The sequence below is a fragment of the Leptidea sinapis genome, chromosome 46 (genome assembly GCF_905404315.1).
Source record: "Leptidea sinapis chromosome 46, ilLepSina1.1, whole genome shotgun sequence".
In the NCBI taxonomy this organism is placed as follows: domain Eukaryota; kingdom Metazoa; phylum Arthropoda; class Insecta; order Lepidoptera; family Pieridae; genus Leptidea; species Leptidea sinapis.
The window spans coordinates 5,109,629-5,253,807 of record NC_066310.1 but is presented as its reverse complement, the minus strand read 5'-3'; the positions used below and the strand labels follow the sequence as shown (position 1 = coordinate 5,253,807).

At 34.8% G+C, this 144,179-nt stretch overlaps 4 protein-coding genes and 1 long non-coding RNA gene across 8 annotated transcripts; 2 read left to right on the top strand and 3 right to left on the bottom strand.

The window, feature by feature from the left end:
• Positions 1-40,581: 40,581 nt before the first annotated feature.
• Positions 40,582-42,227, bottom strand: LOC126978034 (uncharacterized). The gene is made up of 3 exons (XR_007732460.1): positions 41,767-42,227; positions 41,462-41,634; positions 40,582-41,347 (listed from the first exon to the last, which is right to left on the bottom strand). It is a non-coding gene; the product is annotated as an uncharacterized LOC126978034 (long non-coding RNA).
• Positions 42,228-44,721: 2,494 nt separating this feature from the next.
• LOC126978020 (60S ribosomal protein L12) lies at positions 44,722-47,288 on the top strand. The gene is made up of 4 exons (XM_050826755.1): positions 44,722-44,889; positions 44,977-45,050; positions 46,060-46,240; positions 47,066-47,288. Exons 1-4 carry the CDS (start codon positions 44,853-44,855, stop codon positions 47,266-47,268), a joined length of 495 nt encoding a protein of 164 aa, XP_050682712.1. The 5' UTR covers positions 44,722-44,852; the 3' UTR covers positions 47,269-47,288.
• Positions 47,289-53,582: 6,294 nt separating this feature from the next.
• LOC126977972 (MAU2 chromatid cohesion factor homolog) lies at positions 53,583-82,667 on the top strand. The gene is made up of 12 exons (XM_050826695.1): positions 53,583-53,828; positions 54,013-54,192; positions 59,962-60,084; positions 61,376-61,504; positions 63,187-63,295; positions 64,165-64,320; positions 67,544-67,741; positions 69,143-69,252; positions 70,492-70,593; positions 72,617-72,720; positions 72,815-73,017; positions 77,414-82,667. The coding sequence occupies exons 1-12, from the start codon at positions 53,604-53,606 to the stop codon at positions 77,569-77,571; spliced, it is 1,797 nt and encodes a 598-aa protein (XP_050682652.1). The 5' UTR covers positions 53,583-53,603; the 3' UTR covers positions 77,572-82,667.
• A 2,703-nt stretch (positions 82,668-85,370) lies between these two features.
• LOC126978019 (uncharacterized) lies at positions 85,371-91,020 on the bottom strand. Its single transcript, XM_050826754.1, has 3 exons — positions 90,709-91,020; positions 88,593-88,774; positions 85,371-85,632 (listed from the first exon to the last, which is right to left on the bottom strand). Exons 1-3 carry the CDS (start codon positions 90,865-90,867, stop codon positions 85,422-85,424), a joined length of 552 nt encoding a protein of 183 aa, XP_050682711.1. The 5' UTR covers positions 90,868-91,020; the 3' UTR covers positions 85,371-85,421.
• Positions 91,021-97,687: 6,667 nt separating this feature from the next.
• On the bottom strand, positions 97,688-137,319 carry LOC126977914 (uncharacterized protein DDB_G0283697-like). Of its 4 annotated transcripts, none has more exons than XM_050826594.1 (18): positions 137,002-137,319; positions 136,562-136,673; positions 134,791-134,906; positions 134,646-134,707; positions 133,344-134,552; positions 132,711-132,771; positions 131,399-131,491; positions 125,357-125,460; positions 122,543-122,618; positions 120,642-120,707; positions 117,855-117,895; positions 117,242-117,333; positions 112,082-112,253; positions 110,683-111,040; positions 105,716-105,867; positions 104,443-104,602; positions 98,589-100,051; positions 97,688-98,113 (listed from the first exon to the last, which is right to left on the bottom strand). In XM_050826594.1, exons 1-18 carry the CDS (start codon positions 137,007-137,009, stop codon positions 97,788-97,790), a joined length of 4,671 nt encoding a protein of 1,556 aa, XP_050682551.1. In that variant the 5' UTR covers positions 137,010-137,319; the 3' UTR covers positions 97,688-97,787. The 4 variants fall into 4 exon arrangements, with proteins under 4 accessions (XP_050682551.1, XP_050682552.1, XP_050682553.1 ...); XM_050826595.1 differs by having other exon boundaries at positions 133,554-134,552; XM_050826596.1 differs by having other exon boundaries at positions 134,391-134,552.
• Between the last annotated feature and the right edge of the window lie 6,860 nt (positions 137,320-144,179).

The window sequence follows — 144,179 nt, the reverse complement described above, 5'->3', positions numbered from 1 at the left end:
ATAATAATAATAATAATAATAATAATAATAATAATAATAATAATAATAATAATAATAATAATAATAATAATAATAATAATAATAATAATAATAATAATAATAATAATAATAATAATAATAATAATAATAATAATAATAATAATAATAATAATAATAATAATAATAATAATAATAATAATAATAATAATAATAATAATAATAATAATAATAATAATAATAATAATAATAATAATAATAATAATAATAATAATAATAATAATAATAATAATAATAATAATAATAATAATAATAATAATAATAATAATAATAATAATAATAATAATAATAATAATAATAATAATAATAATAATAATAATAATAATAATAATAATAATAATAATAATAATAATAATAATAATAATAATAATAATAATAATAATAATAATAATAATAATAATAATAATAATAATAATAATAATAATAATAATAATAATAATAATAATAATAATAATAATAATAATAATAATAATAATAATAATAATAATAATAATAATAATAATAATAATAATAATAATAATAATAATAATAATAATAATAATAATAATAATAATAATAATAATAATAATAATAATAATAATATTGACACACTTTTTACACAAATTATCTTGCCCCAAGTTAGCATTTATAGCCTGTGTTATGGGTTACAAGACAATGATATATTTAATACAATATACTTACTTAAACATACATAAATTCATATAAACATACACATAAACATACATAAATACATATAAACATCCATGACTCGAAAACAAACATCCATATTCATCATATAAATGCTTGCACCTACCGGGATTCGAACCCGGGACCTCTACCTTAGTAGGTAGGGTCGCTAACCACTCGGCTATACAGGTCGTCAAATATATAAATATCTTTATAATCCCATACAATATATTGGATATGAGATTATATAGCAATGTATCCGTAAGTTAAACTAAGGATAGATAGGTTATTGAAAACGGCCGCTAGTATTAGTTCTTCAAAGGTTTTACTTAATATCAATTATGGAACAATGCACGGAAGACTACATAGAGAGATTATTCTTCGATGCCGGAATTGACAAATACGTCAAATTCAAATTGACTCGAGAGGTCATGATTGACAGTTGAATACACATTCAATGAAAGAAACGTTTCTCTTATTCTGTTGAAAATCATGAGGTATATTCAGAAGTATACATGAGTCGCAACTTCTAAATAACATAAATTGTATTGTTATTTGTAATTAAAACTATTGTGAATGTTTATTTACCCATTTAATAATTATACACTGCTGTAGAGGGTTATTCGTCCTAAAGAACCATCAGGGAAAAACTTAGAGAAAGAAACATTTTTCCTCTAAATATATTATTGTACGTACATAGGCACTTTAGCCAAATTTCTAGAAACTGTAATAATCATAAAGTAGGAAGCAACATAATCTTGTTATGACTTACTATTCGGTTAATTCGAGTTAGTAAGTCTTTTGCTGGGCGATGTATGGGTCTGCTTTTACAACATGATCCCAGAAAAAGAAAGGTGTTACAAAATTCAAAAGAATTGTTAAAAGACGTTTATGTGGTAGGGGTTTAAAATAACATAAATGACTCAGACTATTTAAATAAAACAATTTATTGTATCGTAATTTTATAAAAAAGAAAGTTCCTAGGTCTGAGTCTAAAATTTTCGAATATGTGGTAGTTTTTGACGTTCAATTAGTGATTTCAAAGCCAAACGCGAAAGTTTGTAAGAACGTATGGATGTATGTTTGTTCCTCTTTTCCGCGAAAACAAATGAATGAAACTATACACTAATATAGTTTACACGTCAGATTAAAACATAAGCTTATAATTTATAAAGGTATAGTGTGAATAATTCAATATATAACGATAAATATCAATCTGCCGTCTGCGAGCTATTGTGCCGTGCGCCGCAAATACCGCTGGAGCTTTAATGAAGGAGTATTTTTTTTATATGAGAGGGGGCAAACGGGCAAGAGGCTCACGGGATGGGGAGAGGTGAGGCAATCATCCATGGACATCCGCAACAACAGGTATATCAAGAAATGCGTTGCCGGCCTTTAAGGTGGGATGTAGTAAGTATGCTTTTTTTTTGAAGGTCCCTAAGTCGTATCTGTTCAGGAAGACCGCTGCCGGTAGTTGATCCCACAGTGGCTGTGCAAGGCAAGAAATTTCTAACAAACCGCGCGGTTGTGGAATACCTGATGACTATGTGATGCGGGTGGTACTTTGTACCTAATGTCTGGTGGTGAAATTCGGCCACTAGAATCCACCCGAACAGCTCATCTTCTACCGCAATTATCACGGGGACTCCCCGTGATGCAGAGAGGACCCACATCTCTACGCAATGCTAAAGAATCAAGCCGATCGGAGATGACTTGATCGTCCAATAATATAATGGAAATGTTTATCTTAAATAAAGAGGTCAGGAAAATATAAAGGCTACATATTGTCATGCTAGATGCAGGCATATATATATACCAATGTTTGCTGCTTTAAAGCGCGGACGCAGACGCGGTCGCGTGCAGCAGCTAGTTTTATAATAAAAAAGGAATATTTATTTATTTATTTTCATAAATTAATATAGAATATAATTATAATACAAAGAAGAAAAATAAGCCTAAAACTGATTACAGTATATAGGTATTAAACAAAAGAAGTAACATTATATGATTTAACAAGCCGATAAATAAGGTACCAAAATATTAACAATTACTTTAATAAGCTTTTTAGAAAATAAACTTAACAAAATAAGGTTACAGGAGTGTGTATGCGTGTATGTAAGGTTGTGTGTAGTGTATTTGAGGGTGTATGCTGTATGTGTGTGTGTGTGTGTGTTTGGATAATCATTGCAGTAGCATATTTCTTTTTTTAGCTGTACTTAATCTAAATTATAATAAGCTTTATTGTAGGTGAGAGCCAGACGTTGCAGAACAGAGTTTTGTGTGTAGTTGGTGTTAGCTTTTGGTACGACTACTACTATACTACGACTACATTAAATTAAAACTATCATTACGTGGAAACGTACCAAGAATACTGGCAGCATTACCGCGTTGAATAGCAAGGCTGATCCGTTGACCGGAATAGCTGCCAGCGCTTGGGTTTCCAGTAGCCTTATTGAGGCGCGAAGATAGTATTTTGAACATTCTCCGCGCCTCTGGGCCCCACGGGCCAAGTGTCTCGACACCAAACGGCACAAAGATGTATGACTCACTGAGACCAACATATTTGCGACGCTTGCTGTCTTCGGCAGTCGAAGCAGCAGCCCCAGCACCAACTGACGTAACTTGGACATCAGAAGGAGCCAGATGTCGACGCAAGTAGCGTCGCACACCAGCGCCCTTCCCCGTGCACAAGCCACCAGCGTCATTCCATCAGGACGCTTGCCATCGCGGCGGGTAATACCATTTGGCTCTTAAACAGCTGGTATATTAAGAGCGGCAAGTGTATATATTTTTTTTATGAGACCTCACATCCGTAGTTTATCATTATTACGTAAGTACATAATAATAATTATGTAACCAGCTAATAGAAATGCAATTGCATCGCTATGGAATACAATATTATATATTACACACATATATGGGCCTATAAAAACATAATTATAGCTCTATAAACGCCACAGTTACAACACAGTGCCAATTTAAAACAAACGCTTTTCTTCTAGTGAAAGTCAATTATAATGTGCTGCCTAAAATGGAACGAAATGTCTATTTAAGTTGACTCATAACGCACAAGGTTTATTGTAGGCTTGTAACAAAAGCAGGTACTATTATCTGCTTTGCCAATAAACAACCGCTAAACAGCTTTTCACTTCAAAAATAATTTTAAACGTGGTTAATGTTAGATGCTCATATAACGGCCGTTCCTACTATGCTATCTACAGATAGACATAAATTACTTCCTTCTACTGTCAGTAATTAGACGTCAATAATCGGAAGCTGTCCTAATATACCCGATAAGTCATACTTATCGCCTTATATTGGGACGCGTGAATTGCAATTTTTGCATAGAAACTTCTATCGCCGGTAAGCTATACGTCCTCCCATTGACACACAGCTTATACGAATAAGGTTAGTTACCTTCGATTAGTTTATTGGGACAGAAAAGCCAACGATAATTTAACTCTATCTGTAGATAGTATATTGGCAACGGCCGTTAGAGGGCCTAGAAGGCCTCATCATTTTACATGTGAGTGTACATATTTTACACTAAACAACATATAACTTATTTACTTGCCCTCAGAATGGGGGAACGCCTAAAAGTTATTTCCAGGATTATGTCGACTTTTCAGGGCTTCAAACTTCGTATTTGGTAAACTAAAGTGAAGAAAACTAACATAGCTTAGTATAAACTATTCAATAACTTTATTTAATAATTTTTTTGGGGTTTTATTGTTTATCTATAAAGGATGAATAATAGATGATTCCGAGAGTGTGGTGTCGCATCAGAATAGCACCACCTCATCTCCTCCCGTGGGTGTCGTAAGAGGCGACTAAGGGATTCAAATAACCACAGACATGGATCCAAATGATGCCGCGAGTGTATGTACTTCGGGTGTCAAAAAGAGGACAAAACGAGGAGCAATGCTCTTCCTTTGACGCTTTTATTTTATTTTTTATTATGATTTATAATACATTGCCGATTTTAGTAATAAGCAATACCGACTATTGATGTACTGAAAACGTCAACTTATAATGAGGTGAGTTGCTAAACGTTAGGCTCGATGCACTGGCATTTTAACGACGTCACAGTAGGTACAAAATAAAAGGGCACGCTTGGTTTTCATACAGACGGAGGGATTTGCGAGAAGCACCAACATCTTCTGCGATCGCCAAACCACCTGCCAAGCGTGGCGATTATGGCAAAAACTCTCCAAAATGAGAACAAACACTGTAAGGCCCTGGTCCCCAGTCCCCGGCGGCCACGCTCGTGGTGGCCACGGTAGCAGCCACATAAGCGATGGGGCAGGGGGTGTTAAGTACCCCAGGGTTCGGCAAAGCTACCACCAACGAAGACCATTGGCCCTGGCAATCATTAATTTCTCATTTCATGTAACTACTATGAATAATTTATATTTTATTATAAATAATTTCACTGGATAATTTCATGTTAGTTTATTGCTTCAATTCACTATGCAAATAAGTTGTATTAAAATTTTTAATATAACCGTAATTTACTAAGAGTAACAACAACTTTCATTTTATTTTAACATTGATAATACACAGTTATTGTTACGAACATCAATAGGTTTGCTGGCTTTGTTTGAAATGCCCATTCGTACAATACTATGTTCAATATTGAACGGCGGCGGTCTTAAAAAGAACTGAAAGTGTCAATCCATGCGCCATGTAGGTAGGGTAGCCAAAATGGCAAATGTAATAGACAATTCGGGTGAATAATATAATTTGTACAGCGGCATGAATTAGCTGAGATGTATGGATTTTTTTTTGTGTAGCAAGAGCAAAGAATATTTGATAATCATCCACATTCCATCGTTGGTACAAACAAGCTTTATTTTAACACAAGCGGTTACATTTAAGGTGGAGGATATCCTGGAGGAGTTAATGAAAATATTGGACGTGATGATTAGACAAACCTTATGGATTATATCATGATTTATAATAGTTACTATTTTTATGGAGGTAAGAACATATCGGTTATTTCACGAAACTATTATGATGTATTCGTGATGTGGAGAACATGGATGGTTATAGTCATCATCATCAGCCGGAAGACGTCCACTGCTGGACAAAGGCCGCCCGCAAAGATTTCCACGACGATCGGTCCTGCGCTGCCCTCATCCTACGTATTCCGGCGATCTTGACCAGATCGTCGGTCCATCTTGTGGGGGGCCTACCAACACTGCGTCTTCCAGTACGTGGTCGCCATTCGAGGACTTTACTGCCCCAACGGCCATCTGTCCGTCGAACTATGTACCCTTCTCACTGCCACTTCAGTTTCGCAATCATTAAGACTATGTCGGTAACTTTGGTTCTCCTATGGATCTCCTCATCCCTGATTCAATCCCGCAGGGAAACTCCGTGCATAGTTATTATTAAAAAATATTAATACAGCATTATTCCCACATTAAAAGCTGGCAACGCATCTCTTGAGTGTTGTCCCCTCGCTTTGTCCGTGGGCGGTTGCCCCAACACCTCCCATTATGTGTTTCTTTTGCCCGTTTGCCCCCACTTATCAGCTCTGCAGCTTGCTGCAGCATGATGCTGAGTGGGAGACCTATATTTGGTCACACGTGACACTATATTTAGAATATTTTTTAAAGTTTAACATCTTTAGGCGCGTTTTGAAAAAATGATGAGAGTGAAATTTTAAGATGCGCTCGCATCACTGTAATAGAAAAGTAACAGGGTGAAGTTGGTTCCTAAAGTTTTCTGACGTTTGCGACATTCGTTATTTTTTTTTTTTGGTTTCTGCATCCATTATTAGGATAGGCAAAGGGTTCAAGCCCGTACAGCCGTATTCGTTATTTAATAATTAACTGTCAAAGCCATCGTTGCAAGATTTGTACAATATTGTTCTTTCTACAAACGTAGAATAAATAGCACGAGGAATAAATAATTTTAAGGATTTTGCTTTGTTAGGTCAAAGAAGTATAATTTCTTGCGTGCATACATAAGTACACACACTTTTTTGTTTACTTATCAGTATAATTATGTACATTGATTTAATTAGTTTTAAGCTATATTTAGTATTCATTGTAGTGTAGTGATCAAATAAAAGTTTTATTTATTTTATTTTATAAAAAAGGTGTGTGCTCTTTTTATTGTTTGAAGTTAGGTAGGTGTCTAAAGTTCTCAACAACCATTTCCATTTCTTTCGATTATGTACACTGATTTAATAATCATTACTTAAATCATGTAATTTCGCTTCCTATTACATATTTTCTTTAATAATACAGACGCTTCCTACATCGTATCGAATACATAATCTCTAAATACGTATAAGACTCAAGTACAATTTTCTTCACGTAATTTGCGCTATTTTCCTTTACAACGTTACGGTCTGGTTGTCTTTTCATTCTAACTTAACCAAAAACGTTTTCTTGATAATAAAGAACTTTCTTTAGCGAATACTTATGTTAATTGCTATGTAAAAATATATTTAATATGCTTCGTTTTAAATAAATTTAACGATCTGATGTAAGCGATTATATCCCAAAAAATAACTTTTTATTTGTAATAACAGTCGAAATTCTCATTAAGTAGTCTTTAGTTACTTTAAATAGTTTGTTTTAGATAGTTTTTAATAGTATTGATTTATAATTATAAAACAAATAATTTAATACTACATAATAATAATATATCATTTATTTCTGGCATTTAAGACCCACTACAGTAAATTGAATAATATAGAATAAGATACAATAAAATTACTATACAAGATGGTACTTAATGAAATAAAATAAATTAAAACTAAAATTGCCCCAAACGACCCCCCCTCGTACAAAGTAATGTGCTGATAAATCTATTTCCGGTTACTGTCACGATCACGATGCACCGAAAGCCAGTATTGGAGAATTTCGTTTGCGTATGCGACATGGGCACCTTCTTTAAAAGGCCGGTAACGCTCCTGTGCTTCTGGTGTTGCAAGAGTACGTGAGCTGCGGTGATCACTTAACACCAGGTACGCTCGTTTTTCCTCCTTTTCCATTAAATAAATGTATTTTATTATTATTAATAATAAATATTATTAAAATGCGTGGGTTGCTTTTTTAGATATTTTCAAAAAGATTACTTTTATTTTTAACAAAATATTTTAATTGACGTTGCGTACCAACAGCACTGTGGACAACATATCATACGATGAAAATATCAGAATTCTTAAATCCACTGTGAAACTGGAGTTTACCAGTGGGAGGCTCCTTTGCACAGGATGCCGGCTAGATTATGGGTACCACAACGGCGCCTATTTCTGCCGTGAAGCAGTAATGTGTAAGCATTACTGTGTTTCGGTTTGAAGGGCGCCCTAGCTAGTGAAATTACTGGGCAAATGAGACTTAACATCTAATGTCTCAATGTGACGAGCGCAGTTATAGTGCCGCTCAGAATTTTTGGGGTATATCAAGAATCCTGAGTGACACTGCATTGTAATGGGCAGGGCGTATCAATTACCGTCAGCTGAACGTCCTGCTCGTCTCGTCCCTTATTTTCATAAAAAGAAAAGTTAATAAAGTGTGATTTCATATCATAAAAAAATAAAGCCTCATTTGACTAAATTGCAACTGGCTGAACTCATGGTCCTTAGATATGATTAAAAAAAAATATGAAACCACTATTATTATTGTCAAGAAAATTGTATAGGTATTAAAATTACTTGTTCTAACAAAGAGTGGAACTGAATAATTGATCACGCTTTGCTTTCCAACTTTATTATGCTTAGATCGTGAATTAAGATAGAGGCACAGCCTTTTGTTAACGTAAATATAATTTTATGGGAAATGTAATTGCTTTCAGTACGTACGTACAAAGAAGTTACCTACGTAGATCATTTATAAAGTCTGAAGTTATATTGTAACTAAGAAAATTCAATATTATTTAAATGACAATATAATACTCACGGACTAGTAAAAAAATAAGGACTCCGTGTCACCTTACATAACAGTTTAGCACCAAAACAAGCCGATTAACCTGAACATAGCCCCACGCTACTGCTACACACTACTACAGGCCGATAGGCGGCCATTGTGAGAATTGTCATCGTCTTTGACAGATCAGTTTGCTTCTCAATATTTTAAAAATGCCGTCGTGCGTTGTGAAAAAGTGTAAAAACGATACTATATTAGTATCATAGCCATAGATGACTATTAAAGGGAGAAAAAATTGTGTAACCTCACTTGCTAATATCACGGCGCGCAGTCCTTCTTTTTTTACTCGTCCGTGCTATAGTATTTTTTTTTCTTTTGCACTGCGCAGTATGCGCATTCAGCCATAAAAAGTTACACGGGGAAACGAGTTACAAAAGGAAAGAAAAGTATAAACGGAATTTAGAAAATTATTTGCATAACTACGTGTTTATGTACTACACTAATTTCAAAACCTAGAAAAAATTATTAATTATTATGATTAGGCTCCATTGTTTTGAGAATATGTTTGAAATCGTATTTTTGTGAGTAAATTTATTTATTTATCTATTTTATTGCAAATATAAGTGGAGTGAACTAAATATAAAATATAATAAAATCTTCTACCGAATTTTCCCCGTTAGTTGGACCAGTGGGAGTGCCTCCTTTGCGCAGGAGGCCGGCTAGATTATGGGTACCACAACTGCGCCTATTTCTGCCGTGAAGCAGTAGACTTAACATCTTATGTCTCAAGTTGACGAGCACAATTGTAGTGCCGCTCAGAATTTATGGGTTTTTCAAGAATCCTGAGGATTGTAATGGGTAGGGCGTATTAATTACCATCAGCTGAACTTCGTGCTCGTCTCGTCCCATATTTTCATAAAGCAGAAATAAATAAATAAAAGTTCATCAGGAGTTGTAAATATTGTAATTCTAACATAAACAATATGTAATCGGGTAATTGGCTCGCCTTATAGCATTATTTAATCGCCTTAAAGGTAAGTAAAGACTAAGTAGAAAAGAGTTAAGGCTTTCTCAACCGATCAGTTTCATAAAATCATTTTTATTAGATTAATTTTGTTATTTATCAGTGATATTTTCGTTAGCTATTTGTGGCCGTTTTGTATGCTAATTATTTATCAGTTGATGAACGCACCAAAGTCATACATAATATAATAGGTATTTTCAAGATAAATGAAGAGTTCTTGCAAGAGTTCTCATGGATTTTATCATCAGATCTGGATTTTTTTAATGGATAGCTAGTCTGATCCGCTAGAAGAAATATATGCCAACGCTTGAGTTTCCAGTACTCCTATAAAAATAATAAATTTTGACACAATTTTACACAAATTATCTTGCCCCAAACTAGGCATAGCCTGTACTATGGGTACAAGACAACGATATATTTAATACAATATACTTACTTAAACATACATAAATACTTATGAACATCCATGACTCGGAAACAAACACTCATTAAATATAAATATAAATCTTTGCCGGGATTCGAACCCGGGACCTCCAGCTCAGTAGGCAGGGTCACTAACTACTGGGCTATAGAGGTCGTCAAACTTCAACTACTCTTGCGTTTAAATAGCGATATACCTAGATACTATCAGCTATCTTAGTACAACTTTCACTGTCTCCCAGTTCGATGTATGCCACCCTCAAATGTTTCTTCAGTTTACCATAAGTTGGTATTTATATGTACGTTTATCCAAACAAATTCAAATATTTTTATTCAAAATAGGGCATTGCGGCGGTCGCTCCATTCCCAATATGTGTTATCATTAAGAAAGTCATTTAAGTTATAGTAACCTTTACCACACAAACGTTTTTTAACAATTCTTTTGAATAACGTAATACTTTGTTTTGAACATTTTCTGGGATCTTGTTGTAAAAGCATATACACCGCCCATTTATTTAATAAGGTTGGCAATGATCTTGTGATTTCTCTGTTGTTACAAGAGGGTCTGGGCCACGGTGACCCATACAGGTGACCCGTGTGTAAGCTCGTTTGTCATGCCATAAAAATACTATCCATCTATTAATCCTTTTATGATAATCAAATAATTTCTACTGCAATAAAAACTGGTAAGCATCACCCGAGTCCGTTGCTTGTCTTGAACCGTTAAGTACACAAAAAGTTGAATAATTTAAAATGGAAACCGATTTGTGTGACGCGCAATGGCCGCTCGCCACCATACGTGATCTGTAGAGGCTGCTCTTAGAAATCTCTAACAAGCTTCTTATAATTGAGCCTTGTTTACTCCTCGTAGGAAAGTGACTTCTTATCGATAATCTTTAATACTATAATAGAAAACTTTAAACTTAACTTTGACTTACTAAAGATGGTACTTAAATCAGCGATTTTAAAAATAACAATTCTGTGGTTCTATACAAAATAATATTATAGTCAGGCCATAAATACTGTTACAATTAAAAATAAACAAAATATTACAATTGAATTTGGAATCTCTCATTTTAATATATAAGAATTCGAAGAAATCCTGTCCTAAAGCAAAAGATTTTATCTCGGTATATGAAGTTACCTAGAACCATGTCGCGTGTGTATTTTAAAAGATGACTCAGGACTTTCAGCCTATAAGAGACCTATTGGTCATTTCTTAACTGATAATTTAAAAAAGAATAGGGTGGTAAAATTGAAACAACTACTGAAGCGGTACGCAAAGGGACGTCACAGAATTTTTTTTCTATACGAATGAATTTTTTTTTACAATTGGGCAACATTTTAACAAACAAAATGACCGTATTTATGGTCAAAGTTCTAATGCAGCTTCCCTATTAGTTGACAGAGTGCAACGTGGGCACTATCCGACTTCAGTTATGGTTTTGTGGGGTATTAGCTATGAAGGAGTGACTGAGCCATAATTTTGTGAAAAAGGTATCAAAACATCGGCACAAGTGTATCAAAATATCATTTTTGAGAAGGTAGTGAAGCCCCTTAACAACACCATGTTCAATAACCAAGAATGGTCCTTCCAGCAAGTCCCGGAGCTGGGTCAGTCTTGGTTGGAAACGAACGTTTCGGACTTCATCAGAGCTGAAGACTGGCCGAGTCTTCAGCCTAGTCCCGATCGCAATCCGCTTGGACTATGATTTATGGTCAGTGTTAGAGAGTGCATGCTTCTATGATAATTGGCCATAACGTTTATAGGACTGTATTGCAGCCAATGGAGACTTCCAATAAGATTTTATCTTTTAAATTGTTTTATATTTATCTATTAAACTAAGTAATAAATGTTATTTGCAATAGATATTTATTTTTCTTTGTTTCCGTATTTAGGGCAAGACTAGGAAATAAATAATGATTTAATAGAAAACTTTTAAGTGTAATTTAAGGTTAAAGGTCCTAATGCTTATCTTTTACTAGTCTAAAAGTAGCAAAGAGTTGGTCCATTAAATTCGGATGAAATTTTTTTTGTTCTTACATATAAAAATAGGAATATGTATGTAACAAGAGCTGCCCCGGCAAACGTTGTTTTGCCATGTAAATTAAGTACCCTGCGATCGCTCATTACACGAATTGTAATGAAACTTGATGAATTTGCATTTCTATAAATACAATTATATACTTACACCTTCTCCGAAACTCGCTGCATTTTATGGTATAAGTATTATTCCGTTCTGTTTAGTAGTTTTTGCAGTTTTACCAAGAAAAAACTGCCTTTTATTAGTATAAATATGTAATTATATGGAGTCAATTCGTTTCTTTTCTTTACAAATCACAAGTCTATAGATAATGTATCAAAACGTTTATAACTTTTAATAGAAAAAGTTTCGAGCGAGGCTTTCACCTGATAATGATACGCCCTACCCTACTACCATCAGTGCCACTCAGGATTCTAGACTGAAGCCTATATTCTGCGCGGCATCGCAATGCGTTCGTCACTTTGAGACAAGATGATTAGTCTGATTAGCAAAGTTAAGAGATGCATTTAAGGCCTTTAGTTTGGGAGTATACTCCAATCATTAAGGTCCCTAAGTCGTATATTCGGGAATATTATAGCAGGTAATTGATTCCATAAAGTGGCAATCAAGAAGTTTCTGCGCGCTGTTTTAGAATGCCAGACGTCAACATGTTGCTGGTGAAATTAAGCTCGGCTGCTGAATTATGTTGCTGGTATCAACCCCAACAGTAATACAACTTGTGATATTACAGGTAGGAAATGCAGTGAGAACTCACTAATTGATTCCACAAAGCGGCAATCAAGTAGTTTCTGCGCGCAGTTTTAGAATGCCAGACGTCAACATGTCTCATGCAATTAAGTTCGGTTGTTGAATTCGGTCGCTGATCAACCCGAACATCAATACAACTTGTGATATTTGCGATACAAGATTAGACTCATTAGGCAGGGGCGTCGTATTTTCTCTGATCATGGAATATTAAACACGACTCCAGGCTTATTAAATTTACCGACATTCGACGTCCTTGTAGGGGTAATAGTCCAAGGGTTGGCCCATGTATTAAAAAGTGGTCAGGTAAAGAAAGAAAGAAAAATCATTTATTCAATTAGGTCAAAATGATACTTATGATTGTCAAACATTTAACCACCACTTCGGAAGAGTTGACATTTAATGAGAATAAGTAGCAAGAAACTCATAGTCACTCTTCTTAATCTACATTTCTAGTTTACAGATGTTATGTGTAAGCAAATCTATTGTTACTATAACCGATTTTTATCGCCAAGTCGTAAACAGTCGGCCACGATTGCCATTAGCTTCTTAGTAAATATTGAAAATTCAAGCAAATCAAAATTGGTCACGTATTATCAGTCTGTCAAGTTATCTATATTCTAGTACTAGCTGACCCGGCAAACGTTGATTTGCCATTTAAATTATTTTTAGAAGTAGACCGTTTCTTGGACATTGCTTTATTTTTCTAAAATAAACGTAGCCTAAGTTACTCCTTATTACATCAGCTACCTGCCAATAAAAGTCGCCGGATTAGACGGAACAAACAGACAGACTGACAGGTAGACAGACAAAAATTGTAAAAAATGTTATTTTAGCGCATATACGGTACGTATATGTATTCATAATATACATTTAGTAAAAAACGGTTATTTCAATATTACAAACATACACTCCAATTTTATTTCAATGTATAGATAATTCACACAATATTTTTATAAATTATAGCCTATATGTTATTCTGGTGTGTAAGCTATATTATTGCAAAGTTTCATCAAAATTCATTCAGTAGTCTCTGCGTTAAAGAAGTTCAAACATACATCCAGACATACAAACTTTCACATTTATAATATTACTAATAGGATACCTACTCTACGTCTAAGAGTATCGTCTGCCTATCGGACCGGAGAATGATGACCGAGTTCGAATTATGATTTCAAATTCAGAAACGTTCTGGAATACAACAAAGTAGGTAGGTTTTATTAATATTCAAAAACATGCTATGCTTATGCGATGATAATTTTTTGTTAAATTTACACATAATTCAAAGACGTTGAATATAGGTAAGTAATAAAATGCTTTTAATAAAACGCGCCAAAGATATACAATTAAAATATTATTATCAAGTACAATTCTTGGTACGCTTTCACGTAATGATAGTTTTAATTTTATGTAGTCATAGTATTGTAAATATAGATTTAAGATTTGTTTTGTTTGAATAAAAAAAATATTAACATATTATAATTGAAATTTGTAAAATTATGAAACAATAAATGTTGAATTAAAATTAAAATTATTTTAATATAACCATAATAAAACCAATACTGAATGAGGAACAGATTAAAAAAGCAATGACAAAAAAAAATCCCATGAAAATAGCAAAACTCTAAGAAACTCATATGATTTTTTAAAAGCAAATTGACTGTCATATTTAAGAACAGAAAAAAACTAACTTCATATTCGATCCTTTATACATTATGATGTATTTTATGTAACTTGCACTTTTTATTTAAATTTATAATTTAAAAATGCACAAACCTAAATGCCTACTATGTTATTATTTTGAGTTAATTATTTTAATAATAATAATAAAATCTTTTCATTCATTTAAATTACTTTTACACTAAACTTTTAACAAAATTCTGTCATTAAATAAATCATTCGCAGTCGATTTCTGAGATTTTACCCTGTAGTAAAAATATTTATAAAATTTAATTTCACAATAGCAAATTAGTGGTACTTATTTATGTACTTACCAGTCATCTTCAAGTAAATCTGCACATATATAAATAAATCACTGTATTAGGGCGAGTGCACACGGTTTCATCACTATCACAGCACTGTGGTCTATGGATCGGGCGTCACAATCAATGCACTGCGGTGCTCCGAATGTAATGATACCAAGCAGGCAGCTACAAGGTACGTACAACAGTCTACGTTGACTACGAGGGTGGTGGGATGAGGAAATCTCTTCGTGTAGTTACGCGTGATTATGAATGTTTCAGTAGAATAGCTTAGAAATATATTTACTATAGCGAGTGATAATAACATAATATCATTTTGTAACAACATCTGGTAAGTCAAAGGCAAATAAACTTAGTTTAAGCTAAGCAAGTATTGGTATACCAATCAAAAAAATCAGCTTAGGTGGATGGATGCTCTGTCAGAAGAAAATCGATTAGAATGTGGTGTTAGAAAGGGAGGTTTAACGTGTCCGTTACTCTTCAATCTTTATATAAATCACTTGATTGAGGAACTGAGCAGCACACACGTTGGATGCCACATAGATCAAACCGGTTGTAATAATCTTAGTTTCGCAGATGATATGGTACTGCTTAGTCCCTCAATCGGAGGACTTAGGAAGCTTATTTCCATTTGCGAGACATATGCAGCAGCTCACGGCTTAAAATATAACACATCAAAGAGTGAAGTTTGATATTTCAAACTCCCAAAACACAAGTCACGAAATTATCCTTGCTTATTTATCGCAAATAAAAAGCTAAAGATTGTTGATAAGTTCAAATATTTAGGTCACATCATTTCGAATGACTGAAGAGATGACTATAACATAGAGCGGGAGCGTAGAGCGCTGTCAGTGAGGAGTAATATGCTCGCCCGCAGGTTTGCACGAAGCACAAATAAAGTTAAAGCGTTATTATTCAAAGCATTCTGCCAGTCTATTTACTCGAGCGGCTTGTGGGTGTCATATTCGCGCGGGGCTTATAGCGTTCTACGTGTCACATATAATAATGCGTTTAGGAGGCTGTTAGGCTGCCGTGGCGTTGTAGCGCTTCTGGAATGTTTGCTGAGGCATGTGTGGATGGTTTCCATGCCATATTTCGCAAAAAAGCGTTTTCCATATTGCAGCGTCTACGTGTTAGCAGTAACAGCATCCTAAAGATGATTGCTGCCAGAGCTGACTGTTCCTTCCAGAAACACTGGATACAGTTCGCTCTAGGTTTATAAATATATTTCACTAATAATTCTAACGTAGTTCATAAGATATATCGTTACTAAGATATATGTAGATCTCTCTGAACTAAATAAAAAAACAAAATATATAAATAATAGTTTAAAAAAACTAAAAAACACGCTTTTTATAGAAAACCAAACTAAAAAATAGAAAATAAATTTTAATTAAGAATAGTGTTTAAAATTTCAATAAATATAAATTAATATTAGTGTGAATAAAAAAAAATATTTAAAAAAAAGCGTGGGGTGCATGGTGTCAATAGTTATAAACATTTTATTGACAGATATGAGTAGAGTGATTATCATTTTGATAATATCTTAAAAAGCACCCCACGCTTTTTTTAAAATAAAATATATTTTTTTTATTCACACTATTATTAATTTATATTTATTGAATTTTAAACACTATTCTTAATTTAAATTTATTAAAATTTATTTTCTATTTTTTAGTTCGGTTTTCTATAAAAAGCGTGGTTTTTAGTTTTTTTATACTATTATTTATTTTCTATTTTTCAGTTCGGTTTTCTATAAAAAGCGTGTTTTTTAGTTTTTTTAAACTACTATTTTTTTATCAAATTAGTGTAATGTCATCGGTCCTCGATAAATCTACAAAGTTTGAATGAAATCTAGCCGTTTAAAGTGGGTCAAAATCGCGCCCAAAGAAGTCGGTTACAAAAATACAAACATACAGGTGAAGCTAATAAAAAGCTAAAAAATAAGCGCTTTTGAAACTTCACTACAAATATCTCTTATAAATTACTAATAATTAATATAAATAAAAAAATTATATATTTTTTTTTAAAGTAACAAAGTATTTACTATATTAGTATAAATTATCGTATATTGGATTCTTCGTGAACATGATGGTAGTGATTACTGTCACAATTAGTAATTGCATCCAACAAATAAATTGATTTATTAACTATAACAGGTCGACCTGGCACCACAAGCAGCACCCGTTCACAAGTTGACCCATGGACCAGCCATCGTCGTGGTAGTGTCATGAAGCTACATCAGTTCGTAAAGAGGCTTTGATATGTGGAAAAGAACTGTTAAGAATTTCCCAGCCCATCTTTTAAATCATATTACAAACTTATTTAACCTGCTTAATACAATATTTACTATAATCTGATATATAAAATTCTCGTGTCATGGTGTTAAACTTTAAACTCCTCCGAAACGGCTTGACCTATTCTCTTGAAATTTTGAGTGCATATTGGGTAGGTCTGAGAATCGGACAACATCTATTTTTCATCCCCTAAATGTTAAGGGTGGTCCACACGAATTTTTTTTTTTTGATTTTTTTGACATTTTTTTTTAAATTTGTTTGATTGTGTGTCAGCATTAAAAAATACATACAACTTCATTTTCACCCATCTACAATCAACAGTTACTTTTGTATCGCGATTTTAATATCGGCACTACGTTTGCTGGGTCAGCTAGTTTACTATATACAATTTTATGTGGTGGTAGGAGGCCTGTACAGAAACAGTCAAGAACCATATATTATGATCTTTTAATTGTGTGTAATGGTTAAAGTGTAATCAAATATAGTCCTAGAAATTTGACAAAAAAAAATATATTCTTACACGATTTTATTACATACAACATTACAACGAAATCTTCTTCGACTTACAAAGCAAATTGTACAAGATGTACGATTTGCTTGTAAATTTGCACATACATCAAGTGCCGAAGACAATGCAGTGTTTTCATAACTTCGGTCTATATCACATCATACACAGAACAGGCTATTTTGTTAATAAATTTTATTCTTACAGAATTGTACAAAATTACAAGCACGCTGAGTTTTTTACGCCTAGTTACTAGCGTTCAATACGTGATATAAAATCCTAATTTGAATAAAAATAATTGAATTTGAATGATAATACGAAATGTATTTGTCTATGGTATAAACTCCACCAAATTCAAAAATTGCAGAAATAATCCATTTTTTTCTTTTTCGCTACCGTGTTTTAACATTAAAACAAGTTAAGAGTGGATGCTAGCAGCGTTACTCCATACAAACGTATTCCCCTTTTTTCTCCCTGGATCCTGATAGGAGATTTTTTGTCGAAAATTCTAGATATGTTAGATTATGTGAAGCACTTGTACTATCAAAGCTCAATTACTGTGACGTGGTGTATGGGCCAAGATTACTATACAAAACAAAATGTTCCATCCAACGAGTGCAAAATGCGTGCGCTCGATTCTGTTGGAATATACCACCCAGGCAGCATATCACTCCATATTTAAAAGAAGCCATATTACTTAATATGGAAGGTCAAAGACGTCTGCACTTAGCAACGTTACTTTTCGGTATCGTAAATAATAAAACACCTCTTTACTTATTTAAAAAACTTGAATGGCTAGGGCAACGCAGTGCAAGTAATATAAAAACTAGATCTGCCTCGCAGATATTAGCAGTGCAGCGGCAACACTCGACAGCGTTCAGGGGTAGTTTTCTATACAATGCTACTAAGTGCTGGAACAATTTACTGCCACCAATCAGACAACTGAAAAATATTCAAAATTTTAGATTTAAATATAAAAAAATATTTTAGATTCTTTATATAATAATTAATCTTGATATGCAATGTATCTTATAGTAAATATAGACTAACACAATTCTGTATCCTTATCATGTGTATTTAATGTTTACCAATATATTATGTTTATCTCATTTTTTATACTAATGTACCTTGTGCCACCTTTAATATAAGTATTATGTATATTTGCTTAAAAACTGTAATATGATTTAATATTAAATATCCGGACGACCGAGCCTTGCTCGGATTTTAAAGAATGTACAAAACTTGAACAAAAAAAAAAACTAATAGGACATCTGGATTCGAACCGGGGTCTTCTGCTTTCCGGATCACCCAATGTCCCATCTGAGCTATAATAGTCTTGTATATAGTGGCGAAATTTACCTTTGTATTCTAATGTTATTGTAGCTGTTTCTCATTCAAACATGGATAAAACCATTTTTTTTAAATTGAAACCTAGCTAGATCGATTTATCACCCCCGAAATCTCCTGCATACTTAATTTTATGAAAATCGTTGGAGCCGTTTCCGAGATTGAGATTATATACATATATATATATATATATATATATATATATATACAAGAATTGCTCGTTTAAAGATATAAGATTATAAATATTTATTTATAATTCTATTTTATAACTCTATAAATTTACATGTACATGAAAAAAATTACAATGGGAAAGCTACAACAGCTGTTTACTCCAAATGTCACGAGGGGCTGCTGAAAACCAGTGTTGTGTTGGTGTCTTCTGTACTGACCAACAATATACTGAGTCAGCTCCTTTTAGCAGGGAATCAAGCGCCGCACAGTTATTTAATATTTTGTTTATATTTTAATAATTTTTGTTACATTTAATTAAATTTTTTATTTCTTTAAGATTTTTACTGTAAATTGAAGGTGTGTGTTTTACTGTTAATTAAGTGTTTCTATTCTATTCTATTCTATATGCTAAAGCTATGTCTCTACGTTTTATTTTTTTCAATCAACTATCGACATAACAAAATATGACTCTTCAAACATCGTACAAAATGCCATTTTTATACCGCACTGTTCAGACGAATACGTAACAATTTTGAAAGGTTTTTAAAGAAAACGTACCGACATAGACTCATACTTCCTGAAAATATTGTATCAAATTTTTTTTTGGTAGGTTCAATATTCTAGAGGAAAACAGGGGAATACGAAACCTCAATTTAGTCAAACTTTTGTAGGTAAAATCGGTCTGAGCTGCATTTGTCCCTATCACACTCTTCGGGTGAAGGCTGGAGGTGAGGGGCGTTGGTTGGCCAGTCCGGAGTTTATCTTATGAGTTATGCACGTAATATATAGTACTTGACGATTTAGTAGAATTTATTTATGGATAACTTTCGTTAATGTGAGATGTTGTATGTAGTGCGTGACTGATAATTATATAAATTTATATAGAATAAATCAATATAAATTACCTACGGATAGACAAGCATGTATAAATTATACATGCAATCACAAATATAAGGGCGCTTTTCCACTGACATGGAGCTGGGCGAAGGGCGAAACTGAACTTGAATTGATCAATTACAGCTGCTTCCAACAGCGACATGGCGTAGAGTTTTTTGAGTAGGTAGACTGTGATTGTTCAACTCATGAACCGATAATGTATATATTTATTTCGATATATAGGTACTGAAAACATACTAAAATAAAATATGTTAAAGGGAAGGGGGTGCTTATTAATACACACAAAACATAATATAGTTATTTTCCAAATAATTAATAATTTATTATATCGTTATTTCTACTCTTCCCCGTACAGGTAAATTTCTTGGAATACGACTGTCAATCAATTCGGGTAGCAGGCATTCATAGTTTTTTCTAGATTTGCTTCCACGTTTCGCATAGATCCGTCATCTTTTTCAATTGTTTCATAAAGTTATTTCCTTAGGGCTCCATAAAATCTTAATATATATAAATCTCGTGTCACAATGTTTGTCCTCAATGGACTCCTAAACTAATGAACGGATTTTAATGGGGATTACTTCATGGAGTGCAGTTTAGTCCAACTTAAGAGATAGGATAGTTTTTATTTCGATTTGGGACCCATAATTATTTTTATTTCTAATATTTGTTTTGTTTGGACATATTTTCTGTGAGAGTATTTTTGACGCCCGGTTTAACAGTTCTGCTGTGAAACAATTTCATTATAACAACAAGGAGCATATTATTGTTACAATGAAAAATTATTGACAAATTCATCAAAAACGGTATTTTATTTATTATGTACAGAACAACGTCTGTCTGGTCAGCTAGTAATATAATAGAATTTTGACTGTGTAAACATGATAAATGAAATGATAAAAAATTAGGCCTTTGTCCAGCAGTGGACGCCTTCCGGCTGATGATGATGATGATGAAACATGATAAAGAATAGTTGTGATTTCTTTTAAATTTTAACATGTTTTTGTAAAGTGTACAAAAATCAGTAATTTAATTATCTATTCCATCTTTCGTATTATTTTCTTCAATTTTATATTGCATTTTACTTCCACATTGGAATCATCATTTATCAGGCAATCTGTAGTAATACCGAAAAAAAAACATATGTGTTTATCCTCGAATAACCCGCTTTTGACATTGTCCTGTCCAGTTTACTTCGAACATACAGTAGTTATATAGGATGCATGTTTGAAGTCAGTAATTATTTTATAAAAAAAAAACTTTGTATTTCAAACTTTTAAGTTACGAAATTCGGCAAATTATTAAGGATAATTGGCTGGTCCATGCGTCATGATCGTGAACGGGCGCAACTAGTGGCTGGATGGTCTCTAGAGCTTTGCTTCATATTCTTAATTATTGTAGATATAATAACATACAGGTATTTTCATAATGTTAATATATAATAATGTTATAATGCTCGCATAATGTATAACATAACCTTTATTTATGTACAGTATGTATGGATTGACTACTATATTCAATAACTCTTATGGTTTTATTAGTAATTTTTTTAACTCACCTGTGTAAGTCATAATGTTTAAGTATTTTTGATGCAAGACTTGATTTGGGATTAAAGTAATTTGTAATATGACGAAGTGTAAGTATTAATTTAAATAAGTAGTAATGAGTTACTTGCGACTTCTTCTCATTCAGCCTCAACCTTGAGTAGAGAGCCGTAGAGTAGGCGTGAAGTTGAATTATTAATACTGCTTAACTCAATTTTGGCCGAGTATTCTAATACGAAAGACTCAGGTGGTTCCCGAGTTTTTTTTATAACATTATATTTTTATTGAATGAATAAGTAAATATACCTAATATCATCATCATCAGCATCAGGAAGACGTCCACTGCTGAACAAAGGCCTCCCCCAAATATATCCTCGCAAATCGGTCCTGCGCTGCCCTCGTCCAACGTATTCCGGCAATCTTGTGCGAGGCCTAACATAACTGCGTCTTCCGGTAAATACAATATACTTACAGAATGTGAGAGAGAATGAGATCCAGAAGACATACAAAAAACTATCTAAGAAACTATTTGCTGGTTTGTACAATTACAATTTATTTAATCAAAAATTATTATATAAAAATATTAAATTATAAAATAAAATAATGAATACAAAAGTCTCTCTTAAGCTATTTAACACTGTGCCTGAACTATGTACCTAATTCTGTGATTCAGGCGAAAAGAGCATAGAAAACAAAAAACATCTAAATAAATAATAAAACAAACAACAAAACAAAAAAAATAAACAACTAAATAATCACAAAAGAAGAAAAACTTAATAAAGTAAAAATTCATATTTTAATCTTGTTAAAACTGTTTTGGCGAAGGTATTTTTTTGGTCAAGGACGAGTTCTTAAAAGTTGGTTAATTTTATGCTTTTTTTTTTTGATGCGGATAGAATCATTTAAGTAAAGATTTGGAATATTTTCCAAAAAATTAAACAATAAGACAATAGGGGACTCCTCTAGCAGTGTAAAAACAAGTAATTTAACATGTACTAGAATAAGTAATAATTGTAAAATTGCAAACCTGATGCACCAAAACATGCAAGGATTATTTGGTAAAGAACTTGAACTGGAGTTATTTATGGATCATAAAGATCTACATATTTTATGTTTGGCCCTGGCCCAGAAAATATGAGCTCATCTTTAACTTCAGTGGTCATCAGGTGGCAAGTGCGTTTTGCAGAGAAAAGGCTACACGTGGCGGTTCTCTTATACTTGTAAGTAAATTATTTAAATTCAAAGAACGTGAAGATATTGTAGGCCTCTCTGTTGAACGAACCATTGAAATAGCCTGTGCAGAGCTTGATCATGCCATTGTTGTCAGTATATACAGACCCCCAGATGCAGTATATGAATTATTTGAAAGTGTATTGGAGGAGGTTTTACTAAAATTATGTAAGTCGAAGAAGTATGTCATGATATGTGGTGATTTTAATATTAATTTATTAGAAAAATCCACCACCAGTATTAGATTCAGATCTTTGTTCAAATCATATGATTTAACCAATATTTTCTTAGAGCCTACTAGAGTAACCGGCACCTCCAAAAGCTGTATTGATAACATATTCTCAAATTATAAACCCATTTCTCAGGCAATAATAAACAAACTGAGTTCAGACCACTTTGGCCAGTTAGCCTCTTTTAATATTGAGGTCAATAAATGTACTAAAATTAAAAAATTTACGTTTGTTCCTGTGAATAATAGGCGAATGGAGAAATATAGAGGTAATGTGTCAGTTAAACTCTCAAATTTGGATTTATTTAAATATAATATAAATCCTAATGAAATGTATGATATGCTATTTAAAATAATTAAAACAGAGTTTACTTCTATATTTACTTCTAAGACAGTCAAATCAGGTGGTCTCCTGTCATTTAATGATTGGGCAACAGCTGGCATTCATAGGAGCAGACAAAGGGTATATGAACTATATAGTGAGAGATCATTATATAATCATGATGCATCTTTTCTCGAGTATGTTAAAAAATACTCTAAATTATTTAAAAGTGTTTGTTCTATTGCAAAGTCTATGCATATCAGACAGATAATTAAAAATGCACCGAATAAAATAAAGATGACTTGGAATGTGATTTACTGGGAATCTGGAAGAGTGAAAGACCGCAACATTGAATAAAATTTATCAATAAACAATACTATAATTCAATCTCAGCAGGAAGTTGCTTCTGCTTTTGAGATTTTTTTTTCTGACATTCCAGTTTCTATCACAAGCACTCTTGTCTCCTCCACCAGAGTTGCTGAGTCACTTCTTCTGGAAAATGTTATAGGATGTCAACAAAGTTTCAATTTTAGTTTTGTTAGCCCTGAAGAAATAATAAAAACTTTTAAGTCTCTCGACATGAAAAAAACTGCTGATATATGGGGAATTTCTGTTAAAATAATAAGTTCAATAATTGATGTCATAGCACCATATCTTGCAATAGTATTTAATAATTGTATTAGTCGTGGCGTGTTTCCTGACCTTCTGAAACATAGTAAAATTACACCAATATTTAAGTCGGGTTGCTCTTCTGACCCGAATAACTATCGTCCCGTGTCGGTTTTACCGACCCTTAGTAAAATTTTTGAAAACATAATTTTAAGCCAAATGCTTACTTACTCTCATAAGTTACTTCATTTGAAACAATTTGGCTTTACTAGGGGACGTTCAACAACGGATGCAGGTTTTGAGCTGATCAAGAATATTTTTGATGCCTGGGAGGAATCGCAGAAAGCACTTGGCTTCTTCTGTGATTTATCTAAGGATTTTGATTGTGTTCAAGATTCAACGCTGGTCAGGAAGCTATACCACTATGGCATAAAAGGAACGGCGCTCGATCTTCTGACTTCATATCTAAACAATAAAATTCAGAGGGTCGACGTGAATGGCAAGAGATCGCCTGGGACTCTTCTCAGTATGGGGGTACCACAAGGGTCTATTCTTGGACCGTTCCTCTTCCTTATCTATATAAATGATCTTCCTAATCTTATAGAGAAAAAACATAAGGTAGTATTGTTTGCGGACGATACTTCACTGATTTTCAAAGTGAAAAGAAACCAAGCTATGTATGACGAAGTGAACGATATTTTATCTGACATCGTGTACTGGTTTAGCGCTAATAACCTATTGTTAAATAGCAAGAAAACTAAATACATTAAATTTACCGTACCAAATGTCAAAAATGTAAATGCAAATGTTTTGTTAAACGGAGAGGTGATAGAACCGGTGGAATCTGCTATATTTCTTGGCATAACTCTAGATTCCAAATTACAATGGGGCCCCCATATTGAAGGATTGGCGAACAGACTTAGTTCTGCAGCATACGCGGTTAAAAAGATTAGACAATTAACTGACATAGATACGGCGCGACTAGTATACTTTAGTTATTTCCATAGTATTATGTCCCATGGTATATGGCTATGGGGCAACGCTGCCGATATTAATACAACATTTGTGCTGTAGAAGAGGGCTATTCGAGCTATTTACAACCTAGTTCCTAACGAATCATTGAGAGCAAAATTCAAAGAAATTAACATCTTGACTGTTGCTTCTCAATATATTCTTGATAATGTAATGTATGTTCATAGGCACATAAGTGAATTTGCCAGAAACTGTCATAACCATAATGTTAACACCAGGAACAGACATAAACTGATGATGCCTACTACTCGGCTTAGTCGAGTTAGTAAGTCTTTTGTGGGGCGATATATATGCTTTTACAACAAGATCCCAGAAAATGTTCAAAACAAAGGTGTTACGTTATTCAAAAGAATTGTTAAAAAACGTTTGTGTGGTAAAGGTTACTATAACATAAATGTCTTTCTTAATGATACCACAGATTGGGAATGGAGCGACCGCCCTCAGGCTATTAAATAATAAGTTTAATTGTACAATGTTACTTTGTAAATGTTACTTTAATTGTAAAACATATTTTTGATGAAAAAAAAAAGCCCGCTGAGTTTGTTGCGCCCATTCTTCTCAGGCCTGAGGCATTCACTTTGGAATGGGTGGTCGTTTTTTTTACTTTCAATAAGTGATTTCACATCCTATTTTGAATAAAAATATTTGAATTTGAAATGAATTTGATGCTAAGTCGAGTTAGTAAGTCTTTTATGGGGCGATGTATATGCTTTTACAACAAGATCCCAGAAAATGTTCAAAACAAAAGTATAAAGTTATTCAAAAGAATAGTTAAAAAACGTGTGGTAAAATTTACTATAACATAAATGACTTTCTTAATGATACCACAGATTGGGAATGGAGTGACCGCCCTCAGGCTATTAAATAATAAGTATAATTGTACAATATTACTTTGTAAACATATTTATTCTATGAAAAAAAAAAAGCCCGCTGAGTTTGTTGCGCCCATTCTTCTCAGGTCTGAGGCAATCATTTTGGAATGGGTGGTAATTTTTGACTTTCAATAAGTGATGTCACATCCTATTTTGAATAAAAATATTTGAATTTGAATTTGAATTTGAAATTAGTTTCGTGTGAGGATATTATGAATATGTTATTTTATGAAAATACTTCAGTTGCATTGTGGTTTCATAAAACAACATCATTGATTTTTTTCCACCTTCAAGTCTTCAATATGAATACTACTAGGTAAGAATCTATCCCTACTTTGTGCCAATGCAACATAAAATGAAATCACCTTAAACGATTACATATTATAATATTATCAATAGCTGATGTGTTGATACTTTCGTTTTCATTTCTATTCATGGCAAGGTCCCATAATACGCGCGCTATAATTTCTCCCGACACCTTGAATGACAAACATATCGAAAGTGAGTCCGGAATGTATTTTGGACACCCGGTATGTAGAAAGTATCTAATAATTATATTGTTATTCAATCAATTACGTTCAGATCATTTTGGTATTCGGAAACAAGCAGCCAAGCCGATAATTTGAACGAAATGGAACACACATACTCGTATGACCTTAATTTTGAAAGAAAGCTTAATTTTGTGGGTATTCAATTCTTCATTCAATTCTTTTATTTTTTTTATGAAAATAGGGGACGAGACGAGTAGGACTGATGGAAATTGATACGCCCATCCTATTACAATGCAGCGCCGCTCAGGATTCTTGAAAAGCTCAAAAATTCTGAGAGGCACTACAATTGCGCTCGTCACCTTGAGACATAATCAAAATGAGACCTGCCCAGTAATTTTAATAGCTACGGCGCTCTTCAGACCGAAATACAGTTAAGTTTACATATTACTGATTGACGACAGAAATAGGCGCCGTTGTAGTACCCATAATCTAACCGGCATCCTGTGCAAAGGAGCCTACCACCGGCTTTACGTAACCGCTCCTGCTTGTATATTCTTTTGACGAGCTCTACTTTTTCTGAACATGTAGTAGATCCAGTAATTTGAAGGGTATAGCAGAAGAAGCAAAAAAAAGGTACATTCTTACAGTTAATTTACAGTTACGATTTATGATAACATCCATTATAATATATATTCAAATTAAATCAAATCAAAATCACTTTATTCTTGTAGGTCAGGGATTGACACTTATGAAAAAAAAAATATTGAATCTACTGCTACTTCGTAAAGGGTTGAGCTAATTAGAAGAAGTAGCAAGAAACTCATTTACCTATGTATAATACTCATTTATAATATTGTTATAATTTTTTTTTTTTTTTAATGATTTAAATGTTTATTTAATCAAAACAAATCTTATAACTATATTTACAATACTACGACTACATAAAATTAAAACTATCATTACGTGGAAGCGTACCAAGAATACTGGCAGCATTACCCCGTTGGATAGCAAGGCTGATCCGTTGACCGAAATAGCTGCCAGCGCTTGGGTTTCCAGTAGCCTTATTGAGGCGCGAAGATAGTATTTTGAACATTCTCCGCGCCTCTGGGCCCCACGGGCCAAGTGTCTCGACACCAAACGGCACAAAGATGTATGACTCACTGAGACCAACATATTTAATTGTTATAATTATTTACATAGTAAGTATATATCTACATTTTACAAATTTAATTATATAAAAATATATACTTAATTTATTGTTATTAATAACTGTTGCTGTTCAAATTAAAATTAAAATATTTTTATTCAAAATAGGATGTGAAATCACTTATTGAAAGTCAAAAAACTACCACCCATTCCAAAATGAATGCCTCAGGCCTGAGAAGAATCTGCGCAACAAACTCAGCTAACTATGTAATAATAATACTGTCTTCATCATTATTTATTGGAATCCCTTCTTGGAGATCTGCCTCTTTTTCCATAAGTTTCCTGCTGTCGCTTTTATATTTTCTATCCACCTTTTCCTAGGACGTCCTTTTCTCCTTTTTCCTATTGGCCCTTCCCACATAGTTGCCTCTGATATTCATCTATTGTGTCTTGCTTTATGTCCAGCCCACATCCACTTCTGTTTCAGAGCGTAGTATGAGCCATCTACAACCTTTGTTTTTTGTCGTATCCCTTCACTTTCCGTATTCTTTTTATTTTTAGTACGCTCCTTTCCATTGCTTTTTGGCATTGTAGAAGATTAGTTTTAACTGTAATTGTATTATACGTCCACGTTTGGCATCCGTATGTGAGAGTAGATAGAACATAATTCAAATTCAAATTCAAATATTTTTATTCAAAATAGGATTTAAAATCACTTATTGAACGTCAAAAACTACCACCCATTCGAAAGAGACTGCCTCAGACCTGAGAAGAATGGGCGCAAGAAACTCAGCGGGCTTTTTTTTTAATATAAAATATGGATTACAATGTAATATCGTACAATAAACATACAGAACAGTACAGTCCGTGGTGTCATTTAGAAAATCGTTTATGCTTTAATAACCTTTCCCACACAAACGTTTTTTAACAATTCTTTTAAATTTTGTAACACATTTGTTTTGTACATTTTCTGGGATCATATTGTAGAAGCATATACATCGCCCAACAAAAGACTTACTAACTCGACCCAACCGAGTAGTAGGCATAACAAGTTTATGTTTGTTCCTCGTGTTAACATTATGAATGTCACAGTTTCTAGAAAATTCCTCAATGTGCTTATGAACATACAGAACATTATCAAAAATGTATTGAGAAACAACAGTCAAAATGTTTATTTCTTTAAATTTCTTTAAATTGCTATCTAACGGCCGTTCCCAATATACTATCTACAGATAGAGATAAATTACTACCTTCTACTGTCAGTAATTATCTGTCAATATTCTGAAGCTGTCCCAATATACCCGATAAGTCTTATTCTTATCGCCTTATATTGAAACGCGTGAATTGCAGTTTCCATACAAACTTTAAATCGCTGGTAAGCTATACGTCGTCCCATTGACAGACAGCGTGCACGGATAAGGTGAGTTACCGTCGATAAGTTTATTGGGACAGAAAAGTCAATGATAGTTAGGATTTTTATCTCAAGTAAGAGATAGGCTGAATATTGGGAACGGCCGTAAGACGGTTCCCTTAAGGTGGTGGGGATATTCTCCTTTCAAGTTTTTCTCTCAGGGACCAGAACTTTTTCCAGCTCATGTTAATACGGTGCTCGACCTCTTGATCTTCGTTTTTGTCATCGAATGATAATTGCTTACCTAAGTATATGTAGTTTTTCACATATTCAATAGCGGCTTTACGTTCAAGTTGATTGTGTTTTTGTGGGTGTTTGTCCGGCCGCGTTACAGATAGGTACATTACCTATCATGTTGCGTCACAGTATATTAGCATGAATTGTTCTCCTTGGCTAGCAATGAAAGCGAACAATTAATTATTTATTACAATAATGTAAATTACAAATTATGAAGTATTAATATTTAAAAAACAATTTAATATACAAACTATTGTTATTTTATAAAATAATTCAGTTTTCACTTCTATCGGCTGTACTTATCATTGCCTGCTTTTTACATATTTTTAATTAAGTTATCTTATGTGGATTAACACAACTGAATTAGGAATTTTTTATCCTCAACCTATTGCTCTGAAATCTTGTCATGTTGATTCACGAGTCACCTGCATATTCATCCAAGATTTACTCCACATTAAGGAACTCTAGCTCCACATCGGTTATCAGTAACTACAGATACAAAATTTTGTACTTACACGAGTTTAATTATGATAGCTGGTTTTATTTATCACATGGGTAGTTTCTAATATAGAAAACGATCCTGGAATTAAATCAAGTCAAATTGAAATTATTTATTCATTAAGGTCATGTATAATTTTAACTTATGAATGTCAAAAGCTAAGAAGTTTATGTGAAACTACGTAAAGAATTCTGAAGAAACCGAAACAGGTGAAAATCGGAACGTGAAAGGTCACAGCTGTACTCATTCCAGTCTCGATCAAACTCTCTCAATTTTAGTAAGTGGCTAAAGATGTGAATGGTCTAGGGACGGTTCGGTATCATTACGTATCAATAAAAAAATATTATTCAACAGTCCATTAGTGTTTCTTTCTCGTGTGGCATCCAAATCTTCGGAGCTGATTTCTTTACCTAGGCTTCTTTCATGCTGGTAAAAACTGTTTTGTGGTCAATTCCCAGTTCTTCACCTATGTCGTAAACTCTTAACTGCTGATCTTGCTTAACTTTTTCAAAATTGGCGTCGATTTCATGCGTAACAGCTTAAACGAACTTTGTGTTACTCTTATTCATACTGCATCAGGTCCATAGGAGGAACAGGAGTACTATCAGGCTTGGGTCAATGCGGTGGTATCTAAGGATTTGAATTCCAGTGAACTTAAAAAACACTACAATCATGCCTCCAGGTCCTTCAAAAGAGTTATTGCTGATGCGAAGTCAAAGCACATTGGCAGAATTGGCGAGAGACTTGCACCGTGCGTTCTGTTCGCTCGCCAAGGCTGTCCAAGGAAAAGTCTGCCAACCTGCCATTCCACCACTGCACAGGGACGATGACTCGCTGGCCCATGACATGACATGACGCGAAAGAGAAAGCTGATCTCCTGGGCTCCGTCTTCGCGTCCAACTCGACTCTGGATGACCAAGGTGCACCACCACCACATATTCTGAGGTGCGAGTTCCGATACATGCCGGAGGTAAAAATCCGGCATGCATCAGAATATGCTGCAAATCAGCAGTTATCATTGCTATGCAGACGACAATACATGGTATGCTTCCTACACAGGCCGTACCAACATGTCCCGGAATAGCGTTGACGAGAACCGGAACAAACTTGTGTCTGAAATCGAGACTATGCTTTACAAAGTCTCCGAATGGAGCCGACAAAATTCAGTCCAATTCAACCCCAAGAAGACACAAGTTTGTGCGTTCACCACTAAAAAGTCTCCCTTTGTCGTATCCCCTCGATACGAGATCACTTCTCTAACTGCCACACACTCAACTGGCATAATTAGCGTCGATATATCGAACGACGTTCAGTTCCGTGGTCACTTGAAAGAGAAGGCCAAACTGGCCTCTAAAAAGCTTGGTGTACTCAGTAAGGCGAGACAATACTTCACTAAAAGCCACCGCCTGCAACTTTATGAGCCGCAAATTCATCCTCACACCGAGTACTATTCTCACATCTGGGCGGGTGCTCCCCAGTACCAGCTTCTTCCATTTGACCGCATGCAACGAAGAGCGGTTCGAATCATCGACGATCAAGTTATCTCCGATCAGCTAGATTCTTTGGCATTGCGTAGAGATGTGGGTTCTCTTTGCATCTTCTACCGTATTTATCACGGGGAGTGCTCAGAGGAGCTGATTCAGGTGGATTCCAGCGGCCAAATTCCACCACCGGACGTTACGTGCAAAGTATACCCGCATCACGTAGGGACCTTTAAAAAAAAGCATACTCCCATCTTAAAGGCCGGCAACGCATTTCTTGACACACCTGTTGTTGCGGATGTCCATGGGCGATTGCCTCACCTCTCCCCATCCCGTGAGCCTCTTGCCCGATGGCCCCCTCTTTATAAAAAAAAAATATGAAAAGTCGTGAATAGAATTCCCCTCAATATCGGGTGGTACATCAGTCTTGCTATTCATCGTGGTGAGCGTAGCCCTCTACGAACGTTAAGGGAGTTTTGGTGTGTGGAGAAGAAAATATGTCAAAGCACTGCACATGTCAATAGTATCGCCGCGATGATGCATATTTTTCGTTATTATCTTTTGAGTGGAGAAAAGAAACGCGAGTTGCACGAGGAGGGATAGGAGCCTTCTCCTATCCCTCCTACCCCTACCCCTTGGTAGAGGGAAGTGAGGGTGCCCCCTCCCCCCTGATACGACTCCCATTGGTAATGCACCTGTAGCTGTACCTACAACCAATAATATCAATTAATACAAATGTCTAATATCTAACTTGTAACGTAACATTATAGATCGTAGAAATAGTAATCGTGCATAATAACTGTAATAAGCGAATGCCGAAAGATTCGTTCTGAAAAGAACATTTTATTTTATATAACGTAATATTAGCTCTGATAAGAACCATTTCATAATGCTGTACATCAACTCATAGAATCATACAGATCACCAGTAATAATCTCATCAATGTACGAGCATCGTCACGTTCTCTCGACGATCGCAGATATACTCACGTGATCAGTCATATGCTCCGCGTTACACAACCGCACAGCAAGGCCGAGCGGACTCGACTGACGAGTGAAGCGTCGGGGGTCGATCGCTATTCATGCAATTTTAATCAATGAGCAACAGCGTAGGTGCTGAATGCTCATTGACATCGTATGATCGAGGTTCGACGCGAGTTTACACAAACTGCGATAGCATTAGTTTTAGAGCGAAATAGAACACATAATATTATTCTCAATTCTTATTGAATGAATCGTTTTACTATTGGTTGAAATGTAAGTTTAATATTGGTGTGTATTTTCTGAACTTGTAAATATTTTTAAGTAACAATTGTGATTGGGTAACTAGTTTTAAGCATTTAGTAGGGTAACTAGTTTATATATATCGTGTAACTTTTTAATAAATCATAACTTCCACATATTCCTCACAGTCAAGCAGTTGTTTTATTTAATCGCCAAACGCTCTGTCTCTAAACACCGTTCCAGAGAAAAAATTATAATAACTTAACCTCATATTATGACATTTTTAAGGGTTGGGAAGGTTCCAAACCCTCCCTGATTTGTGAACGGGGAAAGAAAGGAAAATGCCTACAAACCGATCCTGAATTTGTAACTGTTCAAACATATTATCCTAACCTAACCAATTTTTATAAATTGTAGTTGATAGAGCTTTGTCTACGATTATAATGCTACCACTCTTATTACAAGGTAGTTCACCGTTTTGAAGAAAATAACGAAAAAATTTTAACCTAAGACGTCACCTATGAATCACGTAAATTAGTTTGGTATGAAACCTGCAGTGATTTGTCATAAGTTTGAAATATTAATTACATTATTATGGCGATGGCCCCTTGCAATAGGGTATAATTTACACCACACATAATCAGCATCTTATTTAGAATAATTAATTATAATGTGTGATCAGGTATATGTATCAGATATATGTCAAAATATATGGGTGATAAAGTCAAAATAACAAATTATGGAAGTCCATGGCCTGTGGTTTTTTATGCTTGTTATCGGCTTGGAAACATCACCAAAAAGAATGGGACGCCTTTCGTAAGTTAGCCTAGTTTCGTGGAATTACGCCAAAACGTACTTGATTATATAACGTTAATAATACAATATTAAAAATATTTTATTAGCTGGCGGCTTTGTACTTGTTGCTAATGTCATTCTTGATTCTACTGCCAACAGATCCTTGCGGGGTAAGGAAAAAAGGGCGGGAAACTTAAGATCGGTCGCACGTAATTTTAATAATTTTTCATTTTATTTTTAAATTTAATGTAAATATTTAGATATTTTGATCAGATAAGTTGTAGTTTGTATATATTTTAGTAGTTAGTTTTTATTAAAGTGTTAATTTGTGTAAATTTCATCCTATTGGTAAGTCTTCTTCTTCTTCTTCTTCACTTTTATATGATATGATGGACCCCCCGGATGATCCTGGGGGGGACAGCCCCTGATATAGGTCATGTAGTGACAATATCTAATAATGACGAAGGTAGCACGATGGATACAGATGGTTCTGTGTCTCAGACATCTAGTGGCCGTAAAAGAGTGTCAGCTCGACCCAGAATATGCAGACACTGTAATAAATAAATAATAAATATAAATAAATTCTTTATTTTGCTAGAAAACATGTAACAATGGGTGTAAGTAGTTTTAATGTATCAATGTTATCGGCCATTTCTGGCATGCAAAATTATTATTAACAAAATTCTAGTTATTATTATAATTGATTAACAAACTCTATATTTTAAGCACTTAGGTTAATTTAAATTATAATTATTATTTTAAATGTCATTATTTAAAGACTAGAATTAATATATATTTTAAAGTCAATTTAATTTAACCTAATGTGTCAACATTTCATTTATGGAATAAAAACATTTATCTATAAGCCATGTAAAAAGATCCTTTTTAAATCGTTGGACGGGTAATACGCGTAAGCTTGGAGGGAGTTTATTAAATATTTTTATACACATGACATAGCTACATTTTCCGTAGGATGCATTATGAAATTTGTGTGCAATCACCAGTCTGTCACCGTTTCTTGTATTTCTCGGATAAATATCTCTTGCTTTTGTAAATAAATGGTCATGTTGTTTGACAAAGATACATATTTCGTATATATACATACAGGGAAATGGAAGAATACGTAATTCTTTAAACAGTGGTTCACACGAATCTAAGTAAAAAGCTCCTGTCATAGCTCTTAAGCATCTCTTTTGGGCTATGAAAGCCCTATTAGCCTCGCTAGAGTTTCCCCACAAGATTAGTCCATATCGAAGTACTGATGCGACATAACCATGATAAGCTGCCAGGACTGTACTTTGTAAAGCCGTTTTACGCAATCTATATAACACATAAACATATCTATCAATTTTTTGGCATACCATGTCTACATGCTCTTTCCATTTTAGATTTTTATCTAGAAGTACTCCTAAAAATTTAACATGCAAAGCTTCTTCTATTTGGGTATTTGTATAATTTATCTTAAGGCTATAGTTATTAGAGCGGTTACTTAAACTAAATTGCATAAATGAGGTTTTTTTAATATTAACTTGAAGATTATTATCCTCTAGCCAATTTACCACTGTATTAATTTCATTATTAATTTCACTTTCATAAATATCAATCTCATTTTTATTATTACATGTCATAATTATTGATATATCATCGGCAAATAAATAACAGTCATTTTTTGTCACACTAGGCAGGTCATTAATATAAATTAAAAATAATAATGGTCCAAGGACGCTTCCTTGCGGAACACCAAATCTTTTTAATTTAAAGTTTGATTGTTGGGCAATTATGGTAGCCTTTTCGTCGATAGAATTGATCTCCACACATTGCTTACGGTCTTTTAAGTAGGACTCCATCCAGTTAAGAGCTGGTCCTCTAACGCCATTTTGCTCCAACTTATCCAACAAGATGGTGTGTGATACGAAGTCAAAAGCCTTGCTCATATCAAAAAATATTACACACGTTGGTTTTTTTGAATCTATATTTTCTGCTATTTTGTTAACCAGTTTAAATGCAGCTAATGTTGTCGACTTGTTTTTTTGAAAGCCAAATTGTTGCTTGTTTATTATATTATTTTTTGTAAAAAAAATTGTTAAACGGCCATACATTGCTTTCTCAAAGACTTTTGAAAAAACAGATACGAGTGCAATTGGGCGGTAGTTATTAAGTTGTTTTTTATCGTCTTTTTTATGTAGTGGCTTGACCACCGATAATTTTAGTGCGTCTGGGAATTCACCAGTTTCAAACGACAAATTGATTAGGTATGTTATAACTGGTACTAGTTCATCTTTACATATTTTAATAATTTTTGTGAGAATTTCATCATAGCCTACTGCTTTAGTATTCCTCAACAATTGTATTATTTTTAATGTTTCGTTTTCCGTTACTGGATTGAGAAAAATACTACTTCCAGTTTTATTTTGATTTATACAAGGTTTCAACTTTCGCTTTGTCAGACATTTATCACTGCTGTTAGTCAAATTTATCCAATAATCATTAAAACTGTTTGCTATATCTTTAGTGTTATTAATCTCATTATTATTTACTATAACTGATTCTATACAAGTGTCACTATTGTTACTTTTTGTTTCATTTTTAATAATTCTCCACGTCGCATAGCATATGTTTTTACTGTTTGCTACATAATGGGTATTACTAAATTTTTTTGATGTGGCAATACAATATTTAAGTGTTCTTGCATATTTCAAATAATTATTCTTATTGCTATCGTCTTTTTTTCTACATTTTCTATATCTTAATACTCTTTTTATTTTACAGCTTATTCGAATACCTTTAGTTATCCATTTGGGCTTTCCATTGGATTCCATATTTTTAATTTTTATTCTCGGAAAACAAAGTCTATATAATAGAGTTACTAAGGAATGAAATTTGCTAAAAGCGTTATTGAAATTTTTTTCTTCATAGACTTCATTGAACGACAAGCTTTTTAGGTAATTTTTGAATATCTCAATATTATAATTACTATAATTACGTTTGTACATAAACATAGATATTTTATTTTTAATGTTAACACTTTCGAAACTTAGAATTTGTGCTGTGTTATGGTCAGAAATATCGTAATTATGTAAAGAACCTATAGCGCCATCAATATTACTTATTATATGATCAATGCATGTGCTATTTCTCGTTGGTAGATTAATGTGTAATCTAAAGTTAAAGTTTTGCACGATTTGCTTTAACTGTTGAGAGATTTTATTACAATTCAGTGTATTAATATTAAAATCTCCTGATATAATAATTTTTTTATTCTTTTTACAGTATTTCTGAAGCACGGTTCTTAGTTTTTCAAAAAATATACTTACATCAGAATCAGGTGTCCTGTAGATACAAATGATAAACAAATTTTTGTCCACTATGTCTATCCCACAACATTCAAATGCTTTCGGTTCACACAAAGTATGTAGGTATTCTAAATTTTTTGATCCTATCCCTTGTGATGTTAATATACAAACACCACCCCTTCTTTTTATTCTACTGTAATTTGATGCTAACAGATACCCATTTAGTTTTATATTACTTTCATGCCCTTTTGGAATGAATGTTTCCGTGAAGCATAGTATGTCAATTTTATCTGTATTTTGCAGATCTTCAACCATGATTTCTATTAAGTCTTTCTTTGCTAGAAAGCCAGCAACATTTTGGTGAAGAACTTTACAAGTGCATGTTGAATTATTAATTTTTGGCACGAAAAAACAGTTTTTCCCCATTTTTGCTGTCATCAACTTTATTTGGTTTAAAATAAAAAGGAATTGTTCCCTTCTTTGGTGCATCCTGAGATGAATTTAAAGTTTGATCATTTTTTGAAGTTACGCCATGAGTCACATTCTTAAAATAATATGGTATCGTTCCTTTTAGTGTGGAACGATTTATGTGTCTTTGTTTTTTGAAATTCAAAAACCTTTTATTGTAGTCTATTTGGTCAATTACGAGATTTATTTTATGGCATATATTATAATACGGCGTGTTATTTCGATAAATGTTTTCATCGAGATTAAGAAACGTACAATTAGGAAACTTGTTACATATCAATCGCAACATGTCATTAAGTTTCAGTTCATTCAAATGCCTACTGAAAGTCACACTAGTTACAATAATATGGACTTGTGGTAGAGAATTTATTTTTGTATATAAGTCAGATGATATTTTAATTGGATCACAGTCATTTTCACCTACAGTTAATATTAATTTGTCGTTACAGGAAAAATCATACAACTCACAAGATTTGAGGATGTCCCCTGTCGTTGCATCGGGTTTGATGAACGCTTCAATTGTATATTTTTCATACGGATTAGTTCTTCTCGACTGAATGAGCGCTGAGGATAAATTTTTAGATTGTTGGCTTCCTATAATGTAAATTTTTCTTCCTGATTTTCTTTGAATATTGGTACTTTTTTGAGCGAGTTTTTTATTCAATTCAGAATTTAGTGGTACTGCTGGTGCATTTTCTAAATTAATTGGTATTTGTTCTATTGCTTTATGAGATATTATATTGTTCTGTATAGAGGATTTTACTGACGGTGTGCGTTTAGATTTCTTTGTTTTTGTTCGTATCGGTGTGGAGTTGATTGAAGAATTACCGTCGCTTAGCAATGTTTTAAGTAATTTTATTTGTTTTTCATTTTCTTCAATTAACTTTCTTTGTTTTGTGTTTTCTATATTTAGTTTGGCAATTTCTTCATGAGCACTTTCTAATTGCCCAGATAGGGTTGCTAAGTCCTGTTTAAGGTCTAAAACCTGTGAGCTTTCGACAGTACCAAGATCTGGTAAACTACATGTGCTGACATCTCTGAATGTTGAATTATGTAGGTCTTTCATTGAACTACAAAATGTTATATTTTCTAATGATTGATTATGTAGTGTGAGAGTATTCTTGCTGGATAAATTACTAATATTTGAAATGGTTTTATCTAACGAGATACTTTGTGTCAGCTGTTCAGTATTTGAAAGATTTTTTATTTCCTGTGTAGAGCTTTTCCTACATTTATGACATTTCCATTTGAGTCTCTTATCGGTCGACATTGAATTGTATCTTTTTAAAGTAATGCTAGCACATTTTAAGTCAAACGTGTTAATGCAATTAGTACATTCCAAATATTCTTTCACTTTTATAGTGTGTGTGCATGCTGCGCAGATATTCCTTCGTTTTGATCTGGTATACATCCTGCTATAATATTATTTACAATAGGAAAATATTATGATCTATGCTCAATCAATTATATGTAAAAGGACAATCAATTATTTACAAAAAAGCCTTAATAAAAATTAAAATACAAAATAAATTATGTACCTGTAAGGATTCAAATAAAATTCCAATGAAATAAACAACAATAAAATTAAAATTGGCCAAAACATATAAATAAAAACACGTTATATCTACAAAAATGAAAAAAAAAAAAAAAAAAAATAAAAAAAAAAAAAGAAAACAAGATTCGAACCGTAATCATCAACACGTTAGTCCGATGTCAAACAACAAAGCTATTCAATAATTAATAACCGGGTTGAAATGTGTGAAGTGACAAGCTACAAGCCCACGTCAAATATAGGCTCAGACGTCATAAAGATTAAGCACGGATTTTGAACTACCGACGCAAGTTATTTTACACCAACACAAATTTACTTAGTGTCTTTGAGCGCAAAAATCACAATGGTTGAATTTAGTTAAGTAATACCGTCACTGTTGATTTCACGTTGTAATGAATAGCCCTTGTGTTTGTTTAATTATTATGATAGTTATCAATATCACATTGTTGTAACAGTAATCTAATGAAACCCTAATGAAACGTCGAAGATTGCACTCGGAATTCAAAGGTATTTAGTGCCGGATGAAACGGTTAATTTCTGTGAAGTAACGCCTGTATTTGAAGTATCGATACTAAACTTCATTATAAAACTAATGTAATACAGACTTGATTTATAATTTTTACTTATCTTTTGACTTCAACTTTTACGGAGACAACCGCTCACTGACACCATGACACTCGAAACACAATATTGAAATATTAATACTAATATTACTCGATGAAATAAGGATTCTATAAACTGGATTGTCACACACTTTAAATTTAACTTCAAAATTTAGTATTTTACACCGTAAACATCCTCACACTACTCAAAATAATTAAATACAATTAAAGTGTTAGGGAGCACTCAAGAAACACGTCAAGTTTTGTCGAAACCCGTTGAAGTATTTTACCCGTTGAAGTAATAAAAGACGACGAAAACACCGTGGTGATAAAAAGGATATTAAGGAAAGTGATTGCAAATGTGTAGACATTAGTGACAAACAAATTCTTTCCAAAGTCGATTCCTGCAATAATTCTTCTATAGTAGTAGAGACCATACAAAAAAATAACACAGACACTCCACAACAGCCACAGCCCCCTGTTGCAAGGCTGTTATATAACTCATTAGATGCTGCTCCTTTTGTTGTACACATTCAGAAACAGTATTCATCTCCCGATGATAATGTTACTTTACATCCAGTTACATTTGGTCGTTTTCTCAAAAGAAATTCTATTAAAAATATTGTGAATGGAAGTTTAAAAAGGATAGGCCGGAATAGGTTATCTATTTCTTTTTCTAAGTACCAAGATGCAAATGACTTTGTTGAAAACAAAAATTTAGAAAATGAAAAATATAAGGCTTTTATTCCATCATTTTCTGTGAGTAGAATAGGAATAGTCAGAGGAGTACCAGCTGAGTGGTCTGAAGAGGAAATAAAAGATAATGTTTCTGTTCCTATTGGCTGTGGCCCAATCATAAAAATTAGGAGAATAAAACGAAAGATGATGATTGATGGACAAAACCATCTTAAATGTACTGAGTCTGTGGTATTTACTTTTGATGGGCAGTTTTTGCCTAAACGAGTATATATGTGCTACACTTCTCTTACAGTAGACTTGTATATATATCCTACTATTCAATGCTACAATTGTTGTCGGTTTGGTCATGTGAAATCTCAATGCAGATCTAAACCAAGATGTTTTAGATGTGGTCAAGGACATAGTGGTGACAACTGCTCTGTTCAAGATGATTTTATATCTTGTTGTTTATGTAAAGGTTCCCATATTGCAACTGATAAAAAATGTTTAGAATATGAAAGACAAAGAGCTATAAAGGAATCAATGGCTAAAAACTGTATTTCCTATTCAGAAGCTTCAAAGATACATCCGTCTGTTTATCGAATTTCATATGCAGATACATTACTCTCATCACCTAACATCACTCCTAATACTTTTCCAACCCAGCATCAACATTCAACACCTAAAGCTATAAACAATACTTCATATAAAAAAACTGTTTTTGTTAAACCAAAGCCTCCACCTACACTTAGCAAAGGATATGACAAATCTGCTCACCAAGAAATTTTAAGGATTTTAATATTCCCCAACCTTCTAATGGATGTGCATTAATTAACAAAGTAAATGAAAATCCTTTGGAATCCTCAGTAATTGATTTAATTATTTCTCTTATAAAATCTCTTAGTCAATCGAATGAATTTTCACCGTCCAACGCTGCCTTATTAGTTTCTGCAATTACTCAAATTTATAAACCAAATAATGGACAAAGTTCTTCAATGGAATTGTCAAAGCATCACTCCTAAAAAAAGTGATCTTATTTATTTATTAAATAAATATAAACCTTATATCTGTGCTCTTCAAGAGACATGGTTAAAACCAGGATCTTTATTTAAGATTCGTGGTTATTCATGTCTCAGAGAAGATCGTGTGGATGGGCATGGCGGAGCAGCCATGCTTGTGAAACACCCTCTTTCCTTTTCTCTCTTCTCTATTCCTTCTCACAGTAATGATTTTTCTATTATTGCTGCTTTAGTTGAAAATATCTGTTATGTATCTATTTATATACCTCATCCTTCTTCTGCAATCTTAAATGAAATTAAAGATATTATTTCCATTCTTCCGAAGCCTTTTATGATCCTTGGTGATTTTAACTGTCGCCATGAATCCTGGGGTTTCTTATCTTCTAATAGTTATGGTAACACATTAATAGATATATTTGATTCAGTGAATTTGTGTATATTAAATGATGGTCGTCCTACACGACGTTCTCATCCTGACGAGGGCCCAAGTGCTCCAGATTTAACAGTCACTACACCTAATCTTGCTTCTTCTTTGTCCTGGGATCCATTACGATGTACTTTTGGTAGTGATCACTTCCCACTATTATTATCATTTCCAACCTGCAATAATAACAATAAAGTATTACATAAAACTTATTCTCCTCGTTTAAAATATAAGCTTAATGATGTTGATTGGGATTTATATAAAGATCTAATAAAAAACAAAATTATTACACTTCCAAAAATTAATCCAGGTACAGAATCTCAGTGTGCAGATTCTTTAGCAAAAATCTTTATTGAGGTTGCCAATGAGATATTTCCAAGTAAAAATAGCTCTTTGGGTTTTATTCCTTCTCCTCCTTGGTGGGATAACGAATGTACTGAGGCAGTAAAGAGAAGAAAATATGCTGAAATTACATACTGTCAATGTTCCACTGATGAGAATTTTGCAATTCTTACAAAGAGTATGTCAGAAACTTCAAAATTTCTAAAGAAAAAGAAATTTGATGGCTGGAAAAATTTCTGCTATTCAATATCACCTGATGTCAAACCATCTCTTGTATGGCAAAATATAAGAAGGTTTAGATCTGCATACAAAGATTCATCTCCAAAATCAATCCCTTTTCATTTAGTTAATAGCTTTTTAGATAAATTGGCTCCACCTTTCGTTCCTGAAGACTTAATAATTGTTTACCCTGTAATAAATATAAATAATGATAACTGTTTTGGTTTAAACAGTATATTTTCTCTCACTGAACTAAAAGGTGTATTGTCTCATGTTAAGGATTCTGCTCCTGGGCTGGATGGTATTCCGTATTCCTTTATCTCTCATTTAGATGATGATGCTTTATTTTATTATTTATCTCTTATAAATTCCATAGTGACATCTGGTAACATCCCCTCCACGTGGAAACGTCAAGAAATAATTCCCTTACTGAAACCTAATAGGTGTTCTTCAGACCATTCTGCCTATCGCCCAATCGCACTTTCTTCTGTTTTGATGAAAATTACAGAACATCTTATAAAAAATCGTTTAAAATGGTTTCTTGAGCATAACGGTCTATTATGTGAATTCCAATTCGGCTTCAGACGTGGGAAAAGTACTATTGATAGCTTAAGTATATTCATTTCTGAAATTCAATTATCATTTTCAAATAATAAATCAGTAATAGCTGCGTTCTTAGATATAAATTGTGCCTATGATAATGTCGTAATAAGTATTTTAAAGAGTAAGCTTTTACAACTTAATATACCTCTGCTATTAACAAATTTTATCATAAACATGCTTTCCGAAAGATACATAACCCTGAAAGTAGATGACAGGAAGTCAATTACTCGACTTGTTTCAAAGGGCCTCCCCCAGGGATCAGTACTTAGCCCAATATTGTATAATATTTATACACACGATTTAAAATCATCACTTAATAGTGTAAATGTTCTTCAGTATGCTGATGATCTATTAATTTACTGTCGTGATATTTCTATTGAAAAAGCTAGTTCTTCTATAACACAACCGCTGATAAATTTAAAAACTTGGTTGGACTTAAACGGCCTTGATCTATCACCTGAAAAAAGTACAATAGTTTTATTCACGAGATCAAGAACTCCTCCTCCTATTTCTATATTTTATGAGGGTTATCAGATTCCAGTTAAAGATAATGTTAAGTTTTTGGGAATTGTCTTAGATTCGAAACTAACTGGTATCCCACATTGTGATTACCTAAATGCTAAATGTGAGCGTACTCTTAATATTTTAAGATGTCTGTCAGGTGTTTGGTGGGGTGCGCACCCTTTTTGCATGAAATTGTTATATAATGCTCTTATAAGAAGTATATTAGATTATGGTACATTCTTGCTGGAGCCTGGTAGTGTTAAGGCATTTAAAAAACTAGATCTCATACAGTCCAAAGCTTTACGAGTAGTTTCTGGTGCTATGCGGTCAAGTCCTATCAATGCTCTTCAAGTAGAATGTGGTGATCCTCCACTACATCTACGTCGTCAATATTTAGCAGACAAATTTATATTCCGATCTTTTCAGTTTCTTAACCACTCTCTTTATAACAAACTTCAGAAACTTTCTCATTATATAGATTCATCTGCATATTGGTCAAATAAAAAACCACCTTGTCTAATCAATAGTTTTAAGAAATTTATCAACATAAAAGCTCCTATTCATCGATCCATTAATTATCCTCTTTTCAGTACTAGCTTTGAAGCATTAATGTTGCTTCCAGAAATTAATTTTAACTCAGATTTAAATAAGCACGATATTAGTACAAATTTTTCGTTTAATCTTCTTAAAAATACTGTTTGGGTTGATTACCATCATATTTACACAGACGCGTCTAAACATTCCTCCTCGGATCCCGTTGGTGTAGGTGTCTATCACGCTCAATTTAAAATATCACAGAAAATTAAACTTCCTCCGGAAACATCGGTGTTTACTGGGGAATGTTATGGTATTTTTAAGGCTATTGAATATATTATTCTATTTAAACTTCCAAAAACAATAATTTTCTCTGATTCAAAAAGTGCCTTACAGTCTCTCAATAGGTTCCCATTTAAATCAAAAAACATTTCTTCTGTTGTCATAGAATTAAGAAATCTATTAAATAAATGCAATCACTTTGGTCTTTCTGTGTTGTTTGTAAGGATCCCCAGCCATAGCGACATTCCTGGTAATATAAAAGCAGACCAACTAGCTAATGAAGCCGTGGTCGATGGCGACATTTTCCCTTATAAAGTTTTTTGCCAGGATCTAGGTGCTCTTCCTATAGTTCACCTTCAGGATTGTTGGAATAGACTTTGGACTGAAACTGGTCAATCAAAAGGCAGGAAATATTTTAACCTTCAGCCACTTATTTCATTTAAACCATGGTTTTTCCGTGCCAAATGCAATAAGTTAGTATGTTCTTCTATCATAAGAATGCGTTTGGGTCATGTTTGCACTCCTGTTCATCTTAATAGATTAGGCATTGTATCTACTGACATGTGTGAATGTGAATCCGATAAATGTGATCTAGATCACATTTTCTTTTCATGTTCTCTATACGACCGCTCCTCATTCCTGAATGATCTAATATCTCTTAATGTTCCTTTTCCTACCTGTATATCCTGTCTAATTATGTATCCATGTAAATTTTATAAAATATTGTCATCTTTCATTCTTCAGAATCATATTAAAGTTTAAATATTTGTAATGTTGTGTAAGTAGCAAGTATATATGTATATTTATGAAATTTTTAATATCCGTTTCAATCCTCTTTCTACTTATCTGATCCTTTCCCGTGTTCCGTATCCTTTTTTAACTTAGTTTCCCAATCTTTTAATTTCCGTTATTGGCAAAAAGTAAACGCTATTGCCAAAAGAAGAAAAAAAAAAAAAATAAAAAAGATCCTTGCGGCTCGTTTATTGTAGGCTGTCAATTGTCACTTCCTAACGTCAGTCGTCTATTACTGTCAAATGTTATTCTGATTTACGTTGACTTAACACAGGTTTCATTCTACTTTCTTTATTTCTTTTACGGCGCGCTGTCAGCGTTAATAGGCGGTTGCCTTTTTAATCCAAAGTAATCTGCTTGGATTTTTGTGTTTTTACTAAACATTTAATTAATTAATATTCCATAATGCCGCCTAAATTCGATCCGAATGAAATTAAAATCGGTAAGGTTAAAAGTGTTGAAAAATAGTGATAATTATTTATACAGTTGTAACGTGAGGTGTCTTATGATTTCTATAAAAATATTTCAGTTAATTTGAGATGCATTGGTGGAGAAGTTGGAGCTACATCATCCTTGGCTCCTAAAATCGGTCCACTTGGTCTGGTAAGTATGTTGACTTAACCTAAAAAATACGCGTGGCAGTCAAACTTAGGTGATTCTAGTAAAAGTTTCAAAGTAGAGGCAGTATTAAAAAGGCAGTAAAAGTGCAGCACTAGTAATTTGTGTAATCGTCTCATGTGTGATCCTGGGGGGTGCCTCCCTACCAGGCGCGTCCTTCCGGGTGGCGGATGGAAGGAACCCGTGACTCAGGATAGTGGTTTCCCTGTCACGGCTACTCCGAATGCCCAATAAGGAGTCGCGGACCAGGCCATTGACTGCTTCGCCATGAAAAAACAGTGTTATCTATATTCTTAACATGTAAAATAAAAGAAGCTGTTCTTTTATTTTACATGTCATTATCAAAGTCTACCGTAATAATTTATTATCATATTTTTCATACTTATTATTTTGTAATTCTTGATTTGAAGTCTTCATTTTTTATTAAATGCTAGATGTACAATTTATCAATTCTTAAAATTATGATGTATTCATACAACCTCTTGCCAAGTAATGATGTACCTTAATCACACTTCTAATAAGCTTTTTAGAAATACAGGTAAAACTTTTTAATATGACACTACATAATTAGCTGATTATATTGACTAAAATTATATGCTCTCTCAACTCTCTTACTTCATATTGAATAAAGCCTAGAAGTGCACCTGTTGCTTACCACATTTACCTAATATATTAAATAATCACAACAGGCCACTAGGCAGACTGTGTTGAAAGCAAATTGATTTAAAATATCAAAATTAAGAAATCAAAGAGGTTCTGCAACCATACCTACCTATCTGAAAATAGTCTATGCTACTTTTGTGGTAATAGTGTTATATTGATATCCAATAATGGTGTATGTAATATGTATTGTAAAAAGTGATTGTCATTGAATGATTTTCAAGTAGATTTACATATTTTTGCTTAGAATTATCAGTGAGGAGTTTAATTTCATTAGATATTGATTGTACAATGATGGTGTCACAAACAAATATTAATTATTTTCTTTGTACAGTCTCCCAAAAAGGTTGGTGATGATATAGCAAAAGCAACTGGAGACTGGAAAGGTTTGAAGATCACAGTTCAACTTGTGGTACAAAACAGACAAGCACAAATCTCTGTGGTACCTTCTGCGGCTGCCCTGATCATCAGAGCCTTAAAGGAACCACCCCGTGACCGCAAGAAGCAAAAGAACAGTAAGTATATTAATAAACATATTCATGGGCACCCATACAGATATTTTTTAAACAAATAGCATAAGTAGTATTAAAAATGTAATAATTTTAATGTGGTATTCCTATCTACCATCAATTGGAATCGAGGGGTGAATAGGGTAAAAATTGGGATTTAAATAATTATGGTGATGACTCGGAAAATCTACTAACCATAGCCAAATTGGCATGAATTTGTTGTCCTAGATTTATATCAATTTTCATTGTCTTTGGTGTTTTATTGGTAGAAAATCAAACTATCTGTGAGGTTTGTTTTTAATATAATGTATGTAAAAAAATGTTTTAAGTTTTTAGTGTAAGTATTTATTAGTGCATAATATGCCTGTGCCATTGTAGCTTCCAAGTGATGGAGTGATTTCGGTGTATTATCATCAGCCATTTTGAAAATAGATCTTACATTTAAAATTTCCTATATGCTAATGACCCCCCCTATTTACATCATTTTGTACTTAAATAAGGATGACCTTTGATATGAAGAAGTATGTAAAACTGGGTACATAATTTAGTGTAGTCCTTACAAATCTTTACTTAATTGAGGCAATAATGATAAGTTTAACCCTAAGTTCAAGTATGTATTCACCCCAATATTATAGTTTTACTCATGCAAAAGATACCATCTCATTAATGGGTTGAAATAGAAATTACAAAAACAATCCATAGTTTAATCCCAAAAGCAGCAAAGGAAATACGGATTGAAATATCAATCTAAGAATGGGATTGAATAGGTGCCTGAAGAGTACATATTATGTTTTGTTTCAGTGGAAATAACTTTTACTTTTTTTTTTACAGTCAAACACAGTGGGAACATTACACTAGATGATGTGATTGGTATTGCCAAAGTGATGAGGCCGAGGTCCATGGCTAGATATCTTTCGGGCTCAGTAAAGGAGATCCTTGGAACAGCACAGTCAGTTGGCTGCACAGTTGACGGAAGACCTCCTCATGATCTTATTGATGATATCAACAGTGGTGCTTTAACTATTGATGAATAAATATATACTATAGAATTCTATTAATATGTATTATTTGTTTCATAGAGAACTATAAAGCTTCAAACTATCTGCTAAAACAGCCCAAGTGCTTTTTCAAATCACAACTGAGCTCTCTTAAACACACCACAAAGCTTATATTAGACCTTTCTATATAGCAGTGAATATAACAAGTAGGTAGGTAATAATATAATAGTAGTAATAGGAATAGTTTTTTTGGTACTATCCAGTAAATTTATGGAATAGTGATTCAGATTTTAAAAGGCGGGTAGAGACTACAGGGTATAACACATCACTCTACCTTGTATAAATAGGTACTTTAAATTTTAATATACTAACTGACCTGACAACCACTATTCCTGCGATACTCAAACTGTGGCCCATCTGTTGTATCTTCAAATTCTAATAATCTAACTATTTAAATTTCCAAGAGAATAATTGCGCGTTATTGTTTTTAGGAGTTCTCTTGACGAGTATTGAGGGTTCGTGTTTACGAAATAGGTACGAATCATCTACGTAACGGTATTTGATTTAGGTGAGTAAATGAGTGTATTGTACACTAGTAGACAAAAAATATCCCAACAAACCAGTAAATTAGTATCATACAAAATTAATATAGTCAGGAGTGTCTTCCAAATATAAACGTAGAATATCCGACGAAAATCGATTGATGTCGATAGAAGAATGGGAAACAATATTTTGTTGTGTCATATGAAAGCAGTAGGTACAGCAACTTATTTAATATGTCGTAAAAACATTATAATAAAAAAATATAATGTTGGTTGTCATTTTACCACGAAACAAGGTATTCAATGACAAATTTCCTCAAGGATCACATAATATAAGAAGTTATAAATTGGCTGTTTTGATAAGAACTTTGCATGGCAATTACGCAAGATGCAGCGGTAACTAAAGCATCGTATGAAATTTGTTATATTATTGGTAAATGTATTACCGACGCAGAAATTGTAAAATAATGTATCTTGAACGGTGAATGCTGCCGATGTACTGATTGATAAATTCAAGGTTCAGGAACAAAAAACAGATACTTTGAGAAATATAAAAAAAAAAGCTTTGAATCAGAGGATTCAACATGTGTTGACGTATTGAAGATATCGCCCAACAATGACCACTTGAAGAATTTCAAGTATTTTAGCTTAGCTTTTGGCTCTAGTACTAATAATTCTGTAACATCACAATGTTCAGTTTTTGTAAGATATACTGATATATATTTGATATACAAATAACAAAATATAATTTACGAAGATTTTTTGAAATTCCTACCAATGAAAGGCCAAACCAGAGGTACAGATTATATCGCTGTTATTGGCAGTTTTGTAGAATAGAATGAGATAAAAAATACTGCAAAATCATAAATGGTGTTGTCTTCTAGCTTTAATATGCGACTTAACAGGCTTAATCGAAGCTTGCGAGGTGAAAACAAAATAATTTCACAAATGGCAAATACAATAATATTTGCTTTCGAAGAAAAACTAAGAATTTATTACGAAGACATTCGAAACAAAATGCTGCAAAAATTTCCAACACTTTCAAGTGTTACACAAGACTGTTATGATATTTCCGAAGAAAACTATTTGATAATTTTAAATTATACATCTCTATTATCAGACGAATTTACGTCAGAATTTCTCAAGTCTTGAAACCCCCAAGTTTCAAGACTTGAGAAAAATTATAAATTTGATACTGCATACAGAAAAATCCTGATTATTTCACAAATGGCCTCGGTTTGATTGTAATTATGCAGACTTGTTTAACGAGTTATTTTTAAAGAGAGAACAAGAATAATACTACGCTGAATTTTGGAGAATAGTGCCCGATCAATTTAAGACAGTAAAAAAATGTGCTCAAATTCGCTAACGTTGTTTGTGTCGACATATCTCTGTGAATTATCTTAAATATGCAAAGAACGTTTAAGCCGACTAACGGATTCTCATCTCGATGACATATAAAGGGTAGCGGACAGCAATTAGAAACCAGATCTAGATAAAATAGTAAAAAAATCTTCCCAATATCATCGTTTTCACCAATATAATAAATAAGCAATTAAACATAATAGATTTTTTACTAATACATAAATAACAGATGTGATTTATGTAGGTAATGGCCCGCGCAACATAAGTAAAATCTGAATGTGGCCCAACAAAAAAAAAGTTTTAGTATCAAAGTTGAGAGTGTAACAAAAACCTATTAATTTCGTTTTTGATTAACGGCCGTTTTCAATAACGTATCTTTAGTTACGGATACATTGCTGTCACCATTTAATGACAAGATCTTATCTATAAGTTATGGAAAACGGCCGTAAGAGGAACATGCCACGTTTTTTTTCTGTAGACCTATAGAATTTAACATTTCCACCAGACATTATTTTGTTATATCTTAAAGGGCTTTATGAAAATAAGTGATGAGACGGGCAGGACGTTCAGCTAATAGTAATTGTTACGCCCAGCTCATTACAATGCAGTGCCACTCCGAATTCTTGAAAGTCTCAAAAATTCTGAGCGGCACTACAACTGCGCTCGTCACTTTGAGACATGGGATGTTATGGGCGCCGTTGTTGTACCCATAATCTAGCCGGAATCCTGTGCAATAAGGTGCAGTGGTTTTTAGATTATCGCGAACAGACAGAAGCGACGGAGGACTTTGTTTTATAATAAGTAGTGATTAGCTGATTTGACAGACGCTGTTCAGTCAATAGAAAACAAATTATGTAAGAATTGGGGAATAATCTACACTGGCCTTCAAAAGTAAGTATCACACTTTTAAAATTGGGATAACGTTCTAAGTTCACAAGATATACTTTCGAAATAAAAAGGACTCCAAAGAGAATTTAATTTTGTACATAAAACCTTTATAGTCGGTAACCTTCTTTTAAGAATTGGCTGAAAAAAAACTTCAAAAACAAAACCATTCCTTTTTCAAAGTGGACGTTTCCGAATTACAATTTTACCCTTCACATTTTACTTTCCGTTTTAAATTTTTTTCAAGATCGATGGGTCTTGTTTTAATATTTTATGCTAAAAAGCACATAACATTTATTTATCATGCCTCTTTCAGTTGAAGAATGTGCTAGGATCATGGCTTTTCTGGAACTAGACATCAGTATGCGTCGCACTGCAAGAATGGTGGGTGTGACGGTACGAACGGTCCAGAAGGTAAAGCGAAGGTACGAAGAGACTGGACACCATCTGAGGAGACCTTGTAATGGCAGACCCAGGTGAACCAGTGCCCGAGAAGATCGATATATTATTTCCACTGTGTTAAGAAATCGCCACCAAAATGCAGTTGAAGTTCAGCAACAGCTACTTCAGACCCGGAGGGACTACATTAGTGACAGTACAGTGAGAAGAAGACTTGCCGAAGCAAATTTGAAACCCCGAAGAGCAGCGAGTGGCCCAAAACTCGAGAGACAGCATCGAGTAGCGAGATTGCGATACGCCCGTGAACACATGCAGTGGGATGAAGAAGAATGGTCAAGAATTTTGTTTGCAGATGAGTCTCGATTCTCCGTTTACACTTCTGATGGAAGGCGAAGTGTTTACAGGCGACCTGGTGAGCGATACCTTCAAGCCTGCATCTCAGAAAGAGTCCAATACGGTGGAGGCAGAGTACATGTATGGGCTGGCATATCTTCAGAAGGTCGCACAAGCTAGTAGGCATAGAAAATGACACCCTCACTGGGCAAAGATATGCTCAAGAGATTCTCAATGAGTATGCAGGGCCGTATTTAGCAAATATGGGTGATGGATCGATGCTGATGCATGATTATGCCCGGCCACACACGGCTCATATCGTATATTCAGGAGGTCGGTATCAGCGTGATGGCTTGGCCATCAAGAAGTCCTGATCTCAACCCGATTGAACACGCCTGGGATGAGCTTGGGAGGCTAGTCAGAAATCGCAGACCACCACCTACTACCCTCAGGGCACTAAAGCTGGTAGAAGAATGGGAGAATATTCCCCAACATCGGCTCCGAAACCTAATGTTCAGTATGCCAAACCGGCTCGAAGCTGTAATCAGAGCTCGAGGAGGCAATACCAGTTATTAAAAATTAAATAATATGTAATATATTTTAGTTGATTTTTTTGCACTAATCTAAAAATGTCTATTTTCATTGTTTTATCTTTTTTAAGTTTAAAATGTTACTAATGTATAATTTTAGTTTCTAAGAATTAAAGCCTATAAAATTTGCAACAAAACGTTTTTAATCTTTAATCTCTACCTTCTATAGTTAAGAAAAAAAAATAATTTGAAAAGTGTGATACTTACTTTTGCAGGCCAGTGTAGATTCTAGTCTGAAGCCTTCGGAAATATGTAACCAATCAATGCTATCGCGGACTTTTCTGTAGACTTATAAAAGATACCTAAAAAATTGCATCATATATTATTTTGTATTAATCTCAAACAGCGTTTTCGTTGAAACCTCCCAGACCAGACCTATAAAACTTTAAAAGATACCTACACAATTGCATCATATATTATTTCGTTATATCTCAAAGAGCGTTTTCTTTGTTAGCTCACAGGTGGCTTATTTTTCCGACACCAACAAATATCGTTAATGTGTACATAAATGTTTACAAAACTTACCAAACTATATACCTACTTACAAAATTTTAGTAAGTTTATTAATTTGGCTTTTGCTTATTATTTGTCTATTTCAACAAATATTAAGGTAAAAGAAAAAATAATTGGAAACAAATTTGTAATGAATGACATTCGTATATTTTATATACATATTATTTGTATTTTTTAATGATGTCGTATAAATTATTATTGTAATTATTTGACGTGAAAAAGTGTATTTTGAAATACCTACTTTCAATAAACTGTTTTTGATTTTGATTTCAAACATTTTTGTATGGAACATTTTAGAATTATTTTTTCCATAAAGTTTTGGGTAAGGTTCTAACGTGAGCTTTAATCAATAGCTCCGTCTGGTTAATGAATATAATGGAAATGATATTCTTAAATAATTTTACAAAAAAGACCGCGAAAGCATTTATTATGTATCTTTAATGTGTAAGCCATTATCGCCCAGATCAAAAAAAACAATCAAAATTGATTATTTATTATAATGCACATTGGAGAGTTTCTAATTGATTCTTACAACAAAATAAACACTTTTATTGCTTCTGTTATTTAAAGTAGACAAACTTTGCCTTTCATGCTACATTATTCGGAGAAAATATTTTTAATAGTTAGGACGATGACCAACCGGTTGCCCGATACTATGGAGCGGCGCGGGCGTTCGGACTACTGATTATAGAGCTATATTAATAAGCTCGGGACAATATATTAAACGCATTGCATATTGTCACGGTAGATACAGGTATAGTATTTTCGTTGACTTATAGCGTTCACACGACGCGGACCTCGCGCTAGTCATAGCATAAAACAATAACAATGAGAATGTTGCCATAAAACAGACGTAGTTTTACCCAAGTTATATATATTATTTAACATACAACAGGTATTTATTGTTAGCATGATAGCAATATGTAATACAATAATTTTGCTTTATTCTATTTCACGTTTCCATTAGATCCAAAGATCATGCCTTTATCTCAAGCCCTGCCACTTACTAGCTTGGGCATATGTTGTGTCCAGCTTGATTTGCTGTTCACTGTAGTACATGTACTACAGTCTTTAGCACCAGCCAACAAACGAAAATGATAGATTGAAAAATATAGCTTGGGCATATGTTGTGTCCAGCTTGATCTGCTGTTCACTGTAGTACATGTACTACAGTCTTTAGCACCAGCCAACAAACGAAAATGATAGATTGAAAAATAATGTCATTTATATAAAATAGTAAACTCTACCTTAATTAATATATCACAGTAAGTATTTCCTTATGTATAGTATTCCCTTTTATAGCTTGCTAAAAAGAGTATAGAATGATTCCTCTGAATACCCAGCTTTCACAATCGGATTTATCCAATACTGAGTGTGGACAATTATTTTTTTGCGTCTCAAATATAGGATATAGCAAATATGACCTTCCCGCACTAAGTTATCGAGCATATGGCAATAACGGAACGATTTCGTCGGAAATATATGAAAACAGCACACGGTGTCGGCTATCGGTGGCGACTATCAGCGTTCGTTATGTGTGCGTTAAACATACATTAAAAAAACAATCGAATTGAGAACCTCCTCCTTTTTGAAGTTGGCAAACATTAGAGTATTTTCAATTATTTATGTATGTACTCATGTAAATATAAAAAAATATTAGTATTCTTTATTACTCTGTAGTCTATGAACTGTCAAAAGTCAACACTGTTTAGATTTTCTCTTCCCTCCAAGCAGAAATGTCAAAATGGCGTCAACGCAGGACGCTTGGTATATTTCCTTACTTGGTTTAGCTGAACATTTTCGCACATCAAATCCTCCTGACATAAAAAGTTGTATTCAGTGTCTTCAAGCTGTGTTTAATTTTAAACCACCTCAACGAGTCGAAGCCAGAACACATTTACAACTTGGGAATATCCTTTTGACACACACTAAAAACATCGACTTGGCGAGAAATCATTTGGAGCAAAGTGTAAGTTTATGCGAATTCCTTTGGATATTTTAATGAATTAAACATTTCGACAAGATATTTGATATAAACTCTACCTTATGACTGATTTATATAGTCATAAAAAGATCAATATAACTGTAAAAAGTTTGATACAAAATGTAAACAATGTTATGAAGTGGGTCAAGATTTATTATTTTTATTTCAGTGGTGTCTATCTCAAAGTATCAATGGGTTTGATGATGTCAAGTTTGAAGCAGCCAGTGTCCTCGCGGATCTTTTTGAACAGCAGGGTCAACCAACACATTCTAAACCAATACTACGAAAGGCTATTGAATTGTCACAACATAGTGTTTACTGGCACTGCAGGCTAATATTTCAACTCGCCGTAAGTTATTACTGGATATTATTTTTTGAATCATATATCTTTTAAATATTGAAATTCTTTTGTGTATACATTATTTTTGCACTGATAAGTTATTCAAAATAAAAAAATTTTCTTATGTATCATCCTACTCAAACTCATGGCATCACATGAGAGAGGAAATTTAACAATTGCATTTTGCAAAAAACTTTCAGCCTCACACATTTACATTTTGGAATCTTGTGTTTTCCTGACCCAATACAATAGATGTTCATCACATATTTTGACTGGTCCATGAGAGGCTGACTTTAACATTATATTCTAATAATCTTACATTAAATATTGACAATAATAATATATTTGCTTATGCGGGATGATTCAGATGCTCCTGCTCTGATATGGCATTGCAGGATATGGAACTCATCATCCATTCTATTTAGTGCCTATCAGTGGAAGACATATCATTAAATGAATACAATATATGTTAGGAAATCAGTACTGAATTTATAAAAAAAATATTTGAATTGTTTCAATTCAAGAAGAGAGACTAAACAGTATGTGCCTTGTAATAGATTAGCTAGGGTTAAGGGCTCCTTCGTAGGTCTTCTACAATTTTATAATAAAATACCAGACAGTATACCAGGACTCACTGAGTACAAATTAAAAAAAATATTAAAGATTCTTTGGCAATTAAGGCTTACTACAGTATATGAGATTAAATATAAGATAATTATGCATAATTCTTGATTAAAACCACCACAACAAAGTAACCACACATTTAAAAAATAAAATAAAATAGCCAGTATATCTGTAAATATAACCTCCCCTGACCCCCTTCTTTCTAAAAACTAGTAATTCATTAAAAAAAAATAAGTTTGGTAAAATTTGAGGATAAGTTAACATTTAGGTATATCATAATTAAAACTAAATTGATTTCATATGCATTTCATGCAATCTATGTACATATTTTAACTTTATTTTTTTTTAAAGAACCGTGTTGGTTTAACTATTTTCTTAAATTTGAAAAATCTGTCCAGCCATTAGGAGGAGTTCACTAACATACACTTGAGCAGGAGAATTATATTATATGGACGTAATTGAGAATCTAAACCAATCTCAAATTCACTGAAACAAACAAAAAGTCCCCAAAATCGGTCCAGCCGTTTAGGAGGTAGTTTAATTGGGAATCTAAACCATTCTTGAATCCACCCGAAGACACACATCAATCTCAAATTCACTGGAACACACAAAAATCTCATCAAAATCGGTCCAGCCGTTCAGGAGGTAGTTCAATTGTGAATCTAAACCATTCTCGAATCCACCTGAAGACACACAGAAAGTTTCAATAAAATCGGTCCAGCCGTCTAGGAGGAGTTCAGTGACATACACACGCACACAAGAATTATATATATAAAGATTTATATTTATATTCTTAGCATGAAACTAGCAAAAAAGTTCATTGTAATCTTTCTATTTCCGAGATGTCATAAAAATGTCAATGCATACAAAATGTATGAGAAAATTAATATTGCCTATAATAATATTGTTTCAATAATTTAATACTTATTATCCTATTCTGGACTAAGACAAATCCAAAAAATCAAGTATCATAAAAATTGGTCTGGCCATTGTGAAGTTGTAATAGGTGTAATTAACACGACTTTGTTTTAAATTAAATAAATTATAATATTATAAATGTAAATAAATTAAATTATTGCTTTTATCATATACAACCTAACTGGTCCAACCTAAATAACATAATTAATGTTTATGTTCTAACCTTACCTAAAGTCGTAAAGTAGTTTCGATTTATTAAAAAAAAACATATCACCTAATTAAATTAAAAAATTTCGTTATTCCTGAAGATAATTAATTAACCGTCAATAATTTTTAATTTTATCTTTGATCTTTATAAAAGTTTCGGTGAGTTTTTACTAAATTATTGAGTTCTATTCAGAAAAAAATTTCACAAAAACTATATATTTGCTCATAAATAGAAAAATAGTTACTTAAAAAAAGTGATTGGCTCTATGGAATGCACACCTCGTTTTATTCAAAATCGTGGCTCACAATATAAACTGACCCTTAAGCATTATTCGGAAAATTAGGTAAATCCGGAGTATCGAATCAAAAAGCAAGCTGTAAAGGTTGATGCATCCAATATACCATAATTTATATTTTTACAGTTAATTCTTTATTATTTTTTATGAAATCATTTATATTATTTAAACACAACTCATATATTGGATAGTACAAACTGATTCGTTATGTAGGTATATTACAGTCATTGTAAAATACTCTATTTGAATGAAAATAGTGGCTGTTGAGTTTCTTGTATGTTCTTCATATGAGGTTTATTTTTTACGAACATATGGTAGATTCAATAATTTAAAAGAAATATCTGTAGTGACGATTTAAAAGAGCTTTGTTTAAGCCTAATTGAATAGTTTGTCACGACCCATGACACAAATAAAAATGGCGTGCGTACAAAGCACACATGTCGGAAGTGAAACTTTGAAAAACTAATTTTGAAATCTCATTTATGTTAAGTATCCTAATCTGTTCTCTAAACCAAATGTTTTTGTCAATATTAGAAATTATTAGATGTTCTACTTACTCGCGGTCACGCGCTAAACCTGCACGATACATCGCTAGTAGGGAAGATGTTCTACTTTTACGCGGCCGCATGCTGATCCTGTACGATACAATTCTTATTAGCGAAGTTGTTCTACTTACTAGCGGTGCCACGTGCTTCATGCTACGTTCGCCCTTTCTCACTCTATCTAAATCGGTCTGATTTTTCCTCCCCCTCTTCTTGTATAAAAACGTGCCACATTTTCGTGACACTTTATTCCATTTCATCCGTAAAAAATTTACCCTTATACGCTTAAAGAAGTCTCACTTCAAAAATAATCCCAAATTGATTCCCTGCACGAGAACCTCGGATACGATATCCATATTGTTGAAATAATAATTTTGCGCGGCGACCATCTTCTCCCTTACTCTCTCTCAATCTTTCTCACTCGCTCTCACCCACCTCTCTCTCCATGGCACTGTGTGTGATGCGACGTTCGCTCTATCTCACTCTCTCTCTTTCTCACTCGCTTGCTCCCTTCTCTCGCTCCATAGCTATGTGCTTCATGCTACGTTCGGCCTTTTTCACTCTCTCTCTATCGGTCTCAACCACTCTCTTCCTCTTCTTCGACAAAAACGCTGCATATCTTCGTAACGCTAATATTATTATTATTGCGTTTTAATCTGTAAAACATTTACCCTTATGCGCCTAAAGAAGTTTCACTTCTAAAAGAATGCTGATCTTGTGGGCTCTCATTGCGCGTGGAACTCGCTTCTGGATGATCAAGGTGCTACACTGCCTCTTATTCCATGTTGCAACTAATACGTCATGCCGAAGGTAATATATTATAATATTCCTCCATTGCTACATATTTATGGCACATACTTTTGAATTGGCGCTCGTCCCTTACACTATGAAAGGGTGCTCTCATCTCCTTTCATGGAGTGTATTATTCACTGGCAGCATTTAGGTACCTAGATGAGAACTAACAACAATAATTATCGGAATGGTTATGTCAGTCTCTCAGCGTGTGCTCTTCCTTTAAGTTCCTCCTCTACTACCAAAGCCTGTATCAATATACTTGGTGTCACTATTTCGAGTGATGTTTAGTTCCGTGGTCACCGCACAAATTGGTCTTTAAACAGCATGGTTTACTCAGTAAGCCAAGACAGTACTTCACTACAAGACACCACCTGCAACTATATAAGGAACAAATTCATCCTAACATGGACTACTGTTCAAATCTCTGCGCTGGTGCTCCCCAGTATCAGCTTTTCCATTTGACTGGCAATCAATGCTTCGAATAATCGATGATCATAGCAAATCGACAAATGGGAGGCTCAGGATGCCGGCTAGATTGTGGGTGCCGTTCGCGGCACGTTCTGCTTCAGCAGTAATGTGTAAACAAATCAAATCAAACATATTTTATTTCTGACACTTGAAATATGTAATTTTTTTATACAGCTCATTCGGAAGGCAGTTTTCTTAGATATGAACGAGCAATAAATTCTAGCGTTGCTCTTTTCTAAACAGAATGGTATTACAAGTTCTTATTTTCAATTAAATTTACGAAGTTACCTAAAATACCTAAATGTCAAATACTAAATGCCTTACACGTGTCAGTCAAAAAAAATGTAAATTAATAAGTAGAAACAAAAGTTCTTGAGTTCATACATATTGTAGTACCTACTACATAGTAGATGCATTACATACAAGGCATTATGCGAGAATTTTATTAGCTATTATACGTAAAAACTATATAATAACGATATAATAGCTTTCATTAAAATATGTAATATAAAAACTTTAATAAAAAAAAAAAGAAGTAAAATTTCGGGTTGCAAGAACGAAAAAAAACATTGCGTTTCGATCTCAAGGGCGCCGTAGCTAATGAAATTACTGGGAAAATGAGACGCCTGATGTCTCGATGTGACGAGCACAATTGAAGAGCCGCTCAGAATTCTTGGGTTTTTCAAGAATCCTGATTGGCACTGCATTGTAAATAGGCAGAGTGTATCAATTACCATCAGCTGAAACGAATATCCACCTGCATATTGTTGATTTCTGGTATTCTATAACAGCGTGTTTTGCGAATTTGATTTAAACTCATATGTTATCTAATAAGTTGTGAAAAAGTCTTCGCTTAGAGTCTGTTTAAACTTTTAATAAAATATGTTTGACTGTAATATTTGTATCTATCTGCCTGGTTTACTAACACGATCAATCAAAAACGTTACATTTGAAAAAATAAACAAATGAGTAAAATGTTCGTACCAGCTATTTTTTATTTACTTATCGTTCAAGAAAAATATTCCGCAAATATAGGCCGTTTATGGAACAAATAAGAACAGTAAGAGTAGCATAATAGTTATTTATGCAACTGTTGTGTAATAAGGGGTATTAAAACATGAATGTGGGTTTAATTACTATCAATTACGTATTAAAACACTCGTGTGAAGTATCACATGAGTGTTTTAATACGTAAGTATCAACAGTTGCATACAAGACGGTATCTACACCCAGAATATGAATCCTCTAAAAGATTCTGAAACAGTTAGATTACTGCTAACATTAAAACAGCCAGTCCTAGTAGTAACCTAATATCATCCATTACTGATTATATACAAATAAACTAAGTATTAATGAAAGAATTGTTTATTTTTAGTAGTAATTTACATTTTGTGTAGTGCAATTATTAAAATTCACTTGAATATTGTTCGTTTGCAGCGTATAAATATTAGGCGGTGTGCTGTCAAAACTTGAATAGCTCATTTTTCAAGAAAAATGGCGGGGATTCGAATAACCTCCTTTTTTTTTACGGCGCTCGACGTTCTACCAGAACGCGCATGATGATAATGAACGTGTGGAACGCGCGTTAACGAAAATGTTCTTTTTTTGAAATTCATACAGATACTACGCATCGAGCAATAAGAATGTGGCTATCTGTAGAAACTCTTTGCGCATGAAGGGATCGAAAAAAAACAAAGGAGTGTTGTTTTGAAATTCTGTACAACATTACAACACTCGTTTGGATGATGTAATGGTTATTAGGACATTGGGTGTGTTAATGTTTGCAATAAGCTAACTGTTTCAGAATCTTTAATAGAGGATTTAAAGCATGGGTGTAGATAAAATAAATAAATACATTCATTATTTTAGTTATAATATCTAATGTTCATTATTTAAATTGTGTTTAATAGCAAATTTAAATTTTTCAGCAAATACACGCAACAGAGAGGGAATATGAGGTTGCATGTAGTTTACTTGGAGTCGGAGTAGATTATGCACAGATATCAAACGCGGCTTATACAAGGGTGCTATTTATATTGAGTAGGGTAATGGTATGTATCCAAGTATTGTAGAAACACCATCAACAAATTTAATTTTGAAAATATCTTCATCTAATATAATATAAAATTCTCGTGTCGCGGTGTTTGTTTCAAAACTGCTTGACAGATTTTTATAACATTGTATGTTTACGAGGGCGGGATACCTAGCCACTGCTATTTAAAAATTAAAAAAATATATATGTCAATTTTAAATTCGTATCTCTGGCCACCTGTGTACTAAATTTGAATTTGATGGCGTGAAAATTTTATTGATTTTTTGCCATTTGAAAATATATTCTTCAAAATGGATAAAATTGAACAAAGAGTGGTGATAAAGTTTCTTCATATGAAGGGGAAAGATATCAATGACGAGTTATAGAATGTTTTGGGTAAATATTCTCATTCTTATGCCACAGTAAAAGACTGGGTGGCTGAGTTTAAACGCGGTCGTACATGTGTCCAAGATGAAGCCCGCCCCGGACGTCCAAAAAACGTCACGACTCTGGAAATGGTCGTAAAAGTACATGATATGGTTTTAGCAGATCGACGATTGAACTTTTTTGAGTTAGCTGACACTACAGGTATCTCAAAAGAGCTGGTACATCCCTAAGTGAGGAATTAAATATGAAAATAGTTATCGGCCCATTGAGTGCCGCGATTGCTAACGAACGATCAAAAATGTTTCGGGTTCAAAACTCCAAAAGAGGATCGTTTTCAGAGTAATAAGGGCGATTTTTTACGTCGATTTGTAACAACAGATGAAACATGGGTTCATCATTACACGTTAGAATAAAAAATTCAATCAAAACAGTGGACCCAATCGGGATGCCCGGCTCCAAAAAAAGCCATGCCTGTAAAGTCGACTGGAAAAGTGATGGCTTCTGTCTTTTGGGATGCAGATGGGATCTTGATGATAGATTACCTTCCTAAAGGTCAAACAATTGATGGAATTTACTACGCTAATCTTCTAGATAAGCTTCATCAGTGTATTCAGCAAAAACGACCAGGTTTGGCGAAAGAAAATCATCTTCCACCAAGACAACGCTAGGTTTCACACATGTTTTAAAGCTTTGGCAAAAATCAGGATCCTGCGAAATACTGTACCTGCTGAAAACGGGATGTTGCCGAGTGAAAAGGCTGTAATTGTGATCCACTTGATTACTTATTTTATATTAATTTCATCTTGATAACTCACACATCCTTCCATGAACACCCCACAGAATATGTACAACATAGAGATTTTTATTCATTTGATGTTTAAACAATGATAATAATATAACACATACTTTCCTGTTTTTTTCAGTTATTATTAATAGATAAAAAAATTCAAGAAGCGCTACCACTTATGAACCAAGCCGGTCATTTAGTGGAGTCATGGGCCAGCAGTCCACACCAGAAGGAATACCTCAAAGTGTTCTTCCTAGTTTTACAAGTAATGATTCTTATCAGCCTAGCGAAACTCTCTAAGAAAAAAGTGATTCACTTAATTGTATGAAATGTGCAGTCATTGGTAGATTGACAGATGAGGGCTATAATATTGTAAAAAACGGAGACTGCAGAAATCTAATTTTAATAAAATTATACATCGTCGCCATACTGTAATTACTATTTCCAACTTATGTTACCTTATGTATGTCATACAACATCACTGCACATTTCATACCATACTAAGAATTTCATTTTTTACAGAGGCAGTTGCACCTCCTATTATGTAGTATTTACATGCTCTTTGATTCTTATTTGTAATAAATTATTTAATTGGTTTATTGAGATTACTACAAACATTCTGATGTACATAAACAATAGATGATGAAATGGAATTATTCTTAAAGATGAGCAAAGGGTATTTGTTTGATAGTGAACCCTGGGTGGGATAGTTATAGCCAGGAAACAATAAATATTGAATTATTAAAAATAAACAATATTAGAGTGTATTTAGTGTAAAGTTAGTCCAACATGGGACAAATATACTTTAACCACTGTGGGACGAGACAGGCAGGATGTTCAATTGATACACCCTGCCCATTACAATGTGTTGCCGTTCAGGATTCTTGAAAAACCAAAAAACTGAGCAGCGCTATAATTGTGCTCTTCAGTCTGAGTTATCAGATGCATGTCTCATATGCACAGTAATTTTACTAGCAACGGCGCCCTTCAAATCGAAACACAGTAATGCTTACACATTACTGCTTCACGGCAGAAATAGGCGTCGTAATAAACGCGAAGTAAAGTTATTCCAAATTTAAAACGTTTTGTCTTTATATAACTTTTGTTACTACTTGACAGGGAGTAGTAATTTTAAACTTGGAGTAACTTTTCATTGCGTTTATTAATAATAATAATAAAATGTTTATTTTCAGATAACTACGATCCATTGTTAGTAAACTTATAATCTAATTGTGAATTGGAAATTATATCTACGACATATTTATTTTTATTAAATAGCCAACATATGGACAGTCCCCGCTGTCGGCTATCGCCTTCAGATAACTGTTACTGCTGCCTCGTAATCGGCGGAGTAGAGAAGCTTCTTTTTTACATAGAACGGCGCTGAAGCTGTCGACCTGCTCGTGGGCAAACATAGCTGACCCGCTACAAAAACGTGGCAGCGGCAACAGCTCTGAAGGCGTTGTTATCCTGTACTCGCAGGGCAAGATTTATTAGTATATCACGCCCACAGGCTACTCGAGTAGAGCGATATGCAGTACGCTTTAAAAAGAGTTATTTTTACTTCTGTCAAGCAACGCGAATCTGCATGCTATCATATTCGCTCGAACCGACAGCGCCTTGCGTTCCCTCTCCATATCTACATCATCTATTTAGTCTTCGGTTACAAAGTGCCCAAGATATTTAAATTGCTCTAGTCTTTTTAGAGGTTCACCGTTAAGTTTTATTGGTGGTCGACTCTTGGACATTTGTTACCAGCTTTAAATACCATGACCTCACTTTTCTTCACATTGTATAGGAGACCATGTATACCCGCATAATACTCACAGACTTTCAGGAGTTTTCTGAGCGCACTCGCCGCGGGGACCAGCAGCACCATGTCATCCGCGTAGTTGAGCTGATGTTGATTAATAATACAGTTAATTCATGTTCATGTTGTCATTCCAGGTTTGTCACTATTTAATGGCTGGGCAAGTGAAAAGTGTTAAGCCATGTCTGAAGCAGCTGCAGCAAAGCATACAGACAATAATGGCACCAACCTGGCCTGATGACGATGGTCAGTAAACATTAGTGCTTACTAACAAATACTCCTGAATCTTACTAACGTAGTTAATATTATAAGAATGATTTAAGTTTTATTTAGTGTTAATTTCGCCAATATTTGTTTTTAAAACAATAAAAAAAAAATAAAAATTGTAAAAAAAAATATTGGCGGAATTAACACTAAAGAAAACTTAAATCATTTGTATAATTATGGATTTCCGCAAAGTAACGCCTAATTCAATAAAAGTAGTTAATATTGTTATTACTTGCTAAGACCTTTGTTTGAAATAAGAGCTAAAAGAAATAGAAATAAATGTGTCAGGTTTTAATTAAGGAAACATTATAATGCTATTTCTTTTTAAAGTGACAACCCTCACTTCTCTGATAAATTACACAAATTAAATTTGATAACAAAATTTGTGAACGATGTGGGACTCGAACCTGGGACCTCTCGCGTTCCGTGCGAACGCTCTTTCCACTGAGCCAACTTTTCGAATGACGTGTCATTGATAAATCTTCAACTCATGTGGATTAGGCCACAATATGATAGTTGAACAAGACATACAAGATAATTCAACGATACGTCACTCGAACGGTTGGCTCAGTGGAAAGAGTGCTCGCACGGAACGTGAGAGGTGCCGGGTTCGAGTCCCGTATCGTTCATAAATTTTGTTTTACCTTTTATAAAATAATTTAGTTTATTACAACGTTTAGGAAAACTTTAAGCATACCAACTGAAAATAAATGCCTACAATTTTAAGTTTTCTTTCACAATCAACTACCTCCATTATATTAAAAGTGTTTTTAGGCGATTCGAAATTAGCATGATATTTTATATTTTTCATATATTAGAATTTATACATAATCTGCTGATTGTTTTAGCTGTTTGTGGGGGAGAGTCATTTGTGTGGCTGTCAAGACAGCAGCTATATGTGCTGGTGTACCTGGTGACGGTGATGCACTCGGCACAAGCTGGATACATGGACAAGGCTCACAAGTACACCGAGAAGGCGCTTGCACAGATTGACAAACTCACCTGTTAGTTGTATTTTTAACCGACTTGAAAAAAGGATGAGGTTCTCAATTCGACGGTTTTTTTATGCATTGTATGTTATTTAATTTAAATACCACAACTCATGGGTGGTGCGGGATTCGAAGCCTTTGAAAATGATAAAAAGTGAAAAAATTTATAGTAGTATGACACCCATTAGAAATTGAAGAGAATATAACAAAAATGAAAGGAAACATAAAATACGGGCGATCTGAGGTTGGGAAGTGATTAAGAGTAAAAAACGGTGTATCTCAATTTCCTTCAAAACTGCAAGTCCTATGGAAATAAGTCAAATGGCAAAGTTGTAGGTAGTAAAAAGATTTACAACTTTTGTTTTACAATTTTTTCACATAACCTTAAAACTTTGCATAGTTAGTATGACACATATCTATGGAAAATAAATTGCGGGTACGAGATGATTTGCTTGAAATTCTTAACCTTATTTTACTTGTTAGAGAGGGTGAGTCGACAATGTTATTTAATATTTTATATAAGAATATGGTGTCTAAATATCTATGCCGACTGTTGAGTGATGGGATATTATGACGTTTGGTTGTAACATGAGAGTCTTTGAATATATTTCCCGTGCGGTAATCAAGTTGTTTCAATAATTTATTTTGAACTTTCTCAAGTCTAGTAACGTGAACCTGATATTGCGGGCTCCGCACAACTGAACCGAATTCAAGTATTCGTCTTGCGTACGAGAAATAAAGTATTTTAAGAGTAGAAGGCTAGGTGAAAGGTTTTGTGATACGAAATGTAAAGCCGAGCAGTTTAAATGCTTTATTAATAATATTATTAATGTGTATATTAAAATGCATGTTAGAAACTAGGGTAATAATTAATAACCCTTTTAAGACTTGCACTACCTAGATTATAATCGAAGATTATCTTATTCTGTTTCCTTTTGAATGAGATATCATGCCATTTTTAAAGTTTAAGGTAGAGATGATTTGTCGTGCAATAATCATTTAATTTATATAGATCATATTGTAAATGCTGACAGTCAACTAAGTTTGTAATAACTTTAAAATCTTTTTGTCATCAGCGTAAAGCAAATGACAAGATTCATTAAAAACGTGATCTATATCGTTTATATATAGAGAGAGAAAAGTAAAGGACCCAAATGGGAACCCTGAGGAACTCCGGAGGTAACATCAAGAAAATTTGAAATGTAACCTTTTAATGCAACTGCTTGACTTCGATTACTAATGTAGGATTTAATCCACCTTAGAAGGTCGCCGTGTATACCGAATGAAGATAATTTCGTTATGTGGAGGTTATGATTTATTTTGCTTTGGAAAAGTCAGTAACAATATTTTCCAGTATTTTGGCTAGTGAGGATAATTTTAAAATACCTTGATACTTTGTGATTAGTTTAGTATCATCCTTTTTAAAGATAGGGGTAATTAATTAATAATAAGCTTTGACCCTCATTTTGTTTATAAGATAGTTTATTTTGCATGATCTTATAGCTTGTTTCAATAGCTTTTTTATACATTCTGTAATGTCATCCTAATTATAAGCAATCTATTAATACACGTAAAATAATACGCATCGACAGGCCGGTGCGCGAGCGCCAAAATCGCGCCGATCTATGACATACCGCGGCGCGGGGGCACTTGCCGATTACGGAAATTTAAATCACTCGTGATGAATGCCCTTCATTCTGTACAATTACAAAGTCAAAGTCAAAATTCTTTATTCACTGTAAAACTTTATAAGTTATTTAGTGCAAGTCAGGATGAAGTACAAAAGTTACAATAGCATTCAAATGAGTATAACAATATTCATGAACAAAATTTAGAACATTAATTCCAACTATCTTGTATCATTCAAATAATCTTTCACATTATAATAGGCCTTAGATGTTAATTTATTTTTTACGACACATTTAAATTTTTTAATAGGTAATATTTTAATTTCATTTGGGAGTTTATTCTAAAATATAACACAATCCACTTTAAAAGATTTAGCAATTTTACGGAGTTACATTACATTACAGTAGATGGAATTGCGAGTTTATGTTTGTTTCGAGTACTGACACTGTGTACATCACTATTCTTTTTAAATTGGCTAATATTTTTATGAGCATATAGGAGGTTCTCGTATATGTACTGGCAGTATACTGTCATAATATTTATTTCACTAAAATTTTCTCCCAATGAATCCCTTGAACGCATTTTATAGACTGCTCGAATTGCTCTTTTCTGCAGCACAAATATGTTTTCAATATCTGCAGCCCTACCCCACAATATAATTCCGTAAGACATGACACTATGAAAGTAGCTGAAATATACAAGTCTAGCCGTTTCAACATCTGTCAGCTGCCTATTTTTTTTATCGCAAATACTGCAGAGCTAAGTCGATTACATAAGTTTTTTATATGAGCACCCCATTGTAGCTTAAAGTCTAATGTAATGCCTAGGAATGTTGTCGTTTCTACTACATCAAGTTTGTCATTATTAATTTTTATAGGTGTTGGTTGGTGCTTTATATTTGGAAGTGTAAACCTTACACATTTTGGTTTCCTTTCGTTTAAAAGTAAGTTATTAACATTAAAACAATTTACTACTTTCGCAATGTCGTCGTCAACCTGACAGAATTTTTTTGCTGGCGTTTTATTTTAAATAACAAAGATGTATCGTCAGCAAACAGTATAATATCATGTTTATTTTGAATAAGGTATAAATTCAGGTAAAACAATGACGTAAACCAGGAACAAAAAAGGACCCAAGATTGAGCCCTGCGGTACACCCATTGATATGATACAGCCAGTCGATCGTTTTCCATTAATGTCTACTCTTTGAATCCTATTACGCAAGTACGATTTTATTAAATCTAGTGAAAGATCTCTAACCCCATAGTGGTGAAATTTTTGAAGTAAGCTTTCATGATGGACGCAGTCGAATGCCTTGGATAAATCACAAAACACTCCTAACGCATCACATGAATCCTCCCAAGCATCCAAAATATTTCTTATTACCTCGATAATAGCATCTGTGGTTGAAAGACCTTGAGTAAAACCATATTGTTTATTATGCATGAGGTTATTATTTTAAAAATTGTTAATTAATTGAGTTAACATAATTTTTTCGAAAATCTTGCTAAAGGTTGGTAGTACTGATATGATAAAATTGATGGGGTCAGCTTTATCTCCCGACTTGAATAGAGGAGTAATACATAAACTAATATATGAATAATTTTTAGCCAGTGCAGCGTGCGAGGACACGGCGATCGTGGCGCGAGAGGGAGGGCGCGCGGGACGCGGCGGCGCGGCGCTCGCGTGGAGGCTGAGAATGGCGCTGGTGGAGCACGCGGCGCTGTGCCGGCTGGTGGCGGGCGGCAAGGCGCAGGCGCTGACCGAGATAGCGCGCGCCGCCCGCCTGCTGGCCGCGCCGCCCACCGGTACGTACACACACTGTGTGGAGCACGCTGGTGGAGCACGCGGCGCTGTGCCGGCTGGTGGCGGGCGGCAAGGCGCAGGCGCTGACCGAGATAGCGCGCGCCGCCCGCCTGCTGGCCGCGCCGCCCACCGGTACGTACACACACTGTGTGGAGCACGCTGGTGGAGCACGCGGCGCTGTGCCGGCTGGTGGCGGGCGGCAAGGCGCAGGCGCTGACCGAGATAGCGCGCGCCGCCCGCCTGCTGGCCGCGCCGCCCACCGGTACGTACACACACTGTGTGGAGCACGCTGGTGGAGCACGCGGCGCTGTGCCGGCTGGTGGCGGGCGGCAAGGCGCAGGCGCTGACCGAGATAGCGCGCGCCGCCCGCCTGCTGGCCGCGCCGCCCACCGGTACGTACACACACTGTGTGGAGCACGCTGGTGGAGCACGCGGCGCTGTGCCGGCTGGTGGCGGGCGGCAAGGCGCAGGCGCTGACCGAGATAGCGCGCGCCGCCCGCCTGCTGGCCGCGCCGCCCACCGGTACGTACACACACTGTGTGGAGCACGCTGGTGGAGCACGCGGCGCTGTGCCGGCTGGTGGCGGGCGGCAAGGCGCAGGCGCTGACCGAGATAGCGCGCGCCGCCCGCCTGCTGGCCGCGCCGCCCACCGGTACGTACACACACTGTGTGGAGCACGCTGGTGGAGCACGCGGCGCTGTGCCGGCTGGTGGCGGGCGGCAAGGCGCAGGCGCTGACCGAGATAGCGCGCGCCGCCCGCCTGCTGGCCGCGCCGCCCACCGGTACGTACACACACTGTGTGGAGCACGCTGGTGGAGCACGCGGCGCTGTGCCGGCTGGTGGCGGGCGGCAAGGCGCAGGCGCTGACCGAGATAGCGCGCGCCGCCCGCCTGCTGGCCGCGCCGCCCACCGGTACGTACACACACTGTGTGGAGCACGCGGCGCTGTGCCGGCTGGTGGCGGGCGGCAAGGCGCAGGCGCTGACCGAGATAGCGCGCGCCGCCCGCCTGCTGGCCGCGCCGCCCACCGGTACGTACACACACTGTGTGGAGCACGCTGGTGGAGCACGCGGCGCTGTGCCGGCTGGTGGCGGGCGGCAAGGCGCAGGCGCTGACCGAGATAGCGCGCGCCGCCCGCCTGCTGTCGCTCACAGCATGTGGGAGGCTCCTTTACACAAGATGCCGACTAGATTATAGGTACCACAACGGCGCCTATTTCTGCCGTGAAACAGAAATGTGTAAACATTACTGTATTTCGGTCTGAAGGGCGCCGTAGCTAGTGAAATTACTGCGACTTAATATCTTATGTCTCAATGTGACGAGCGCAATTGTAGTGCCGCTCAGAATTTTTGGGTTATTCAAGAAAGTATCAGCTAGTTTAATAATAAAATATAATTGTTACAGCGTTGTGCGCAGCCGCCCACACTCCACAGCTACACTGTCTACTGGGGCTGTACGCGATGTCCATGAACTGCATGGACGCGGCCGAGGCGCAGTTCCACACAGCCATACATGTATGTACTTTATTTTATTATTTTTTGTCTACACCCATGCCTTAAATCCTCTTTTAAATATTGTAAAGCAGTTAGCTTATTGCCAACATTAAAACACCCAATGTCCTAATAACCATTACATCATCCAAACGAGTAAGTGTAATGAAATTCAGTACAATATTGCAACACTCGTTTTTATTACAACAGACGTTTGGATGATGTAATCGTTACTAAGACTGGCTTTTTTAATGTTAGCGTTAAGATAACTGTTTCAGAATCTTTAATAAAGGATTCATATTTTGGTATTGTATGCAGCTGTTGATAATAACGTATTAAAGCACTCATATGATTCTATTATCACCACCCACATTCGTGTTTTAATACCCCTTATTACACATGCAAGCTTGTTGATCAAGTGGTTAACCAATGTGCCTAACGAGCAACAGTTTGTGCGTGCAATTACTCTGGTTAAATATTTTATATTAACGTATAGACACACAAAGCGTGCGAGAGTGAAGAACATCCCTAACGGAGATACAGCAACATGGCAAAAGAAAGCTAATCTATTGTGATAGTAACCGATTTTGATTGACAATTCGTAAACAAATAAGTCTTTTTATTTTATCTTGTATTTCAAAATTGATCCCAAATTCGTTCTCTGCACCCCTCGAGAACCTCGGATACAATATTCATATTTTTGAAATCATAATTATGCGCGGCAGCTATCTTGGATAAAAAAATTATCCCAAATTCTTTTTCTGCACCCCCGAGAACCTCGGATATTACATTCATATTGTTGAAATCATAAATTTGCGCGGCTGCCATTTTGGGTTTCAAAACTGATGCCAAATTCGTTCTCTGCACCCTCGAGAACCTCGGATTCGATATCAATGTTGTTGAAATCATTATTTTGCGCGGCGGCCATTTTGGAATTCAAAAATGATCCCAAATTCGTTATCTGCTCCTTCGAGAACCTTGAATACGATATCCATAATGTTGAAATCATAATTTTGCGCTGTGGCCATCTTGGTTTTAAACAAGTAAAAAAAACGACATGGCGCGTACCCGAAAATCGTGACGATTTACTATAAAATTTCTCTCATACGTCGATAAAGATTTTTCACTACAATATTTTGATCATTGTTTTCTTTGACATTTCACATTGCACATCTGGGAATAAATTTTAAGTAAATTGTATTTTCTTTTCAGGTCGTATATATTCTAAGTCATCACCGATTTAAATATTTTATGTTATTTCAGATGTCACAAGAGAGAGATCTGTGGATGTTTGCAAAGTTGAACCTCGCCATTGTATATTTAAGAGGCCGGAGGGATACTGACTTAGCGCAAATTATGGAGCAGGTGATTACTTTTCCTCAATTATGTATGGCATTAATATAATATACTTACATGGACGATAATATATTTTAAAATGTTTTTACTTATATCATCTGAATCTGGATACTTAGTATTTGAATGTCACTTACATTGTGTCACTTTAGGAATTGCATGTGCACATTCAATTTACATAGTCAATTTAAATCGTGAACATTCATTCATTCAGAGTATGACTTTCAACGATTTAAAATGTATTTTGACAAATCAGCAATTCTATTCAATAAATAGGCGTCAAAGTTAGCGTGGGACATATTAACAGGTGAATGATTGTAGATCCCAAAACAAGGCATCATATTCTAGACAGTATACTAGGAATCACTGAGAACAAATTTCAGAAATATATTTGAGCTTCTTCGACAAAGAAGGCTTACTATAGTAGATTATATAGAAGATAATAATGCATAGTTCTTGACTGTTTCAGCGCAGGCCACCTAATATTGTAGAGCATTATATTAAATAGGCTAAACATTTTTGTAATATGATTTAAAAGATGGGCTGGGAGTTTCCTATTAGTTCTTCTCCCCATGTCAAAGCCCGTTAACGAACTGATGTACTTCGTGACGTTTTACCAAGTGTTATGTTGTATTCTACAGAACAACGAGCGTATGGGTCTTTCAAGATAAGCTGAAACGCACGTTGCGATTTTGCTTTGAAGACCCCTCATATCTATCGGTTCATGAACATAACAGACAAATAAATTTTTGATGGTGAAAAACACGAAGAATAGATATAGCAGTTTAACTTCGTGGTGTCATTTGTGGTATTTATTTATTAGGTTCACCAACAGATACTCTATTACTAGCTTATAAAAAATACAAAAATATTATTAATTATGGTGTAAATCCAATTACAGGCAAACCGGCATGCATTTCTGTGTTGCACAAGTGCGGGATTGCAAGTTTACAGTAAAAAAATAATGTATTGTACTAATATAATGTAGAAGTGAACAAGTGAAAAAAAAAAATTGGGATATAAATCCAAACAAAGCATAGGTTATGTGGTTTCTACACTGATAAATAGATGCAATATTTTTTTGTAATCCTGAGGGGAGGGGGAGTGGATGTCAACACGAGTAGTTTTGAAAATATTATTGAGCTCCCGACAGATCCTTTCTGAAACTCTATTAGCACTGAAATCAGTTCCATATAAATTTTCAATAAATGGTTTGAAGTTTGTGAAACGTGCACTTTCGCGTGGCACTGAAAATTTAATTTTGGCTAGGATATTGGGAAAAACTGTTTCAGTCATTTTGAAGGGAAATCGAGTCTAACAGAGTTTGAATAGCTTTAAAAATCTTTAAGTCGTCGGCAAATAACACAAAAATTTAAGATTTTATATGGTCACACAAGTCGTTAATAAATACTAAAAATAATATAGGACCTAGATGGGATCCCTGAGGGACTCCAGATGGAGCCATGAATGGATCTGATTGATAACCACAAACCACAACTTGTAGTTGTCTGTACGACAAAAAAGACGAGAGCCAGGACAGCAAAGTTCCTTGAATGCCAGCGTTATGTAGTTTACTTATTAAAATTCAGTGGTTGACCCGATCGAAAGCTTTACTAACATCCATATATATAGCGTCCACTTGGTTTCCCTTGTCTATATTATCGATTACTTGAGTACAACTGTTGTAAATTCAATTACTTTTGTTATGGTAGACATTTTATTGCGGAAATCATGCTGTTGATGGACTAAAATAGATTTCAAATGAAAAGAAAGATAAGGACATATCAGAGATTCGAAAACTATACCAAAAATGGACAATAGATATATTGGCCTGTAGTTCATTGGTATAATGAATCCGCTTGTCCGCTTTTCGGAATAGGCACAACATTAGCAGACTTCCATTTTTCAGGAAATATCCCAGAGGCCAGAGATCGATGTTCCATATTTCGGCTTTGTTTTCGTGCGACGTGATTTGTCTATATGTATAGAACGTCATTGATTTCTTTTAATGTTGCCATATTGTGTTCTTACACAGGTTCGCCCGGAAGCACTCCCAGCGTACGCGCACGGCTTGCGGGCCGCCTCGTATTACGTGCTCGGTCTGCAAGCGTTCTTCCAGGCCAGATACAACGAAGCCAAGTATGTTCAAGTTTTATCATTTAAACCCTTATAAAGTTCAAACTTAATAGATAAATAAAAAGTCACGACCGTTGAGACCACTTTATGATACCAGGCGATATCTCCGCGAGACACTCAAGATGGCGAACGCCGAAGACCTCAACCGGCTGACGTCGTGTTCGCTGGTGCTGCTGGGCCACATCTTCCTGTCCATCAACAACTCGCGCGAGAGCATGAACATGGTGACGCCCGCCATGCAGCTGGCCAGCAAGATCCCCGACGTGCACGTGCAGCTCTGGGCCTCCGCCATACTTAAAGGTAGATTTCGAAGACATTGACACTGACCCGTCATATACCACGGACTAACGGCCGTTCCCAATATTCAGTCTATCTCCATTGTTGTTGTTGTGGCCCACTTGAGATAAAAATCGTATCTATCATTGACTTTTCTGTCCCAATTAACTTATCTACTGTACTTATCTTATCCTTACAGGCTGTCTGTCAATGGAAGTTTGTATGGAAATTGCAATTCACGCGTCCCAATATAAGGCGATAAGAATGACTTATCGGGTATATTGGGACAGCTTCAGATTGTTGACAGCTAATTACTGACAGTAGAATGTAGTTATTTATCTCTATCTGTAGATAGTATATTGTTAACGGCCGTAAGGGAGGCTCGATCGGTGAGCATAATTGTATTTCGTGACCTCGTCTTTGTTATTTCTGTTAAGATGAGTAAAAATTAAAAAGTGAAAAACTGGCCACTTATGTCCACACGGTCGTACCTCAACTAGATGCACCGACCAAATTAAATCATCCAAATCTCCACGCTTGTTAGAGATGCGCTGGTCTGTCCGGTAACCATACTTCTGGCCACGATCCTCGGACACGAGGGACTGATCCCAGAGAGAGAGAGAGATGTCCACACGGTTTTTGTATTAATTTTTTTATGAGAAAAAGTGACTAGACGATCAAGATGTTCATCTGATATTAAGTGCTAACCCTACCTATTACTGTGCAGTGCCGCTCACATTATTAATTGGATTCAATCAATAATCTGTGCGGCATCGTCATTGCTCGTCACTATGAGACATAAGATGTTTATGTCCGATGTAATCGGGGTTTTTTCGTTATACACTACGTCACAGGTCGTTTATGATGTAATACGTGACGACATAAGATCATATTTATTTATTTAGGCACACAAACAAACTACAATAAATTTTGAATTAAATAATATAGTATACAATATATATATATATGTATTTATGAATGAATGAATGAAAACTTTATTAATAACAAAACTTTATTAAAAACACAAACCACACAGAATAATACAACTAAGAAAGACTTAGAGGTAAAAAAATTATAATTAAAAACTTATACTTAGCATAAAAATATACAAATGATTAAAAAAAAATGAAACAAATGTATGCATAATATTATAGTGATTATCTTAATTTAAAAGTACTGTGTAGCAGTCATTGTTATCAAAAGGAACTGACTCAGCGTCATGCTGCATTGGAATAATACCAACACAGCGCTGATTTACAGCAGCCCCCAGGTGACCCATTGAGTAACTATTAATGCTAAAAAATAAATTTAGTTTTATTAAAGGTTCCATCATATTATTTTTAAAGATGATAATTTGAAATTAGCTTCTACTTGTTCAGAATATTACATAAATATACATACATACATAAATATTAAAATAACAGCAATTTTAGAAATATTTGCAGAAACAAACTAAAACTTCGATCCCATTATGTATTATTAATAAGATAAATCTTATAATGTAGGACTTATGCACATAATTTGTAAGCAGATACTTAATAATTTAAATAGACGTAAGGATGAGATTTTTAACTTTTTTCTGGAAAGTTCCAACAGTCTTCAGATTGCGAAACGGTGGTGGTATATCATTCCAGCACTTGGTGGCACTGTACCTAAAACTTCCTCTAAAAGAGGCGGAATGATGGAGTGGGACTGACAGGACATTGAATGCGAACCTTGTTTCAAAATTTAACTGGCTGCGCTGACCTAGCCATTCCAATTTACTATATAAATATTTTGGCGTTTTTGTCTTAATAATACCAAAAAGAAGCGTGGCTAAATGAAGTCGTCTACGAGCATCCATATTTAAAATATTTGCTTCTTTGAGGTATGGAGAAATATGTTGTCGGGCCGGTATGTCCCAGCAAAAACGAGCACATGCATTTTGTACTCTTTGTATTGACTTTCTTGTTCTGCCAAGCAGCCTCGGACCATACACTGTATCGGTATAGTTAAACTTGGATAGAACAAGAGCCTCACAAAGACGTATGCGCAATTCTGTGGTTATAAATGGTCTAATTTGGTACAAAACTTTTAATCTATAAAAACTGTTGGAAATGACTTTATTTATATGCTTCTCAAATCTTAAGGATTCATCCATTATCAACCCAAGATTGCGAACTTCTTGTACGCGTTCGATAACCTTATCATTAATGAGTAGTCTTACATTAAATTCATTAATTAACTCTAAGCCGTTACAATTGCCGAAGATCATAAATTTTGTTTTATTCGGGTTTAAAATCAGTGAGTTTTTTTCAGACCACATGAATATTTCATGAAGATCAGCATTTATAATATCTATTGCCTGTTGGGCTTCGTGTGGCGAAAAAGAAAAATATAGCTGTATATCATCAGCGTAGATTTGATAATTGCAGTGTTTAATTTTTTTAATTATGTCTGCAATATATATAATAAAAATAAGGGGCCCTAAAATAGAGCCCTGAGGAACTCCCCTCGTTATAGTGTCACGTTCTGAAAATTTTGTGTTACCCTGCTCATCTATCACTGAGACCGTCTGTGTTCTATTAGTGAGATAGCTTTCAAACCACTTAATACTATTTTCACTAAAACCATAGTACGCTAGGTTGGAAAGTAGGAGATTTATATTTAAAGTTTCAAAAGCACGTGAAAAATCAAGAAGTATTAAAATTGTTACTTTTTTCTCCTCTATCATTTACATTTACATATCTGTATTGTAGTTCACTAATGCCAAACTTTGACTAAATATGTCTAGGTTTTTATTTTTATGAGATAATTCATTATAATATCTACACATACGCAACTACAAGGGGATTATAATACGAGGTATTATTTTTGTACACACACAGAGTAAAAGTCCTTTGTGATCTGGAATTATGAAAAGTTTTAAAATTAAGCGATTGAACGAGATAGGGCGAGTCAATATTGGAATTTACTATTTTGTAAATAGTCAATAAGTCATGATACTTTCTTCTGTCCTCCAAAGATAAAGTTTTGTATTTAGCCAGCCTCTCCCGATAGTTATGAAGAAGCCTTCCTGTGCCTTCTCTGTATGATAATATTTTCAAACACTTTTTTTGAACACTTTCAAGCCTATCGATGTGAACAGTGTAAAACGGAGACCATATACAACAACAATATTCTAGAGTACTTTTGATAATTGTATTAAATAAATATAATAAACAAAAATTGTTGTGAAATTCCTTTGAAACTCGACAAATGAATCCGAGAAGCTTATTACTTTTGTCTATAATATTATCATAGTGAGGTCGAAATGTCAATTCATCGTCAAAAAGTACACCTAGATCCTTTACGATTGATTTACGATTAAGTGTTTGACCTGACAGTGTGTAATTAAAAAATATTCTGTGCTTTTTTCTTGAAAAAGACACAACACTACACACAACTTCAACACATTTGGAAATATTTAATGACATTTTATTTATGTTACACCAATTTGCTAATTCAGTCAAATCCTTTTGTAAAATCGTGCAATCATTGGTATTAATAAAATATAATAAATTTTTAAATCATCAGCATAGAGTAAGCATGGACATTTAATCTTCTTGATTAGATCATTGATAAAAATGACAAAAAATAAAGAACCTAGGTGTGATCCCTGAGGAACTCCAGAAGTGAATTTAATAGGACTCGATAGAAAGCCCTTGGCCGCAACTAATTGACTACGATTTGCCAAATATGAAGAGATCCATCTGAGTAAATTACCGTGAATTCCGTAGGCTTCTAGCTTGTGTAACAAGATTCCATGGTCAACCTTGTCGAAGGCCTTAGAAAAATCTGTGTATATAGAATCAACTTGTCCTCCATTTGAAAAGGCGTTACATCAGTAGTTTTTATAGACCAGTAAGTTGCTAGTGGTAGAGTTATGATGCCTTTACATCATCTGTTCGTTCTGTCTCGTCCTATAAAAAGCAATGTGTATCTGGAGACTATCTGATCGGCTCTGCTGACTTAACTCCAGGGTTTCCCAATAGTCGTATGCAATGTGCAACCGTCCGTCGCTAGATATACTCAGGGCAGCCATATAATTGAGTAGACTTTGTTTATTACCAATAAAATACAAGTCATTGTGATTATTGGTAGCCTAACGAAACTCTCGAAGAAAAAAACGTTTGTATGAAACGTGCAGTGATTGATAGAGTGACAGAAGGCTGCTATAATCTTGTAGAAAACAGAGATTGTCGAAATCCACTACGATTTGAGTAACTGTTAGCTTTCAAACTTAGCCGGATTATACTTTGTCGCCATATTGTAATTACTAATTCAAACTTACATGAAATTACTGCATGTTTCATACTAAACTAAATTTCAATTATTTACTCAGGCAGGCCCGCCTCTTATCAAGTAGTATTTACATCCTCTTCATTATTGTTCCGGTCAGATCTGTACCGGCTGGCGGGCGACACGGAGCGCGAGACGGACGCGTACCAGATGCACTGCAACTTCTCGCAGGCGCTGCTCAAGGACCACTTCCAGGCGAGCCAGCTGCCCGAGCACGTGCTCGTCACCTGGACCAGCGGCGCACCGCCGGCCACCTGAACATACACATAGACATACAGACAACAACACAAGGCAAATATATTACTGACTAGAACTCGTTGGTGACATAGACAATACGGTTTAGTTGCATTCTCAAAATACAATATCATAAAAGCGAAATACTTTATGCAAAATTTAGATTTCAAGTCTTTAATAACTAGCAGCTAGCAACCATTTTTACTTTGAGAATTTTAAACTTACTTCCCACCTGAAGGGCGTTACCATCACTTGACATCTGTTATTGCAAACCAGGACATTTGGTTTTTCAATTACCACTACGTTCACGCCTCTTGCCTATTTGCTTCATACACCAGATATAAGGAATAAAATCTAAATTCGACATGATACAGTAAGCTTAGTGAAAGAAATATAATATAGAACTACCTTCAAAAAATCTTTATAAAAACATTGTACATGTCAGGCCACCAGAGTTATATTTTGTGTTAAGCAAATTGTAGCTAACTACATAATATCGTTCATGCTTGATCTTGTACACTTGTAGTGCAAATGTCTGGTGTCCGCCTAAATTATATAAAAGCTTACTTCACAATAGAATACAATATTAGACAATATTACGGCATATCGATATTTTATTATATTTGGGATAATAATGATAATTAATATTTTTATAATAAACTAGCTGACCCGACAGACGTTGTTCTGTACATAATAAACAAAATACCGATTTTTTTTTATGAATTTTTCAATTATATTTGATAACATCAAGAATTATTTCGTAAAATATGCTCCCTGTTGCTAAAATGAAATGATTTCACAGCAGAACTGTCAAACCGTGCGTCAATAAATTCTCTCATAGAAAATATATCCATACAAAACAAATATTAAAAATAGCATAAAACCTAATATTTCTAAATAAAATTCACTGGCCGTGCAGTTTTTTCATATTTTATAGACGTTTATTTTGTGATTTCATTTATTCGTTTTTTGTATAGAAGATCCATTTCGCAAAACAATCACTTTATAATATAAATCGCACGTATTGCGTACATATAAATTTATTTGACGAATAAATTTGTGATGGAATTTTCAAATTTGTTGAGCGTGTAAGCCTCGTTGTGAACAGACGAGATTGTTCAACCACGGTTTCATTTTTTCATATAATATAATAATTTAAAATTGCGGATCTTCTAGGCCACACAAACAGCGATTGAAAAAGTTATGAAAAAAATAATGTAATTTAAATAGGTTTTTTGCAGACACAACCATATGCGACAATATTTGTAATGTTATTTATTTTATATGAGGTTTATTTATTAAAGAAATCGAATTCAAATTTCTACTATTACCTGTTTTAAACTTGCCACCTCAATTATAGTTAAGACGGTATAGAAAAAAGTAACATTTACTGATTCTATAGGCTTGATAATTTGGTTGTGGTTTTTATATTGTCTCAAGAATGAGTGGGATGTTTAAAATAAGATCGTTTTAATTTTTTTATTAAACAGATAATATTTAAACCCACTAGCGATATTTAATTTCATTTTAAATACTTTGCAACTGTTTAGCTCATGGGTGAAGTTTGATATTTTCTTCGCTCTTATTAACAAAATAAAACTGCGCCAAAACGCCATGAAATACGAAAATTGCTAACAAATAACCACACATAATATCTGCAAGATAGCACAATAGTTTAATTGTACAATGATCTAATAATAATTAGCCTAAATATTGTTTTAACTCTACGTAACGAGTTTATTACTTTCTGTTTATAATTAGTACAGGAATGCTTCTACCGAATAATATACAGTAGAATAATGAAGGATTAATATTAAGAACGGTACTTATTATTATTTTATTTCTTGGAATTGGGGTGTATCGAACACTGGAGAGCAACATTAAATAGAGAATGACGAGAAAATGTTAATAACTCGCAACTACATAACAGTAAAACTAAATATGTAAATCTATGAAAACAATAAGCAATAAATGCCTTAAAACATATCTAACATGCATAAAACAGATGAAAATCGTCTAGAAATTTCTTTTAGGTTTACAACAAAATATGTATCGCTAAATCTCAAGGTGGCCCGCGAAGAGCGAAGTGATGGTTGTGTTCGTATTGCATTAGGAATTACGATACGTCCTATGTCGTTTTCGGTTGTGTTAGTACCCATATGACGTCACTGGGAGGACAGATTATGAATGAAGAACATCTGCTCCTACTGACACTATATTCTGATAAAAAAATATGAGGCTTGAGATTTTTACAATACTAAGTTTATGATTTCTCACAGTTAAAAAGGACATTTAATAAATAAATGAAATCGCTTGTACTATTTGTAGGCCACCTATGGTTTTCAAGGTTTTCATATTAACGAGGAATTGAAGTATTTGTTTGGTCTTAGGTCTAAGGTTTAGGAGTCAAATAATGTAGCTACTACAATATTCCATTTAATTAACCCAAGCCTCATTACTTAAAAAAATAATTTATAGGTCATATTATGTATTTATTTTAATTCAGAAGCATGAAGTTTAAAAAAACAGATTTGGTCCACGACACAAACTAGTTTGGACTGAAATAAAATTGTCTGTTGATACAGTTGTCCTCAAATTAGTTTGGTCTGAAACTGGGTTAAACTTAAGACAAACCAGTATGGACTGAAATTAAACTTGGGCTAGGACAAACTAGTTTGGCCCAATATAGAAATTGGCTATTGACTCAATTGTCCTGACAAAATTTAGTTTAGTCTGAAACCGGATTTAACTTAAGACAAACCAGTAAAGACTAAACTCAAGATTGTCCTAGGTCAAACTATGGAATTTGGCTATAGACTCAATAGCCCTAATAATTTAGTTTGGTCTAAAATCGGATTTGACTTAAGACAAACCAGTGTAGACTGAAATCAAGATTGGTCTAAGACGAAGTAGTCATTTGGCTATTGACTCAATAGTTTTAACGGTTTAGTTTGATCTAAAACCGGATTTGACTTAAGACAAACCAGTTTAGACTGAAATCAAGATTGGCCTAGGACGAACTAGTTATTTGGCTTTTTACTCAATAGTCCTAACAATTTAGTTTAGTATGCAGCCGGGTTTGATCCAAAACAAACCAGTTTGGACTTCATATATTTAAAAATGAAATGGTTCTTAAAATTTTAGCCTTCCTTGTAATGACGAGTGAATTATAATTATTTGTAGGATATAGGAATGACAACACTCTAAATTATTGTTATATTGTCTGAATTAGTTTTATTTTTTACCTTAGATTAATAATTATTATAAATAAATTTGTTACCTTCAGTAAGACGAGACATGCTGACTTGTATTGTAAATCGGCTCGAAGGACCGTATATGATAACTTTGGGTCACATTGTATAAAATATAGATTATCGCAATAATTTCATGTTTAATTAATGACTAGTGGACTGACTTAGAATTGTAAATATGATTTAAAAGAACAAAGACGTCTCATATTTATTGTAGAAATTTATTTGTTAAGTTGTTGATGATTTTTTTTAAATCAATATCTGTCTCGAGAATATACTTACAATATACTTGCCTATACACAAACAGCGTGCGAGAGAAAAGAACATGACTAACCAAAATACAGCAAGATAGAATAGGAAAGGGCATCTATTGTTGCTATAACCGATTTTTATTGACAAGTCGTAAACATTCAGCCACGCTTGGCACATTAAGCTTCTTAGTATTTTGAATATCAAACCCTTAGATTATTAATTATACGTCTAGATGGAGCCTCTTGTTGCTACAACCAATGAAAACATGCCAGGTTTATTATTTTAGTATGCGTGACAAGCTACGTCTTACACTCGCGATTTGTATGTCACTTTGTGTTAGTGTGCGTGCTTATTTCCAAATAGAAGTTAACTGTCAACCTCAATTTTTTTTTCGACGCATACATTGAACAATCAAAATTGGTCACGCGTTTTGAGCTGTCAGGTTGTCTAAACGCAAGTATATTCTAAGTGTATGTAGGTTTATCTCTCGCAGCGCCATCATTAATTGATGCGAAAATTAATTCTGTTGGTAACCGCCAGTTGCGCTGACCTATCACACATACATTTGTATAGGCCAGTTAACTTACACTTAAGGAATTTTATAATGCCGGATATTTATAAAAAAATATTGACGTCAGGTCACTAAATGTGAATGCAATTAGTAGACCATTTAGGTCAAATAAAAATTGGCTGTCTGTAAAGTTGGTTTAAGGTTGATCATTTTACGTAATGACGTCATAAGAAAACATCTTTTTATACGATCGTTTTTAGTCAAAATGCGTTCGTTCAGCCGGCGTTCATCGGTTTAAAAAACGTTATCACGTCAAAAACAATTTACCGATTTTAATCGGTTTTTTATGTCATGTATACAGTGCGACTTCTTCGCGCCCGCTTATACAAGTGATGAGAATATATGGCACGTGCTAGCGGTACTTAACTGACCTATATGAACGAAGACATAGACTCTCGCTGCGCTCCAACTAGATACCGCACTACCTAAGGACAATAGCTTTTTTTATTACGGCAACTATTATATGCTTGTGTGCGTGGCATATTGACATTCAATGGCATCTTTCAAAGCTTGTAAGATACGCTTCGTGTTATTTTACACTGGAATTAATAAAATACTTACTGATGATTTATGTTATCCTAGTTTCTTTCTTATTTCTTGATGTATTATTTTGACAATCTTTTACCACGCATCACAGCTTTTTAGTTTCAATTATGTTTCAACGTGTGGCACGTCAAGGTCACACATTGTTCGAGACTGGCTCGAGTATTAGTTGCTGCACTTTGTGACAACGCCTGCGGTATCTAGTTGGAGCGCAGCGGAGACCAATCCTTAGTCTTAGGATAGACGTTTTAAATAAGCTAACTCGTGATAAGAAATAATGAACTTGTGTACTTTTGATACTTGTCCATGGCGGGAACAGATCACCAGTTCATCACTACAGTTTGTACAAACACAACATTGTTTAATTTGTAAACATTACTTACTTAGTACGACTATTAGATAAGAAGCTTACCATTAAGGGTGGAGATTCTGTTGTTTATATGTAAATAAAAGTTGAACTATTGTAAATAATAAAGTATAATAATATGTTTTTTGCTATAAAAGTTTATTTTATTTTTGTCCCATTAAATAATAGCATTACTACTTACATCGGAGTAGTTATATTTGGAAGTACAGTTTTTTTTATGACAATAAGGAACGAGACGTGCATGACGTTCAGCCGATGGTAATTGATACGCCCTGTCCAATACAATGCAGTGCCCCTCGTTAAACAAGATGGCCGGCGCGCAAATTTATGATTTCATCAATATGGATATCGTATCCGAGGTTCTCGAGGGTGCAGAGAGCGAATATGGGATCATTTTTGAAATCCAAGATGGCCGCCGCTCAAATTTATGATTTCAACAATATGGATATCGTATCCGAGGTTCTCGAGGGTGCAGAGAGCGAATATGGGATCATTTTTGAAGTCCAAGATGGCCGCCGCTCAAATTTATGATTTCAACAATATGGATATCGTATCTGAGGGTGCAGAGAGCGAATATGGGATCATTTTTGAAATCCAAGATGGCCGCCGCTCAAATTTATGATTTCAATTTTCAACAATATAGATATTGAATCCGAGGTTCTCGAGGGTGCAGAGAACGAAATTGGGATCATTTTTTAAACCCAGTGTATATGTGCCAATACAGTGTCACAAAAATGTGAAACGTTTGTATTCAAGAAGAGGGTGATAGAGTGAGAAAGGGCGAACGTAGCATGAAGCACATGGTACCGCTAGTAAGTAGAACAACTTCCCTGCTGAAGTTATATCGTACAGGTCCAGCACGGTCGCGAACACGTAGAACATCTTCCCCATTACTTTGTATCGTGCAGATTTAGCGCGTGGCCGCGAGTAAGTAGAACATGTTGTAATAATTTCTAATATTGACAAAAAACATTTGGTTTAGCGAACAGATTAGGATAATTGATATAAAGGAGATTTAAAAATTAGTTTTCCAAAGAAGTTTCACTTCTGACATGTGTTTACACTTTGTACGCACGCCATTTTTTTATGTGTTTTGGTAATATACTTGTAGGCGCCCCCATCCGTTCCCCTGTCACTCCCTCGCACTCGTCTTACTTGTCTCGTAGTACGGTTTGCAGTTACATTTCGTGATATTCATTGCTTTATCTTTTGAGGTTTATACGTTATTGTTAATTGTTCTGTGTTGATATAAAAGTTGTGACAGTAAAATAAATACCCTTTTTACTTTGTACTTAACCCAGACTCATTGTTTTTTCATTATAATAATAATGTCCTAGTGATGCTTGTTTTGCGCACCGTAACAAAGCGATGGTGTGACGTCATCGACATCAAGTCTGTAACCGGGTAAGTACACTACGAGTTTAGATAGATGGTAGATGTTTAAATGTTTGATGATTATTGCTTTACTTATGTATTATTATAGGTGGATAGATAAGATGGATTTCTTAAATGTTTAACACACACTATCGACATTATAAAGGCATATTTCTTGGAATGCGCAGCCCGGGAGAAGAACATCTTCGCTACTAGCGTGATTCACGCAGGTTTAACCCAAGACAAGTGTAGGGATGTTGATATCGCATCTACGAACAAATCTTCGGTCGATATTTTTTGTTCGTAGCTTCGCTAAGATCACATCTATAGATAAATAAACTTCTGAAAACAACGACATATGAATTATATATAATTGCAGTTTTTGACGTCCAATAAGTGATTTCATATCATATTTAGAATAAAAATATTTGAGTTTGAATTAGTTAAAATTTACAGACAGCAAATGATTTTATTATTAAATTATTATGATTTAATAGTTCGCAATCGCTAATCGCGAATGTTCTGCCGCTACCGTACCTCCTCTTCCCGTCTGTGTCGCCAATATATCGCGAAGATGTTCTACTTTAAGATAATTTAATTTGGTAAAGTACATTGTAAACACTCGTATATATTTAGTAACAAACTGTTATATCTTTAAATGAGCAATTCTTGTATATATATATATATATAATTGGAATCTCGGAATCGGCTCCAACGATTTTCATAAAATTTAGTATATTTATCATATTATTTAGCATATTTCGGGGGCGATAAATCGATCTAGCTAGGAATCATTTTTAGAAAATGTCATTTTATTCGTGTTTTATCGATAATCAACTTAAACATAAACTTGGAAGAAAAATAACAAAAAGGAGGCGTTTGAGTAGTCTCAACTGAAAAATATGACTCTTCCTGACATCTAATGGCGAATAATAATACTATTTTTTGTGAGCAACCAATTGCTTTAACGACACAACAGCAGATGGCGTTGTTAAGTAAATAGTAAATATTTAAATATTACTTATTTAAAGACCCCGGTACGAATCCAGAAGTCCTATTAGTTTTTTTTTGTACAAGTTTTGTACATTCTTAAAAATCCGAGCAAGGCTCGGTCGTCCGGATATTATTATATTAGTTTTAGACAGCTCAATATTTAATGTACAGGTACACCTACAAAAAGAAAAATAGCGCCCGCAGCGGTTATTAACAGAACTAATATGTAGTATTTTCTTTGATTAACGCGATTGGTACACATTTAAATAAAACACTTAAAGGATTAAACCGCGTGTAATTGTAACTGTTTTTACATAATATTTTTGCGTAAAAGTTACATTTGTATTTTAGTTAACCCGACGTTTCAAGACCTTTCCGTAACTTTTACGCAAAAATCTAATGTAAAAACAGTTACAATTACACGCATTTTAATCCTTTAAAAGTGTTTTATTTGAACAGAACTAATTTCAGCTGTTTGTGAATGCAAAATTTATTGATTATGAAACTATAGTTTTTGTTATAACTAATTGAAATTGCACGAATATTCACTGCACACGGTGAACTGTGCGCCGGCTGGCTGCGAGTAATGTCCGGGGTCGGGCGCTAAGTTGTTCTTGCGGTAGAACGTGTCCCGCAAGATGGCGCAGCGACCGTGGTTCACGTCGCGCGCCGACATCTTACTCTGCTTCTGTCGCCAGCCGTAGTCCCAACTTGTTTGCAGGCGGAAATGAAACCTAGACATAATTATTATATCTAAATTGTGCCAAGACAATAATTAACTGGTAGTCAATGCTGAAAATACTTCCCCACGATTAAATAATAAATCCATTCAATTCTCTACCTAACCAAGTAACCTGTAAACTAACTCTTCAGCTAAAAGGCGGTCCAGATAGTGGTGAATGAACCTTTATTACTACAACGACAGTAAAGGCAGGGGAGGGGGTGGACTATCCTGTCCTCCTATAGAACCTTGTAGTGGGCAACCTCCTAAAGAGACCGAATGAGGAACCTAGGAACTGATAATTTGAACGGAATAGTTACTGAGAATAATGAATGTTTAGTGAATGTAACAAAATTAATGAGGTCCGACTTGAAAAATTTTTGGAAATACGTCTAGATTCTGCTAAATAATTAATTGTAACAGGTCGACCAGGCACCACAAGTAGCACTCGTTCTCGATTTGACTGACTCTCGACTAGCAATCGTCCTCCGGTTGCACGCAGAAAAAAACCTTAAAAAACTTCAACGCACTACCAACGCACCACTACACTACTGATGGGAGTGGGACGAATGTAATTGAGAGTGGTGAGATTAACAATCCTGGAATTCCTCAGCAAGAATAAGAAGCCTGTACGAATACACATGACAGTAATCACAACCATCAACGGTCACGCATCCTTACACAAACAACGAATTTAAAGCTCTAAAGCGTCCAATATACGTTAATTTTTATTTACACAGTTTAGGTTTCATTTTTGTGAAACATTTAAAATACTTTTTTTTAACATGACTTATATATTCGATGCAGCACCTTACAAACTAATTTGTCATGCTTACAGCTATTGTAAATTAAAGGGTCTTTCATTAAGGGCTTCCTATCTTCAAATTTAAATAAAACAAAATTTGTGTTAGATATCATCAACAATTTTTATTCGTTTGAAAGGTCTATCGATGCCATTATGTGTGGAATATAACATCGTTCAAATGTCCGCCCCGGCTTCTCTGGGTGGCGCGCATCCGAAATGTCCAATTTTCCATGACGCTGGTGCATAAATCAGGCTGAATTTGACCGATGGCATGGGTTATGTTGGCTTTGAGGGCCGCTGTGGTTTGTGGCTTATTCGCATAGACTTGCGACTTAAGAAAACCCTACAAGAAATAGTCTAAAATCTTACATCATCTCCACGTGAGATGACCATGCCATCGAACCGCTCATGCAGAATGTCCAATGTGGCATGAGCTGTGTGGCACGTAGCGCCGTCCTGTTGAAACCACATGTCGTTGGTGTCCATATCATCCAATTCAGGCCAAAAGAAGTTGGTAATCATCGACCTATAGCGCTCTCCGTTTACGGTGATGGCCTGGCCAACGTCGTTTTCAAAGAAATATGGACCGATGATGCCGCCAGCCCAAAATCCACACCAAACAGTGTCTTTTTCGGGATGCATTGGACGCTCTTGGCTCTCATGTGGATTTGTATCTGCCCAAATTCGACAATTTTGTTTGTTCACGTACCCATTCATCCAGAAATGGGCCTCATCGCTGAAGATGATTTTTCGATGAAAATTAGGGTCAGTTACCAACTGCTCCAGAGCCCATTCAGCGAACACAAGTCTTTATCTATGGTCGTTTACCTTCAGCTCCTGGGTCAGTTGAATTTTGTACGGGTGCAGGCCCAAGTCACGACGCAAAATTCGCCAAGTTGTGGTGTGTGCTGTGAAAGGCCGAGTTCTTGTGAGCGACGCGAAATCGACTGCCTCGGATTCTCCTGCATGCTCTCACGGACAGCGGCGATGTTTTCGGTAGATCTTGCGTTTCGTCGACGTACGGGTGTTGGTTGATCGTTTACTGAACCAGTGGACTCAAATTTATCCACCACACTGCGAATAGTCCTCTCGGTAGGACGATTATGGCGCCCGTAAAATGGGCGAAGCGCGCGGAACGTTGCCCGAACAGAACACCCATTTTGATAAAACAATTTTATCATTTGCACGTGTTGTTGAACGCTATATCCATCCATGGTGATTTGGCAAAACAGACTGAATAAATGACAGCCAATTTGACAGATGTAGCTTCAACAAGGTGGCCGCTATCAACTGTAAAAGTTCGGAAGTCCCTTTTGAAAGACCCTATACTTATTGATAAAGAGTGGCCGGCCAATGAGATCATAGTAGATAGGTATGTTCACGAGCTCTGTACCTTTTTCGAACATAATAATAGATTAGATAATAAAATATTTATAATGACGATTCAAAAACGCTTAATTATTTGCCTTAAAGCCTATTTGAATTAGAAGCTTAACATTTTTTAGAGGACGCAATTTTATTTTTGGAACATGTGTGGGGAAACTATTCCCACACATGTTCATATGTTATGTTCATGAATGTAAAGCTTCTATTGACCACTAGGTCAATAGAAGCTTTACTCCAAGTTTGTGGGGTCGGATTCCTTGTTCCCCGGCCGCCATCTTGGAAAAAGGGGTACAAACACCTTTTTCGCGATATCTCGGAAACTATGCGTCCTACAAAAATTTGTAAAGACATAAGCAAACAAGTGAGATTTTTTTTAAATTAACTTTTTTGCTCAATAACTTTTTTTATACATTTTACAAAAAAAATCTTGTAGATGGTCTTTTAAGTATTTTTTTTTTAAATTTCATTCATTAAAACGCTGGTACAGCGCTCCAAAGACCCAACCCACACATGTTCCAAAAATAAAATTGCGCCGTCTAAAAAATGCAATATTAGGTCCTAAAATTATAAAATTTTTTACGTTTTTTAATGCCACGTAAAAAAAACGCGCCTAGAGACTCTACCTCCATAGGTGGCGGGGAAAAGAGTTAGGAATGAATAAGTAAAGTTGTACGGAATGAATAAAAATTTTAAGAATGTATTTAATTTAATGCAATATTGGGTCCCAAAATTGTAACATTCAATGGACAAATAAAGTTTATTTGATTTTGATATTGACTTACCTATCTTCTGGTGGCTTTTTATACCTCCTCTTGAGGTATACTTCTCCTGCTCCTTTCTCAGTGCTCCCATACAATAGGTCCAAAACCTCGGGTTCAACTGGTTTCATAAGGCTAATGTCATCACTTTGTTCAACTTCATGAGGAAGAACTTGTGTTGGTGCCTTCACTTTCTCGTCATATAACTGTGCAATTTATTTAAGTTTAAAGTAGAAATGGCGACCGCGGCAGAAGTGTACGGTGTAATGAAGAATATCTTCAAATGTCAATTTTTACCTTAAAGGTAAGTATATCCTCAAAAAAAATCGCTCTAACAGGAAACCAACCCAATTTTCAACAGAAATTCAACAATTCAATACAATTCAGTACAAATTAGGAAGTACATATATAATATATATATATTTATTTATATGTCATTGTAAGAAAGCTGATGTTACGTGAATTGTTACCATATCTTATAATAAATAAAGATATTAAAGCTCTTCAAGAAGCCACCCCATTTGCTTTTTTGTCTTAAAACGATCAACGATGATAGTTTCATATCAACGAATAATCGACTTCTTGGTGTGCACACGCACCTTAGCACGAATACACTACCGGGTATCGGATATACTTCATCCTGATGATCTTGTTAACACATTCGGTGCTAACCTCAGAAAGGGAACTCATTACAGGGCGGCAATTGTTGTTTCAATAAAACAATGGACCGTTTCTGCGAAAGATTATAGTTTTGTAAAAATATTTTAATCTCTTTGGCGGTATCACTAAAGTGTCGACAGCGATAAGCCGAAAACAATCTACTGTTCTAAAAATGGGAATTGCAGCTTTACACGTACAATATAACATTGCCTATTTTTAAATCAGTTGTTAGAACTAAATAATAAATTATAAGGCTACTGGTAATTTTTCTAAAGGCAGTGCAGTCAGTCTGCTCACGTCCATGTAACATGTGCCTTTCTACTTCTTCCCATAATAAGTTACTCTATGCTTTCTACCTAACAAATGCACTGTGCAACAATATATTTTCTACAACATCTAATAGAATAGGTATAATAATGTATGGAAACACGCCCAATCATTATAAAAGAAAAAGCTATATACATAATCCTGTTATTTAAAATCTGCATGATGAAAACAATAATACAATATCGTATTGCAACAAATAGATATATTATTAACATATACACATACACATTATTATAAACCAAGAAAATCGCTTCGTAATTAGTACTTTGTATTGTAAAATATCGTTGATTTACTTATTTTATGTGTAAAAATGTAGCAATCTTTTTTTGATGTATTAATATGAGGGTTGAAGGTGTGAAGGAAGGTATTTAGATAAAGGAATAGCAAAAGAAAAATGGACGATAGAGTGAATCCAAGCGGAAGAAGAAAGGAATAATATAAATAAAGAAACAATAATTATTTTCTTTCCTTTTTTTAAATTCAAAAAATATTCCATTGATTGCTATCAAACATACATACAAAGATATTAGTGGGGACCGATTATTTAAATTACTGTAATGTTATTGGTCCTTGGCAAGTTTTCGAGGTTAAAATTAATCCGAGTTATAAAAGCGTGTTAATAAAAAGGAATAAGTATATTTTTAATACAACGTATCCTAAATATTGTTTTTTTTTTTTGTTTTTTAGGCGACAGTGATCGTACTGTAAACATTTAGTACTTAGTATGATCTATATTTCGATGGGTAGGTAGGTCTACACACATACGGCCGTTTTCAATACAAATATTTTTATTTTGTCTCAAAAGACAAACGTATTATACAAAAAAGCCATGTACATGCTACTACATACTCATAATACCTACTACACAACATTATACATCACAACCACATCAATAACTTAATAATAATAACAATAATCCTTAGTTTACCTTACTAGAGGTAGACAAATCTATCCTTTAACGCTTACCGTCATTTCAATAACCTATCGACATAAAGCATTGGACTACAACTATATTGGAAATAACTATGGATAGATAAGATCTTGTCATTAAACTGACAGCAATGTATCCGTAACTAGAGATACGTTATTGAAAACGGCCGTTATTGAATATGGTTCCACGTTATAAATATATATACTCTACATCAATACATACATCCAACAATTGCTGTGCAATGCCGATGGTGGCATCTATATCCCGAACCCTGTTCTCTTTAGCCGCAAGAAGCGCCGGCATCAGATGTTCTCGGTACCATAATATGTCTCGCCTTTTGGACCTCTTCCATGAGTCCGCGCAATAAGCATCCGTTGGCATGTTTAGTATTTATTTACTTAGAAATTTCGTGAACGAAACATACAAAAATTAATTACTTATAATTTAGTAAAGTAAAACCAATCCAATAAAAAACTAAAAAAAATTTCACAACAAATTTAACATTCGAGGAACCGAGAGCTGTCAAAGGTACTTTTTCTTTTTTTATGATTTATGATGATTTATTTTGTGTGTCATGTTTACTAACATGTATAAAATAAGATATAATATAGGCAAAGAGGATGTAAGTAATAGTTATTTATGCAACTATTGTGTAATAAAGGGTATTAAAGCTCGAATGTGATAATAGTATCACAAGACAAGACTTTATCTACACCCATAATATGAATCCTTTATAAAAGATTTTGAAACAGTTAGCTTACTGCTAACATTATTATATTACATTACCAAAGGAGTGTTATTATGAAAACGGATGATATAATGATGTAGGTAGGTACTGAATTTCATTACAAAACTCGTTTGGATGATGTAGGTACCTAATGGTTATCAGTACATTGGCATTAATTTTAATGTTGGCAATAAGCTAACTGTTTTAGAATCTTTAATAGAGGATTTAAAGCATGGGTGTAGATAAATACTAGGTACTATAAATATTTTTTGAAGTTTCTATTTCAAGGATTACCTTGAAATATAAACCTTTTGTAACTAATTATAGTTACCTAATCCATACCATAGAGATAAATAGATAGAGTAAGGAATATATTACGTATATATCCTCTTGGGTCCAAATTAAATCTATAGAATTGTATTGAATTCTAACTTGCAAAATTCAATATGCCCATGTAGGTACTTACTTAGGTCTGCCAATTCGTCGATTACCTGTCTTCGTTGCTCCTGAGTTTTTGAGCCTTCTAGAAAATACTCGTCCGATTGTCACGAAGTCAGTTTATGATTTCATGTTTTCTGTTAGCATTTTATTAATTCGACGAGAGTAGTGTTGCGTATTATGTATGGCACTGAGTGAGAATTTCACTCAATAACTTTGTATACACGTGAGCATTCATCTCATTATTTTTTTATGGAAGAGAAGGGCAAAGGAGGGTTCGGGTCACCTCCCATTCTCCTGCAACACCAGGAGAATCAGAAAAGCGTTGCCGGCCTTTTATAAAAGAGTTGGTACCCATGCAAGTAAGGTCATTCAAAAGTTTAGTTGTACTTGGAAAAAAGTTCTTCAAAAAGCACTGTCTGGGAACGCAAAATATCCGGATGTTACAGAGTGTAAATAATCCTGCGAGTCGTGCGATTCAGCGGCAGTAATTATATCAAACAGCTTTTTGGAACACTCTCCATGATAAATGCGGTAAAACCATTTTTTGTTAAAACTACTTATTGAGAAACTTATTAGTTAATTAAAAAACACGTCATTACCCAAAATATTTGTCAAGCCCTGTTTTTTATTGCAAGAACGGTGACGCTGCTAATTTTCTCCGTATTGTTGTAATATTATCTGATCATTGGTCATTATTTTATCATATACATAAAATTCGTAAATAAGGTTCTTTTTCTACTCGAATCTATTATTTTTATTAATATATATACATGTTAACTTGGAATAATAACGTTTAGAACGTGAGTAGGCCCAAGCGAAATGAAGCAGTTTCAATATACATATACATACGTTTCCCGTCGCGTCAGTGTCATTCTGTCAACTTCCAGGACAATCAGTGCGCGAAATTTAATCGAAAAATGACTTACTGTGCAGTGATAGGATGTCACAAAGCGTCTTATAATAAAAATTATGATAAGAAAATCACATTTCACACCTAAATACTATTTCACAACTTTTAATTTAAGCTAATACATTAGTCAAAACAGCAAAATATTTTGCAAAAAACACAAACGCCATTAAAAAAATGTGTTGCCATCTATGAATGTACTATATACCCCGAGTTCCTCCGCTGGGATAGTTTTTTGGGAGATATTGATAGGAGGCTATAATGTACGATGCCACATGATGTTATAAGTATTCAAAGTCAAATAATCTTAATTCAATTAGTCTTAAACTAAGCGCTTTGAATAGTCACTATAAATATTTCTTTTAAATTACTGAATTTACCATATGTTCGGATAAAGTTGGAACATAAAAGGCCACTCTTTTTAACCGACTTCAAAAAAGGAGGAGGTTCTCAATACTTCGGTTTGTTTATGAAGTGAAACTTACAAAACCGAATACTAAAAATTTTACATAATTATGACTACTTAACTCCTACAGAAACTATTTACAAAGAAACGAAACTATTGAACATTACTCAACTTTACAACTACTACACATGCATACTTATATATAAGATAACTCATAGACTCATTCGCTCAAATACAACATTCACAACAAAACACAATACCAACAAATATGTATTACGTCGCACCAGACATCTTGTATTACCTAGTATTAGAACCAAATATGGTAAAAATAATATAACATTTGCAGGAGCACAGCTATACAATAAGCTTCCGAAAACTGTTAGAGAAGCGACTTCGCTCAACATCTGCAAAAAAAGGCTGCTATATCATTTACAAAGCAATGAATAAAAACATCTTATCATAATAACAATAAAGTATATCTTGTAACTTGGACCACCGCCTTAAAAAACCGGAAAGCAGCAATGAGCAAATTCGCCTCTCACTCACTGATTTTATGTTCTCATGTAAGTGACGACAGTCTGAATGAGAAATTAAAGTTCTTTAAACCGAAACTTCTTTATCGACGAAGGAGAGAAATTTTATAGCAAATCGTCACGATTTTCGGTTAGGTGCCATTTTTTTTTATTATATTATCATTAATTTGCGCGGCGGCCATCTTGGATTTCAACAATGATGCCAAATTCGTTCTCTCCACCCTCGACAACCTCAGATTCGATATCAATATTGTTGAAATCATAAATTTGCACGGCGGCCATCTTGGATTTCAAAAATGATTCCAAATTTGTTCTCTGCACCCTCGGATACGATATCCATATTGTTGAAATCATAATTTTGCATGGCGGCCATCTTGCATTTCAAAAATGATCCCAAATTCGTTCTCTGGACCCTCGAGGACCTCCGATACGATATCCATATTGTTGAAATCATAAGTTAGCATGGCGGCCATCTAGGATTTCAAAAATGATCCCAAATTCGTTCTCTGCACCCTCGACAACCTCGGATACGATATCAATATTGTTGAAATCATAAATTTGCGCGGCGGCCATCTTGGATTTCAAAAATTATCCCAAATTCGATCTCTGCACCATAGAAAACCTCGGATATAGCAGGGAACGGTGCCTCTATCGTCTCGCTTTTTCGTTTCATGGAGTTTCAAAAAACAACGATTCTAAAGAATTTCTTTACTTACACTTCAAAATATATTCCAACAATAATTAAATACGTGATTTATTATTAAATTCTTAATTTATATTTTATTTCTTCTTTCTTATTACATATCTATAATCGAGTATTTCTTACAATTATTTACTGATTTAGGGAAATGTCTATTCACTTGCAACATTATTTGGCTGTCTGTGTGCGTGTCGGCGAATGTAAGTACGTGACGCTCACGCACACATTAATTCAAATTCAAATAAGTATTTTAATTCAAAATAGGATGTGAAATCACTTATTGAAAGTCAAAATGAATGCCTCAGGCCTGAGAAGAATGGGCGCAACAAACTCAGCGGGCTTTTTTTTTTCATCAAAAATATGTTTTACAATTAAAGTAACATTGTACAATTAAACTTATTATTTAATAGCCTGAGGGCGGTCGCTCCATTCCCAATCTGTGGTATCATTAAGAGAGTCATTTATGTTATAGTAACCTTTACCACACAAACGTTTTTTAACAATTCTTTTGAATAACGTAATACTTTTGTTTTGAACATTTTCTGGGATCTTGTTGTAAAAGCATATACATCGCCCCACAAAAGACTAACTCGACTTAGCCGTGTTTTGAATCATCAGTTTGTGTCTGTTCCTGGTGTTAACATTATGGTTATGACAGTTTCTGGCAAATTCAGTCAGTATTTTAAAAGAATTAACTGCATTTTTTTAGTTATTGGATATTATTATCCTTTATTTTAAGGCTTCACCATTACTAATCGGATTGAAATAGTCATTTACTTACTTCTTGTCACGAGTTCTCGTGGCAGGCTTCATCTATTACGTAAGATGCAATATATTATATACAAAATTGATGACCCACTTTGCTGATAATTCTTTTAAAATCATAAAAACAGGTATATATTGTTAAGAAATAAGTCAGCCTTTAGTCTACGCACCTTCTTGGTGAACGAACGATGTAACGTAAATTGTCAAATGTTTTGTGTCACACCCTAGTGAACTATTTGTTTCGATCCTGTATTAATTTAATATAATACTTATATAAATAAAAATATACTCGTAATTACTTCCAATCCGTGCCTTATTCGTTCAAATGGTGTTTATATTTGCACGAAAAATATTGCATGACAATTGGTGAGCTGTCAGTGTCCAATAAAATGATAAGTTACTTAGGAAATGTATATGTTTAAGCGAATTTCGACCTACTTGTTTATATAACTGTAGGAACTTGATATTAAGGTAGGTCACGATTCATTTTTGTCGATAGTACTACAGAGGATGGATTTCTTGCCTTGATTGTTTGTAAGAGGAGTTGTGGCCAACTGTAGTCAACTCACTCAGTCTATGCTAGCTAGTGTTAGAAATAGCACGCATTTATTTATAATACGCCTGCGTGTATTATTTACATACTGTTTTATACTCTCAAAATAAAACTAACATTCAAGGAATGACCTAACACCACTAAGTTTAAAATATTATCATATTTATATATATTATATTGTATAAAAGATAATGTATGTTCACCTAAAACTTGATAACTGTTAGCTCAATCAAAATAAAACTTTACACACATGTAAAAGGCGACACACTCCGAAACATATAGTTACGTTAGTGGCGGATAGATGCCGCTTGTAGCAGTGATTTTTATCTTTTGAACCACAGGTCGAATTTTTCAGGTAAACCAAAGCGCACCTGGCACCATTACATACATTAATTATAAGTTGTCGATTTGACTCAACGAATATCCCGCTGTCATCAAATTGCGTCATATATTTGTTCAGGCCATAATGAACAAATATAGGACGCTCCCTAGTATGTAGTAAGTACATAATATCAATTCATAATATAATAGGAATTCTGGTTCTCGATGTCTCGAGCGATTGCCAATTCCGTGGCCACCTGGAGAGCAAAGCCAAATTGGCTTCGAAGAAACTGGGCGTCATAAATAGAGCACGGCAATACTTCAAGCCGGCCCACATTCTAGCGCTGTACAAAGCGCAGGTCCGGCCACACATGGAGTGTTGCTGTCACCTCTGGTCTGGTGCACCCCAGTATCAGCTCGATCCAATTGACAGCAGCACTCGCATTGAGCAGCTCGAATTGTCAGGGACCCGGTGCTCTGTGAACGGCTGGATCACTTGGCGTTGCGTAGAGACATCGCTTCAATGTGTGTCCTCTACCGCACTTATCATGGGGAGTGTTCCGAAGAGCTGTTTCACCTGATTCTTGCCCCCGAATTCGACCTTCGCACGACACGCCACAAGTTAGGATATCATCCCCACCATCTGGATGTGTCCTCCACAGTGCGGTTTTCAAGGAGCTTTCTTTGATATACTACAAAGCTGTGGAATGAACTTGTGCAGTGTTTCCGGGACGATACGACATGGGTAAGGTACCAACGCTCCTGTGACTCCTCTGGTGTTGCAAGAGAATGTGGGCGGCGGTGATCACTTAACACCAGGTTACCCGTACGCTCGTTTGTCCTCCTTTTCCATAAAAAAAATAATATCATCTCAATGACTTCATCATGTTCACTTAGTCATTGGTTGAGATGGCGTCGTGAGGCGGCTATTTTAAAATATATCGAAGCGTTGGCTGGTCCATGCTCGTGAACGAGCGCAGCTGGTGAGGACTGGGCGATTTTGAAAACCAGAACTGTGCTATTAAATAAAGATGATAAAAAATTATTCACATATTGACGATGCGCTCATAAAAAAAAACCTTTACTCCTTTTCAGTGTGTGTAGAGTGGCTACTGTACTCAAAAGCTGCTTTAAACAGTCACGCAACTGATTGAAAAGCAACACTTTTCATTCATTTGATAAAATGCTGAGCTGAATGAAAATCTTAATTTGAGTGGCAACGAGTGTTTTATTTTTGGAAATGGTTAAGTTTCAGATGTCTTAACCAAAATGATTATTCATATAATTTAGAATTATGAGCTCCCGATGATACGGCCCTCAAGTGACTCGCATATGCGAATTAATCTGCGTCCACGGCACTTATATCATGCCAGTTACTATTGGGGAGCGAGTGAACTGGGAAAAAATATTGCGTAGTCAAATGAATATATGTAGTCATTTTCCCCGTCAATATAAGCAAAATTTTTATAGAACTCATTTCAAATATTTCCCACATCCAAATTAAAATGTACATGACGATTGGTAAAACTGTCGGCTATAAGCTAATTTTTTTATGACAATAAGTGGCGTGACGAACAGGACGTTCAGCTGATGGTAATTGATATGCCCTGCCCATTACAATGCTATGCCGCTCAGGATTCTTGAAAAACCCAAAAATTATCGGTACCACAATTGCGCTCGTCACCTTGAGACATTGTTGGGTCTCATTTGCCCAGTAATTTCACTAGCTACGGCTCCCTTCAGACCGAAACACAGTAATGCTAACACATTACTGATTCACGGCGGAAATAGGAGCCTCCCACTCAAAACTGTTTTGTAATGCATAACAAGGAGTTGCACAATACGACATTTTCATAAAAGCAAAAAATCATTTATTTAAATGCGTTCAACGCTGTTACAATTAATCATTACTAAATCACTAATTATTATATTACTACGAGGAATATCATTAATTTGGAATTGCAAAATGGGTCAATATATTTGGGCTGGTATCTTCATTGTCTTTCGACATTTCTGTGATAGTCGAGAGATTTGGGATAGCACAGGTCAGTGGAAATATCTGGTTCAAATCTGCACCATAACTAGGGCTAGTTTCTACATAATTTGGCAAAACTTGGAAGTCTGTCTTCGTTTCATCTTCCGATAGTAGATACCATTTGCAGGATTTTGGAGTGCTATCGCCTGTAAGATCTTCTGTTATAATGCTATTTGGGGTGTGGTTCCCTGCTGCCACTTCATGTTGTACAGTTGTTGTAGAGACAGAACACTTAAAAGCTGTAAAAATATGAGCTATAATATTTATTTCGATATTTATAAATGGCATAGGAATAAGCGTTAAAAACAAATTAACTGTATTGATGTAGTTCTATGAAATGACATTTATGAGTGTCAAAAGTTTTCTTTTCCTTTTATATCTACCGCCAGTTCGGAAAAGTTTAAGCTTTCATGAGAACAAGTGGCAAGAAACTCTTTTAAATCCACATTTACAGCTTCATCGTTTTACAAATCGTGTTCGAATCAAAATTTTAATTGTGCATATTTTATATATTTTTATTACATACATATATTTTTTTATTACAATAACCAAAAAAGTATTTCTTGCAACGGTTTTGCTACTATGAATATGAAAATTAACTGTACTTACAATAATTTCCAATCTTACTATATATCATTTATTTATTTAATATTATCAGAATTGTCAACTTTACGAAACTTTTGCATATTTTTATATTTGTTGCTTCATACTTACCTTCCATATAATCAGTTCCGTCTTGAGCATTAGATCCCAAAAACTCTAGTCCCATTAAATCATCATTAATTTTAGAGTCATTTTGCAACACATCCGATGTAAATGACTCCGAATCAATTAATACTGTTGGGATGGCAGGATTACTTACGGCTTCAACACTATCAATACATTCATGATCCTGTAAACATGTTTCTGAATGGTTATGAACAAGATCCATACTATCGTTAAGCCCTTGTAAAAATATGCCTGATTCAGTATCATTATTTGTAAAGATATCATCTTTGGGAGTATTATTTTCAAAATGAGTAGGGTATAAGTCATCAGATATTTTTTTTAAGCTATCAGCACTTCTAGGCCTTGTAATTTTAACTTTTATAATATCTTTTTTCTTTCGTCCTCTGCCATTTTTTCTTGCAGGTGTCTCAGTTATATCTGGAGGTATTTCTTTATCAAAATTATCTCGAACACATATTACTGGAGGACAAGATTCTCTATTTAATTTGGAACACGACTCTCTGTGTTCTTTTTCGACGACTGCGTCAGTGGAGATCGGGTTGCTAATACGTTCACTTCGTCGTGGCGTAGACGATCGCTTCCTCTTCTTCTCGGGAATGAAATTACTTACTTGAAACTTTGACTCAGTGTTTTCTTTGTCTTTGTTAGTTTTTATTTCCGTAACCAGCTTCTTTGCACTTTCTAGTAATAAATCTCGAAGTTTAGCACTAATCGATTCGGAAAATTTAAGATCCTCTAATTGCACACTACATATTTTATTCAAAAAACTATCGGATACCGAGTTTTCTGCCATATTTATGGTATAGTTCGATTGTGATCCATTTTCGGACCTTCTATCAAGTTCTAAATTTTGTTCCATTAGGGGCATAGATACATCATCCCCACAAGACATCAATTGGTTTAAAATAACTGTATCAGTTTCCTTCACTGAAGATTCATTTAAATTATTATCATCAATTAAGCTTCTCGATATCGATATATTTTCAACAACGGACAACACTGGGGATGTTGGCAAGGAAATGTTACTAGAGCCCTCTTTAGTATTACAATTTATTTCAGTACACTCTATAGAATTCTCTATAGCATAAAAATCATTTTCACATTCAACAATCTGATCCAGGCGACGTGGCGAGCTAGATTTTGTAGGCATGAGTTGTTGATAAGATTCAGATTTATAAATGCGACTACTCAAGCTAGAGTGTGAATCAGCCCTATGAGGAGGGCGGGCGGTGAAATAGGATAAATTAGAATCACTCGAACTCTCAGCCGGCGATTTACATCTTTTGCGCAAACGGTAATGGGTATCCACTTTGCGTGATATGGTTTTAGCTCTCTTTTTCTTCCGTTGTGTTATAATTGGACTTGTGTCAGTATCTAAGTAACCCTGCGTCGATTCTTCATTTATTGATAAATTTTCGAGAGAAGTCTGTACTCCTTGTGAAATTGTGCTGTTAAAAAACGAGAAAGTGTTAAGGATTCGTGCAATAGGAAAAACTAAAGCAGGGATGGGAAAACTTTTTGACCGGGATCTCAAAAAGGATATCATGATTTCGTTAAAACTTCTTGGACCAAGATCACATAAGGGTGGCGCGTGCAATATTTGTCCCATCACTGGTCTAGAGTTTCTTTTGCGTTAATAAACACATCAGTGAAGCTAAATGATGAAATAAAGCAGTGCAAATTAACGAGCAGAAGCTAAAGAGCCATTTCACAGAAATGAGGCAATGTGCGTTAAAAATAATGTAAATAGTGGAAGCAGGTTTAACATGCAGGAATATTATTAAATTTTAAGTATTTTTTTACATAAAATATTTATTTGTGCCTTGGCCTAAACACGGCAATAAGATATTAAACAATTTTTTTTTTCAAACTTACTTTGATGTTAAGGTGAGTTCTTTCACAAAAAACATAAGCTTATATACATGGATATCATAATTTTATTGTTCGTGTCTCGTATTTTTACGTAAAATATTAAGACCTTATTTATAAATTCACACTTTAAACCGTTAAAATTTATATTTAATCATTCAAATATTTCCCATATTGATAGAATCTCAAGTTATTTTTTTTAATATTAAACATCAGATTTAAAAAAAAATATTCAGTGCCAGCAAAAGACGAGGGTTCTTATCATTCTCTTATTTAATCTTAATCTTTTTACCACTTACTTCAGTAAAGTTTAAAAGGAAGTAACGCGCATAACTTATAACAAAATGAGAAAAACAAGTATCTATTATAGTTATTACAGATTTTGAAATGTAAACACAACATATTTCTAAAGATGTTTATTCATAAATTCACCTGCTCCCTACATCTACATTTCGAGAATATTCTAAGAAAAATCATCGTCCCTTTAACAACTGCTTATAATAAACTTACATGTTATGTAATTTCTAGATAATAAAATAAATACAACTTGGAATTACAATAATTTATAAGTGAAAAATTGTACTTTGGATTTAAATAATTATATAATAAAAATTGATTGAATACTTATTAATCATTACTTATTTAATTTAATGTATATTATTCCTAATTGATTTCATATGAAAACTAATTAAGTTAGAAAAATAACGCATTAATTTAGAAAAATTTACAACTCAAGATTCTTCTCTGACTGGCATCACAATAATTATATACAGATAGAGGATTTTGAAAATACTTGATAATATTAATTCACACAAAAATATAAAGTTGATTATTGAAGTTTGTACGCAAATTTCTCTTATTCGTGTAAAAATTAAGTTCTGACATTGATTTAAAGAACTTGTACGTCATATAATAATAAAAATATAATCATAGTTGTGTTTCTACCAACGCAGCTATAGTCTCTCTAACGTCATGATTGTACAGATATGTACTACACGGCCCACTGACCTCTACTATATACCACTGGACTGGCGGCTGTCAAAGTGCTTTTGTGCCTGTTTGATATTCGCCATTTTGGCGCTGTTGGCCATAGCGAGAATCTGCGGTACTAAAACTAGTGATGACAACCTCAGCAAACTTCGATAGATGGTGGGAAACTATTTACAAAAAAAAAATTGTGTATTTTATTACTTTGATTCTTGAAGTATAAATAACACGGAAAACGCGCGAAATTAATTCAAAATGCAAAAATACTTCAGAGTATCGCACGTTTCTTCGCAGCCATTTGTATTGTACGTCAAAATTAGTTCTCTGGACGCTCGCGAGTGGCGCTTCAAATAGGCACAAAAAATTTGCTGGCAAACATAATACGGAACAGCCTGTCCAGTGGTATTTAAACAGGTCAGTGATACGGCCACATTATCTCTGGACGTCGCGGTCGCGTGCTCGTTCCTTTGCGTCAGTACGGTTTGCAGTTTCATCACCGTTACATGTCGTGATATTCACTGCTTTATTTTAGAATTATTCATTAATGTTAAAAGTTCTGTAGTTTCCGTTGAACCGTGTCGCTGTAATTGTTCTGAGAGAAAATAAATACTTTTTTTTTACGTAACCCAGTATTTTTCTTTTTTTTTTCATTATTATAATAATAATAATCAGCATCTCAAGACAACATCTTTACATCAATTCATAATACAGAAAAAATAAATCGTACTTTATTTATTAATTCATAATAATTTCCTAGTGATTCTTTTTTTGCACACCGTACCAAAGCGACGATGTAACGTCATCAACGTCACGTCCAGAGATAATTTAGTCGGGTATACATACACTGCGACAGTCAAATTAAGTATTTTATGTATATATAGAAAAAAGAACATTCATAATATCATAGTATTATTTAAACGAACTTTTCACGATACTTACAAACTCTCATTTAAATATAGTTTCGTTTGTTGATGATGTGATGAACTGTCAACTCTCTCACACTATGTGTTTGTGAGATATTTCATATGATACAGTAAATGTGACATCGTTAAAAGCGTACTATAGAAATGTTCGTCTATTTTCGTCACATTTACTCATATTTGTCTCCACTAGTCTATTATGGCTCATTTACACACTAAGCAATTTTTTTCGAAGGTCACCATTGCACTACATGTATGAATCAAATAGAGTATTCTACAACTGTTCCACTAAACATTTATTTCAGCTAACAGTTGCTTTACGTTACATAAAATTTTAATAATAATATAATATTGACACACTAACACAAATTATCTTGCCCCAAACTAGGCATAGCCTGTGTACTATGGGTACAAGATAAAGATATATTTTATACAATAATATACTTACTTAAACATACATAAATACATATAAACATCCATGACTCGGAAACAAACATCCATCGAACCCGGGACCTCTAGCGCAGTAGTCAGGGTCACTAACCACTGGGCTATATACATAGGTTGTCATATATATTTATACTAGCTGACTGGACAGACGTTGTTCTGCACATAATAAATAAAATACTGTTTATATATGAATTGTCAACAATATTTCATAACATCAAGAATTATTTCGTAAAATATGCTCCCTGTTGTTATAATGAAATTGTTTCACGGCATAACTGTCAAACCGTGAGTCTATAAATTTTCTCATAGAAAAGATGTCCATGCAAAACAAATATTGACAATAAAAATAACGTTGGGTCCCAAATCGAAATAAAAACTATCCTATCTCTCAAGTTGGTCCAAAGTGCACTCCATCAAGTAATCCCCATTAAAATCCGTTCATTAGTTTAGGAGTCCATCGCGGACAAACAACGTGTCACGTAATTTTATATATATTAAGATATAAAATGAATGTGAACATTTTCTTTAAATTGGTTAAATGCAGATAGAACAGAAGTTCGATTAAGAACACTGAAGAGAAAAGGAATGTATAATATATAAATTTGTATTCTATACACTTTTATGGAACTGTTGTGTAATAAGGGGTATTAAAACACGAAGGTGATAATAGTATCACATGAGAGTTGTAATACCTAATTATCAACATTAATAAAAGACTATCTACACCCATAATATGAATCCTGTATATAAGATTCTGAAACAGTTAGCTTACTGCTAACATTAAAAAAGCCAGTCCTAGTAACCAATACATCATCCAAACGAGTGTTGTAATGTTGTACTGTATTTAATTACAACACTCGTTTGGTTGATGTAATGGTTATCAGGACATTGGGTGTATTAATGTTGGCAATAAGCTAACTGTTTTAGATTTAAAGCATGTAGATAAATAACTATTAATTTAAAGTTTAAAATGATCCTTCTAGTCTTTAGTGCAAAAAAGTATTTATTATTCGTAAGGTTCTACATTATAATTTCTTCAAAATGTTAATAATTAATATTCTTCGTGTCAAAGCCCCTTTACGAACTGATATAGCTTCATAATAAGTGTTGTTGCAATATGTTATTGTCACTCCCCATAGGGAGCAATAGCAATATATTTGATATCTTCCTATTTTTTTATTATTAGTGCAACAAGAAAAAGGAAGAAAAAATGTCAAAAAAACTTCAAGCGGCACAGTGTTTAATACTGATATGTGACGTCACTATGGCTAGTGTTTCATTTAAGATGGACGATGGTTGTATTTAATATTGTTACCAATTCAAATACCTTACAAAAATATGAAAAATAACATCAAAACTAGATAATTTTGAAAAACCTTTTACCATATACATATATTTATTGTTTGATACAGTCATAAAGTTAAAATAGTTATTTGTCACGCTAAAAATTATTTGGTGTGTGAACTTAGCTTTATTTTGATATTTCATGAGTGCGCATCATTTGTTTTGTAAATGTACATTTTGTTGTTAGTTCTATCGAAAAAACATTTTATTGCCCTTGGTGTAAATGAGCCATAAATTCGAAAAAAGACGGTATTAATACATAAACTTACTACCTGCTGTTGTTTGTGCGTTGCCGGCGGGTGTCGGGGGGCGGGGAGGGAAACTTGTAACGTATCTCCGTCTCATCCTCCTCTACGTTCGTACTGCTCACACTATTCGATCTGCGTGTATTCTTCCGTATGGTTACATTGTCCAGACTCGCTTTTGTATTTTCTGTTAAAAGGCATTTATTTTCTCAAAATTGATTCCTTTAGAATTATTTTTGATGTCATTTATATACTACTAGCGCTTCGGAAACAAATGGCGCTCTGAGAGACAAGAAGCGGCGCAAGAAAATCTCCCAGCATCCTTTTTTGAGCGCTTTTCAATAAAATATACAATATTGTACAGTCATTTCTATCGCTATAAAATTAAGCTGAACCTTCACACATGATCTCAATATTTTTGAATGCCCACAGACTAATCCATAGTTTTGATACAATTCCCTATTAATGTAATGTACTAAGGCAGGAATACTTTTAAGAATTGAATTAACAATGAAAGTTATCCACTGAGATCCTTTGCATGCCTGTTTGTGAAGACTGAATAAACAGGATTCTTGAAAAACCCGAAAATTATGAGCAGCACTACATTTGCACTCGTCACCTTGAGTCATAAGTCGTTAAGTCACATTTGTCCAGTAATTTCATTAGCTACGGCGCCTTTCAGACCGAAACACAATAATGTTTACACATTACTGCTTCACGGCATAAAAGGCGCCGTTGTATTACCCATAATCCAGCCGGCATCATGTGCAAAGAAGCCTCCCACTGGTCAATGCCACAAGTCGCCTCTTATGACATCCTTGAGCCTGGGACACATACAGAAATACAGGAATTCGAACCTGGGACCCTTCGTTTAGAAGTCTAGATTTCAATCAATCAGTTTATGACATCGTCAAATACTATGAAGACGCTATAAAGAACCATGCAGAAATAATTCTATTGTAATAATAAAGCTTCTGCGAACATCACAATAATTAATAGATTTATATTCTTTGTTTAATAATCAAAATACTTTCATCTTACACCATTTATACGTCTAGATAGACTGTGACAGCTGTGAAAACGTGGAAACAAATTGAGGTTGACAGTTAACCTCTATTTTGAGCAATTCACGCACGGTAACATAAAGTGACATACTAGAGTGTAAGACGTAGCTTGTCACGCTCACTAAAGTTATAAGCCTGGCCTGTTTTCATCGTTGTCTAGCAGCAAGGGGCTATGTCCAGGTGTATAAATTATATAAGACTTTCATCTAGCCTCAAATAAAATGACAATATGGTACCGTTGGCAATTTTTCCTGAAGCCCGAGTAGATTTTCTTTTAGGTGTAGCATTGCTTGTATCTGGCTCCGCTTGTTTTTCAATTGATAATTTATTTTTCTTCCGAATTAATGGCGTGCTTTGTTCCGAGTTCTTTCGTGCCTTCGTTGATTTTCTGAGGAGAAACATATCTTTATAAATATAATTTCAAAACATGCATACGAGGGCGTTAAAAAAAAGTGAGATACAAAAAAGATATAATAAGAAAATCTTGTTTTTAGGGTCCCGTACCTCAAAAGGGGAAAAAAAAACGGAACCCTCATAGGATCACTTTGTTGCCCATCCGTCAGTCCGTCTGTCAAAACTACATTCTCCTTAAGCTGTGAGAAATTCAAACTATTAAGTTGAGGTAGAAAAAGTTAAGGCCGTTTATGCCACAAAATACGTTTGTGTCCAATTTATAAGGACACTATAAAGTGAATCAAAAATTATAGGGTACTAGGTGACACCATATAAAGTAATTTAAAAAAAATAAAATTTTTGGAGTATAAAAATAAATGCAACCGATTCTCAGACCTATCGTACTACAATAATTATTGTATTCGATTGCCATCTTGCAACCCTCTATATATATAGCGGATTTGTGGATGGAACAGAATAATATAAAAATCACGGTACAAAAATAATTGTAGATCGTAGAAGGGCGATAATTTGAATTTGTATATATTTTTCAATGCTGAATCATAATAAAATAAAAATAATAAATTTGTCAAAATAAATATATTTAGGGGTCACCCCTATCAATTAGGGGTATGAGAAATAGATGTTGGCCGATTCTCAGACCTACCCGATATGCACACAATATTTCATATAATGCAGACACGAGAATTGTATATATTAGATTTTCCGATGACCAAGAACTATGAAATTTGGCAAGTATAACCCTCTTATACTACAAGTATTGGAAAATATCTGAAAATTATTGTAATTAAGGCGAGGTTTTCCAAACACTAGGTAAAAATTGCGCGAACGTTAGATTCGATAGGTACGCATGGACACGGGCGTAGGGCATGGCTAAGAACGAACCGAGCGATGCGGGTCAACGACCGCCGACCCAGAATGAACCGCGTAATATTTTTTAAAACTTACAGTTGTGCTAGAGTACGGAATTACTGTGATAATATTTTTTATGCATTTTTGAAGTAAATCTTTTTTATCGACGTATGAGAGAAATGTTATATTACGCGCAAAATTATGATTTCAACATTATGGATATCGTATCCGAAATTCTCGAAGGTGCAGAGAACTAAATTGGGATCATTTTTGAAATCCAAGATGGCCGCCGTGCAAAATTATGATTTCAACAATATGGGTATCGTATCCGAGGTTCTCGAGCGTGCAGAGAACGAATTTGGGATCATTTTTGAAATCCAAGATGGCCGCCGCGCAAAATTGTGATTTCAACAATATGGGTATCGTATCCGAGGTTCTTGAGCGTGCAGAGAACGATTGTGTGATCATTTTTGAAATCCAAGATGGCCGCCGCACTTAATTATGATTTCAGCAATTTGGATATCGTGTCTGAGGTTCCCGAGGTTGCAGAAAACGATTTTGGGATCATTTTTGGAATCCAAGATGGCCACCGCTAAAAATTCGTCCTCGACACCCTCGAGAACCTCGGATACGGTATCCATATTGCTGAAATCATAATTTTGTGCGGCGGCCATCTTGGATTTCAAATATGATCACACAATCGTTCTCTGCACCCTCGAGAACCTCGGACACGATATCCATATTGCTGAAATCATAATTTTGTGCGGCGGCCATCTTGGATTTCAAAAATGATCACAAAATCGTTATCTGCACCCTCGAGAACCTCGGACACGATATCCATATTGCTGAAATCATAATTTTGTGCGGCGGCCATCTTGGATTTCAAATATGAACACACAATCGTTCTCTGCACCCTCGAGAACCTCGGACACGATATCCATATTGCTGAAATCATCATTTTGTGCGGCGGCCATCTTGGATTTCAAAAATGATCACAAAATCGTTCTCAGCACCCTCGAGAACCCCGGACACGATATCCATATTGCTGAAATCATAATTTTGTGCGGCGGCCATCTTGGATTTCAAAAATGATCACAAAATCGTTATCTGCACCCTCGAGAACCTCGGACACGATATCCATATTGCTGAAATCATAATTTTGTACGGCGGCCATCTTGGATTTCAAAAATGATCACAAAATCGTTATCTGCACCCTCGAGAACCTCGGACACGATATCCATATTGCTGAAATCATAATTTTGTGCGGCGGTCATCATGGATTTATCTAACTTCCCTAAAGTACATATATACAAAAATCCCGAGTGGCATAATATTCAAAATAATATTACGTAAATTTTATTTTAGTACTTTCCGACTTACATTTACCTATATATTTCAACAAATACGCTGTGGCATCATCATTATTTTTTTACTGTGATTCCCGCTTTGCACTTGTTTGCTAAAATCTTACGTAACGTGAGCCCGAGAGACACGAACACAGTACCTTCCTTGACAGTGGTCACGGGCGTACTGCTGGCTTGAGCGTGCATGCAAACAAGGCGTCGCGTTTGGTTTATTACGAAAAAAATTAATATAAAATAATTGATAAAGCGTATTGATATATCCCACAGTGAAAACTTATAAATACTAATAAACTATCGAATAAAATAAGTTTTGTGTTTATAGCTATCATAGTTTTATGATAATATAAACAATTCAAATAAAAAAGACTATTTTTCAAAAAATAAATCTATCGAGATTTTTTTTCGTAATCGTGTTTTCGAAAAAGCGATAATGTAGATAAAGAAATGAAGATAAACATGTCAAAAAATTGGAACCGTAGTATTTGTAGAAGTATTTTAAGTAGATTTTTAAAAATGTTACTTTTTAGGACTATAGCGCCTTAAATCATAACAATACCCTGTTGTCTTTATATGCAAGCAACGGCGGTCCATATGTTGAATTGTGTATGTGATACTTGAAACCGTGTCATGTGGGGTATCGTATGAAAAGGCTTCCTTGGAACAAGCTTAAAAAAGGTAATCAAGATGTACAGAATACTTTAGGTGCAAATGCTCCACCGTAATTGACCACATTGGTCCACCGATATAAATGGTGGAAATATACACCAAAGATATCCCACCCTATGTCGTCACTAGGCGCTATGTGACTTTGGCCCCTAGCCTGTCTCGTTCGCCACCGTATATCTTTATATATATAATTCTTGTGTGCGTGTGTATGTCACTGAACTCCTCCTAGACGGCTGGACCGATTTTATTGAAACTTTCTGTGTGTCTTCAGGTGGATTCGAGAATGGTTTAGATTCACAATTGAACTACCTCCTGAACGGCTGGACCGATTTTGATGAGATTTTTGTGTGTTCCAGTGAATTTGAGATTGATGTGTCTTCGGGTGGATTCAAGAATGGTTTAGATTCCCAATTAAACTACCTCCTAAACGGCTGGACCGATTTTGATGAGTTTTTGTTTGTTTTAGTGAATTTGAGATTGGTTTAGATTCTCAATTACGTCCATATAATATAATTCTCCTGCTCATGTGTATGTTAGTGAACTCCTCCTAACGGCTGGACAGATTTTTCAAATTTAAGACGTGTGTACAGGACAACGTCTGTTGGGTCCACTAGTTTAGATATATATTAGTATTTGAAAGCAAATATCAACTGTTGCGGCGAGTTGGCTTTTTTGACAGCTAGCCGCTCGTAATCAACCCACCGCGCACAAACAAACTTTTCTCTGAAGGGTATCCGCGCCGTAGTTCAAAATCGAATATTTTTATTCAAAATAGGCTTCAAAATCACTTATTGAACATCAAAAACTACCACCCATTTAAAATAAACTACCTCAGACTTGAGAAGAACGGGCGCAAGAAAGTCAGCAAGCTTTTTTTAAATAAAACTATGGTATACAATGTAATATCGTACAATAAACATTTATAATTAAAGAGCCTGAGGGTGTCCGCTTCATTCCCAGTCTGTGGTATCATTAAGAAAATCGTTTATATAAATATAATGATAATTTTGTCGGAAATAATATTTAATTGTAATAATTTAACCAACTCTTTGTGCAGCTACGTGTTTTAGGTACGAAAACATACCTACGAGCGCGGAGTCCCTCGAGGAGTATGAAGTCGTTTTCCAATCTTTGCCGTGCCACGCGCATCACTTTTATAGGTAACTAGCTGTGCCCCGCGGTTTCACCCGCGTTTTTCTCGTTTCCGTGGAAATACCGAGATAAAATATTGCCTATATTATAGCCTGTACATCATTTTGTTCTAGTGTCGATAGTTTTTGCAGCGCACGCAAAAATAGGTTTTCGATTTTACACCTTGTGTTACAAAATAGCAATTTTATTACGGATCCCTAAATTCCTCGATAAATGGACTACCCAACACTGAAAGAATCATTCAAATCGGACCAGTAGTACCAGAGATTAGCGCGTTCAAACAAACAAACAAACACTGCAGCTTTATAATATTAGTATAGATTTTACCTTTCTTTACTTGATCGTAAAAGCCCTCTCAAATATGGAGAAGCATAAAACTTTTAGGTAAACTATGCAAATGTGAGAAGCCAAATTTTTGAAAAGTAGCTTTGAACTAGACGTACGACATTAGTTACAAAAGACATTAGTAAATAGCTGAGTAGCGTGAAAATGGCGCCTACTGCCTCTTTTGAGCACCTCAGCCGTGAATATGTACCCAAAAAGTCAAATGTAGCTAACAAACTAAGAACGATTCAAAATTAACCTTATTCGTATTTATCTAAGGTTAGTTGTATTCGTATCTCTTTAAAAAGTGTAACTTAGTGAACCTTCCAAAATATTTCTCTTATTCTGTGGTATAAGTCCTAATACCTTCGAACGGTGATAATAAAATCACCATGTACTTATATAGCATTTATATATCAAATAAAGCATACCTCTGTTTGCCTTTACTCTGCTGTTGTTGTTGTTCAATGTCCTCTTTAGCCTGTTGTTGTTCTTCAATGTCCCCTTTACCCTGCTGTTGTTCAATGTCCCCTGTACCCTGCTGTTGTTCTTCAATGTCCCCATTACCCTGTTGTTGTTCTTCAATGCGTTCTTTACCCTGCTGTTGTTCCTCAATGGCCCCTTTACCCTGTTGTTCTTCTTCAATGTCTCGTTCACGCTGTTTTTGTTCTTCAATGTGTCCTTTAACTTGTTGTCCTATTTCAGTCTCATCAGTGTCATCAGTGTCTTCACTGTCTCTTATCTGTATCTCTTTAAATATTTCATCTTCTAGTATTTTCGATCTGTCACCTGCAAGTATTCCACTCGTTAACTAATTACTTAATTTTTCTGTCGGTACTTACTAACACTTCCTATTTCATTCAAAAATATGTATTTTAAATTTCTATACGACTGTTATAATAATAAAATACGTTCCCCACCTATATTATTACCTGATTTCTATCCTAATCCAGAGCTGGCCGTAAATAATTTGAGAGTCTGGCCATAAATATTGTTACAACTTAGAAACAAAAGTTTCTAAACTATTTAAAAATTCGTTTTTAAATTTAAATATGGAACGTGTTTATTATGTTGAGAACTACGATCAGTACCCGAAAAAGTATGTGGAAATAAACATATTTAATTCATTTGTTTTTTTTTACTATTTCCTACAACTTAATTGAAAAACGTCTTGTGATACACGCGTGTGTAGGTTATTGCAAACTTTTGACATTTAAAACCGTCGCCTTCAGCTCGGGCTTCTTATTACTGACAGCTCGTTTGCAATTACCTACTGCCCACGCTAGTATCAAATGTACTATCGGCAAAATTGAATCGTGAAAGGTAACCTTAATGTCATTTTCCTACATTCATAATAAATAAGTAGGTCGAAATTCAGTCATAATAAATTATACACAAGTAAGTCGAAACTTAGTCATAATAAGCAAGTAGGACGAAATCCAGTCATAATAAACAAGTAGGTCGAAATTCAGTCATAATAAACAAGTAGGTCGACATTCAGTCATTATAAACAAGTAGGTCGAAACTCAGTCATAATAAACAATTGGGTGAAATTCAGTCATAATAAACAAGTAGGCCGACATTCAGTCATAATAAACAAGTAGGACGAAATTCTGTCATAATAAACAAGTAGGTCAAAATTTAGTCATAATAAACAAATAGGTCGACATTCAGTCATTATAAACAAGTAGGTCGAAACTCAGTCGTAATAAACAAGTAGGTTGAAATTCAGTCATAATAAATTAATTAATTAGATTAAATAGTTAATGTGCCTAACTGTGTAAGAATAAGATGAAAGACAGTAAAGTCAAATGTAGAACAAATTTTAACCTGCTACTTCATTTTGTCTGGAAGTGTTCCCGATGGTTATGACAGCCTCATTCTCACCGCTGGCCCTTTGCTCTTCTTTTTTATTCTCTGTATCTCTGTCTTCTTTGAGCTTTTTCATATATTGGTCAAAAAGAGGATTCAAAATTGTCCATGGACCAACAACTTCCACGCCCTAAAATATTCAAGTATGCTATAATCTATACATATAAATAAAATTGGAGTGTCTGTTTGTAATATTGAAATTACCGTTTTTACTACGCCCCTTATTCATAATGGTCCGCTAACTTTAAACAGCCGCTAAGGAGTGTTTTTTCTCATTCTGACTTAGGTCAATAGAAGAAGACAGAGTGAGAATTAGCAATGCTTTAAGTTAGCAGACTATTACGAATAAGGGGGTATATGTATGTGAATATATATACGGCACATACAACAAGATAACATTTTTTAAAATTTTTGTCTGTCTGGCTGGACCGATTTTGACGGGACTTTTATTGGCAGGTAGCTGATGTAATAAGGAGTAACTTAGGCTACGGTCATTTTAGAAAAATTCTTTAATTTTAAAAAAATAAAGTAATATTTCAAAGTCCATAAAACAGTCTAACTCTAAAAATAATTTATATGGCAAACAAAGTTTGCCGGGTCATCTAGTTTGTAATCTAATCGCCTTGCCACAAACTAGGAACCTGTACAATGGATGCAAGACAAAAATATGTTTGATACGATATAAATACTCTTTTATATACCTACTCAATTATCATAAACCCTTCATAATGCGTTCAAGAACCTTATGCATATTATGGCCACCATAAAAATAGACCGTTTTGTTAGAACAAATTTCTTATCTGTAAAAAGATTAATAGTGCTAAATAATAACATCGATTACGATAATATAATTTCATTCAAATTTGGAACATCTCTGAAAACAAAGAGATTTGATTTGACATCGATCAATCGAAGTGACGTTTAGTTGGAAATGAAATATCAATTTGCAACCAAATTTGACAAATGTTAAGTAAGATATCGAACGATATGATAGTTTTGGCCGATCTAGTTTGTCTCTGAATTAAAAAAAAACTATGCCAGCTGCCAGAAAACTTTTCATTACCGCCATTACCGTCTAAAATTTATAGTGGTCATAATATGCGGCTCCTGAATGCATCATGGCGTTTTATAATATGTCGGTAGTTAAAGTAGTGTATGTAACTCACAAACCTGTATAAATACCACTGGACAGGCTGTTCCATATGTTTGCAAGAAAATATCTTGTAGGTACCTATTTAAAGCGCCACTCGCGAGCGTCCAGATAACTAATTTTGACGTATAATACAAATGGCTGTGGTGGAACGTACAATATTTTTACATTTTAAATTAATTTCGTTCGTTTTCCGTGTTATTTATGCTTCAAGAATCAACGTAATAAAGTAGACAATTGTTTTTGTAAATAGTTTCCCATCATCTATGTTGTCCAGTGGGTTGTCTTCACTAGTTTTAGTACCGCAGTCTCTCGCTATGGCCAACAGCGCCAAAATGGCGAATATCAAACAGGAACAAAAGCACTTTGACAGACGCCAGACCATTGGTATATAGTAGAGGTGATGTAACTGAACATAAATATGCATTAAAACGCTCGTGTTATGTTATTATGGATCGAGCCGAACCCAAAATCGAGTTTAATGCCTTTCATTATGTACAGTAAAAAAAAAATCTACTGAAACGATCCGGGACCTCCTATTCATCATTTAAATGTTTCCGAGGTCATTCTTTAGTTTCTTGAGTTTGAAAGTCAACTATTATAACATAATTCATACCAGTTGGGTAATGGGCTGGTAAGTTTCTGTTTTTTTTATTTAATAACCAGATGAGCAGGGCCCTTATAGGTGAAAGCTATTTTCCTAAGCACGACGTCTACTGTGCGCCTAGTTTGCGTGAAAACGGCCCTGCGTCGAGCCCTTTTTAGCATGTAGGTTTTTTTTCAGCCTCGCAGTATCAGTGCGAGTTGGTTAGAATTTCATCGAAGGTGTGTGTAATTTCCTCAAGGTCCATTACAGTAAGATTGTCGATTAACCAAATGCATTATGAATTAGAAATTTAGAACGCTATTTCACATATTTTACGATGTTAATATCACAAATCCCAATGATGCTATTGCATGTTAAAGAACACAGAATTCCAGTCGGATGGAGCCGTCAGTCATTAACAAGACACTTCAAAAGCTAGGTATCAATCGTATGATTGTAAAACGTACTGCTACTAATACAGCCTCTGAAGAAGACCATAAAAGATCGGGACGGCTGCGTGCCGTAATAAGTTAAAAGACAGCTAATGCTGTTAAGGCCAGAGAGAGGCTTACCAACCGAAATAGAAATCAAACAAAGACCTGACGCTTGTTTTGCTTATCATCAATTAAATGCTTATCATTAAATCAATCCACAAATTGAAAGAAAGTGGCTCGATTAAAATACTGGCTTTAAAGGTATATAATAGCCATTTCACTGGTGACAAAAATTTAATAAGTGAACTCAACAACAAGCAAAATGAAGAGCGCACATAGCTCAAAAGAAACTTCACAAGTGGTCAAAAAAGTTCAACGTGGTCATCATCCTGCTTATCTACAAAGGCTCATTTTTGTGAAATATAAGTGAAGACTTCAGTCAAAGTGGTGTGAAGAGACTGTCTAAGACCGTGTTGTGAAACCTCTTAGAAATAGGCTTCTAAAAAAAAAGTACCTTATTAAAGTCTTTTAGTCAGGTGCAGTCTATTTGGTCACATAAACATGAACGAACTATCCAAACTTGGCTGAAAGTTAATCTTTCCGGACTTAATAAGAGCTAAAGATGGCTGGCCCTCGTCTCGTCTACGTCTGAACCCCGTGGCCGACAAATAATGGTTAGTTTAAACGATATGCCAACATTGAGTCGCAAACATGCAGTGACTAAATTCCCCGTGGAAACAGTTCCTAAATCCATAGATTCGCACCAGACAAATTAAAGGTCTGCACTAAAGCCTAATTAAGCAGTAATTTAGAAAAGAATAGATTTTTTTATTTATTATATATTCAATACATAAATACATAATATCCGGACGACCGAGGCTTGCTCGGATTTTTAAGAATGTACAAAACTAGAACAAAAAAAAAACTAAAAGGACATCTGGATTCAAACCGGGGTCTTCTGCTTTCCGGATCACCCAATGTCCCATCTGAGCTATTACAGTCTTGTATATAGTGGCGAAATTTACCTTTGTATTCTAATGTTATTGTAGCTGTTTCTCATTAAAACACGGATAAAACTACATTTTTTTTAAATTGAAACCTAGCTATATCGATTTATCGTCTCCGAAATCCCCTGTATACAAAATTTTATGAAAATCGTTGGAGCCGTTTCCGAGATTGAAATTATACATATATATATACAAGAGTTGCTCGTTTAAAGATGTAAGATAATGCCACTCCTAGCGCTGCCCTTCAGCCAAATACGTTCGTGGATACACTCTCTACACAACACCCGATGGATAAATGTCTCAAGCTGTATACAGTCGAAAGAAGCGATACCTGCTCTATCGCCCAAACTGACACGTCGACTTATCAGCCTAAAAGGATACGATATCCCAATGATGATAGCATAAACCATTTTTTTAATGACACCACAGACTGCAAATGAAGCCAACACCCCCAGGCTCTTAAATTATAAATGTTTACTGTACGATGTCACATTGTTATCCATATTTTTATATAAAAAAAGCCCGCTGAGTTTCTTGAGCCCGTTCTTCTCAGGTCTGAGGCAGTCTATTTTCAATGGGTGGTAGTTTTTGAATTTGATGGGCAGACTAACGGGTCACACATCACTAAACATGCACCTTTTTACAATTGGCGTAACGGACAGTCTTTTAAGTGCAGAGGCTGTCTGGCCGAGGACGAAACGGTCACTCATGTATTATTGGAATTTACGGAACGGGCAAAAACCTTACCGCCTTATTCATAATAAAACGCTTATCGAAGGTATAAACTAATATTACTTAAAACGTGTTTTAAGCCTACTGAACGTTCGATAAAATTTCTTATTCATAATCGTTTGGTAAACCTCCGATAACTAATACATCTCTATAGTACGCAATGTTGCCATTTCGTACAAAATAACATGTTTTTAACTGATTTAACGACGAACTGTCTATGAAAACAGACATCTTTACAATGTCAATGGCTTGTCAGTTGTCAAAAGTCGATATCGAAATAAGTTCAAACTTCAAAAATCAAAGTTTTGAGTAGCGAGCCTAGTTGGTAATGAATGTTAGCTATGAACTAGGTAACTGACATCGAAAAACAAACGTCAAGTACGAGACAGCTGATCAAAGTCGGACATCTTTTTTTTCTATCGCGGACTTAAAATAGGTTTATAGAAGGGTCCTAGCTACTATAAGTCACGTCAGTTTTATCCAAGACATAATGAGTATTTTAGCTTTAATAGCCGATTATGAATACCATTTTATAACAAGTGTCTTTTTTTATCGAATAGGAGGACAAACGAGCGTACGGGTCACATGGTGTTAAGTGATCACCGCCGCCCACATTCTCTTGCAAAACCAGATGAATCACAGGAGCGTTGCCGACCTTTAAGGAAAGTATACGCGCTTTTTTTGAAGGTACCCATGTCGTATCGTTCCGGAAACACCGCACAAGGAAGCTCATTCCACAGCATTGCAGTATGTGGAAGAAAGCTCCTTGAAAACCGCACTGTGGAGGACCGCCACACATCCAGATGGTGGGGATGATAGCCTAACTAGTCGCGTGTCCTGCGAAGGTGGAATTCGGGAGCAGGAATCAGGTGAAACAGCTCTTCGGAACACTCCCAATGATAAATGGATAATGGAGTAGAGGACACACAATGAGGCGACGTCTCTACGCAACGCCAAGTGATCCAGCCGTTCACAGAGCACTGTCTATTAGCAATGTTTTAAACCTTCTGAACTTCTGGATGGAGCTGGGTTGGTTGGAATGACTGGTCAACACTGCACGCAAAACGGACCCAACTGAGTGGTTTAATTTCGGAAATTGGATTTCCTTTACCATACCAAATACATAAAAATTTTAGTAAGATTACAATTATTCGTAATAACGTAACTAGTATTAAATTGTTTATAACTAAATTAAAGCAACCAACTGACCCCATTCTTAAAGATCATCTTAACAGGTTGTATCTCCTCAGCAGGGCTTGAGCATTTGGGCTCCGGAACATTCGGTACATCGAATCGGTGGTCTGCAAATGTAAAATTTTATTATTATACTTTAAAGTCCGTAGATATTCTAGAGTTAATCTCAATTTTAATCATCCATCAAATTAGATATAAAAAGCGCTTAAATGTCACAGCTTGCTCGCGGTGACATGGAACTGGTCGTTCCCTAAAATATGGTTGAGGGAGGCGATGGCTGGCTCATGCGTCATGCTCGTGAACGAGCTTGTGGTGGCAGGATGATCCTGTTGCCCGGGGGCTCGGCTTCAGATTCTTAAAAGTTATTATATATATATAGATATATATATTTTATTTATTTATAATCGCTGATAAAATGCTCACATGATACCTTTATTTATTTACGGTATGTGTGGATGATGCACCTACTATATACTTTCTAAATGATTCAATATTATCTCTTGATAATCATAAGTAATAAATATTCTTAATTCAACAGCTCAAGACCCAACTGGTTCACAGTATTTTAACTTTCATTGTGCTTTAAATAAAAGTAATAATATTATATTGCGTTAATAAGTTTACTTACCATTGTCATTTGAAACTCGGCCTTGTACTGTAGAAGGTCTTCTGTAAAAAACACAAAACATAATTAAAATAAACGGTATATCTTATTAATATACAGGGTGGCCGAGAAGTTGACGTCCAAAGCTAAAATTCGAAAGCCTCATGGCAATTTTTTTTATAATATTTATTTAAAATACAGTGTAGTTATAGCTTACAATATAATAACACACACTTAAACTTTAGGGAGCTTATCTGTGTGTGAAGCCGCTTAAAATTAAATTACATAATATGATACATAAATTAAAATACATGATGAGTATCCGAATCACCCCTATGTATGTTCTACGATTTTGCGTAGTTTAGGAGATAATATTTTTTTTCCACTTTTTTCACCTAATTGTGGTGTAGGACTTTTTTCAAATTTTTTTGAACACTTTTAGTTAATTATATTTTTGATAATTATTAACTACAGTTGCAATAACCACATAAGAAACTATGAATAGTTTAGACAATGCGGAACTAGTTTAGAATTGAGTCGTAAGTTCAAGATAACTGCTCCAGCTAAATTCATGAAAATGTTCAAGGTATCAAAAATAAAATAAAATGGGGAGCCTATATTTTTAAAAACTTCCCAGAACATTGGCCATTAATAAAATGAGCCAAATTCAAATTTTAGCTTTGGACGTCAACTTCTCGGCCATCCTGTATACAGGATGGTTTTATGAGAAGGGCGGTGATGGCAAAGTCGGAAACTACGACACTTAGAGGAAATGCGTGAAAGGAGTCATGCCCTCGATTTATAAGAAACCAATAACTGCATATTTAGTTTTTTACAATTTCTTGAACTTGAAATCGACCCGAATGATATTTAAAAAAAAAAACTTTGCCATCACCACCCTGTATATAAATCCAGTGTCATGATGTTTGTTTCCAGTAAACTCATAAAATAATAAACGGATTCTAATTGGATTTAAATTATTTTTTAAAGTGCAGTTAAGTCCAACTTGAGAGATAAGATAGTTTTTATTTCAATTTGGGACTCAGAATTATTTTTATTTGCAATATCTATTTTGTATGGACATATTTTCTATGAGAGAATAATTTATTGACGCACAGTTTGACAGTTCTGCTGCGGAACAATTTTATTACAATGATAGGGAGCATATTTTATGAAATATTATTGACAATTTTAAAACAGTATTTTTTTATTATATTCAGAATAGAGTCTGTCGGGTTAGCTAGTTATTCATTAATTTAAAAAAAAGCAGAGCTTTTCGCCAAAAATTGGTTTAGAACCATACCACCACATAGATTACCATAATGAAGAAAAAATAGAAAGACATATTGTCATGACCTTGACAGCGAATAAAAGTAATTTTTATTAACTATTTCTTGTTTGACTGATTTTGACACGTCGCTTTATAGTTATTAAGTTAATTTCAAGTTAATTTTAATTCATATTCTTCCACACATTTTTGCGAAAGAAAAAGCCATCTCAAGACTTATAACGATGTAATAAGGAATACCTTTATTATACAAGACAAACGGACCTTAAATATTATCTGTAGTGTATTGACATCTAGTCTGAATTAAATATGTGTTAACAATCATTGTCACTGTCATGCAATCGGCAGTGAAATTATACGTGTGACATTAAGTGCTATAAAAGAAGGCACAGTACAGTTTCTATTATAAGATTAGGTATGCTTTAAGGTCAGATAAATATTGTTTTGTTGTCAGTTTAGTTCTATTTCATTAATTATTAACATTAAATAAAATTACATAGCAGACTGTAATCACTGGTTGGCTCTGCACAGGGTTTCCTAGTGTGCCATCCCGAGGAATTTAATTCATTAAAGGTACCTCTTTGTTTCTGTTTTTGTGACTGAGACTCTTAATTTATATTCGGCATGAAGTACAATGTATGTAATTACTAGCTGACCCAGCAAACGTTGTATTGCCGATATTAAAATCGCGATACAAAAGTAACTGTTGATCGTAGATGGGTGAAAATTTGAAGTTATATGTATTTTTTAATGTTGACTCATACTCCAACAAATTTAAAAAAAATGTCAAAAAAATTTAAAAAAAAATTTCGTGTTGACTACCATTAACATTTAGGGGTATGAAAAATAGATGTTGGCCGATTCTCAGACCTACTCAAAATTTCATGAGAATCGGTCAAGCCGTTTCGGAGGAGTACGGGAACGAACATTGTGACACGAGAATTTTATATATAAGATAATAAATAATAATAATTTTGAATACAGCACAATGGGTACGTCAGTACCAATCTGCCAGAGCGGTGGGCGATTATTATGAATGATTACTATAATCGAATTATTTTGTATTACTAATATTTATAATCGATTATAAAATAAGTAACTTAAAAACTTATTTTCATAATCGAATGACGTTACTACTCCTGTTGCAATAACTAGAGATTCGAACGCCGACTCGCTGACGGCTGTTTGACTGACTTAAAACAGACACTGGATTTTTCGAAAATAATTAAAACGATTAGTATTATTAAATATTACCTTTATGGTATTTTTAATAATAAAGACAATTTGTACTTATTAAATTATTTAGTTGTGTACCTACTTAGGTTGGATTTAGATCCATCACCCGACCGTACCGAACATTGAGATATCTCGAGACATTTTAATAATCGAATGGTTTCATTAGTGTATCTCATAATCGCCAACCGCTAAATTCTGCCATCGGTTGAGAGCGGACGTCCCCGGGAGTAGTGCTACTTACAGAACGACGTGGGAGACTACACTATCAAAAAGACAGTTATACATACGTATAAGATGAAGTAGTAGCACGAGCGTCAGTATTGCAACTTCCTCTTTGCAAATCTTTCACCACTCTGAAATATTTAAAAAAAAGCATTATTAAGCAATACACAATCATAACATCAAGTCCTAAAAAGCAAAATAATGACGCCCAACCCTAATAACAATAGAGAATGGATGAAAAAGAATTATAACCGAAAGAAAAGGAAATCTTCGCCCATTTATGTTAAAGGTCACAATTTGCGGTCTTTGTAAAGGTTACAAAGTGGAGTGTTTCTAAATCTCCCTAGTTCTCTAAATTAAATAGCACTTGACCACAACAATGGTATTCACGAAAAGAAGAAATGAAGTGAGGCCCAACCTCAAAATAGAACTCGGGAAGTATCCTGAAAATTAATATAAATTGGTAATTTTCAAAGTAAATGCCGGAAAAGCAAAAACGGACCATCGAAATCCATTGACGATGATTGACAAGGCATCGTGAAATATACGTAGATGTCCCGGCAGTTGATCTGGATATTGCAAAGGCTTTAGATCAAGTATGACACAAGGCGTTTCTCTCGAAACTTACACTTCATGGACTTCCCGAGAGCATTGGAAATGGGTTACTTAGTCTACAGTAAATAGGGTTACATTTCACCGGATATAATTAAGTGAGGCCCGAGCTCAAAATCATCTGATGATAACCTTTTGATAAAGGCGACAAGCTCGAACGCGTCTTACTCTGATGTCTGTAAGGTGTCAAGTTTGGTAGCTTACGGACACCACGAATGCGCCGCCGTGGTGTCTCGATGAAATATACCCCTTAAACAGAGCAGCGACATCGGCAATCGGTTGCTCGAATTATCGCATCATACTGAGCTAGAAAGCGGAATTATCTCCTCCACCCGCTGCCACGTTTTTTTACAGTAAAATTTATCACCACTTTCACAGACACACTATGTGTGTCCTACCTACATTTACATTGTTAGTTCGCCCTTTCTTTACTTTGTAGTTTGTAACACGAAACAACCTCAAAATACAATTACTTATCTAAGTGTAAAATAAAATACTTCTATCTAAAATACTTCTCTTTGTCTAATTGTCTGTTATCTGAGTATTAAATAATTTTATATGACGGCAATAAATGTTTTATTTATATATTTGTTTTATTATTTATTTATATTATTATTATTTAAAGGATTTGACTCCAATGCCTCACACAAAATTATTGATACGGGTAGTACACCTAAGATGTCACACTCAAGATACAATACAGTGACAGGACACGGACTAGTAAAAAAATAAGGACTCCGTGTCACCTTACATAACAGTGTAGCACCAAAACAAGCCGATTAACATGTTAATACATAGCCCCACGCACACACTTACACTACTACAGGCCGATAGGCGGCCATTATGAGAATTGTTATCGTCTGTGACAGATCAGTTTGCGTCTCAATAAATATTTTAAAAATGCCGTCGTGCGTTGTGAAAAAGTGTATAAATTATACTTTATAAGTATTTGTGGCCATAGATGATTATTAAGGAGAAAAAATTGTGTAACTAGTATCCCCTGTAATCGCACACACACTAGCACAACGGTGCTTCACTTGCTAATATAACGGCGCGGAGTCCTTCTTTTTGTACTAGTCCATGTCACAGGAGATCTGTAATTCGTATAAGACTATTATTAGTATCAATGATGACGTCTATCATTCTACAATCGTGTGTTTCCGAGAACATCTTGCCCCACACTTTCTGGAAACAATAACTGGCTGCTTAAATGCCGGCCACGTATCTCTTGACCCCTGGTGTTGCAGATGTCCATGGGCGGTTGGTCGGCCTCTAGTTTGCCCCCTCTTATATTTAGTATATTCTACCTATCAGTTGTAATACTCATAATCACAAAGCAACTCATGTCTCTTACTTTGCAAGCTCGTCCGCTTTCTTCTTCTCCTCCACATATTTCAACATCCAGTATGAACTGCGCGACTCTGCTTCTTCTGAAATCAAATACAATTCGAAGACTTTGATTAATGTGTTCACATATACTTTTATCTACATGCATGCTTTAAATCCTCTATTAAAGATTCTGAAACAGTTAGCTTATTACCAACATTAAAACACCCAATATCCTAATAACCATTTCATCATCCAAACGGATGATTTAATATTGTACTAAATTTCATATTAACACTCTTTTGGTTTTTTTTTTCGATCCCTTCATGCTCAAAGCTTCAACAGACAGCCACATTCTTATTGCTCGATGCGTGGTATCTGTATGAATTAAAAAAAAATATTTTCGTTTTCACACGTTCTACACTACCAGGACGTCGCGCGTCGTAAACGGCAGTCGGTTGTTCGAATCCCCACCATTTTTATTCGATATTTTTATTGTTTTGTTTACAAAAACTGAGCGATTCAAGTTTTGACAGCACACCGCCAGATAAATAATTCTTTCATCAATACTTAGTTTATTTTTATATAATCAGTAATGGATGGCATTAGGTTACTACTAGGACTGGCTGTTTTAATGTTAGCAGTAAGCTAACTGTTTTAAAATCTTTTAGAGGATTCATATTCTGGGTGTAGATAAAGTCTTGTACGCAACTGTTGATAATTAGGTATAAAAACACTCATGTGATACTATTATCACATTCGGCTCCGCCTGTTGTGGATTTATCCACATTCGAGTTTTAATACCACTTATTACACAACAGTTGCATAAATAAACTATAAAAAGCCCGCGCATCTTTTACTTAATGACACCAACACCAACAAGGCTCAGTACGACCGTCAAGGAAGCTGTCTCCTTCTTGGTCGATACGTACTTGACAGAGCAGATTGTGTAGATGTCTCAATAGGGACAGATGTAATGCACCTCACAATTTCTCGCTATCTGACTCTGTTAGAGGTCATTCGTGTACACTCATGCACGGTAACACCCACAGCAGATTTGATCTGATCGGTCCATCGCATAGGTGACCTTCCACTTTACTCCTGACGATAAAGCGTTGCTTTACATGCACTGGCTACCTTGTCTCGATACGTTTTTTTAAATGAAAATAAGGGACGAGCAGGGCGTTCAGCTGTTGGTTATTGATACACCATTCCCATTACAATGCAGTGCCAAATTTGAATTTTAAAAAACCCAAAAAATCTGAGCGGCACTACAATTGCGCTCGTCACCTAAGACATAAGATGTTAAGTCTCATTTGCCCAATAATTTCACTAGATACGGCGCCCTTCAGACCGAAACACATTAATGTTTACACATTACTGCTTCACGGCATAAATAGGCGCCGTTGTGGTACCCATAATCTGGCCGGCGTCCTGTGTAAAGGAGCCTCCCACTGGTACGTGTCCAAAAAAGGCGAGCATGCAGAATTGCCCTATGGAAGACAAACTGTTGTGTCAAAAATGTTTGATTTTTTAATATAAATCAAGAAAGCGATGAGATAATTACATCAACGCATGCTTACTTGTGACGCCAGATTACTTAAGATCAGCGCGCCTACCAAGAACTCTTATTGCGATTTAATTGACAAACTAAAATGAACTGCTTTGATATTTCGTACCACGACGTCATTAGAGCTATCTAATTTAGGTTGACGTCAAATCAAGTCGGAAAGTGAATCGCAAACTGTTTTAGTTCGTTCATTCATTCGTACCATGAACTAATATTTCAACCTAAACTGGATAGCTTATGTGTCAAATTGAGCGATTCGAAAAAAGTTGCTACTTCCTTAGAGGAAAGTGAATCGTGTTGTTAATAACTTTTAAAAAATAGTGAAAACATACAGAAAAGGAAAATTCTATGGATGAAAGATGAGATGAGAATACTGTATTGAAAGAAAGAAAGAAAGAAAATTTTTATTTTGAAACGTATAAGTAGTATACAAAGACATAACATAAAAAATAAATATAAACTTAAGATTGATAAACAAGCAAAAAACAAAAAGACTGAAACATTTCTATTATTTATATACGATTAAAAAAAAATGGACAAAAAATTAAAAATTTGACTTTTTTGTTTACAAAAAACAAAATACTGAAAATAAATACCGAAAATGAAAATACTACATACGAGGCAGTAAGGGCCCGGGCTATAGCCTGTTCGCAAGAACGAATTAAAAAAATGTACTCTGTGGTCCTGTCAAATCAAACATCAATGGAGGTGCGTTCATAACTCGTTATTTTTACGAAAACACCTAAGCAAACATTTAATTTGTAATTCAAAGAACTATATATATATTTATATTACTGTTATTTAATAAGTACAAAAAAAGGCCTTAATTGTTTATGATTTGACGCTATAAAGCGCAATTTTAAAATGCTTTTTAGTATTTTCTTCCTTGACTCCGTGTCACCTTACATATCAGTGAGGCACCAAAACAAACCGGTAAACGTGTAAATACATAGACGCATACACTTACACTAATACAAGCCGATCGGCCGCCATTTTGCCATCGTCTGTGACAGATCAGTTTGCGTCGCAATACAATATTTTAAAAATGCCGTCGTGCGTTGTGAATAAGTGTAAAAACAATACTATAAAAGTATTTGTGGATATATGATTATTTAAGGGGGAAAAAATTGTGTAACTGGTATACCCCGTAACCGCACACACACTAGCATAAAGGTTCACTTGCTAATCACGGCACGGAGTCCTTCTTTTTTTACTAGTCCATGGTTGTCCTATAAATAAATAAGTGTCAGATTTCTTATGTTAGTCACTTACCGTTAGACCCGTTTGTCTTCGAAGATTTGCCTCCTTTTTTTTTATCCCGGACCAGGAATAAACCATCGTCGTCCCGGGTCATTTTTCTAGCCAACTTCGGTTTTCTAAAACAAAAGATAATATTAATAATGAATCTTTTTATGTCAAAATTTATGGGCTGTTAATAAAATAGTGTCATTGTGACGGTACATTGAAAAAAAATGTATATAGGACATAATACACTTAGAATATTTCCAAGCTAGAAATTACTTAAAGTACTTTAATGGCCACTGCATCATAATAAGCGAACCATATCTCGTATCAGGAATATATATAAATGATTTTTCAGTTTAATCTGGGTAATAATTATAAATGAGAGGTGTTAAAAAATACATAATAATAATAACCAAAAAATATTGCAAGTAGTACTTTAACAACCATTTGCTAATTTTTAGTGTAAATAATATAATATATTCATAATATCAAGAATTATTTCGTAAAATATGCTCATTGTTGTTATAATGAAATTGTTTCACAGAAGAATTGTGAAACTGTGCGTCAATAAATGATTTCATAGAAACTATGTCCATACAAAACAAATACTGGAAATAAAATTAAAAATTGGTCCCAAATCGAAATAAAAACTATCTTATCTCTCAAGTTGGACTAAACTGCACTACATGAAGTAATCCCCCCCTTTAAATCCGTTCATTTGTTTAGGATTTCACTAAAAACAGACATCAGGACCCTGGACTTTTATATAAATTACTAGCTGACCCGACAGACGTTGTTCTGAAGATAATAAATAAAATACTGTTTTTTATGTATTTGTCAATAATTTTTCATAACAACAAGATACGTATTTCGTAACATATGCTCCTTGTTGTTATAATGAAATTGTTTCACAGCAGAACTGTCAAGCCGTGCGTCAATAAATAGTCTCGCAGAAAATATTTCCATACAAAACAAATATTAGAAATAAAAATAATTATGGGTCCCAAATCGAAATCTATCCTATCTCTCACGTAGGACTAAACTGCACTCCATGAAGTAATCCCCATTAAAATCCGTTCATTACTTTAGGAGTCCATCGCGGACAAACAACGTGTCAGGTAATTTTTTATATATTAAGATAAGATAATAACCCCTTGTCTAAAAACTGAAAATATGAAGCTTGGTTATAATTAAAATCTGATGACCTTTCGTGAAATATTACGACGTAAATACTTCGGAATATTAATAAAATAAATTATTTTTGAGGCATTTTTTCATCGAGGTAACTACTACCTCCTACTACAGTCATGTTTCCAAACTGTACGATTTATAGAGATAATTCTTAGATATCTTGTTTTTCATTAACATGACTAGAGCTAATAATGAAATTCAAAAGAATTGTTAATAATCGTTTGTAAATGTTTATTTATTTTATTTATTTATTTATTAAAAAAAAGGCTTACCAACTAGATATACAATTAATATTATGACTACTTATAATGTAAAATTTCTTATATTTTATACTTATATATCTAACTTATAGGTATGCACAGCGTTGCCTTCATTTATTATTGTAAGTTAAGTAATACTACTACGATATGTAGGTATGTTTACGGATATAAGGGTTCAAAAGCGTATTTTTTTAAATTGCCAAATGTATTAAAATTTATATCTATACTACTATTACTGTGGAATTTATTGTTGTATAATTTTGAAATAAGTTGGATAGGTGAATTTGAGCCATAATTGTTTCTGAAGAATCGTACATGGACTGGCAGATATGTAATAATACGACAAGGATAAGGTGGTACACATAATCCAATCTTAGAAGTACCAAATAGACAGTCTAAATGATTATTTAATAATTTATATAAGAAAAGAATTTGTGATGCATTTTTTCGCAATTCTAAGGTTTTCATATTGAAAAATTATAATTTGTCAAACGTTAATCATAAAATCAAAAGAAATTGTTAAAAAACGTTTGTATGGTAATTATAACATAAATGGCTTTCTTAATGTTACCACAGATTGGGAATGGAGCGACCGCCCTCATGCTATTAAATAATAAGTTTAATTGGACGATATTACTTTGTAACCATATTTTTTAAGAAAAAGCCCGCTGAGTTTGTTGCGCCCGTTCTTCTCAGGTCTGAGACATATTTTTGGGAATGGGTTATTTTGAATAAAAATATTTGAATTTGAATAACTGTACAGAAAGAGTAACAAAGAACGCATTTATTAACTAATCTAACATTTACTAGGTAAACCTTTGAGAAGTGTGAAAAATTAAAATATTTTAGTAAAAATATCAACTCTGTTATCAACTCTCAACGACATTAATATTGAAGTAATCAAAGCGGTAAAAATCAATAAGATAAACCTCTGGTGTCTTTCTTTAAAAAAATTATCAAGTTATATTTCAAATACATGTTACTTACACTAAAGTTTAGACATAAATATTTAAAAAATAATGCAATCCAGTTAAAAAATACAAGGCTGAATCATACAATCCATAAAAAATAACAATTATAATTCTATTCAATTCAATATTGTAATATCGTTTACTTAATCTTCATTAATAAGCCTTCGACATAAGTCTGCGCTTAATAAAAGAGTTAAATTTATTTATTGATAATTCAGATACACTTTTCGGTAATTTATTGTTAAGTTAATACCATTGCATGCAAAATAATTGTTTATTTCACAGAGCCTAGAAGGGGGCACTATAAGCTTGTAGTTATTTCCAGTGTTGAAATTATGGTTGTCGCTTATCAGGAAAATAATAAATTAAAATGTTTATATTGTAAATAATTCACCGTACATGGTCGCATATTAACGGATTGTCAACGTTAACCTCAGTAAAATAAAAGTTTAAATATATAAGCGTTGCTAAATTTGTCTCACCTCAGTTTCAACAGATAGAACAGTGTCAAAAGTCCAAAATGGAGTGTCACGCCACAAAAACTTAAATCAAATATCACACTACATTTTATTGACACTAATTGTTTCGCGTGTATATGCAATTAAAGTTAATTAATGACTAAATAATCAAACCAATCGGCTAATCCACTGCTCGGAACATCATTCACGGTGATTAACAATGAAATAATTGTCTTGGTTTTGCGCAAACTACAAATGAAGTGCGTCTGTGTAAATGGAGGGTACTTTGAAACTCAATAAATAAGTAATTTTGTTTGTGACGTTTGACTTTTTGCGAAGACACTCGTAACGGTTTGCCTACTTATATTTCAAACTGAATCTGTGGCAGCTGTGAAAACGTCGAAAAAAATAGACTTTAGAACTCACCGCATATTTTGAGCAATTCACGTACACAAACTGTGTCATACAAATCGAGGGTGTAAGACGTAGCTTGTCACGCACACTAAACTAATATTCCTGGCCTGTTTTTATCGGTTGTCTAACAGCAAGAGACTCTATCTAGACGTTTAAATTACTTATCTAAGATGCGACGTTCAAATCTGCAGCGATGGTAAAACAGAGATATTTTTAATTTCTTCGTGATTATTAAAGTACATTGTTATAACATTTTAATATCGACAGTTGGTATCTAATGCCTACTTTATACTAAACCCGATTCAGTCGAGTAAGTAAGATTTTTGTTGGTCGTTGTATTAAAAAGAATTGTTATAAAACGTTTGTGTGGTAAAGATCACTATAACATAAATGACTTTCTTAATCGTACCACAGATTGGGAATGGAGCGACCGCCCTCAGGCTAATTAATAATAAATTTTACTGTACGATATTATATATCAGATAATATTCATAGTTCATCTCAGGTATCCCTCAGCATACTTTTTCGAATGGTTGATGTTCAATAAATAATTTTAAATCCTATTTTGAATAAAAATATTGAAATTTGATTATAATATATTCCTTAGTCTATAATATATAAAAGATTTCCAGCTATACATATATTAACTCATCACGATTTCTCTGCAACCGTAAGGCGTAGATACTTGACATTTAGTAAGAATATTCCTTTCGTCTAGTCAAGGTCAGCTAAGAACGGAGTTTACGAAATTCTAACCGCAAGTTTTTTTTTTGAAGTTATACTTCTTTAGGCGCGTTATGAAAAAACAAGTGAAATTTTAAGATACGCGCGCATCACTGTAACACAAAAGCAACAGGGTGTAGTTGGTTCCTAAAATTTTCTGACGTTTGCGTCATTCATAATTTTTTTTTGTTTCTTCGTCCATTATTAGGACAGGCAAAGGGTTCAAGTTTGCAAGATTTTTACAAAATTGCTTTTTCCAACAACGTAGGAGAGGTATAAATCGTTTTAATGATTTTGACTTCATTAGGCCTAAGAAGTACAACTTCTTGCGTGCATACATAAGTAAATACACATTTTTTTTATTAAGAACAGAGCAACGTCCGTCGGGTCAGCTAGAAATATTATAAATGCAAATGTAAGTTTGCATTTATTATGTGTACATTCAAAGATGATCTGTTAAAATATGTCCATTTGATAACTCGCAAGCAAGAAATTGATTTCATGATATTGCAAAACCAATGATTTTTGCAATACCATGTTATAACAATAATATCACACATAATAATCCGCTTCATCGTATGAGCAAATTATAATATATATGTATATATGTATAATTAACGCCGTAATTTCGTAGAATATTTTCTTAACTTTTTTTTTATAATAATAAGGGACGAGACGAGCAGGTCGTTCAGCTGATGGTAATTGAAACGCCATGCCCATTACAATGCAGTGCCGCTCAGGATTCTCAAAAAACCCAAAAATTCTGAGCGGCATTACAATTGCGCTTGTCACCTTGAGACATAAGATGTTAAGCCTCATTTGCCCAGTAATTTCACTAGCTACGGCGCCCTTCAGACCGAAACACAATAATGTTTACTGGTAACTGACTTCTACTCGACGAAAGGAATATTCCTACCCAAATTTCTAGACTTTTTTTATGAAAATAATGGACGAGATGAGTAGGACGTTGTGGTACCCATAATCTAGCCGGCATCCTGTGCAAAGGAGCTACCACTGGTAAGGAGAGTTTGAGCCGTATGGTTCGTGAGAACAAATTACACCAACAACATAATTTCAAATTTCTAGTTATGAATAAATTCAAATATCGAACAATTTTTAGATTTTTCCACATGGAGTATGGCAACTATTTAATGGTCCGGGATTGATGCATGGTTATTTATTACCCTTCACATTGACTGAAGTGAACACACACCTCAGACATAGATCCAAGTAGATAACGCATATCGTGCATCGAGCCTAACGTTTAGCCACTCACCTCATTATTAGTTGACGTTTCCAGTACATCAATAGTCGGTATTGCTTATTACTAAAATCGGCAATGTATTATAAATCATAATAAAAATAAAATAAAAGCGTGAAAGGAAGAGCACTGCTCCTCTTTTAGTCCTCTTTTTGACACGCGAAGTACATACACTCGCGGCATCTATTTGGATCCATGTCTGTAACACACACACCTCTTACATACTATTATTATTAACGTACGTAATACTACTAGCATAAAATAACAAATGTTTCCTATTCATTTTGTAATTAACCCAAAATTGGCATATTTGTTATTTGTAAGTCTATTGTAATTTTATGTAAAGCTGTTGGATTATTAATTAGTAAATAATTTAAAATGAAAAGTATTTGTTTTCAACACTAAAACCGTTACTTTGTAACAATTAGGAAGAGCGCGAAGAGCAGGACGTTTAGCTGATGGTAATGGATACGCACTGCGCATTACAATGCAGTGCCGCTCAGGATTCTTGAAAAACCTCAAAATATTCTGAGCGGCACTACAATTGCGCTCGTCACCATGAGACAAAAGATGTTAAGTCTCATTTGCCCAGTAATTCCACGAGCTACTGAACCCTTCAGACCGAAACACAATGTGTTTTATGATGTTTACACATCAGTGTTTGACAGCAGAAATAGGCGCCGTTATGGTACCCATAATCTAGACGGCATCCTGTGCAAAGGAGCTACCAATGGTAAATAAAACGTGAATAACAGAATATATTTAATTGTATATGTGAAAGATATACATACATATATCTTTTCGATGGCCTGTTCGATCTACCCCGGGATGAGGAGTCATCTTCATCTTCTGTGCTGTTTCCACTCGAGTCCGACGAAATATCGCTGAAACATTTATTATATATTACCAACTGTAGACTTCGTTCTCTTGGAGTTCCGTTATATCGCATCCCCTAACTCTTTTTTTTATATGTAGAAAAAAACACTTCACTCTTATTCAAAGTGAAAAGAAGCCAAGTTTTATATGACGAAGTAAACAATGCTCTATCTGACATCGTGTACTGATTTAGCGCCAATAACTTATTGTTATATAGTCATAAAACCAAATATATTCAATTTACCGCGACCAAAAGTCAAAAATGTATGTATGGCGAATAGGCTATGTTCTGCAGCTTAAGCGGTTAAAAAAATTAGACAGTTATCTGACATTGACACGGCGCGACTAGTATACTTTTGTTATTTCCATAGTATTAAGTCCTATGGTATATTGTTATGGGGCAGTGCGGCCGATATTAATACCATCTTTGTGCTGCAGACGAGGTCTATTCGCGCTATTTTTAACCTAGGTCCTAAAGCATCATTAAGAGAAAAATTTAAAGAAATGAACATTTTGACTGTTGCTTCTCAATATATTCTTGATAACATTCTATACGTTCATAAGCACATTGAGGTATTTGCTAGGAACTGTGACACTCATAATGTTAATACGAGGAACAAACATAAACTTGTTATGCCTACTACTCGATTAAGTCGAATTAGTAAGTCTTTTATTGGGCGATGTATATGCATCTACACTATGATCCCAGAAAATGTACAAAACAATTAATGTGTTACGAAATTTAAAAGAATTGTTAAAAAACCTTTGTGTGAGAAAGGTTACTATAGCATTTTCTTAATGACATACTATCCGCACACTTAATGCGCGTCTAGTATCGGAATACTGGGCCTCAAATCGCGATCGATTGCCAATTCAGTGGTCATCTAGAAGGCAAGGCCAAATCGATAAGAAGAAACTGGGGGTCATGGATAGAACGAGACAATACTTGAAACTGGCCCACATTCTAGAGCTCCATCTATAAATCGTGGCCACATATGGAGTATTCTATTATCCCAAGTATCTGCTCGAAACATTACCGCAGGCAGCTGGTAGTAGGTTCGGGAATCATGTACTTGTTGAATGGCTCGATCATTTGGCGATGGGTGCGAGACATAGGTTGGTTCGAGTGTCTTCCATTGTACTTATCATTTACAAATCAGATGATCAGTAAGCTGGGTAGCCCTCCTATACTTTAAAAAACACTGAGTTAATTATATGTTTACTTACATTATTCTAGTGGCATATTTTCTGTTATTATTGCGTCTTTTTCGTTTACCAATCAATTCATCTAAAAACAATTTAAAAATATTAAAGCCCACATTATATCTACACAAAATAAAGATTTAAGAGTTTGATTAACACTAAATTATCTTAAATAACTAAACATAATCATAAGAATCATACAATCACACCTTTCATCCAGAGTTTACCCTCCATGCTCATACTCTGTGCTCAACCAGGACAGACATATTCAACTTTTTACCACCAATAACCTCCATGTAGTAAATCTTATTCAAATTCACCATTCTAAGAGGTCTCAGGTCCCAATAGCCAGGCAATCCAACCACAGGTTCTCTTACTGACAGGACATCTGATATTACAGATGTCTCTGAGAGGCAGCTTTCTCTTTCCATCAGGTGTAGAAACTTTTCCTCTCAAATAAAAATATAGTGAACCCTTTTGGTGTACACAATTAATATTTATAATCATTATAGTTAACACTTCCCAAGGCGTGTATCAAATTAAATTGATCCATAGCTAGTAAATGGATGAAGAATTCTTCAGAAATCATACTTTAAAAAAATACCAATGATGAAAATATTTGCAAGTTACGAACAATTGTCTCTTGTCCGTACTCACCACTTGTAAAACCAAAAACATTTGCCAAGGCCTTGTCTTTACGCATTCTCTCTAACTCCTTAAAAGGAGTTTCTTTTTTTCTTGTTTCTACATTACTTGTGGAGGGTTTCACTTCAGGTGTTGTTATAACTTTTTTCTCTGACACTTGGACTTTCTTTTCTTTAACTTCCGAAGCATTGGTAGCCTGATCCTTTTGCCGCACATTCTTACCTCTGTTACATTCTTCATAATTAGATGAGGTGCACGCTAATTGTTCATCATATAAGCTAATACTCCTTAGGCAAGGGTTTTCGATTTCAGGCATATTTTTTTTTGTGGTGCTGTTATTTTCAACTTGTCCTTTGGAAGCTGGGTTTATTACTTCAACATCATTCCTGATAATATCACTATTGCTTACAGTTTTGTTTGGTAAGATATCAAATTTGATTCCACCTTCCATTATTTTTGCTTTTTTATTTAAATTACTATCAGACATAGACAATTGACTTGTAATCTTTCTGCTATTGGTAATGAACACATCTTGTGAACAAGCCCTCCTTTTTCTATCATTTTTTTTTACAGAATCTACCTTTGTCTTATTGTTCTCGCCATCATTCGTTTTGCTCTTATATTTATGAAATCCTTCAGGATTATTTGGGAGTGAAGTTTCATTTGTCAAATTAGAATGATTATCTGTCCTTGCCATATTATCATCGCCTTCGGCATTACTTTCATCAGAATTTGATCCATCCAAAACAATTTGGTTCTTATTAGTGTTTAAAATTGTGGTTGTAATTTCCTTAGTAATAACATCTATATTGTCAATATTTTCTCCAATGTTTGCAATATTTGGGGTTACTTTTAAATTATTTGAGGTTATCAAGTCAGAAGCTTCATTTGCATTAATATTATTACTGTTTTGCTCTTTATTAGATTCAATATTGCTACCTTCATCATCTGAATGAAAATCCTCAATAACTGACTGTACTAGTGCTTGACCTTTAGACTTGGTGGATGTTTCATCCGATTTTTGTGCCTTATTTGTATTCATTTGCAATGAATCCTCACCTTCATATTCTTCCAGAGCCCTTGGTAAGTCTTCTACGCAATCACAAGAATTATCAAGAACAAGTGTTTCTGTTGATGTTCTATGATCCGCTACAGTACTTGCATTATCATTATTATGTCCATTACTAGTTTCTTTGTCTACATTCTCACCTGTGTTCTCATCTTTGAAAAAAAAAAAAAAAAAGATGTTAGTAAGATTATTTATTTAATAGTGAACTATGGGATATACGTATAAAATAACTTAATCAAACTTACCAATATCTGTGTCAACATTTACATAATGTAACCTATCACTGATCTTTGCTTGTACATCGTAGCTAAAAATTTAATGAAATATTAATACACATTTTACAAATTTCAAGTATGTTGTATATTGAAAAAAAAAGAAATAATTTCTCACCCCCTTTTGAAACTGGCAATCTGGTACGTAGTCAATTTAAAGTAGGGATCCTGTATATTATTTAGTATTCTCTTTAAGAAGACTTCCTTTAAACTTTGCCAAGTTCGATTGACTCTCTAAATGGGGATAGAGGATATTAAATTACAATAAAAGATAAACACTAACACTCACTTTAATGAAATATATCAATTCTTACTTTATATTTTAAGTTAGGTCAGTTACACTAAACTCATGGCATTTAAGAATAATTATGAAGTTGTCACGGTATACCTTAGTGGTTTAAATAGTTCATATAAATAAAAAAAGTGTAGTTGATTATGAACCTCACTAAGAAATCAGGTTGTTGTTTGATCTTTTTTCCCTACAAAAACAATAATCAGGTATGCATTTTGATAAACTTTCTTAAAGTAGACAGAGAAGGAATTTAAATAAATATAGAGTGTAGTATACCAAGGGAACTCCATATCACCACAATTCTAAAAGAAATCCTTTGTAATCTTAATTGGGAAAAAAAGGCGTAAATATTAATGGAATAAAACTTATGTAATCTAAGATTTGCCAATGACTTAATCATTTTTGCACCTCTCATTTTAAAGTAGTGAAAATTATGACTTGGAAATTCAGTGGAGTGGAGAACCACTAGCATAGTCAGAAGACTATTAACCTACCAAAAACCAAAGCCATGACAAGCAGGACAGAAGAACCAGTATTAGTACATAATAACAATATTGAATATAGACATCAATCCACTTTTCTAGGGCAAGTTATATCACAAAAAGATCAACGCAAAGAAATTGATACAAGAATAGGAAATGTGTGGAATAATTCTGGGTACTCAAAGAAGTTTTTTCATAACTTCTAAGAATAGCAAAGATCTAAATAATAAAAATTTGAGTTTTGACAAGGTGAATATTAATAAAATGCATTAAGTTTAAAACATAGATAAAAGAGAGGAAACAAAAATAATATCATTTATGTGAGTGTCTCATGTGTATTCTTCAGGGTATGAGCAAATGGAATAACTCCATCACATTCGGTGATTCCCAGGTATCCCAGAAACCAAAAAAGACCACGGGGAGGATGGAACAGGTTGTGACGATGACATACTTACTCCACAGTCAGCTCACACAATATCTTTGAAAGCCATGTGATATTTGCAGTCAATTTATCTAAATTTAGTACCTATCTATCTCTAGTACCTAATCAAGAACAAAACTTTCAATGCTAGAGGTAAACTGGATATTTGTGCTTAACTAAAAATGTGGGCTGGTTTTTGATTAAATTCTACAAAACTACATTGATGGTCAGGGATATAGAAGACAAAGAGCAGATTGATGTACACTGCAGTTTGGGAGTGTTTTTAGTTTGCATCAAAGTCACTTATATTATAGGCTTTTTTTTATGAAAATAAGGGACGAGACGAACAGGACATTCAGCTGATGGTAACTGATACACCTTGCCCATTACAATGCAGTGACACTCAGGATTTTTGAAAAACCCCAAAAATTCTGAGTAGCATTACATAACTACATAGACTAGTTTCTAGAAGACTTAATCTTATATTATTAAAGTTCTATTCCTACTGGAAACATATGTTTTTTTTCATTATGTTTTAAATATCATGTCATAAAGAATCATAATTTAGCTTTTGTTGAGTTCCACCATATAACTGTGACACAGATCTGATAGCCAACTGCCGTTTCACTTCTCTAACTATTCTCTCCATCACACAAAAAATACAGGTGGTAATTTAAAAATAATATATACATACTTTTGAGTCGGCAAATTCCACCCACATCTTCCGTCCTCTTAGCTGACCATATGCTTTGTGTTCAACTAGATAGTCAACAATTTTTTTCATTTCACTATTAGAGTATGGCCTACTGTAATTAAATACACAGGTTTAGTAATAAATTTAATTTAATAGTTGTTATTATAGTGACACCTGATAATTTAACTCAATTCAGATTTTTATCAAAACATGTTCAGTTAAATGATTTCGCTTTTGAGATATCATAGTAGTAGTGAAAGTTAACTAATGTGATTGAACTGCACTATTACTGAAATAACCCTGAAGTTATTAAAATTGGCGAGCTAAATAAGCCAAGAAGCCCACAGAAAATATTGCGTATCAGTAGTAGTAGGTATCTACCTGCATTGTTCCACCAGTTCCATATTTAAACTAAACTATAAAATTGTTGTTGTACTCACCCCGCCATTATTATAATAACAAACTGGTGCCTGGTATTAATATAGGTTTGAAAAAATGTTCTTTTGAAGTGTTGGTGTTGGGGCAACGTATGTACATAAGATACAAACAATTATAAAGTTATTTTGCGTATTACATTATACTCTTAGGAAATAAATAAATTGAGACGTGTCTTTGTGAATGAATATCTAAATAAACAATAAGAGGAATACAAAATGGACCTAAAAACACAATAAAACAACACTATCTACAAAGAGACAATCACAACACATCAAGAAGCATCTTTAACTATACAAATATGAAATAATCCGGCCGGCATCAAAGCGCTTTATCGGGTTTTTTTTATTTTTTTCAAAACCGTCACAAAGAGTATATTAATACAAAACAAAGAGAATTTAAACACTACGTTCAATACATATTACATTGCGTTCACAGTTATTTTACCTGTAGCTGTTAGGCTTAGAGGTGGTCGTTAAATCAATAAACTGTTTATATTATTTTTTTCTTCAACAAAACAACCTGTTGAACATAATAAGATTCCAATACTTCCTTCCAATACTGACAATAAACAGTCATAATATTTATTTCTTTAAATTTTTCTTTGAGAGACTGTCTATAACCAAGCTGATATATAGCACGAACAGCTCTCTTTTGCAGTGCAAACACTATATCAATGTCAGCAGCATGACCCCATAGTAATATACCGTACGTCATGATGCTGTGAAAATAACTAAAGTACACTAATCTAGCGGTCGCAACATTCGTGTACTCTCTAATCATTCTAACTGCATATGCCGCAGAGCTGAGTCTATCAGCAGATAGATACATCTAGCAAGATGGGTAATATGTGGACCCCACTGAAGCTTTTTATCTAACGTGATACCCAAGAAGACCGTAGTGTCCACAAGTTCCAATCTCTGGTCATTTATAAGTACGTTGGTTTGTACCTCCGCTGTGTTTGGTGTGATGAACCGTAAACACTTTGTTTTTTTACTGTTTAATTATTTTAAAATGAACTCTATCGAACACTATCAGACAGAGCCATAAACTCGTAAAATCTTAATAGTCAAACACTCTCCATACGGCGAGGCTAAAATTGAAAAGTGAAACTGTGCTAGTTTAAAAATTCGCCAAAATTAATATATTGCTATCTAATATTTACTTGATGGAAATAGTAAATATCGGTAGCACATCTTTAATTTTTTCTAGCCATCATTAGTCATTACGACTGTTTTATGTTGATGAAGTACTATACTCACTCTATAATAATAAAAGATTGAAGTGTTTTTTACTAAATATACATAAAGCCACGGAAAAGCAGACGGTAATTCCATTATAAATAATATAATTTAAAAAAATCTAAATATTTGAATTGCAACTACTTTATCGACGCATGAGGGAAATTTTGTAGCAAATCGTCATGATTTTCGGTTACGCGGCATTTTGTTTTTGTTGTCAATATGACAGCTGTCAGGTCAAGTTGGCAGAATACAATATTTTTTCATTTCGTTAATTTAAAAGTACGAAAAATTATTTATATAAATATACAGTTTACATGAAGCGACTATTTATTTTTTCAACACTTTTCAGAAGTTTCACTTCTACCGTGTGTGACACACGCACATATCTTTTTTTTATAGCAGTGCATTTTAATTTTTCACAGACCCCTAAACAGAACAATTTTATAAATGTAAATTCTGACTTCTGAGTGTTTCTTTTGAAACATATTTAGTGACAATACGTATCTAAGCCTTACTGAAATGTATATTCAATAACATATAATTAAATATCGGGGATTACACAATGTAATAGTGCAAGGTTGTCGCCTGATATATGCATAATAAAAATAAAATAAGAAATCACTAATGGCTTTATTATTCTCCCAAATGGCTGGGTTTATTCCAAAAAGGAACACCTCTTATGGAGAGATAACTAATAATAATTAAATCAAATAAAAACATATACTTAGCGACAAACTCCGTACGTATATATATATTTTCTTCAGTGAGCGACATTGATTTCGTTGAAAGAAAAAGTTTTTTAGATTTATGCCTTCCAATCTAGCTTTATTTGATGATTACAATAAATATCTGCGTTTTCACAAAAAAAAAAATTAAAAATCACTACCAGTAATATAAAAAACTCTCATTTTTTATAATTCTTTTCGCATGGATTCGATGAATTTATTGTTTTATTGTAAAAGTAATATTCACTTGTATTTTTATCATATTGTATATAAAATTTTTCATTAATCTTTCATTACACCATTGTAGGTACTATTTGTTTTGTCAATTTCCTATTCACTCTTCCAAGTTCGTGATTAAGATATCGTCCGGGGAGCGCTGTCCTGTGTGGTACTATTTGTTTCTTTCTTTCTTTCTCTCTTATAATATTTTAATATATATGCAGTTATATAATTTTAATATTCATACAGAATGATAGAGTACTCTTTGTCCTACCGTAAAACAGGAACCGTTTTAAGGAAACTAAAGTTGAAGTCCCTAAGAAAAGAGTTTAAAAAGGGTAGAAATAATACTAATAACACGTCTAACGCACACCCTAAAATACACGAGAAAATAATAATAAGTATGCCGACGCGTGCGTGCGTGTGTGTTGCAATTGAAATTATTTGTAAAACGATGGAACTGTAAGTGTAGCGTTTTAAAGTGTCAATGTCTTTTAAATACACTAGGAAGCTATGCTAAGTAGGGACGCTACTATAGTAATAAGTCCTGGAACACATACTGGAATGAATCAAAATTGGTCAAAGGTAAATTATATGCCTCAGTTCAATGAGATATATCAAGGCGTCCATGGTTTTCTTACCATAGATACGCAGACAGGTGGGTTACCTCCAGGATATGTCGCTTATGCCTTGATCATTCCAGTACACGTTTCCACCTGCACAAGATCAGAGTTAGAGATCACTCCTTGTGTGATGTGACTTTGACGAAGGTTCTGTCTCTCATAATATAATTTTTTCCTTTTCAAACTTCTTCATCCCTTTTATAACGTTCTTCCATCAAAATTTCCACCTCCAGTAAATGTGGAATGTTCGTTAATTTCTGAGATTAGTCCATATTGTCATTTTTTATGTAAATAAATTCATGAAAGAACGTTGGATATCGAAAAATAAGTAGCCATAAACCATCTAGGATAAATTTCGCATCGAATGGTAGTTTCATATCGAAACGATCAGTGGTTTAGGCGTGATTGAGCCTTAAACAGACCATTTTCATTATATATATATATGGACAAGATACATAGATAAAGTGTGTATTTTGTATAATATTTTGTTGTTCCAGGCTAGAAAATAACCCTATAAAATAATGCAAAACCTGTCACTTTTAAATTATCCAAATTAAAAGATAGTCAAAATTCCCTTTCAACAACCATTCTGATTTGACGACCCCTATTAGTGACCCTGTCTACTGAGCTAGAGGTCCCGTATTCGAATAATTCCGGTAGGTGCAATCATTTATACGATGCATATGAATGCTTGTTTCCGAGTCATGGATGTTTATTTGTATATATGTATGTTTTATTAAGTATATTGCATTAAAATATATCGTTGTGTAGTACCCATAGTACAGGCTATGCCTAGTATGGGGCAAGATAATTTGTGTAAGAGTGTGCCAATATTATTATTATAACATGTCTCTTCAATTCGACACGTCATTGGCGAAATAATTTGCACCCCCCTGCAGCCACACGCCATATCACAAAAATTTAATAGATTAATGAAAATATTATATAAACTATCTAACAACAGGCTATTTTGCCCTGTGCTGCCCCGGGGCGTAAAAAGAATAGGGTAGTCCCAGGTCCAAGGGTGTCGTAAGAGGCGACTACGGGCTTTTTGAAAGTGGGAGAGTCACGCTGCTGTCTTATGACGTCAGCACAATCGGGCCAGACTCATCCGGGTTACTTACCAGAATACCGGCGTGAAGCGTGTTTCGCATAGGTTAGTGTCGAGGACCGGAGGCCATCCCCCCCCCCCAACAAAATATGAGAGCGGTCCTAAAAAAGAAATTACCCCAGGAGGGTACCGGCTCTTGTAGAGCCGGAGAATCCCTCCCCGAGCATTCGCGCTCGGGCTGCCCCTCGTATTCTGGGGAGGGCACAGTACCGCGTATGTCACAGGACAAACAGGGCAGCAACACCACGGCACCCCGCTCCACGCTTAATGTGGACTTTTGTAACATCCGGGGAATTCACTCCAACTTAAACGCCGTCCACCACCACCTTGAGACGGCGCAGCCGGCCTTGTGTTTCCTTTACGGAGACGCAGATATCTCGACCTAGCGATACGTCATATTTAACGTACCCCGGGTACAAAATTGAGCATAATTTCATGCCTCATGCCGGGGTATGTGTGTACGTTAGGGAGGATATCTGCTGTCGCCGTCTCGGCAATTTTGAGGGTAGGAGCGTGTCTTCTCTCTGGCTCCGCGTAGATTTAGAGGACCGCGTCCGCATCTATGCGTGTGTCTACAGGTCCCATAGTGGTAACGCAGAAACGGATCACCTCATGGGCTGCGTTCTAGCGGCATTTGATGACGTGCTTGCTCAGATCCCCTCCGCTGAAATCGTAGTCTTGGGTGATTTCAACGGGCACAATGCCGAATGGCTTGGATCACGTACCACAGACTACGCAGGGCGATCTGTGCATAATTTTGCATTGGCGTATGGTCTGTCCCAATTGGTTGAGTCGCCGACGCGGCTCCCGGATGTGGATAGCCACATGCCGTCCTTATTAGATCTCCTGCTGACTACACATCCCGATGGTTACCAGGTCCCTGTCGACGCCCCTCTCGGAACGTCCGACCATTGCCTGGTCAGGAGTGTAGTTCCTATCCGACGCCAACGTCGCAGACCACCAGCGACCCGCCGCGTTTGGCACTACAAGTCAGCAGATTGGGATAGGATGCGTTCCTTTTTTGCATCCTACCCTTGGGGCGGGGTTTGTTTCCCTTCGGATGATCCTAGTGCCTGCGCCGTTGCAGTAGCCGATGTCATACTGCAGGGCATGGATATTTTTATACCAAGCTCTGTAGCACCGATCGGTGGCAGATCACAGCCCTGGTTCGATGCGTCAGTTAAAGCAGCATCTGACTGCAAAAAACAAGCGTATCGAACTTGGGTTGCGGCGCTGGGCTCAAAGGATCCGAACTGCAAAGTTCTGAAGAGGAAATATAACCGTGCCTCCAGATTTTTTAAGCGGCAAATCGCCCGTGCGAAATCGAAGCACGTCGTCAAAATTGGCGAGCAGCTTTCCAGTTACCCGACCGGAACACGCAAGTTCTGGTCGTTGTCGAAAGCTGCTCTTGGTAACTTCAACCAGCCGTCCATGCCGCCGTTGCACATGAGGAATGACACCCTGGCCCATACGGCAAAAGAGAAAGCCGATCTCCTGTGCACTCTTTTTGCCTCCAACTCGACTCTTGACGACAACGGAAAAACACCGCCGACCATCCCGCGGTGTCAGAGCTACATGCCTGAAGTACAGTTCCGACAGAAAACTGTTAGGCGAGCTCTGTTTTCGTTGGACGTCAGGAAGTCGAGCAGGCCGGATGGCATTTCTCCAACCGTGCTTAGAATATGTGCCCCTGAGTTGACGCCGGTGCTAACGCGTTTATTCCGGCACTCTTATTCAAAAGGCGTAGTCCCTGATTCATGGAAGTTAGTCCTTGTCCATCCGATCCCAAAAAAAGGAGACAGTTCGGATCCGGCAAACTACAGGCCTATTGCTATTACCTCCCTACTCTCCAAAATCATGGAGAGCATAATTAACCGCCAGCTCTTGGTATACCTTGAGGGTCACCAGTTGATCAACGACTGGCAGTACGGCTTTCGCCATGGTCGGTCGACTGGCGATCTTCTGGTATACCTAACACATAGATGGGCGGCGGCTATTGAAAGCAAGGGGGAAGGCCTGGCAGTTGGTCTGGATATAGCGAAGGCCTTTGATCGTGTATGGCACAAGGCGCTCCTCGCAAAACTTCCATCATTTGGGCTTCCCGAGAGCTTATGCAAGTGGACCTCCAGCTTCCTCACTGGGCGCAGCATACAGGTCGTTATCGACGGTTATTGCTCGAATCCCAAGCCCGTGAACGCTGGAGTGCCCCAAGGCTGTGTGCTATCTCCCACGCTGTTTCTTCTGCATATCAATGATATGTTAAACACCGCCAACATGCATTGCTATGCAGACGACAGCACTGGTGATGCCGTATACACGGGCCATGCAGGTCTCTCTCGGGAAAACGTCGACCAGTGCCGGGAGAAACTTGTGTGTTCTATCGAGTCCTCTCTCGAGAAGGTCGCGGAATGGGGTAAGTTGAACCTTGTCCAATTTAACCCCCAGAAGACTCAAGTTTGCGCGTTTACCACTAAAAAAACCCCATTTGCCGTATCACCGCTCTTCGAGAACACTTCCCTTAAAGCCTCGCCTAGTATCGGAATACTGGGTCTCGAAATCTCGAGCAATTGCCAATTCCGTGGCCATCTGGAGGGCAAAGCCAAACTGGCTTCAAAGAAACTGGGCGTCATAAATAGAGCTCGGCAATACTTCAAGCCGGCCTACATTCTAGCGCTCTACAAAGCGCAGGTCCGGCCTCACAAGGAGTATTGCTGTCATCTCTGGTCTGGCGCACCCCAGTATCAGCTCGATCCATTTGACCGCGTGTAACGCAGAGCAGCTCGAATTGTCGGGGACCCAGTACTCTGTGAACGGCTGGATCACTTGGCGTTGCGTAGAGACGTCGCTTCATTGTGTGTCTTCTACCGCATTTATCACGGGGAGTGTTCCGAAGAGCTGTTCAACCTGATTCCTGCCGCCGAATTTCACCTTCGCACGACACGCCACAAGTTACGATATCATCCCCACCATCTGGATGTGTGGCGGTCCTCCACAGTGCGGTTTTCAAGGAGCTTTCTTCCTCGTACCACGAAGCTGTGGAATGAGCTTCCTTGTGCGGTGTTTCCGGGACGATACGACATGGGTACCTTCAAGAAAAGCGCGTACACCTTCCTTATAGGCCGGCAACGCTCTTGTGATTCCTCTGGTGTTGCAGGAGAGTCTGGGCGGCGGTGATCACTTAACACCAGGTGACCCGTACGCTCGTTGGTCCTCCTATTCCATAAAAAAAAGGCTACTTCTATTGTTGCTATGATGAATTGG

Bases quoted from the DNA above. Each gene is read 5' to 3' on its own strand.
- LOC126978020 (XM_050826755.1), top strand. From the start codon at position 44,853: ATGCCGCCTAAATTCGATCCGAATGAAATTAAAATCG. The intron at 44,890-44,976 runs GTAAGGTTAAAA...AAAATATTTCAG, and splicing joins TCCGAATGAAATTAAAATCG to TTAATTTGAGATGCATTGGT. The intron at 46,241-47,065 runs GTAAGTATATTA...TTTTTTTTACAG, and splicing joins CCGCAAGAAGCAAAAGAACA to TCAAACACAGTGGGAACATT.
- LOC126977972 (XM_050826695.1), top strand. From the start codon at position 53,604: ATGGCGTCAACGCAGGACGCTTGGTATATTTCCTTACTTGGTTTAGCT. The intron at 60,085-61,375 runs GTATGTATCCAA...TGTTTTTTTCAG, and splicing joins TTATATTGAGTAGGGTAATG to TTATTATTAATAGATAAAAA. The intron at 70,594-72,616 runs GTGATTACTTTT...GTTCTTACACAG, and splicing joins TAGCGCAAATTATGGAGCAG to GTTCGCCCGGAAGCACTCCC.
- LOC126978019 (XM_050826754.1), bottom strand. From the start codon at position 90,867: ATGCCAACGGATGCTTATTGCGCGGACTCATGGAAGAGGTCCAAAAGG. The intron at 88,775-90,708 runs GTATGTATTGAT...TAAATTGCACAG, and splicing joins TTGCACAGCAATTGTTGGAT to TTATATGACGAGAAAGTGAA. The intron at 85,633-88,592 runs GTAAGTCAATAT...AATTATGTCTAG, and splicing joins AAAAAGCCACCAGAAGATAG to GTTTCATTTCCGCCTGCAAA.
- LOC126977914 (XM_050826594.1), bottom strand. The intron at 134,553-134,645 runs GTAAGTTTGATT...TTTTTTTCAAAG, and splicing joins AAATGTTGACACAGATATTG to ATGAGAACACAGGTGAGAAT. The intron at 104,603-105,715 runs GTACCATATTGT...GCCTTTTAACAG, and splicing joins TTCAGGAAAAATTGCCAACG to AAAATACAAAAGCGAGTCTG.